Source organism: Bos taurus, chromosome 13 (assembly GCF_002263795.3).
Source record: "Bos taurus isolate L1 Dominette 01449 registration number 42190680 breed Hereford chromosome 13, ARS-UCD2.0, whole genome shotgun sequence".
Lineage (NCBI taxonomy): Eukaryota > Metazoa > Chordata > Mammalia > Artiodactyla > Bovidae > Bos > Bos taurus.
In genome coordinates this window covers 59,941,108-60,085,286 of record NC_037340.1, presented here as the reverse complement: position 1 = coordinate 60,085,286, position 144,179 = coordinate 59,941,108, and the positions used below count along the sequence as shown (strand labels likewise).

Sequence of the window (144,179 nt, the reverse complement as noted above, 5' to 3'; positions counted from 1 at the left end):
TAAAGACAGAGTTTGTATTTCTGTTTATTGTTCTTGTCTCGGGGAGATATTTTTAACAAGATAAGCGGAGTAGAAATGCCTTTATTTAGTTCAGCATCTTAAAGTACCATTTCATTAGAGTTTTGAATATTAAAACACCATTATACTGTGCGTCAGCAATGTGGGTTTCATGAATCTTGCTAGACAACCTGTATTATAGCCCAGATGGCTTAATGTTCTGCTTTTACAAATGCATTTGATACAGTTAATGAAATAGCAAATTATATATTAAGGAAAGCACAGATAAGTCTTTGCTGGCTGGGCAGAGGGCAGAGAGAGGGGCAGTCTCAGGAAGCCTTGGCAAAAGCCCAGAGGTGGAAAAGAGGGGTTGAGGGGTAAGGCCAGTCTATGCCTGCTGTGGCACCGACCTTGGAGGTTTCTGTTTAGACATCCCCTCAAAGGGAACTTCTCCCCACCCATCATTTTTACCTCCTACCTGTGCTCTATTTTCCTCACCTGACTGCCTGGCAATGGGTTAAATATTGACTTCTTCATCTTTACTGTCTATCTGCCCCCACTGGAATGTAAGTGCCATGATGGCAGATGTTTGCACTTCTGTATGCCCAGTGCCTAGAACAGGGCCTGATGTACTAGTAGATGCTCAATAAAGAGCTGTTGAATGCACGAATGAATGAGTGGCTGAATGAGTTCCAGGTTTTTATCAGAAGCTCACAGCTTGGAGGACACACATAGAGGCCGAGGGGCAATGAGAGAGTCTGGTGGTCCAGGCAGTGGGTCCTGAGCTGTTTGCTGTAGTGGTCACTGCTCTTGGGAAACACAGCTGCTTCCTCTCTAGTAACTGCCTCCTTAGAAGCCAGGGGACTATGAGAAAGAACACAAAGTCCCTTTATTCAGGGGAATGGATTCCATCTCGAGGCAAATTGTTACCTCTGAGGCCACCAGCTGCCCAGCCAGCCCATCACCATGGCCTCCCTCTCAAGGATGTGGGAACAGGCTGGGCCAGAGCTGAAATTGCCCTGGAAACTAGTTTCCTCTTTAATTAACAGGGAGAGAGACCAAGCCTGCTAATGGAGTGGGATATGTGGTGGGGTAAGGGCAGGTTCATAAAGTCCCCGAAGGAGCAAGGTCTGTTTATTTTCTCCAAAATGTTCCCCTTTACCCAGAATAGGGTGGGGCCCAGCGGGCCGCAGGCAGGGAAAAAGCTTTAACCTCCAGCCTGCGCAGCTCAGCACGTCACAATTTGACTTGCATTTTTTTTCTTTTTAATAATTGCAAACTTAATGAAAAAATAACCTAACCCCAAACACAGCAGGAACTCATGGCAGTTGGCGGGAGCCCCTGGCAGCTATGAGGACAAGACGCAAAAGGTCCAGAGTAGCTGCTGGAAGATAAGGGATGCCCTTCATCTGGAGCCTCTTTCCCTCTCCATCACCAGCCTTGGCTCCCTATTGCCTGTTTATCATACCCAAATGTCTCAGCCTATCCTTAGAGCAGACTTTCTTCAGGCCCCTCCAGGGAGGACACAGGCCCAGAGGGGAAAGTTGTCAGGTGTGTGCATGTGAGAGCTACGCAGATAGTGAGGTTGGTTGGCATGACTTCTCAGAGAGAGCGGGAGGGAAGTGAAAATACATCCTATTAAAATCTGCACTCTGGCTGGGTATGCCCAGCATACCAGGCAGCTAGTCCTGGGAAACAGGCTCTGTGGTATCCTTTTTTTACATCTCAGGACATGAGCCCAGGCCTGTCTGGTTTTTAACTCACAAGTTAAGTGCTCTGAAGGGAGCTGGGGGTAGAAATCAAACAGCAGCAGCAGCTTCCATGGATTGTGGACTTACTCTGTGTTGGACACTGTGCTGAGTTTTCACTGTCACTATCTTTTTTAATCTTTACAGAAATCTTACATGGTAGGTGGTGTTATTGGCCCATTGTACAAATGTGGCACAGAGAGTTGGTCCAGAGTTCTGCAATCAGGAAATGGCCTAAGCTTTTATCATCCCTCGCGAACGTATGCTCTACAGTGAGTGGGGCTGGAAGTGAGTTTTGCGATCTCCCAAGAGCAGATAGCTTATCGGTTTTATTCATTTTGTGTTCCCAGGGTCTAGAACACAGTTTAGCATGTAGTAAATGTCTAATAAATATTTGTGGAGCGAACAAATGAATGAAGGTGTATGGACCTGGAAGTAACTTCCAAAAGAACCATCCCAGTTCTCCCTTCCCCAGCCAGATGACCTCAACTTACCTTGAAGCAGACAGGTATAAAGGGGCTCAAGAAGCCAAGCTGAGAGGTAGAACTTGATTTGAAAGAGAGCAGGGAGCTACAGTAGATTTTTGAGAAAAGAATTTCCAAGTTATGGGAGTTGGGGTGGGGGAAACTGTCTTTCTGTGTCCCATGGATTTCAGGAAATTAGTCAAGGTCAATGAATCTTTGGCCAGAAGGCAGGTTATCTCCAGGGCTATGTGTGTATTGAGGGCAGAAGAGGACATTTCTCAGAGTTTGCAAGTCCCAAGCTTGTCATGCGCTTTGGGTTGGTGGCTGAGAGTACCAGGGTCAAGCCAACCATCCAGGTCTTCAGCTTGCCCTGGTAAATCCCTCGATCCCTGGGGCAGGGACACCAAAACATATGTCCAGAGCCAGCCTCCAGAATCAGTGTATCATTGAATTTTTGAACAATGGATTTTTTGAATTTCAAACTTGGAGCCTTGGAGACCCAGGAACACCCATCTCAGATTCTGAGGCCGTAGAAACTGTTGAGTCTAGAATAATCATAGGAGCAAAACTGAGTTCTTACCATGCTCTAGGCACTGTTTACAACTATTAACTCATTTAGTCCTCATAACCCCTCCATGATCATAGCTACTGTACTCCTTACTTTACGAATGTGGAAACTGAAACACCAGAAGGTCATGAATTTTGCCCAAGGTCACTCAGTTAGTAGGGGTGGGGCTGGCGGTGGATGATCCAAGGCCATCAGGCTGTAGAGCCCACTGCACTTAAAATCATTGAGACGCAGAATCATAGAAAGCTACATGGGCAGACTTATACAGCCACTGAATCTTAAAACTGTAGCATTGGAGAATCTACCATCGTTGACTTGTCAAATTCTGGGGTCAGAAAATTCAGGCATTTTATAACCCTGGAATTCTAGGCTCTTGGGGGCTTTGAATCAGAGAGGTTTGGATTCTTGTGTATCAGACCAACAGAGAGGACCCTGGGTTGCAGACCCTCTTCCATGGCAGACAGGGATACTGAGGTCCACAGAGGGAAATGGAGGTATCCAAGAGAGGCAGAGTCTGGTGGACCGAGTGTTGGTGTTTAGAGAGAGAAATCTGAGTGAACAAAGCAGGGCCCAGGGCGGGCAGCGATCTGTTTGTGATTAGCTGTGGGTTTCAGTGCTGCCGAGGAATGTGCCCACGGTACCACTTACCCTGCAGGTTGCTGCCCACTTTCTTCCCCATCAGATGTTTCCCTGGGAGCCTGCCTTCGCCAGGCTTGATATCCTGTTTACACTGCTGACAAATTGAATTTTCAGAAGTTGGCCTCCTAGAAGTCAACTTAATATGTTAGAAGTTTTCGTTGCCTGCATTCTGTTTCTTGGTGGGTTGCTTGCTCTCCAGAAGCCCAGAGGGAACCCATAGAGATATTGAACACTCAAATATCACCAAAGCAGGATAAAGGAGGGGCGGGATCCATGGACAGACCCCAGGGGCAGCAATAGAGACGGAGTGTCCCCAGACAGGGAATGATAGGCTTTCCCAGGTTCCATGCTGCTCAGGCCATCTCTGGGAACACAGCTGGAGGCCCTTGATCTTTCAGTACCGTCAGCCAAATGGGACTTGTCCAGTGGAGGGATGGGGAGAGGTGAGTGGAAAGCTCTAAGAGATCTTTAGCCTGAAGCAGATGGAGTGAGTGCTTTGCTCAGTCCTGTCCAACTCTTTGTGACCCTGTGGACTGTAGCCCACCAGGTTCCTCATTCCATGGGATTCTCCAGGCAAGAATACTGGAGTGGACTGTCATTTCCTTCTCCAGGGGATCTTCCCAACTCAAGGACTGAACCACATCTCCTGTGTCTCCTGAATTGCAGGCAGATTCTTCATAGCTGAGCCATTTGGGATGCCCACAGTAGATGAGAGGAAGCTTGAATTCTATAGCTTAGCTTCCCAGGTGCTGCCCCCTTGAAGGCAGAGAGAATTCTTGGGAGTAGACCCAACACCAAGGGTAGAAACCATCTGGAAAATTTGGTTCTATCAAAAGCATCGGTTCTCAAAGTATAGTCTGGACTCTCTGGAGTCCTCAGACCATTCCAGGGGGTCTATAAGGTCAAAATTATTTTTGCCACACTGAGACATCATTTATCCTTATCACTGTTCGTGGAATTCTTCAAAGTTGATGTGGCATGTAATAGCACCATCACTTAAAAAACAAACAAAAAAGATTAACGTGAAAATTCATGGGAAAAAAATACCTGTTTTCAATAAAGATCAATATTATTGACTTTCCTTTAGATTCAGGCTCCAATATGAATTTTTCAAATTATTGCATTAAAATATTTATCATGATTACTGAGATTTTTAGCATCCCTTAAATCTTATACTCATTTAACTACCCCTTGTCCTGGCTCTAGATATAATCCACATGAATAGACGCTGTTTTGGGGTCCTCAGTTTTTAAAGGTATAAAGGCATCTCAAGACCAAAAATGTCTAAGAATCACTGATCAAAGGGACCACGTTCCTTCAGCTCAAGCTATCCAACAATGAAAGGGATTATGTTCCAAGGTAATGAGTTCCCATCGCAAGGTATTTGCAAACACAGTGATTAAAGCATCAGGGGTGGGGAAAGCAGACCGTGTCCAGGATCTCTTGCCTAGATGCCTAGAGCACCTGCCTAGAGCATTTGGCCTCCAGCTTCTCCATGGCTCCTGGTAGCCAAAGGATCTTCTCATTTTCCCACAAAGGAAACTCCTCCCAGCGGTTTCCTTTCACACTCTAAGCAAAAACCAAAGTCTTCAATATGGCTGACGAGGTGCCCTGGCCCCACCTCCCTCTCCTAGCCCCTAACTGGCCCCACTATCACCACGCTGTCTTCTTTTCGGATCCAGACATGTCAAACCCACCTCAGGGCTTCGCACCTAATGTTCCCCATGCCTGAACACCCTTCTCTTCTCTCTTCCACGTGGCTGCTCCTTCATCTTCTTCAACTTGATGGCCACTTCCTCCAGGGAACCTTCCCTGACTACCCCTGAGAAAACAGGATTTCTCTAACATCTCTCTGTCATCTCTCATCCCCTTGTTTCCTTCACAGATGTCACCACCATCTACTTTACCTTTATTTGTTGGCATGTATTGTTCTCATCTGTTCTCCCCATGAGACCATCAGTGCCTCCAGTCCAGGAAGCCCGTCCTGATGGTGGATCCCAGTACCTGACCTAGCACCTGGCATGGGGCTTGAGAAATACTTGTTCAGCAAATAAGTTCATTATGAATGAACAAATGAGCAAGTTGAGTAAGTGGTGAAACCAGTTGCCCACCGATGCCCTCACATTCACCCAAGGCACCCAGGCCTGAAGCCCAGTTCAACACAGATTGCTGGAAACATCAGTAACCAATGCTGGATGGTGTCTGTTAAAGTATTAAGTGTTACATGTTTGCCTCTCAGCATTAACCAAGTGGGAGGAAAGAGAGATCAGCCTGCCTGGAAAAATCAGCTATGGCTTGGATGAGCTGGGGCTTGAATACAAACCTCTAGGCCTTTGCTACAGCTTCCCTGGTGGCTCAGTCGGTAAAGCATCTGCCTATAATGCCCCAGGTTCGATCCCTGGAGTTGGGAAGATCCCTTGGAGAAGGAAATGACAATCCACTCTGGTATTCTTGCCTGGGTAAATCCTGAGGACAGAGGAGCCTGGAGGGGTACAGTCCATGGGGGTGCAAAGAGTCCGTCATGACTGAGCGACTAACACTTACTTCCAGAACATCTGTGCTATGGGGCAGGAGCTGTGTCTGTTTATTCACTACTCTGCACCAAGCACCTATCCCATGGTAGGTGCTCAGCAAATGGTGTAGGGTGAATAAAAATAATACATGTATAATATGGGCCAGGCACTATATAGGTATTATCTTATTTAATCTCAAAGATCAGTGAAATAGGGATGTTATCATCTTTATTTGATAAATAAAGAAACTGAGGCAGAGCAAAGTTAAAGACTAATTTACCCAAGATCACACCACTAATAAAGGTTGGAGCCAGAGACCATGGGTTCTAATCCAGTCCAGTCTGCCTTCGTCTTAGCCATTACCCCAGCCTCCACTTGCTTGCTATGTGATCCCATTACTTACCCTCCCTGAGCCTCAGTTTCTTTATCTTTTAGTGTAATACCCATGTCACAAGGTGACCGTGAAAGTTCAATTCCTACAGAGCTCTTAGAGCCCGGCCTGGCACACAGTAAATCTCAGTTCCAATGAGCCATTCTCATTGGATATTCTATCGGCTCTTATGGAACAAAAGGGCATAGAATGAAACTCCCCAAATGGACAAATCTTCTGTGATTTCTGGAAAGTCTTGGGAAACTTGTCAGTTATGGAAGTTGCAGAGAAGAAAGCCCTAGAGGGGAATGTGAAAATGGTGACCTCGCCCAGGCAGGCTGATTTGTAAACTACTTTAGGAGGGATTGCATAAGACATAGCACTGATGCTCCCTGTTTCCCAGGCACTGTGCTAAGAGCTCCAGAGTGTCCCTTGTTGATTCTCCCCCTCCAGTCCTATTATGCAGTTGGCACCACTGAGGCCTGAAGAAGTGAAAGGACTTTCCCCAAATCCCACAGAGGGTCAGAAGCAGAATTGGGACTCAAACTCAAGGGAGGGCCCCAAAGCCCACACCCCCAACCACTGTGATCAGTCACCAAGGAACAAGGTGGGCCATGAAGACAAGGCAGAAGGTTAGAACATTCTAGAGACCCAGAACTGGACCATCAGGCTTTGCCCTGGCCAGGGCCCCACCCTCCTCTTCTGGCCTTCCTTTCCATCTCCCACCCTCCCAGGTTCCTGCCTAGGAACCCCTGCCACAGCTACGCTTTCCACTGGTTCCCAAGGTAAGTATCAGTGTCCAAGAGTTTATTCATGAGAGCTCTCAGGATACTTACTACCTTGAGACAGCAAGGAAGACAGGACTGGGGTGACAGAAAAGCTGATGCATGGTGGAGGTGATAAAAATCTCAGCTGATCCCACAAGGAGCTCTGGCGCTGAGATGACCCTTCAGAGTTGCCCCCAGCTAAGGGCAGAATCGAATATTTGTATTACACATTGCCAGGGGCTGCCCCCAGGAAAGCATGGACAAGGTAGTTCCCAGCTTCGAGTCATCAGCAGCTGATTCCCATCAGCCAGAAAGGGTGGCCGAAGGGATCCAGGCGGAGGCCCCAGGATCCACTCCACCTGCCCATTGTTATCTATGGTATGCTATGCTAAGTCACTTCAGTCATGTCTGACTCTGTGTGACCCCGTAGATGGCAGCCCACCAGGCTTCCCCGTCCCTGGGATTCTCCAGGCAAGAACACTGGAGTGGGTTGCCATTTCCTTCTCCAATGCATGAAAGTGAAAAGTGAAAGTGAAGTCGCTCAGTCGTGTCCGACCCTCAGCGACTCCATGGACTGCAGCCTTCCAGGATCCTCTGTCCATGGGGTTTTCCAAGCAAGAGTACTGGAGTGGGTTGCCATTGCCTTCTCCGATTGTTATCTAAGAATGAGCTAAATACCGGAGATCCCACTGACCATGCACGCTCTACCTCTCAAAAAGCCTCCCTGCGTATGTTCTGTGGAGTCCCTCACTTCATCCTTGAAGGGGGACGCTATTATCCCCACTTTACAGGTGTGGAAACTGAGGCTCAGTGAGATGAAGATCTCTCCTGGAATTACGTGATTGGAGAATGCTGTAACTGGGATTCAAAAACAAGCTGTGAGACCTTAGGATCCTGCTTTTGTACCTTGTAAGAACATTTCCCAGGAACTTATAGTCCAAACATCTGATGTCTTGTAATAAATGTTGGGAGGAAATGCAACCTCAGGGTGGGGGATGGGGCCATCCCACCCAGAAAGCCTGAGAAGAGAGGCAAGGTCAGCCAGGTGGAGAAGCTCCAGCCACAAGGCCCTACATGACACAGACTCTGCCCCTCGGGAATATTTGATGAGTGAATGAATGCATGAATGGTCAGATGGGTGAATGGATTGCTGCTGATAGAGTGCAGACTAGAAGACCAGACAGGAGGCAGGGAGTCCCATGAGGTGTCTAGAGCAGCTGTCCAGGTGAGAGGGAGTGGCACCTAACCCTGCAGGGAACGTGGGGATGGGGCAGTAAGAGAGACAGGAGGTAGACTGTACAGGATTCTCTAGAGCCTCTCTCTGCATGGTTGCTCAAATCCTACCCATGTTCCCGTCTCCATGCCCTATGCTGTGCCAGGTCCCTTCCCTTTCCGTGCTGTGTTGCCCATTTCCCAGCTGCCTCCTGCTCTGCTTCCTCTGGGAAGACTCCCCAACACTGCAGCTCTCCCTCACTCGCCCTGCAGGACACCTGCCTTTCCCCTCACAGTTTAACCTTCCGTTTGGAGAGATCTGTGTTCAGGTCCCAGCTCTGCGTCACTTGAAGGCCAGACCAGTGGGGAACTCTGAACAGTGGAGTGGGATGAGGAGTGCGGAGACACTTGTCCAGCACGGTGGGATCTCCCTGCTCCCGTATTGCCTGCTCGTTAGCTCTCTAGAGGCAACATCTGAAGATAGGTATCAGAGTCTGGATCATTGAAAATAGGAACATCATTGAGGATGGACCCTAAATTCTCATGGAGAAGAAAGCACAACTCTTTGCAGAGGGGCTTGCAAAAGCCCATGATTAGAAGGTACCAACCTGCCAATGGGAGAAGGCAATGGCACCCCACTCCAGTACTCTTGCCTGGAAAATCCCATGGATGGAGGACCCTGGTAGGCTGCAGTCCATGGAGTAGCTGAGGGTCGGACACGAATGAGTGACTTCACTTTCACTTTTCACTTTCATGCATTGGAGAAGGAAATGGCAATCTACTCCAGTGTTCTTGCTTGGAGAATCCCAGGGACAGGGGATCCTGGTGGGCTGCCATCTATGGGGTCACACAGAGTCGGACACAACTGAAGTGACTTAGCAGCAGCAGCAGCAACCTGCCAACGAAGGAGACGTAAGAGATGTGGATTTGCTCCCTGGGTCGGGAAGACCCCCTGGAGGAGGAAATGGCACCCCATTCCAGTATTCTTGCCTGGGAAATCCCATGGACAGAGGAGGCTGGCAGGCTACAATCCATAGCGTCCATAGGCAAAGAGTTGGACACGACTAAAGTGACATAGCACATCAGAACAAAAACTCTCTGAAATAAATGAGTTTGGACTCCATCAGAGCCCCTAGTACAGGGAACCAGGCCTGATTTTGTGCACCACAAAATCAAGTGAGGCCTGAGGAATAAAAGGCATGCAGCCCGTGTGAGGGCCGCACCACCCTCACGTCTATGTCTGTATCAGTTGACTCCTTTGTTTGCTGGCAAACTGGATCACACAAAAAGGGGATCGACTGAACTGGAAAGCCCAGGCTGGAGCTCCAGGTAGGCAGGATGTAAGGACTCCAATGATGTCATTAAGGTGAATTTCCATTGTTTTTTGCTCAGCATTCTCTAGTGTTGGCTTCATGCTCAGGTCACTGCAGAGGCATAATGGCATTAGGAGTGCCTGCTTGGACTATTTTGGTCACAGACCCTGAACCAATTGCTGTGGCCAAGGCCTGGGAGATGCCCCCCATTACACTGACCAAAGAGCAGGAAGGGGTTCTCAAACAGAAATGAGAAGAAAGGGGAATGGACTCTACGGAGGTAAGTAACCAACGTTTTCCATAAGGACCTGCTATACACTAGGTGGGCTTCCCAGGTGGCGCTAGTGGTAAAGAACCCGCCTGCCAATGCAGGTGACCTAAGAGAAATCCCTGGGAAGATCCCCTGGAGGAGGGCATGGCAACCTGCTCCAGTATTCTTGCCTGGAGAATCCCATGGACAGAGGAGCTTGGCAGGCGATAGTCCATCGGGTCTCAAAGAGTCAGACACAACTGAATCGACTTAGCACACAGCTACCTAAGTAATAAGAAGCTACTATGTGCTTGCTATTTATAGTTGAGGAAACAGCCTGAAAGAGATAAAGTCACACTTACAGTTCCGAAGGGTCAAAGGCAGGCTTCTATCTGGCACCAGAACCTGAACTCTTGAGCATTCCAGCATCTTGTTTCCAGGCAACATCTGCTAGAACTCAGGCTTGATGCAGGTGGTTAGAAGGAGGGGAACACTCCCAGGAGGTCTTCCAGGACCCCCTCTCAGACAGTCTGACATCCGGCAGCAGTGGCTTTAATTAAACCACACAGAGCAAACCCATCTGGGACTATCTGAGGGGACAGAAGAGCTGGAATGTGGTAGCCAGGGCTTGTGTGCGTGAGCTCAGACCAGCCAGGCCTGAAGGAAGAAAAGGCTCCATCCACCCTCACAGGACTCTGTGGGGTTATTCTGAATATTTATTGAGCATTTTTTTCTCATGGCTAGAAAAATTCTAGGTCCTTTGTGTGTCTTAACTTCTTTAATCTTTTCAGCAACTCTGTGAAGTTGGTGCTCTTACCAATTTCCATTGTTGAATTATGGAAACTGAGGCACCCTGCGGTCTCAGCTCAGAGAAGGTGCTCAGAAAGTGTGTTTATCATTATATCAGAGGATCTTTAAACTTGGATTCTCTGGGTTTCTCCAGGACTCAGTTTCCCCATCTGCAGCTCCTACCATCTCTCAAAGAGTCTGTTTCTACCACATCATGGGACCAGCATGTCCTATTTCCTTTCTCTCCTGCCCTTTCTCCACTCAAAGGCCAGAGTTTGGACAAGGATCATTCTGTACTTAGACTTGTGGGGTGTGTTCTCAAAAATAAAGATCATGACTGACATGAAATTGTCTAAGGTCACTAAAGTCAATAAAAGCAGAGCTCAGATTCAATCCTAAGTCTGATAGCCAGCAAAGTATTACTTTTACTATGTACTTTTCATCATATGACATAAAGGCTGGAGGGAATAGAATGAATAATTTACTATCATTGTTTTAGTCAAAGGCACAAAATTAGTGCCAGATAGATCTTGGATCACCCTGCATTGGAAGAACAGATAGATGGGTCTGTGTGTAAATGGATGAAGGGATGTACTTAGAGGAGAGTGAATTGGATGGGGAGGAGGTGAGTGGGTAGGTGAAAGGATGGATGGATAAGGTGAAGCTTGCACGGATGCTGGATTACTGACTAGATGGAAGAGTAACTTGGTAGATGGTTAGGGGGAAGGATGGACATGAGATTAGGTGGGCAGACACTTGAATACTTGGATGAATAGATGGATGAGTAAATAGGAGGACAGAGGGAAGGACAAGTAGGTAGCTAGATGGGAGGACAAATAGAATAATGCTGACAGAAACATAGGCGAGTGTCTCTGGCCTCCTGGCTACCTCCTCCTGGCTGCCTTTTCCAGTGGAAAACTGAAAATCACGGGCCCTGGAAAGATATTTCCCTGTGTGGTCTGTTAATAGAGGCCCAGAAAGGCCAGCTGAGGCTGAAAGGCCACCCCCCACCAAGACCCTGTCATTAACCACTCTCCCCTACCCCGCCCTTGGGTGAAAGTATGAGCTGGTGGCCACTGAGGGTCTGGGCCCACCCAGGCCCCTCATTAAGTCTTATTAAACCCACAGAGGGGAGGATGAAGGGGAGGACGCTTTTCTCCCAAAGGTCAGCTGCTGGAAAAAGAAGGTACAGATGTACTCTGGGGGTGGTCGTCTAGTCTCAAGCCCTGAGGAATGTGAAAGTTTGCCTGACCCAACCCGCTCCACCCCCAACTTGCAGGCTGGGAAACCAAGGCCCATCCAGGAGAGATGAAAGGCCCACACAGAAGTCAGCACAGTGTCACACTTAAACCCTGGCCTCCTGACTTATAGACAGCATGCTAGCCTTTCCCTGAAATCTGCAGCCTTAACATCCACATTGGAGAAGGAAAGGAATTAACATGATTGGGGGCCCCTACATATGCTGTTGGCCCCCAGGGGCTCAAGTACTCTCTGTCCTTGAAGCTACTGCTTTCCTCTGTGTCTCTGCTGGTAAAATGGGGATTATTTGCCCTTTCATTGATTCAATAACTATGTATTAAACGCCTAGTACAGGCCAAGCACTGATCGAGGTGCTAGGAATATGGCATTAACTAGTGAAACAAGGTTTCCACTCTCACAGAGCTTACCTTTTAGAAAGGGATAGAGACAATAAACTAGCAGGTAAATAAAATGTACTATGAAGAAAATCAAATAGGGATATGAGATGTATGGTAATGTACGGATACTCTTTTGGTGGGATGATTAGGGTGGGAGTGCCTCTCTAAGAAGGTGACCATGACTAAGGTATCAACTGTCCATCGAATCTATGCTCCCCTTTGCAGTTATATGGAGCTGGAGCTGACAAGCGGCTCCCTGGGCAGGGTCAATGTTTCCCAGCCCTCTTTGGGCATCCAGCTGTGGCCATGTGACCAGCTCTTGCCAATGGGATGAGAACAGAATTGATGAGTGCCACTTCTAAACCTAGGCTTTCAGAAGTGGGTGTGCTTGCTTCATACTTCTTCCTTTTCCACTGGTGGAGTGCAAGTGACAGCAAGACCCCAGGATGGAAGAGCCTGAACTCCTGTATCACCATGTGGAAAAGAGCCACCTGCTGCACTGGTGCAACCATTACATGAGTGAGAGACACACTTTTGCTGTGTTTGAGCCATTGCACCTTCTGGGGACTTTTTGTTTCAGCCCTTTAGCTGAGCTGAGGCATACCATGATGTTCAAACTGAGACCTGTAGGCATGTGATGAGCTGGATTATGGCATCACAGGCAGAGGAAATGGACTGAGCTTGGCATATCAGAGGAATAGAATGGACACCAGTGTGATCAGAATGAATGGCACAAGACCTGAAACATACAGGCAGGGCCTCAGTCAGGAGTGCTGACTTTAGGGGAGGCCACTGTGGGTTGAACCAGACATGGAACAATGAATTAGTTCCAAACTGGGAAAGGAGTGTGTCAAGGCTGTATATTGTCACCCTGCTTATTTAACTTATATGCAGAGTACATTATATGAAATGCCAGGCTGGATGAAGCACAAGTGGGTAATAAGATTGCCTCAAGAAATATCACTAACCTCAGATATGCAGATGACACTACCCTTATGACAGAAAGCGAAGAAAAACTAAGGAACCTCTTGATGAAAGTAAAAGAGGAGAGTGAAAAAGTTGACTTGAAACTCACCATTCAAAAAACTAAGATCATGGCATCCGGTCCCACCATTTCATGGTAAATAGATGGGGAAAAAATGGAAACAATGACTTTATTTTCTTGGGCTCCAAAATCACTGCAAATGGTGACTGCAGCTATGAAATTAAAAGATGCTTGCTCCTTGCAAGAAAAGCTATGGCCAACCTAGACAACATATTAAAAGACAGAGTCATTACTTTGCCAACAAAGGTCCATCTAGTCAAAGCTATGGTTTTTCCAGTAGTCATGTATGGATGTGAGAGTAGGACTATAAAGAAAGCTGAGCACCGAAGAATTGATGCTTTTGAACTGTGGTGTTGGAGAAGACTCTTGAGAGTCCCTTGGACTGCAAGGAGATCCAACCAGTCCATCCTAAAGGAAATCAGTCCTGAATATTCACTGGAAGGATTGATGCTGAACTGAAACTCCAATACTTTGGCCACCTGATGGGCAGAACTGACTCATTTGAAAAGACCCTGATGCTGGAAAAGACTGAAGGCAGGAGGAGAAGGGAACAACAGAGGATGAGATGGCTGGATGGCATCACCGACTCGATGGACATGAGTTTGGGTGAACTCCGGGAGTTGGTGATGGACAGGGAGGCCTGGCGTGCTGCAGTCCATGGGGTCACAAAGAGTTGGACACAACTGAGCAACTGAACTGAACTGAACTGTCTGTGGGTTGGGCCACAAGCAGGGGAAAAATACAAAAAAACTGGTTCACATTTTGGAAAGGTCCCTCCGGCCGCTGGGCAGAGATGAGCTGGAGGAGGCAGGACTGGATGTGGGACCAGGAGGGGCTGGTGGATTCATCCTGGCAGAAGGTGATGGTGGTCTGAATGAGGCTGAGGGGTAAGAGAGAGGGGAGTAAAGTGAATAGATTCAGGGTATATTTTGGAGGGCTTACTGATGGATTGGTTGTGGAGGGTGGGAGAAACGAAATAATCCAAACAAAATCTAACTCAAGAGCCAATACATATAGTAATAGATCTATTGGAGAAGGCAATGGCACCCCACTCCAGTACTCTTGCCTGGAAAAATCCCATGGATGAAGGAGCCTCGTAGGCTGCAGTCCATGGGGTCGCTGAGGGTCGGACACGACTGAGCGACTTCACTTTCACTTTTCACTTTCATGCATTGGAGAAGGAACTGGCAACCCACTCCAGTGTTCTTGCCTGGGGAATCCCAGGGACGGGGGAGCCTGGTGGACTGCCATCTATGGGGTCACACAGAGTCGGACACGACTGAAGTGACTCAGCAGCAATAGATCTATAGGGCTTCCCTGGTGGCTCAGATGGTTAAGAGTCTGCCTGCAATGTGGGAGGCCGGGGTAGATCCCTGGGTTGGGAAGATCCCCTGAAGAAGAGAAAGGCAATCCTCTCCACTATTCTTGCTTGGTGAATTCCATGGATAGAGGAGCCTGGCAGACTACAGTCCAAGGGTTCACAAAGTGTCAGACAGGACTTAATGACTAATACTTTCACATTCATTAGACTTTTGGAGTATCTTTCCAGCTCACAACTGCCTCCCTGGAGAACCTCCCACCCATGGGTACTCTGATTAGCTCATAACCCATCCCCTCCCCTGTTGCTGAATGGACCAGCAGTGGGCTGCAGATTAGGGCTCAGTGGATCAGGTCATCCTGTCCATCAGAAGTGAGGCTGAAGTGGGAATCAAACCAGGTTCAGGGCTTTCTCCTTGACAGAGACCCCAGGGAGATGGTCCTAGAAGTGGAGGAAGAATAAGCCTTCCCAGGGCTAGGAGAGGAACTTGTAACTGCAAATGGAATCAACCCCTCTCAACCACAGCTGGAATCACCACTTGCCAAGTGAGGAGAGGTTCACTTGGCCTGGCAGTAGTAGATTGCAGAGCCCTAACCTGGCAGGGCAGGAGAGGGTCTCCCAGGACAGAAGACAGGTGAGGCAGGCCAGATCCTGTGCCCCAGACTGGGAGTCATGACCACTGGGATCTGTCCACATATTTCTTCCCCAGCTGTCAAGTGGCTGAGTGGAGTAGATTATGCTTTCCAAAAAGGCACAATATTTCCATTCCCAAATGCTCTTCAAGAACCTCGGCACTCTCTTTCAACAGGAGAGTCGATTTCACCTCCCCTGGAACCCGGGCAGAACTTGGGACTGACATTAAATACAGTGTAGCAGAGGTGACGCTGTCAAACTTCCAAGGATGAGACAGGAAAGATGATAGAGCTTCACCCTGGCTCGGTCTTGGGACACACCTTCGGAATCCAGTCTTCCACACTGTGAGGAAGCCCAGGTCCCAAGAAGTCAGATATAGATGATCAGGCTGACAGCCCAGCCCAGGTTAAGTGTGAAGGTCCTGGAGTCTAACTGGGTTCAAATCCATGACCCTTCATGAGTTCTTTCACCTCATTTCTTTATCTGTAAAGTGAAGATGACAGTAATAATACCTCTGTCCTGTTTTGTCAGGATCACATAAGTTAATCCATTTAAGCCCTTAGAACAGTACCAGGTAAGGTGAGCTAGTTATGAAGTGATAACAACAACTGCAGAGTCCTCGACCAATGAACGGGCTTGGCACACAGTAGGTACTCAGTAAATGGTAGGAAATGTTCTTCGCTTTCTCTCACTCTGTGTCATGTATCACCACTCAGCATGGTACTTATCTGTTTAAGGGGTTGTTGTCATGTCCTCCACCAGAATATGAGCACCATGAGGGCAGAGATTCTCTTTCATTCCCTGCTTTACCCCCAGAGCCCAGAACAGTGCCCAGTACATGGTAGGCACTCAATAAATATTTGTTAAATGAATACCTTTCTATTCTAGTTTTTAGTTCCATGCTTGGCACACAACAAGTGCTCAATACATGTTGATCGTCCTCACCTCTATCAGCTTCTCCATCCTTCCAACCCCGTTTCCACTTGCTCCAGGAAGCCCTCCTGGGCCCCAGGGTACCCACTGATTGCCTTGGGTCCTAGCCACCCCAGGCCAAGTTCTCCACTGACCACCTGAGCCCGGTTATCAGGTGTCACACTTCCTGTTGAGCAGACACTCACCTCGTTCCCTGAGCCTCCTGCCCAGCATGTGTGCCATGCTAGGTCTTAGAGGGGGCCGTTGAGCAGAACCAGCTCAGAGAGGAACTCCTGGTTCCCTGTCCACCCCTAACCCCACCCCAGACACACTCCTGTCCCTGGACAGACCACAGAGATTTTCCACATTGCTGAGGAATGGTCAGATGCCACCAGACCCTCCCCTCTACCACCCCTCCTGGCTGCAGGAACTGCAGCCCCACTGGGGCCAGAGCCATCCCCCATGCGTGACTCCAACATCTGTAATACTTTCCTTTCTCCTCATAGACCTCCTCCTTCAAATTCCTCCCGCTTCATTATTAGTATATATAAAAAATTTAAAAATTAAACTGTCTTAATCATTTTCCATATTAGCTGACAGCCGGCTCCCATATGCCTGGGAGTGAGACCATTCCTCCTGTGCTCCCCTCCGCTTTTCCAAAATAGCTAACACCAAACAAAACCCAGTTTTCAAAAACCCTCAGTCTTGGATCCTCCATAGCCCTGTTTCCTGGGGGTCCTGTCTGGCTGACGTGGCCTGAGTCAGAAGTAAGGGATGGAGGTTCTCTTACATCCCCAGTGAGAACAGACCTCAGGATTGGGCCAATCATGGTTCAAATCCCATCATCAACACTCCCATTTTTCCTTTGTCTGTTTTGTCTAGCTCAGGCCCAGAAAAGGAAAAAACATGAATTCTAGAGCAGACAGGTCTGAATTCAAACTCCAGCCCTGTTGTTTATACCAGCTGTGCACCCTTGGGCCAGTCACTTAGCCTCTTTGAGCCTCAGTTTCCTCAACTGTAAAATGGCAGAAAAAATAGCACCAACTTCTTGGTGTTGTGATGAGGAGTCAAGAACACCATGCATGCATGCCAGGCACTGAGCCAGGCCCCTATCAGCATCCCCTCATTTCATCTGCACCACAACTCACTTTACAGAGAACAGAGGGCCTGAGAGATTGGGAATCTCCTCTGAAAACAAGCCGCATGGAGGTGGAGGAGCTGGATTCTAACCTGGGTAGGTTTCCTGACCCCAGCCCCTGCACCTTCAGGATCCATCCTGGTGCTGGCCTTCTAGAAGTACTCCATAAGTGCTGGTCTCCCTCCTACCCAGCTTCACCTTGGTCTTTCCTTCTCTCTTGGCCTTGAACCTGGGAACCAGGAATTGGCAGCCCTACTAAGTCTTCCCCCACTACTCCACCTCTTCATTGCTAGGCTGTGGTCATCAGGAGGGTAGGTAGGGGCCCATGGCCCATGCATGGCTGACTCAGGCCATCCCGGCTCTACTCTGGCTGCTCATCAGAATCACCTGGGCCCCATCTCTGGGCTTGAAGAAGTAGAGGTCCTGAATGGAACCTGAACTGAATGTGAAGTCCCAAGCCAGAAAGAGATACATTATTTTTCCAGACCTAAAACTTGAAGACTGTTTTGGTTTTTGCTTAATTGATTTTTTTTTGCAAACTAATTTTTTTCTTTACAAAAATTAGGTTACTTCATTGTAAAACCCCCCAATATAGCTCCTAGAATATAAATATCCCAAATAGAGTTTGGCTAAAATAGCTACCTGTTCTTAAAATATTTATATTGATATTAATATGTCATAAAGACTTCTAATACTTCCTCTACACTTTTGATACAAACCCCAGTGGTTTTAGCTCTCTATAGTAAATATTATTTGTGAGCCAGGCACTTTGCATATATAATAATTTCTCATCCTTTTTATAGCCCTTGGGGGGAGGTATCATTTATCTCCATTTTAAAGATGAGGAAATTGAAGCATAAAGTACTTAAAGGTCTGTAAGATCCGTGAGCTGGATTTGAACCCAGGTTCCAGCTGCAGAGTCATATTTGTGCTAATGTGGCCTCCACATGATTCTCCAGGAAGCCCCTGGCCCCACCAGAAAATAACACCTTCCCACAGCCCTGACCCATAGTCTGTGAACTTCTCTCCTTGGACCAGACTGGCCTTTGCCCTGAGAGGCAGCATCAAGTCTAGGTGCCTGGGTTCAAATCCCAGCTCATTCACTCACTAACCATGGCAGCTGGGATAAGTCCTTCACCTCCTCAGCTTCTGTTTCCTCCTATGTTCAGTAGAAATACTACCCTCCCCCCCACCTTTTAGGGTTATTGATGGAGTGAAGCAATCATGTACCTAAAGTGCTATCCCAGAGTGGCTATAATTCTTATTTTACTTCTAAGTCCCTAAGTGGGGTATGTAATATAGGTTCTGATTACTCACTGATGGTGAAAGGAAGACTTAGAATAACAAAATCAAGGGACTAGAAATATTACAAAATTCTGGCAATAGATCCCTCTGGGAGTGAGATTATGGGTGATTTTGTTGTTATCTTGGTGATTTCCCCCCCAAACTCTCAGCTTGAAGAATATGATACTGTGTTTCCCTAATTCTATGACATTATAAGCTATAAGGTGCATTGTCAACAGCATTTTTTCAGAGGAAAAATGAAAATCCTACTATATGGAATTGTAAGACATCTCCCAATTTTAGAAAAGTTAAAGTCTATGGGGGAAAGTACCTTTGAATCAAGGAAATATGTTTGTAATCAGGTAATCAAGGTGGTGGTCTACAGGAGAGGATAAAATTTATTTTTGATTTTGCATTTTTATTGTTGAAGTATAGTTGATTTACAATATTGTGTTAGTTTCAGGTGTGCAGCAAAGTGATTCAGTTAAATATATACAATATATATTTAAATACATATATACACATACATTGGAGAAGGCGATGGCACCCCACTCCAGTACTCTTGCCTGGAAAATCCCATGGACGGAGGGGCCCGGTAGGCTGCAGTCCATGGGGTTGCTCAGAGTTGGACAGGACTGAGCGACTTCACTTTCACTTTTCACCTTTACGCATTGGAGAAGGAAATGGCAACCCACTCCAGTATTCTTGCCTGGAGAATCCCAGGGACGGGGGAGCCCAGTGGGCTGCCGTCTATGGGGTTGCAAAGAGTTGGACACGACTGAAGCGACTTGGCAGCAGCAGCAGCAGCATACACATACATATACATTTAAATATATATATATTTAACTGAATATATATTCTTTTTCAGATTTTTTCCATTATAGGTTATTACAAGATAATGAATATATTTCCCTGGCTATACAGTAAATCCTTTCTGTTTATCTATTTTTCTGTTAATCCCATACTCCAAATTTATCTTTGGTAGCCATAAGTTTGTTTTCTATGGCTATGAGCCTGTTTCTGTTTTGGAAATAGGTTCATTTGTATTAGATAAAATTTATTTGTGAAAGAAGAGGATACAATGAAAGTTTCATTGCATGCTAGAACCCTGGAATGTCAGTTTAGCCCTGCCACACACACCTGAATGGCCTAGGGCACTTGAAGGTGAATATGGTGCCCAGGGCGGCCCTGGTCCTAATAACCCAGCATCTCTGGGCTGGGACCTGGGGTCTGTGTTTTAAGTTGATAGGGCGGATGCTGAGAACTGTGTTAGAAACAAGCCTTCTCCTCACTTTGTCTCTGTCTTACAGATGAGAAGTCTCAGGACCCTGCTGCTTGAGTGGTATAAGCAGCAATCTCCTCCTTTAGCCCCAGGGTCTTTCTTACCTTCTCCTCCTCTTTGCTCTCTCTGCCTAGAGCTGTTTTTTCCCTCTCTCCCTAATGGAGTGTCCCCTGTTCTCCATTAAGGAGACTCTGGGTATTTTTGTCTCTTTGAGTGCTGCATTCTATTGCCAGCAAATAACTTCAAATAGAAAAAATGTGCCCAGAATTAAACTGGAAAACAGAAAATAAATAGGAAGTGAGGTGGGTTGAGTATTAGCCTGTTTTCTCAGAGAAGAGGAAGTGGCGATCCCAGCATCCACTGTCAGGGAGGGTGCCGAGGTGGAAGAAGGATGGTCACAGGACTGGGGCGTGAAAGGACTGGGTGCTGTGGAGACTGGATGGCAATGCACATGATGCACTTTGCACAGAACATCTCTGCTCATGACGTCTGAAGTTACTAGGCAGACTTGATGCTGTGGATTTTGCGATGATCATGTGGACAGAGTGTCAAGAGACCCAAAGTCCTCCAATGATACTTCCCAGTCCAGAGCTGTTTGAAAACACACCATCCGGTGTCACTTGTCAGTAGGTGCAACTTCAACAGCATCTTTCTATGGCCTTCCCTACTCTGACCCAGCTGTTCACAGCTGAGAGTCACCTTTCAAAAGCTTAACTCAGATCATATGATTCTCCAACTCCAAAACTTTCCAAAGCTCCCCACTGTCTACAAAACATAGTTCAAACCTGCAGCCTTGGAGCCCCCCAGCATAGAGGGCAGAGAGAGTTTTAAAGCTCATTTTCCTCTCCCTTCCTCCCACCCTCTGGTCTCTAGCCACACAGAGCTGCTCCTGGGTCCCCCCCAGAAAAGACCTTCTCTTCCTTTCCACTCAACTGGAAGTCAGGCTCTGAGAGTTAAGTTAATCATATGCCTTCACTCCAGTCACACTTTGTTACTGGTCAGAGTGAGAACTTCCCTTGTTTTATTATTTGCCCCTTTCATGCCCGAGTCCTATTAACCACTCTTCTTCTACCTCGGCACCCTCTCTAATGTGTCTGGTGTATGTCTTTAAATATGTGTGTGCCCTTGGAGAATATACAGTGTTGTTTTCTATGTGCATGTTTTTAATTTACATAAATGCTATTAATATCATTTCTTACCTTTTCCCCTCAACACTGTTTAAAGATCTAGGCTCTGTGTGTATGAGCAACCATCATTTCTAACTCCTGCATGGTCTATCATGGTGGGCATCCTCCATGCCTTACCTGCCGATTCCCTGATGTTGGAGGCCTAGGTTACCCCTAACTCCCCACAAGAAACCTCTGGACCACTTGTCATGCAAGAGGACTTAACAGCTTCTGATTATTGCATAAGCCCTTCATTGTCTAATAATAAGTGGCAGGTACCTAATTTAAAGTAAAGCTGATTTAAACAAAGGACGGAGTGTAGATTTAAATGTTCATTACCAGCTGCTTCTAATTAAATGCTACTTTTCATCTTAGAACTTCCACACCCCCACCCTCCCACCTCTAGCGACTCCAAGGGAAGGAGGGCTGCTGCAAAGTGGCAGCAGGTAACTGCCAGGACCGCAGCCCGTGCCCTCCTCCTTGTTGGTGGGGCCTGGTTTTGTCCTGTCTTCAATTCCCTCCCCAGATGCACATGTTTCAGAGGAGGTGGACTTCAGGTTCAGGAGGTGAATCTTTCTCTAAGGCAGTGTTTCTCAATTATTTTTTCCCATTATTATCCGCCTACACAGACTTCTTAGACATTCTTTCTCCTAATTGTGCCCCCATGAAATTTTATTACCACAGATGATATATTTGTTTATATAGTATTGCCCTTTGGAGAACCACAAACCATTGTAATAACTAAGATTTTTTTCATCACCCTCCCCTGAACAAATTTTCACCTCAGAGGAGATATTGCTTCAATTGCATGCGTGCAAACATGCTCAGTTGCTAAGTCGTGTCTGACTCTTTGTGACCCTGTAGACTGTAGCCCTGCAGGCTCCTTTATCTGTGGGATTTCCCAGGCAAGAATACTGGAGTAGGTTGCCATTTCCTTCTTCAGGGATCTTCCTGACCCAGGGTTGAACCCACGTCTCCTGCATTGGCAGATGGGTTCTTTACCACTGAGCCACCAGGGAAGACATTTGTCCCTATTGAGACTGCATCAACAGAGGCAATTGCCCTGGCCTGTGATTGATTAGAACATGGGCTGGTGAGGCCAGTGTAGACAGTAAATGTGAAAACCTCAAAAGGAGGAACAGTTTCTTTCCAACCTTTGGTCTTTATCATGGCTGAATGTGATGCCTGGATCTGCAGCAACCATCTTGTGACTGTAAGGACAAGACTGATGTGCTTCTGGTAGACAGAAATAGGAGACAGAACCTAGGAAATTAATCATATTGTTCAGCTAAAGCAACCATTCCTGAAGGTGCCCTGACCATAAAATCCCCATTATATGAAATAATACATTTTCTCTTTTTAAGCCCATTCAGCTGTTTTATTGTTATCTGTAATTACAGTTGAAGGCATCCTAACAGATTTTCTTCTCTTTCCTAAACACTCTAGCAAATGTCTTAAGCAGAGGTTCACTGGCATTGGTTGGTCTGGTTAGGCCAAGAGCCCACACTCAAACCAGTGACGTGCCCACCTACCCTTGTGTCTTAGGGGTACAAAGGAGTCAAATCCCCCAAGGACTGAGAGTGGGGACTACTCCTCAGGGAGGACCAGGAAGGTTTTTCCCAGAGGGACTGTGAATGCCGGGAAGGCAGACATGACAGCTGGGTTCCACACTCACACTGTTCCTTCTGCGTGAAGCATCTTGCCATCCTCTCCTGCTCCCACCCCCACCCCTCACTGCCCTACACGCTCATCCTAGTGCAACCCACAGCTTCCTTCACTGGAAGCTCTCCCCAGAGCCCATTTGAAGTTATTCCTTCTCCTTTGTTGGTGCCTCATGGGGCATGCATGGTCTACCCATGGTCCTGAGTGGCCAGTCTTCATGGCACATAACCACCTACCCACTCATCATTAATCAGCAACTTCTGTGGCCACCCCCTGACCTTGGGGTACCAAGAAAGAAGGAGACATGTTCCCCATCCTTGAGGATGTCACAGTCCAGAGAGAAGAGCAAGACTCGTAGGTGATCGTTCAATACACAACTTTTAGAGCCTTCTCCAAGCCAGTTCCCAGGGTACAGAGGTGAGTAAAATATTCCTTATCCTCAGAGAAAGAGGGAACTCTCCAGCTGGTGGGACAAACAGACTCAGAATAAATTAGTAAAATGTTTAATGGGATGACAGAAGCTACTTCCCATCACTCTGACTAGGAAGAACAATGAGATTCCCTAGACTGCCCTGACTTAGATGTCAGACAAGTTGGCACCATTTCCAGGGGTTGGTGCAGTGGGTGTCTTTGTGCCCTGACCAAGGTTACCCTTCGTCTTACTCCTAGATTGGCCAGCTCATGCTTGTGTAAACAGACATGGATCTGATGGGAAGGAGAGGTGGAGAAAGCAACACCTGACCTCCAGGAATCAGAACTAGTGCTGCGTGGGCAGAGGTAGTCTATGCAGGCAGAGGCTAAGATTTTGGAGTAGAAGGTGATTTTTTTTTAAGAGTCATCATCTATGGAAGGAAAGAGGAGGAAGCAGGGCAGAGCAGCAGGTCCAGCAGAGCCTTCAGCAACCTGGTGAGGAAATTGGGAGCAAGAACGGCCCTTCAAACTGCCTCAAAGAGGTCCAGGTGTCTGGACCTTTACCCCTGTCCCGCTTATTCACCAGATGCAAGCTGCCCCAGCAAGGCTTGACTTCTGTCCAAGAAGCCACCCTGATGGGGTTGACACCAAGGCACTCTGCCTTCTTTAGGCCTTCTAGGATTAGCCTCAGTGACCACTCTTAAGAGGGGGAGGTCAGAATAGCCAAAACTAAGGTCTAGAGAGTAGGAACCCTTGAAAAAAGTTGTTTTGCATGGTTAGCTCTTTGAAATGTGAAGCTAAGTCTTTGAGACTGCCTGAGAGACCTTTGATAGAAAACTCCATAGACAAGGAAAGCGCATAATAATTGCTGATGCCCCAGTGCAGTCAAAAAGAATGAGGAGCCACTGTGTGTGCTCATGTGACATTTTTTGGTCATGTGGCAAAGGGATGGGTACTGGAAAAGGTGAGAAATTAGGAATAATAATATAATCTACCATGACATATTTCTGGTGAATGACAACCCCTCCAACTTCATCCCATGACCCTTCCTCACTTGCCCACCATGCTCAAGGTCAACTGCTCTAACCTTCAGCCCTTCGCAGCCTTTCAGCCTTTTCAACACACTGTACCTTTTACCTGAAATACTCTTTCTTCCCCTGCCCCACTCAGATCTCAACTGAGAAGTTGCTTCCTTAAAGAGTTATTGGATCTGTGCCAAGAGATTTGCATGGACACCAGCCTTGACTCTGGGAACAGGCATGGTTAGGTGAGGCCAGGTATCTACATGTAGCCTGAGCTCTCCTTTTCATTCCTGGGAAACCCTGTCTCCTTTTCATTCCTCCATTTTCCCTTCTGCTGGAAACAGATAAAAATACTTTATTGTATCAGGTAAGAATTCTCTCAGCTGCAAACATCAAAAACCCCAAGTAATAGTTGCTTAAACAATACCTGACAAAAAGCCCAGAAGCAGGAAGTTCCAGGGTCAGTTACCCCACACAGTAATGTGATTAAGGACCCAAGTGCTCATTCACACTTGTTCCACTCTTCTCTCCCCTTCTCACTCTTTCCATTCCAGTTCCACTCCATCATCTACCAACCATTTGCCTTTTGTCCACAAGCTGTTGCCTCGTGGTGGCAAGATGACTGTCATGGCTCCAAAGATTTAGAAGGAAGCTTTGAAAGGAGGGCTGGCATCTATGAATTCTGTTCACATGTTTGTCTATTTTATCAGGAAGCAAAATAGCCTTCCCAGAACCCACTCAGCAGCTTACCCTTACAACCCACTGGGCAGACACGGACCACATGGCCATCCTAGTAGGTGAGGGAAGCAGGTATGCCAGTATTAGACTTTTATCTTCAGCCTCCTTGGCGGGAGGCAGCAAAGGAAAAGGAGGTAAGAACTGGTTCCTGTAATCAATCCACAATGCATATCTTTCTACCTCAGAGTTTTCGTGAAAACTTAGGTTTGCTGGTAGCACTCTGAAGGGCACAGCCTACTTTAAAAATAAATACTTTTTGGCCATACCACATAGTACATGGAATCTTAGGTCCCTGACCAGGGATTGAACTTGCACCTCTTACATTGGAAGCTTGGAATCTTAGCCACTAGACTGCCAGAGAAGTCCCGAGGATACAATCTACTTTTGTTGCTATTCATGACCTATTAAGAGAAATCAGTAATGGAAGAGAACAATAATACTTTCCATTTGTTTGACAATAGACTTTTCAAAGGTGGAGAGAAAAGCTAATACTAAGCACAGCCCTTCCCAAGTGGCATTAGTGATAAAGACTCTGCCTGCCAATGCAGGAGACTCAAGAGACACAGGTTTGATCCCTGGGTAGGGAAGATCTCCTGGAGGAGGAAAATGACAACCCACTCCAGCATTCTTGCCTGAAAAATTCCATAGACAAGCATGGCAGGCTACAGTCCAGGGCGTTATAAGGAATTGGACATGAGTGAGCGACCGAGCATACACACAGGCACAGCCCAGGTCCCCAAGACCATGCCGAGTGCCTGACCTGAAAGCCTATCTCCTCCTCTGGTGACCTCTTCAATTAGGTCAAAACAGCCTCTGCTAAACCACCCAGGGTCGCCATGCTGCCAAATTCCATGCTCATTTTGCTGCTGTTCATTATTTGAATTATTTGCTATTCATTATTTGAATATGCCTCTGCATTCATGTTATTTTATTGGCCAGTTGATTGCTCTCTCCTTGATATATGATCCCACCCAGGCTTCTGTAGTCTGGCAGGCCTGGCCGCTTCTCCTCCACCTGGCTTCTAAACGCAGACTGACTCAGGACTCATACGGGAGCTCTTCTCCTTTTACCCCCACCTCCACCTAATCTTCACCCCATCTGTCCCAGGGTTTCTCAAATCCTAGCTTGGATCAACCTCACCTGGTGGGCTTGTTAACACAGGTCACTGGGTCTCTCCCCTCACAGATTCTACAGGTCTGGGGTGAAACCTGAGTGTATTTCTAACTGAGTTCCAGGTGATGGTGATGATGCTGATCCTGGGACCCCACCTGGAGAACCACTTGGTCTCAGCCAGTGTTCAGAGCCTTGGTTCTCAGCCTTGGCTGCATATTGGAATCACCTGGGGAGCCTGAAAATACTGATGCCAGGGTCCCAACCCCATAGAGATTCTGATTTTAGTGGACTGTATTGTATCTTGGGCATCTGGAGTGTGTAAACCTCCTTGGGTGCACCCAAAGTTGAGAACTGTTGATCTGAATACTACCTAAATGTGGATGACCCCCAGATTCATTTCCCTTTCCCAGACTTGTCCTTGAGTTTCAGCCCAACCAACATTCATGCAAAATCTCCACTTGGTTGAGTCACAGATGTCTCAGCATAATACATCCAAAGTGGATGTCTGAATCTTTACCTCCAAATATGCTACTTTTCTGTCTTCCCGTCTCGGCAGATGGCAATTGTATCTCTCTAATTGCTCAGGCTAAAAATCTTGAAGTTATCCTTAACACCTCTTTCCCCTTCAGGTCCCTAATTGCAATCTTTCAGCATACCCTGCTGATTTTACCTTTCATCTTCAATTCTCCGCCTGACTGCTAACACCTCGGTCAGGATGCTATCAACTCTTCCCTGAGTGGTCTTTGCAGCATCCTACTTCTCTTTACTCCCTCACCAATGCACTCTCCCCATAGCAATCAGAATAATCTCTGAAAATCATAGACCAGACCACGACACAGTCCCTGTTTATAGTGCTACAAAACTTCCCTTTCCTTTGACATAAAATATCAGCTCCTGTACCCTTCTCAGCCATTCTTTCCCTGGCTTAGGGGCTGCAACTATACTGGCCTTCCTTCTGTTCCTTAAACACATGCAGTCATTTCTTGCATTTGTGGTTCCATTCACCTGGACTTGGATTTCCCTGGGTCTCTGTTTAGCCAGCTTCTTCTCATTATTCAGGTCTAGGCATCACATCTCCAGAAAGAATAGCCCTGACCTGTCAGTTATTCTTTTCCTTTTTGAAGTCTTTTTTGGCTTTATTGAGGTATAACTGACAAAAAACTGTGTATATTTAAGGTACGCAATGTGAGGATTTCATATAAATATATATTGTGACATGATCACCACAGTCAAGTTAATTGTCATTCATTACCACACATAATTGCCTTTTCCCCTCTCTTAATCCTCCCTCCATACTCCCCCCGACAATCCCATTTGTCCTGTGTATCTGTGGGTCGATTTCTGTTTTGTTGTGTTTGTCCATTTGTTTTGCTTTTTAGATTTCACCTATATGTGAAATCAAACAGTATTTGTCTTTCTCTGTCTTATTTGTTAGCATAATACCTCAGGGTCCATCTATTTTGTCACAAATAGCAAGATGTCATAATTTTTATGGCTGATAATATTACCTTGTGTATATATACTACATCTGTATCCATTCATCTGTTGATGGACACTTACATTGTTTCCATATCTTGGCCATTGTAAATAGTGCTACAATGAACATAGGGGTACATGTATCTTTTGGAATTAATGTTTTGGTTTTCTTTGGGAAAATATCCAAAAGTGGAATTACTAGATCATATGGTAGTTCTCTTTTTAATTTTTTAAATTAAATACCACAGTGTTTTCCAGAGTGGCTGTACCCATTTACATTCCCACCAACAACGCACAAGGGTTCCCTTTTTCCCACATGCTCTCAACGTATATTTGTTTTCCTTTTGGTAACAGCCACTCTGACAGGTGTGAGATGATATCTCACTGTGGTTTTGACTTGCATTTCCTTGATGATTAGTGATGGTGAGCATCTTTTCATGTGCTGTTGGTTACCTGTATGTCTTCTTTGAGTAAATGTCCTCTGCCCGTTTTTTACATTTAATTTTAATTTTATATTATAGTTGATTTACAATGTTGTATTAGTTTCCAGTGTATAGCAAAGGGATTCAGTTGTACATATATCCCTGGTGGCTCAGATGGTAAAGAGTCTGCCTGCAATGTGGGAGACCTGGGTCTGATCCCTGGGTTAGGAAGATCCTCTCGAGTAGGAAATGGCAACCCACTCCAGTATTCTTGCCCGGGAAATCCCATGGATGAAGGAGCCTGCCAGGCTACAGTCCATAGGGTCGCAAAGAGTTGGACACAACTGAGCGACTTCACTTTCATTTTTTTTTATACATATATCCATTCTTTTTCAGATTCTTTTCCCATATAGGAATTAAAAAATATTTAGTAGAGTTTCTTGTGCTATACAGTAGGTCTTTAATAAGCTCTCTGCCTCTTTCTCTTTTCCTTCTAAGGTCCCTATAATGCAAATATTGTCCTAGAGCTCTCTTAAACTAATCTCATTTTTCTCTTTTTAATTTTTTCTGTTCAGCTTGGTTGTTTTCCACTACTTTGTCTTCAAGGTTGCTGATCTGTTCCTCTGTATTATCTAATCTACTCTTGATCTAGTGTATTTTAAAATTTCAATTATTGTATTCTCCAGCTCTGTTTGATTCTTATATTTTCTAGCTCTCTGTTAAACTTCTCATGGTGTTCATTCATTCTTCTCCTGAGTTCATTAAGAAGCTTTATGATAATTAGCTTGAAATGTTAGTCACTCAGTCATGCCAGACTCTTTGTGACCTCATGGACTGCAGCCCACCAGGCTCCTCTGTCCACGGGATTTTCCAAGTAAGAATATTGGAGTGGGTTGCCATTTCCTTCTCCAGGGGTTCTTCCCGACCCAGGGATCAAACGTGGGTCTCCTGCACTACAGGCAGATTCTTTACCAACTGAGCTATAAGGGAAGCCCTAATTAGCTTGAACTCTTTATCAAATAGACTGCTTAGGCACACTTTGCGTTGCTCATCTTCTGGGATTTTATCCTGTTCCTTCATTTGAAACATATTCTTCTGTTACCTCATCGTTCCTTTTTCTCTAGTTTTATTTTGGTGACTTAGGTAGGTTACATTTCCCGGTTGTGCAGGAGTGGCCTTGTTTGGACACCTCTTATGCAGCCCAGCAGCATTCTCTGCCTAGTCACTAGAGCTGTATGCTGTAGAGGTGCCCCCGCTTGGGCTGCATGGGCCCTTCTGTTGTGGCAGGGCTGAATACTGTGGTCATAGAGTAGGTAGGGCTATCCGCTGGCCTGGTTGGCTGCCAGGCCCTGCCTCGTGTGAAGGCTACTGGCCTACCAGTGGGAAGGGCCAAGTCCCTGGGTGGTTGGCTTGGTTACCCGTGGGGTCTCTGCAGCTGTTGTCAGGTAGTTATGAACAGGGCAATGTCCCTTCATGGCTGGCTGGTCAGAGTGGTGAGCAGGTAAGCTGCTGGCACTAATAGGCTAGAGAGAGGACTCCAAAATGGTGCTTCCAAGCACCCGTGTCCTCATGGTAGAACGAGCTCCCCAAAATGGCTGCCACCAGTGTCTATGTCCCAGGGGGGAGTCTCAGATGCTTCCTGCCTCTCCAGGTGAGTCTCTAAGATCAGCCAGTGAGTCTGGTCTAGGCTCCTTTTAAATTACTACCTCTGTACAGGGTCTCAGAGCAGGTGAGGTTTTGCATGCACCCTCTAAGAATGGAGTCTCTGCTTCCTAAAGCCCTGTGACTTCCCTATACACAGTCTTTGCATGCGTGCATATCAAGTCACTTCAGTCGTGTCCAACTCTGTGTGACCCTATGGATTATAGCCCACCAGGCTCCTCTGTCCATGGGGACTCTCCAGGCAAGAATACTGGAGTGGGTTGCCATGCCCTCCTCCAGGGGATCAAACCGGCATCTCTTAGGTCTCCTGCTTTGGTGTGCAGCTTCTCTACCACTAGTGCAACCTGGGAAGCCCCACACAAGCCCTGCTGCTGCTGCTGCTGCTGCTAAGTCGCTTCAGTCGTGTCTGACTCTCTGCGACCCCATAGACGGCCTCCTACCAGGCTCCTCTGTCCCTGGGATTCCTACTGGCCTTCAAATCAAGACATTATGGGAAAACTAATACAATTATGTAAAGTTTAAAAAAAAAAAAAAAAGACATTATGGGGGGTCATCTTCCTAGTGCATGGCCTAGGTTGGGAGCTCCTTAAGGGGCTTGGACCCCTTGCTCCTTTGGGAAAACACTGCAGCTGTGATTATCCTCCCAGTTTTGAGTTGCCTACCAAGAATTGTGGGTCTTAACTATAAGCAACAGTTAGAATTGGACATGGAACAACAGACTGGTTCCAAACAGGAAAAGGAGTACATCAAAGCTGTATATTGTCACCCTGCTTATTTAACTTATATGCAGAGTACATCGTGAGAAACGCTGGGCTGGAAGAAGCACAAGCTGGAATCAAGAAAACGAAGAACTAAAGAGCCTCTTGATGAAAGTGAAAGAGGAGAGTGAAAAATTTGGCTTAAAGCTCAACATTCAGAAAACTAAGATCATGGCATCTGGTCCCATCACTTCATGGGAAATAGATGGGGAAACAGTGGAAACAGTGGCTGACTTTATTTTTCTGGGCTCCAAAATCACTGCAGATGGTGATTGCAGCCATGAAATTAAAAGACGCTTACTCCTTGGAAGGGAAGTTATGACCAGCCTAGATAGCATATTCAAAAGCAGAGACACTACTTTGTCAACAAAAGTCCATCTAGTCAAGGCTGTGGTTTTTCCAGTGGTCATGTATGGATGTGAGAGTTGGACTATAAAGAAAGCTGAGCGCAGAAGAATTGATGCTTTTGAACTGTGGTGTTGGAAAAGACTCTTGAGAGTCCCTTGGACTGCAAGGAGATCAACCAGTCCATTCTGAAGGAGATCAGCCCTGAGTGTTCATTGGAAGGACTGATGCTGAAGCTGAAACTCCAATACTTTGGCCACCCGATGCGAAGGGCTGACTTATTTGAAAAGACCCTGATGCTGGGAAAGATTGAAGGCAGGAGGAGAAGGGGACGACAGAGGATGAGATGGTTGGATGGCATCATCGACTCAGTGGATATGGGTTTGGGTGGATTCTGGGAGTTGGTGATGGACAGGGAGGCCTGGCGTGCTGCGGTTCATGGGGTCTCAAAGAGTCGGACATGACTGAGTGACTGAACTGAACTGAACTATACCACATCTCTGCTTCTCCCACCTGTCTTGTTGTGGTTCCTTTTTCATGTCTTTAGCTGTGGGAAATCTTCTCTGCAGGCTTCCAGGTCATTGATAGTTGCTCTGTAAATAGTTGTAATATTGGTGCAATTGTTGGAGGAGGTAAGCTCAGGGTCTTCTTACTCCACCATCTTGGCAATACCTTCCCCATCATACTTCGTATCTTTCTTAGACCCTGTAAGTCTGCACTTGTTTGATTTGTAAATTTACTGGTTCATAGTTTTTCCACCTAGTCTATGAGCTCCATGAGGGCAGGAACCATGTCTGTGTTGTTCAAGACTAGAGCCTCAGTGTCCAGAAGAGCGAATGATACTTAGTGGCTGCTCTAAAAACATTTGAGAAAGGAATACTGAAGGGGAAGATGGGAGGGCAGAGAGAGAGAAATGAGGGGAAGGAGAAAGGAAGGTCTGGCAATTCTTAGAGCCCATGAACTACCCAGGACCATTTCCCATGCTTCCACCCAAGAAACCATCTGAATCAGAGATTAGATCTCAAGTCAGTATCTTGGTAGCTCAGGATTACTTTTACTAGAGAAACAGAATATACAAGCAAAATGTATAAATGCCTGTAATTTCCTTGAGAGCAGTGTCCATAGATTACATACCCTTTCTACTAGTGTTCTGGTGTGTGCACAGACACCGACTCTGCCTGGGAATTCAATACATGTTCCAAGAACGATTTGAAGGCTTCTCTGGTAGCCCAGACAAGAATCTGCCTACCATGCAGGAGACCCAGGTTCAATCCCTGGGTTGGGAAGATAACCCTGGAGAAGGGAATGACAACCCACTCCAGTATTCTTGCCTGGAGAATTCCATGGACAGAGGAGCCTGGTGGGCTACGGCCCATGGGGTCACAAAGAGTCAGACATGACTGAGCGACTAAGCACAGCACACCAGACTCCTCTGTCCATGAGAGACTAACACTTACCTAAAGGTACTCTAAGATTATCTCGTCTTGGTCTCCCCATTGACTGAGCTAAGCAGTTCTGATATCCCCTTCCATAGGACTGCTGCCAAACTTAGAACTTCATCCTGGAAGAAAGAACTGGCAGTCTCTTCCAGTTGATGAGGATCCTCATATGCCCTGGCTACATCTGCAGCCCTGCCCTTCCTAGGTGACTCCAGTTGCACCAGCCTGTCCCAGCAGCTTGAGTGTATCCTTAGTTATAAGCACTCTGCAGGAAGATGTCTAACTGCCTTTGCTAGCACATAGTTAATCCCCCAGGGGGCTTCCTCTAATTAAAAACAAAACCGCAACTGTAGCTGTGCTAAAGCATATCCACATGGTGCTGCTTAAAAGGGACAGATTTACAAGGTGTCAACAACTCCCGAGGGCAGCCCTGCCCCAGCACCAGGTGCTGCAAATCATCAAAATTGGAACCAAATGAGTTGCTGGGGCTCAAGAGACAATACCCAGTAGGTCTGCTGGGTGGTTCTGAGAAACTTCTGGGAAATATTTGAAACACACTAAATATGCTTCTGCCACAGGGCCTTTGCACTTATGTTGTGGATTTAAGTATTTGTTGTTGCTGTTGTTGTTCAGTTGTTCAGTCATATCCAACTCTTTGTGACCCCATGGATTGCAGCACACCAGTCTTCCCTGTCCTACACCATCTCTCAGAAATTGCTCAAACTCATGTCCATTGAGTCGATGATGCCATCCAACCATCTCATCGTCTGTCCTCCCTTTCTCATCGTGCCTTCAATCTTTTCCAACATCAGGGTCTTTTCCAATGAGTCGGCTCTTTGCATCAGCTGGCCAAAGGATCGGAGCTTCATCTTCAGCATCAGCCCTTCCAGTAAATATTCCAGGTTAATTTCCTTTAGGATTGACTGGTTTGATCTCTTTGCTGTCCAAGGGACTCTCAAGAGTCTTCTCCAGCACCACAGTTCGAAAGCATCTATTTCTTCGGCACTCACCCTTCTTTATGGTTCAACTTTCATATCCGTACATGACTACTGGAAAAACCATAGCTTTGACTATATGGACCTTTGTTGGCAAAGTAATGTATCTGCTTTTTAAAGCACTGTCTAGGTTTGTCATAGCTTTTCTTCCAAGGAGAGACAGTCTTTTAATTTCAAGGCTGCAGTCACCGTATGGTTATGATTTTCCATCCATTGTATTTTTATCCTAATTGACCCTTAGATTGTCTCATTTTTGGTCAGTAGGAACCTCTTTAAGTTGGCTCTTGGGTCATTTTGACATATCTCCATTAGTTTTATATGTAGTAAAATGTCTATGTGTATGACAAAATATTCCAGGCTTTTCTTGTCCTCATTTCTAACCTCACACCCAGAACAGCCATCTTGCCAAGGAGTCCTGGTTCCTTTTCATGGAAAATGGTAGTTTAAAATCTCCATCAGAATGCTAGGAATGCTCAGTGCTACTGGGCTGGTCGCTATTTCTAGACCTTGTCAGTGGTCAGAGCTATAATATATGTATTAATATGTATAGTAGCTCACGAGTTAATACTGGAACTTTCAATTCTAACTTAAAACTCAGATTGTTTATTCAACTTCTTTATAATATGTTTGTATCTTTTTTCTTATGCACTGAGAATGCTAGCTCTCAGTGTCAGAGAGGATGATAGCAAGAGTCCATAATTGGTCATTTTCTTGATCCCATGCTGTACACACAGCAATCTTAGATTAACAATACTAACACTATTACCATCAATTATAATTACTGAGAAGAGATTTAAAATTTTTGCATAGATGATCTCATTCCCTTTCTCATTTTTAAGTTTACATTATTATACATTAAATCTTTTAATAATGTATTCTCCCCTTTTTAACCATCACCTAATCTTGGTTCTGCAAAAAGGTATATATTAATGCTCACCACCAGTCTTTATTTTGACATCTCTTTACCATAATCATTTTTATTTCCATATCAAAGTTTCTTATATTTAAAGAAAAGAAAACTAGGATTGCAAAGACAAGGCCTTAAAGAAATTGGCTACCAATAAAATTTGAAAAGAAAACTTAATCATTTCAGAAATGGTTAACCAGCTAAGTCTGGCAATGGTATGGGGAAATGGGCAGTCTCATAACTTGTTAATAAGAATGAACATTGTTATAGCATCTCTGAAGAAAAATGTAGCAGTACATTATCAGTGTTTGCACTTGCATACCCTTTGACTCAGCAATTCTCCTCCAGGAATCAAAGGGAAAAGAAGACTTTAGGCATACAAAGATAGCATGTTCATTTTTGCTGTCTGAAGCTCATTGTCTAATAGATTCTTCAGGAAAGACTCATGGAAACAATAGCCCCCAAGTTCCTGTGTGTTGATAACAGTTTGTGTCCTTTGTATTTGGAAATCAGTTTTGATGGATATAAAAACCTTATTTATCATTTTCTTTCCTTTGGTATCTTAAATATGTTGCTCTATTTCATTTGACCATAAAGTGGTGTTTAAAAAAAGTATGATGACAAGCCTACGTTATTTCTTTATGTAATGACTATTTTTTTTTTTTTTTGCATAGGTGTCCAAGTTTTCTTTATTTTTCTTTAAAGTCTAGGAATTTTCCTGGAACATGTCTTGGTCAGTTGAGGTCAATATTGTCAAGTATTTATGTTTTCTTTCGATATATAATTTCAAAAAACATTTTTTTACTTCAAGAAAGTTTCTTTGAATTTCATGACTGTTTTGAGAGCCCCTTGTCAGCCTGTTTCAAAACCAGATGGGGGGAAATTTCCAGATGAAACTGGTAAGAGAGGGAGAGCAGGTTGACATGAGTAACTTTTTTTCCCAGTGAAGTTTGAGCCCACGCTGCAAATTAATCTCATTTCTTAGATACAGGTAATCGCCCATTGAATCAAACCCAGAAAGGGCAAGGGATCCAGCCAAGGTCACACTGAGAGTTGAGAAGAGCTGCCCTCCCCTCCCCTCCACTGCATCCAAGTCACGGATCAGAGTCATCACATAAAATGAATCAGCGTCAAAATATGAATTCTAGAAGAGAGCTTTGGCAGGGCCATCCTAGACAGACCCATGATCTTATGATGTTTGTTTCAAACAGTTCCTACTTCGCCAAGTTCATCATCCCACTGAACTGCCCAGATGTGCCTTCTGCCACAGAGGGACACAGTTCTGAGGTTTTCTATCACCATGGTATGCTTTGGGCCAGATCTGCAACATCTACACTTTCATTGACTCCATATTTTTCTTCATATTCCACTTTTCTTTGTGTAAATAAATATCTTAAAATGCACATAAGAAGATATACTTTAAAAATTTTTAATCACATCACAACTATAAATAGAAAAGCAAGCATCTATCCCTTGTTACGTTTCCCTGGTGGCTCAGATGGTAAAGAATCCATCTGCAATGCAGGAGGCCCAGGTTTGATCCCTGGGTTGGGAAGATAACCCTGGAGAAGGAAATGGCAACCCATGCCACTATTCTTGCCTGGAGAATTCCATGGACAGAGGAACCTGGTAGGCTACAGTCCATGGGGTCGCAAAGAGTCAGACATGACTGAGTGACGAACACTTTCAATTTCATCCCTTGTTATGACTAGAAAGTATCTATAAAAGTAAACACTCTAACAACTGAATAATGTATTAAATTCTTGCTAGATAGTCTTGCCTACATGAAAAATGTGAACCCGAGGCATGTTCTCTGTTTAAAAAATGATTAGCAAGTGTCAGAAAAGTGCTGGAGACATACTGCCTCCTGAGACTTTCTTTTTTAAAGATATTGGAAGGACTAATGAAGACTTAGAAATGGAATAACACTCCCTCTGTGTGATTCAATGCTTCAGAGTTCTGCCTGAATCCTGCCCAGATCCCCTTGGGTACACCCAAGGGTACATCCACACTTGAATGGGAACTGACACAGTGGGGAAAGAACTGGAGAAGGAATTCACTGGTGCCATTAACTCCTTTCCCTGTTTCAGTCAGCAGTTGGTAATATAACAACCACCCCAAACCTCAGTGGCTCGAATGACTGATTACTGTAGCTCATGCATTTGTTACATAGCTTAGTGTAGCTAACCTCCTCTTTTGTAGGAGGAAAGGCAAATGGCATAAATAGAGGGAGAGGGTAGGGACTGGGACCAATAATGCCACCTTCCACAGTAATGAAATTGCTTGCGTTATTTTTGTCACTTTCGCCGCTTGTAAGATAATGATGTTGTCGGACTATAGTTATCAACTCTTTAGCCTTTTCACCCTGAGGGACTCTTTTTAGTTTTTTCTCTACAGGTCCAAATCCTGAAAGATTTTTATGTCTTAATTAAACTGAATTTAATAAGGTGAAATATCTTTTCAGCTTTTTGAAATAGCACTATCTTCTGGGACCTCAATTTTGAAATCACTAGATTAGATTCCCTTTACATATCTAACATTCCAGTTTTTCCAAGATTCTACAAATTTATTAAGCAATTATTCTATGATAGTATGCTTTTAAAGTTGTCAAGAATCTAGTATTTTTTTTGTTACATACTTCTAGGGTTCAAAAGCTAGTCAAAGAAACTTTATTTTCAAAGAGTCTGTGTTTGTATTTCTAAGATTTAAAGGCTTTATGTGCCAGCACATCTTAAAACAATAACTGAAGGGTTTCCCATGCGTTTTGTATTCTTTGTCCTATTTCCTTATGCAGGATAAAGTCTGTTTTAGGGAAAGTTCCATATGCACTTGAAAAGAATATGCATTTTTTACTGCTATTGGGTAAAGTAGTCTATAAAAGCCAGTTAATTATAGTTGTTTAATGGTGTTCATTCTATACCCTTGTTGATTTTATGTTTACAAATTCTATAGATTACTGAGGGAGCTGTATTGAAGCCTTCAACAATAATTATGGATTTGTCTATTTCATCTTTCAGTTCTGTGTGTATGCTTTCTATATTTTAAAGCTCTTTTTCTGGATGCATACATGCACACTTTAAAATTGTTTGTCCTCTTAGTGAATATATCTATTTATCATTATTTAATGTTTCTTTTTACCCCTAGTGATTTTCTTGGCTCAGAAATTCACTTTGATATTAATGTAGTCACTCTGTAACTAGTGCTAGTATGGTATATAATTTTCATCCTTTCAATTTTAATCTGCCTATGTAATCATATTTAAAGTAAATTTCTTTTAGACAACATATAGTTAGTTGGGTCATTTTTTAAAATCTATTTTGACCATTTTTCACTTTTGATTATTAATAGTAAATTTAGACCATTTATATTTAATGTACTTGTTATTGATTGGGTTTAAGTTTTATGTTTTATTGTTTATTGTTTTATATGTTTTATTGTTTTCTGGTTGTTCCCTCTATTTTTCATTTCACTGTTCTTCCTTTCCTATTTTTGAGGGGTTATTTGAACATGTTTTAGTATTCCACTTTAATTTACCTATGGTGTGTGTGTTTACTATCTCTCATTGTATAATTAAGTTTAGAGGCTGCTCCACTGATTGCAGCTGACGTTGATACTTGTCACAATCATTTGGAGTTAATATTTTATGACTTCAAGGGAATTGTAGACACTTCACCTTCAGATACGTCTGTTCACTCTCCTCTCTTTATGTTATAATTATCTAATGTATTACATCTACATATATTGAAATTTCCATCAGATAGTGTTCAGGCAAATTTTCACTTATAGCTTTCAAACATATTTTAAAGAATGCAAGAGGAAAAGAATAGTCCCTTATTTTTTACTCACATGTTTGCCATTCTATGACCCATTATCACCAGCTGTGTTGCTCCTTCTTCATTTCTGATCTTCCAAGTTCCCTTCTGTATCTTCTATCAGGAGAATGTCCTTTAGCAATTCTCTTAGAGTAGGTGGCTTGCTGGCTATGGGTTCTCTTAGTTTTCTTTCACCTGAGACTGACTTTTTAATTTCACCTTCATTCCTGAAGGGCATTTTTGCTATATACGGAATTCTGAGTTGACAGTTCTTTTCTTTCAGCATTTTAAATATGTTACCCACTTCCTTCTTATTCTCTTGGCTTGTACTGTAAAAATCTTCTCCAAAAATGAAGGGGAAAAGTATTATAGGGGATATCAGACAGTTAATAAAGATGAGTGAGTGAGTGAAAGGCGCTCAGTTGTGTCCGACTTTTTGTGACCCCATGGACTATACAGTCCATGGAATTCTCCAGGCCAGAATACTAGAGTGGGTAGCCGTTCCCTTCTCCAGGGGCATCTTCCCAACCCAGGGATTGAACTCAGATCTTCTGCATTGCAAGTAGATTCTTTACCATCTAAGCTACCAGGGAAGCCCATTGTGTGTTATTTTTCTTGATCTTGTATTGCTTGGGGTATTTGTCAGCTTTTCAAATTTTGTGGTTTATTTTCATTTTCTTCTCTCATTCTAAATAAACATTCACATTTATACCTAAATATATATTCACAATTTTCTTTTCTTTTTCTTAAAGAGGGTCATCCAAAATGGCATAAACTTTAGACTTCACAAAAACTAGATCCTGTCCTGCGTCCATCCTCTACATTTGCCTTCGATCCCTTCAAGGAGATGTCAAGATGAGAAAAAAAAACAGACAGACACTGGCTGAGTCCCCAGCTAGATTCCTCCTTCTTGGCCCAGTTCAGGAGCTGAAAAATTCTGCATGAAGTGCCTAGGTAGACACCTCTGAGTAACCTCCTGCAGATTTCTGCAGGTCAGAGAATCCAGGTGAGCCTGACACCTGACAGTGGCAGCTGTGAGGCAACAAAAGCCAATAGGCTCAGCTAAAAATCAAAATGAGGAAGGCATAGCAGGAGCAGGCAGCTAGTCCTGATTGCAGGACTAGATATACAAGATGCTCCCTCCATCCAGGGATTGTGTGATGCCCTGTAGACCTGGACATAACCCAGCAGGGAAGAAGACTATTAAATGGAGATTTCAACCTCTGTCTCTGCTCCTCCTCCTTTCTCCTACCTCTGCCCAGACATCCCATTTGCCCCACTGTTTCTCCCAGGACAGGTCAAGCACACTCCAGTCCAGTCTCAGGGCCTTTGCACTCTCCATTCCCTCACCCAGACGGACCCTTCTTCTCTGAGTCTTCATAGACCTCACTCCCTCACATCTTCCAGGTCTCTGAATGAAGGTCACCTCATCAGGACACTTTATCTGACCACCCTCAATAAAATAACACTCATTCTCCATCACTACTTTTGCCTTCCCTCTGCTGAATTTTTCATTAGAGCACTTAACACTTATGACATTATATCATATATTTGTTTTTTTTGTTTCGTTTTTCATCTCTCTCTCCCACTGGGATGCAGATGAAACTTCATGGTATAAGAAGTTTTTATCTGATGTCATGGCTATATTCTCACCCTGTTTAAAAAAAAAGAAAATACCTAGTATACAGAGGCCCTTGATAAACATTTGTTGAATAAATAATAATTAATTCTCTCCCATATGTATGAATGGAAACTATTAATAATAAATTAAGTTTGTGCAAGGAAAAATAAAGTTATAGTTCCTGGAATTTGTACCTGACTTTTCTATCCTTGGTGTTAAGATAGACTTTTTAGAGTCTTGTTGGGTATAAGATTCTATAATCTGCCCTGCATTTGTTTCTAAGTCTCTATTATAGAGACTGTGATTCTCTGTGTCTGTATCAAGAATTTTGGAAATCCTGGCCTTGGTGGCTCTGGACAGCTCACCCTGAAATATAAAGCTGGATCTTAATGACTCCAAGATGTACAGGATAAACCAAGGGCACCCAGCTTGATTTCACATAGCGGTTCCAGCTTGGAGGGATAATTGGAAAGATTATCACCAGGAAATTGTTTACAGGACAGGCGAACTCCAGACACAGCCATCACCACCCCCAGCCCCAGGCTGGTTTTCATTTCACATAAATGGTTTTCTGAGCAGACAAAAGGGCAGAACCCTGCCTGGTTTGGTGGATTTATGAGACAAAAAGGGAATGCCCACAGAGGTCAGGGATGTCCCAGCCATCAGGGAAAGGTAAAGGTCCTAAGATAATGGCAGTGCTCCCCCTCCCCCAACCAAGGTGATAGGATAGTTCAGTCCCAGGGCCAGCACACCCACAGGCTTGCTGGGGCCAGGCAAGGGACCTAAACAAGCAAATACAGCCAGGCAGAGGCCAAGGTAGACAGGATACCTATACCCCTTCTCAAGAAGGCAACTCTGACCAATTTTTTTTCCCATCAGGCATGGCAATGTGGCCAGATTTTCTGAGTTCCCTTTAAAAGCCAAATCCCAAGTTTGTACGTGAAATCTTCCCATTTTAAATGTTGGTAATGGAATAAAAAATTTTTTTAAAGCACCATTTTCTAGTTAATATTTCCACGTAACAAGTAATTCCAAATTTAGTGACGTAAAGCCACCATCTTATTACTTTCATGGATTCTTTGTGTCAAAAGTCTAGACAGGGCACTGCGGGGACAGCTTGACTCTGCTCCACGGTGTCTGGGGCTTCAGCTGGGAAGATTCAAACGGCCAGGGCTACAGTCATCTGGAGGCTTCTCTGCTGCTGCCCAGGCACGGGTGACTCAAAGGCTGGGACTGTCCACTGGAGCAAGTGCCTACACGTGGCTTCTCCATGTGGCCCAGGCTTCTCACAGCATGTGCTCGGGTTCCCAGACAGAGTATCCTGAGAGTGAGCACTGTGTGAGAGCCAGGTGGAAGCTGCCTGACATGGTATGCTTTAGCCTCACAAAGTTCTCTCTCCTATAAGAGGATTATACTTTCTGTGCCACTGACATCAGGACTGGCCACATGACTTACTTTGGCCAAAGATCTGTGAGCTTGGGTGATGTCATCGCACTTCCAAGCAGGTGCTTTAAGAACCACCATATGTTTCCACCATAGGTTTCCCCCCCTTCCACCCAGTAGGGTCACTGGGTCCCAAAAAGGACCCAACTGGGTCCTAGAAGGAAGATGATGTGGAGAGAGCTGCAGCCAATCCTGGGTGTAAGATGCACAAGAAATAAACATTGGTTGTTGTAAACCAGAAAGATGTGACATTTGTTACCGCAGCATAAGTTAGAGAAGCTGACTGATACAGAAATATAACCAATGAATTGATAAAAATTTTTCATTATTTGTTAGAATATAAATTTTATAAGTAGTATACTTACCTTTTATAAGTAGTACATTGATGCTTTACATTAGTTTCTCATTGTTCTAATAAACAGAAGCACTCCCACCCCCCAAATATTTATAAGGATTTATATTTTTAAACAAGTCTGGTAAATATTTCTTGCATCTTCTCCATTCTTTTTCTGAAATCCTGGATCATCTTTGTGTGTGCTTGTGTGCTAAGTCGCTTCAGTCGTGTCTGACTGTTTGTGACCCTACAGACCATAGCCCAGCTGGCTCCCCTGTCCGCGGGATTCTCCAGGCAAGAATACTGGGGTGGGTTGCTAGTTCCTCCTCCAGGGGATCTTCCCAACTCAGGGATTGAACCTGCACCCCTTATATCTCCTGCATTGGCAGGCAGGTTCTTTACCACTAGTACGATCTTCACCATCATTATTTTGAATTCTTTTTCTGGAAGGTTGCCTATCTCCACTTCCTTTAGTTGTTTTTCTGGAGTTTTATCTTTTTCCTTCACCTGGCAGATAACCCTCTCTGCCTGTTCATTTTGATTAAGTTTTGGTAATTGTGGTTTTCTTTCTGGAGGCTGTGGGATTGTAGTTCTTCTTGCTTCTTCAGTCTGCCCTCTGGTGGATGAGGCTAACAGGCTAGTATAAGCTTCCTGATGGGAGAGATTGGCTGTGGGAAAAACTGGGTCTTGCTCTGGAGAGCAGGGGAGTGCTCAGTAAAACTTTAATCCAATTGTCTGCTAATGGGTGGGGCTGCACTCCCTCCCTATTAATTGTTTGGCCTGAGGCAACCCATCCCTGGAGTCTAAGGCTCTTGTTGTTCAGACTCTTTGTGACCCCATGGGCTGCAGCAATCCAGGCTTCCCTGTACTTCACCATCTCCCAGAGCTTGCTCAAACCTATGTCCACTGAGTCGGTGATGCCATCCAACCATCTTATCTTCTGTAGTTCCCTTCTCCTCCTACCTTCAATCTTTCCCAGTATCAGGGCCTTTTCTAATGAGTCTGTGTAGGGCCACCCTAGACAGATGGGTCATGGTGGAGAGTTTTAACAAAACGTGGTCCACTGGAGAAGGGAATGACAAACCGCTTCAGTATTCGTGCCTTGATAACAGTAAAAAAGGGCAAAAAATAGGAAACAGAAAGATAATTCCCCAGGTTGGTAGGTGCCCAATATGCTACTGAAGAAAGTGGAGAAATAACTCCAGATAGAATGAAGAGATGGAGCCAAAGCAAAAACAACACCCAGTTGTGGATGTAACTGGTGATGGAAGTAAAGTCCGATGCTGTAAAGAACATTGCGTAGGAACCTGGAGTGTTAGGTTCATGAATCAAGGTAAATTGGAAGTGGTCAAACAGGAGATGGCAAGAATGAACTTGACATTTTAGGAATCAGTGAACTAAAATGGACTGGAATGGGTGAATTTAACTCAGATGACCATTATATCTACTACTGTGGGCAGGAATCCCTTAGAAGAAATGGAGTAGCCTTCATAGTCAACAAGAGAGTCCGAAATATGATACTTGGGTGCAATCTCAAAAATGACAGAATGATCTCTGTTTGTTTCCAAGGCAAACCATTGAATATCAGTTAATCCAACTCTATGCCCCAACCAGTAATGCTTAAAAAGCTGAAGTTGAATGGTTCTATGAAAACCTACAAGACCTTCTGGAACTAACACCCAAAAAAGATGTCCTTTTCATTATAGGGGACTAGAATGAAAAAGTAGGAAGTCAAGAGATACCTGGAGTAACAGGCAAATTGGACCTGGGAGTACAGAATGAAGCAGGGCAAAGGTTAATAGTTTTGTCAAGAGAATGCACTGGTCATAGCAAACACCCTCTTCCAACAACACAAGAGACAATTCTACACATGGATATCACCAGATTATCAATACCAAAATCAGATTGATTATATTCTTTGCAGCCAAAGATGGAGAAGCTCTATACAGTCAGCAAAAACAAGACCAAGAGCTGACTATTGCTCAGATCATGAACTCCTTATTGCCAAATTCAGACTTAAATTGAAGAAAGTAGGGAAAACCACTAGACCATTCAGGTATGACCTAAATCAAATCCCTATAATTATACAGTGGAAGTGACAAAGAGATTCAAGGGATTAAATCTGATAGAGTGCATGAAGAACTATGGACAGAGGTTTGTGACATTGTACAGGAGGCAAGGGTCAAGACCATCCCCAGAGAAAAGAAATGCAGAAAGGCAAAATGGTTGTCTGAGGAGGACTTACAAATAGTTGAGAAAAGAAGAGAAGCTAAACACAAAGGAGAAAAGGAAAGATATACCCTTCTGAATGCAGAGTTCCAAAGAATAGCAAGGAGAAAGCCTTCCTCAGTGATCAGTGCAAAGAAAAAGAGGAAAACAATAGAATGGGAAAGACTAGAGATCTCTTCAAGAAAATTAGAGATACCAAGGGAACATTTCATGCAAAGATGGACACACTAAAGGACAGAAATGGTATGGACTTAACAGAAGCAGAAGATATTAACAAGAGGTGGCAAGAATACACAGAAGAACTATACAAAAAAGATTTTCATGACCCAGATAACTACAATGGTGTGATCACTCACCTAGAGCCAAACATCCTGGAATGTGAAGTCAAGTGGGCCTTAGGAAGCATCCTAAGAACAAAGCTAGTGGAGGTGATGGAATTCCAGTTGAGCTATTCCAAATCCTAAAAGATGATGCTGTGAAAATGCTCCACTCAATATGCCAGCAAATTTGGAAAACTCAGCAGTGGCCACAGGACTGGAAAAGGTCAGTTTTCATTCTGATCCCAAAGAAAGGCAATGCCAAAGAATGTTCAACCTACTACACAATTGCACTTATCTCATGCTGGCAAAGTAATGCTCAAAATTCTCCAAGTCAGGCTTCAACAGTACATGAAACCTGAACTTCCAGACATTCAAGCTGGATTTAGAAAAGGCAGAGGAACCAGAGGTCAAATTGCCGACATCCACTGGATCATCAAAAAACCAAGATAATTCCAGAAAAACATCTACTTCTTATTTATTGACTATGCCAAAGCCTTTGACTGTGTGGATCACAACAAACTGTGGAAAATTCTTAAAGAGATGGGAATATCAGACTACCTGACCTGCCTCCTGAGAAATCTGTATGCAGGCCAAGAAGCAACAGTTAAAACTGGACATGGAACAACAGACTGGTTCCAAATAGGAAAAGGAGTACATCAAGACTGTATACTGTCACCCTGCTAATTTAACTTATATGCAGAGTACATTATGTAAAATGCCAGGCTGGATGAAGCACAAGCTGGAATCAAGATTGCCAGGAGAAATATCAATAACCTCAGATATGCAAATGACACCACCCTTATGGCAGAAAGTGAAGAAGAACTAAAGAGCCTCTTGATGAAAGTGAAAGAGGAAAGTGAAAAAGTTGAATTAAAACTCAACATTCAGAAAACTAAGATCATGACATCTGGTCCAATCACTTCATGGCAAATAAATGGGGAAACAGTGGAAACAGTGAGAGACTTTATTTTGGGGGGCTCCAAAATCACTACAGATGGTGACTGCAGCCATGAAATTAAAAGATGCTTGCTCCTTGGAAGAAACGCTATGACCAACCTAGACAGCATATTAAGAAGCAGAGACATTATTTTGCCAACAAAGGTCCGTCTAGTCAAGGCTGTGGTTTTTCCAGTAGTCACGTATGGATGTGAGAGTTGGACCACAGAGAAGGCTGAGCATTGAAGAATTGACGCTTTTGAACTGTGGTGCTGGAGAAGACTCTTGAGAGTCCCTTGGACTGCAAGGAGATCTAACCAGTCCATCCTAAAGGAAATGAGTCCTGAATGTTCATTGGAAGGACTGATGCTGAAGCTGAAACTCCAATACTTTGGTCACCTGATGCGAAGAACTGACTCATTAGAAAAGCCCCTGATGCTGGGAAAGATTGAAGGCGGGAGGAGAAGGGGACAACTTTGGATGAGATGGTTGGATTGCATCACCGACTCAATGGACACGAGTTTTAGCAAGCTCTGGGAGTTGGTGATGGACAGGGAGACCTGGCATGCTGCAGTCCATAGGGTCGCAAAGAGTCGGACACGACTGAGTGACTGAACTGACTGACTGATGGTAGGGCTAATGATGACATCCAAAAGGGCTCTCACCGAGGGCAGGACTGCTGCTGCCATTGCCCTTGTCTCTGTAGTTAGCCACTGTGGCTCCAGACCTCCGCAGGCATCCCTCTCACACATGCATGTAGGTCTGGTTCAGTCTCCTGAGGGGCCGCTGCTCCTTTCCCCTGGGTCCTAGTGCACAAAATATTTTGTCTGTGCCCTCCAAGAGTGGGGTCTCTATATCTCCCAGTCCTGTGGAAGTCCTGCAGTCAAATCTCACTGGCCTTCAAGGTCAGATTCCCTGGGGATTTCTGTCACTTTGCCAGATCCCCAGGCTGGAAAGCCTGACGTGGGGCTCAGAACTTTCACGGCAGTGGGAGAACTTCTTTGGTATTATTTTTGTCCAGTTTGTAGATCACCCACCTGGCGGGTTTGGGATTTGCTTTTATCGTGATTGCTCCCCTTCTACCGTCTTACTGTGGCTTCTCCTTTGTCTTTAGGCATGGGCGATCTTTTTCGGTGGGTTCCAGCATCCTCCTGCTGTTGATGGCTGTTCACTAGTTGCGATTTCAGTGCTCTCACAGGAGATGAGCGCACATCTTCTGCTCCACCATCTTGAACCAATCTTTTATTTTTAAACAAGTTTGAAGAAATGTCATTGTTTTCCACAATGGCCCGTCCCTCGTTTTAGGATACTAAAGACTGTAAAGTCCCGCAATAAGGAAAACTTCATTAACTCAGTGTTTCCCAAAATCACTTCATGGTAGAACCTGCCATTTAATGTATCATGAGAGTCTGGGACACAGGTTATTCAGGTTATTCTCAAATTGGTTTTTTTCTGTTTGCTATTAGGTAGTAAGCACAAGGTGCTTTACATGTATGATATCATTTAAATGCTATAACAGCCTCTTTGAGAGAGACAACATTATTCCCATTTTCCAGCTGAGAAAGCAAAGGCTTAGAGAGACAAATTGACTTGCTCGGAGAAACCACAGTAAAAAAAAAAAAAAAATGATGGAAGCAGGGCTTGTATCTAGGTCTGGAAACAAAGACTGAGCTCTTAACCCACCTAACTTCTTCCTGGCTCCAAACTCAGCTCCCAGCTCTGGAGCTATTTGTTGATGCTTCAGTATCCACTGAATCCTGTCCTCTCCACTTTACTCCTAACTATACCCCTTCATGCTCCTCATAGCCTTCCATCTCCTCTCCATCTTTAAGCCTTCTTTGAGGCTTAGTTCATGATCCATCCTCCAGAAAGCCTTCCTTGACTACTTTTCTTCATAGTGAACTCTCTCTTTATAGTGGAGTAGAACATTTCCCTAAGATGTAAAGTCTCACACGCCCTTAGACATACTGAATCAAAAACTCCAGGGACAGGGTCCACCTGTCTGGTTTTCAGCAAGTCTTCCTAGTAAGATACAGGTGTATTTTCAAGTGTAAGAACCACTAATCTAAGTTCACAACTTTGGTTCCTTTCTCCTGACCAGCATGTAGTGTAGGAGGAGACACTGGACGAAATTCTGGAGATGTGAGATGAATCTGTTAGGGAGGGGGCTTCTGGGAAATTTCATCATCCTTAATAGGATGAAAGACTCTACTCATTAAGATGTTTTTGGTTTTAAGCTACAGAAAATCCAGCTAATAGGAGCTTAAGTAAACAGAAGTTTTATTATTCTCACTTTTAAAAAGTCTAGAGCTAAGCAGCAGCTAGCCTTGGCTTGATGGCTTAGCAATGTCTGTGATTCTCTCGGCCTTTGCCTCTGAACACAGAATGGCTGCCACAGATTAGGAGTCACATCATACTCCAGGCAGGAGGAAGAAGTGAGGAAGGCTGCTGCAAACCATGTCTGTCCCTCCTCTAGGGGAAAGTAGAGATTTCCCAGAAGCCCCCAGGAGGTTTCCACAAATGTCTCACTGGCCAGAATAGGTCATAGGGGCACCTCTGGCAGCAAGGGAGATTGGCTATTTGGGTATTTGGGTATTTGGGTTTTCCAACTAAAGAGCCTCTTGATGAAAGTGAAAGAGGAGAGTGAAAAAGTTGGCTTAAAACTCAACATTCAGAAAACTAAGATCATGGCATCCGGTCCCATCACTTCATGGCAAATAGATGGGGAAACAATGGCTGACTTTATTTTTCTGGGTTCCAAAATCACTGCAGATGGTGATTGCAGCCATGAAATTAAAAGATGCTTACTCCTTGGAAGGAAAGTTATGACCAACCTAGACAGCATATTAAAAAGCAGAGACATTACTTTGTCAACAAAGGTCCGTCTAGTCAAGGCTATGGTTTATCCAGTGGTCATGTATGGATGTGAGAGTTGGACTATAAAGAAAGCTGAGCGCAGAAGAATTGATGCTTTTGAACTGTGGTGTTGGAGAAGACTCTTGAGAGTCCCTTGGACTGCAAGGAGATCCAACCAGTCCATCCTAAAGGAGATCAGTCCTGGGTGTTCATTGGAAGGACTGATGTTGAAGCTGAAACTCCAGTACTCTGGCCACCTCATGAGAAGAGTTGACTTATTGGAAAAGACCCTGATGCTGGGAAAAATTGAGGGCAGGAGGAGAAGGGGATGACAGAGGATGAGATGGTTGGATGGCATCATGGACTCAGTGGACATGGGTTTGGGTGGACTCTGGAAGTTGGTGATGGACAGGGAGGCCTGGCGTGCTGCAGTTCATGGGGTCGCAAAGAGTCAGACACAACTGAGCCACTGAACTGAATTGAACCTCTATAGTGAAGGCAGGAAAAGAAGGGTTGGGGATGATGTGGGGTGAGCAAACCCACAGTGTCTTCCTCACTGACATGAGATCTAGCTACTCCCAGCTGAAAAACTTTCTGACAGAAAGTAGTACCAGTTAAGACAAGGGATCAGACAAAAATCTGATGTGAGATGACTCTATTAGGGAGGAGGCTTCTGGGGAATTTCATCAACCTTAATAAAATGGTCATCCTATTAAAATGGTGCGGAAGTCAGGCCCAGGGTCAGTGCACAAACTAATGAGGCTCCACCACAGATTTCTCCAATATTTTTCCTGTCTTACTACGTTTGTTTTCCATAGAATCATTCCTCCTAGAATATCAGAGGAATGCACCCTCAGAATTTACCAAAAGATGCAGACAGGGTAGAGGAATTTGGGTACCGAGGTGGGAAAGTGAAAGTGAAGGTCACTCAGTCATGTTTAACTCTTTGCAACCCCATGGACTGGACTGGGTAGCTTTTCCCTTCTCCAGGGGATCTTCCCAACCCAGGGATCTAACCCAGGTCTCCCACATTGCGGAAGATTCTTTACCAGCTGAGCCACAAGGTGGGAAAGACTTGGGCTAATTTCTGGCCTGTCATTTCTATGCTGTGTGACCTTAGGCAGGTGGCTCCACCTCTCTGAGCGTCAGTTTTTTCATCTGTAAAATGGACCTAATGAGAGCCCCTGCTCCCCTCAGTGAGGTATGAGGATTAAATGAGATCAACAGCATATTAATAAAACAACATGCTCCATTCCTAGTACTAAGGTAGGTGCTCAGTGAACTGGTTTCTATTGTCGCTATTATCAATCATTTTAGCACAATCTTGCTGTTGTGGAGTTGAAGACGTTGCTTTTTAAACATCAGGCCACAGAAAATCAGTGGACAGGATTCTTATTGCACCTCCTTTGAGGTGCTTTAATGAAATGCAGAGCGAAATTCTTATTAGCATATCGGTCCTTTCCGTGTAAAGGACCGTCATCCTAAGCATGACAGTGGTACCCTTGAGTGTAGGGGGAAGAAGGTGCCTACCTCCTCAGCCCCTTTATCAGCAGCTCAAGTCCAGTCGGGGGAGGGGAGGTCAGTGACTATCCCCCTCCCAGGATGGAGGTGGCCAGCATCCTGAGCTGCCCTCCACACTTCCTGACATTTGTGGTTTAATCAAGCCCCATTAATCCCTCCAAGTATCAAAGCCCAGCACAGGAACCACAAACTCCCACAGCCTCTGACGGGAATTGTGTGGCTAAAGCCAAGGGGAACTCTTTGAAAGGTAATTAGTGTCCTTTGAATTCAGGGCCCTTTGATTTTGCTTCCTGGCTTTAAATGGTCACAGGAGATTTTGCAGCAAGGAGGAAAACAAAAAAGCAGCAGCCAAAGCTCCTTGCACTGGGCCTTCTGCCTCCTCTCGGGTTGTGATATGGCTTGGGAGAGGGTATTTGTGAATATGGTCAGAGGTGGATGAGTTGTCGAAGGGTTGTTTACTCATTCATTCATTCAGGCTCATGCTCTGCTCCAGGCACCATTGGTAAGCATGGGATGTGCAAATTTCATTGGTCATTCGTTCATTTTTAACATCTCCATGTCAGACACCAAGCTGGACCCCATGGTCCTAAGCTTGTTATTCACTGGAGGAGGCACACCATAAACAGATAAATAAATAAAAATAATGGCTTTGAGAATAGAGTGTGTGCGAGCTCAGTCGCTCAGCCATATCTGACTCTTTTACGACCCCATGGTCTGTAGCCCGCCAGGCTCCTCTGTCCACGGGATTTCTCAGGCAAGATTACTGGAGTGGGTTGCCATTCCCTTCTCCAGGGGATCTTCCCGACCCAGGGATCAAACCTGGGTCTCCAGCGTTGGCAGGCAGATTCTTTACCACTGAGCTACCTGGGAAGCCTGAGAAATGAGTACCAAGAACTAAATACTGTTCATTCAATGAAAAATGGAAGAAGTGTCTTCGCTGTGGGGTCAGTCCCTCTAATTCTTAAACTGGGACACCTTCTTAATACATCTTTTCCTTTGCCATCTTTTAATACCCATAAGGTTGAAGAGAAGTCTTTATTTCCAGTAAGGAAACAGTCAAAGGGCAATCATTAATTAGAATTTCATTTCCGGGTCAAGGATTAATAAAGAATAGAGGGGAATGTGACAAACTCAAAAGAATCATATTTTATGCAAAGAAGGCAGTTGTTGGTCACTGCTCTCCTATTGTTTCATGTGGAAATGTGGGATACTTTAGGTATTTTGTGAAATCCTCAAATTTAAAAATATCGATGTAAAGTGTAGTACAAGACTAAGAAACTAATCTGTAGATCAAAATACTCATGGGAGCATGAGTTTGCATCCTCCATACAATAGCCAACCTTTAAGATGACCCCAGTGGTCCCACCTGCTGGTGTTTATTCTCTGTGTCATCTTTCCTGCATTGAATCAGGGCTGGCCTCTGCAATCAGTAGGAAACGGTAGACCTGGTAGTGTGTGGTTTCTGAAGCTAGCTCACAAAAGCACTGAGATTCCATCTTGTTCACCTGAATCACTCACTCTGGGGGCAGCAGCCAAGCCATGAGGACACTCAAGCCATCCTCCTTTGAGACCCATGGAAAGAGGTGTCAGGGCTCTCAGCCTTCAGCCAGCACCAGCTGGACAGCCACAGAAGTAAAACTACTTGGAAGAGTCCTTCGGCCCTAGTCAAGCTTCAGGTGAGTGAAGCTCCTGCCAATACCTAACTGGACCCTCATGAAAGACCGTTAGACAGAGCTGGCTGGACTGCTCCCAAATTCCTGACCCATAGAAACCATGAGAGATCACAGATGATTATTGTTGTGACTGTTGTTGTGTAACCCAAGGGTTGACAGACTTTATCTATAAAGGGCCAGGTAATGCTTCCAGTGTGGCTCAGCTGGTAAAGAATCCACCTGCAATGCGGGAGCTGGGTTGGGAAGATCCCCGGGAGAAGGGAATGGCCACCCACTCCAGTGTTCTGGCCTGGAGAATTCCATGGACAGAGGAGAAACTGGCAGGCTGCAGTCCATGGGGTCGAAAAGAGTTGGACACGACTGAGCGACTAACACTTTCACTTTCACAGCAAATATTTCAATCTGTACATACCATATAATCTCTGTTAAAACTATTCAAGTCTGAAAAAAGTAGCCCTGGGTCATACATAAATGAATGAGTGTGGCTGTGTTCCAATAAACCTTGATTTACCAAAACAAGCAGTGGGCCAGATTTGACCTGAGGACCATAGTTAGTAAATCTTTACGTTAAGCCTTTTTGTTTTGCAATTGGTTATGTGGCAGTATAAAACTAATCCGTGACTTCAATTTGTGAAGTGACCTGAACACCTCTCATTTCATGCAAAGCACACTGTTGGTGCTTTGGAGGCCAGTTAGAAGCTGTGGGCAGCACAAGCATCAAGGGACAATGGTCCCAGGAAGAGACAATGAGCCCAGGCTTGGACGAGGAGATGACACAGATGGCCTTTGTTCTCCCTGCCAGCCAACATCACAAGAATGATATTACAACCATAATGGAGACCATGCCCTTTCATTCTCCCTGCACTGGTACTGACCTTGAACTGTCTCAAGAATAAACAAAGGGGACAGATAGAGAGGAAGCCTACTCCCTCCGCAAGTGCTGTCAAGAGTGTGCAGAGCTGGCATGGGGCAAGCTCTTCAGCTGCTAATAAGGCTGAACCTTGAACCCAGGACAAAGAAACTCTCGTGGAGGGTTCTAGGAACACTGCCTCTTGCCCAGTCTCTCTGCACCTTCCATGTGCCCTCTGCAGCCTGTTCCTCACAGCCCCTCTGAGCACCCAGTTCCCTGCTGGAGTCAAAGCTGCAGCTGGGCACAGCCTGGGACCGACCTGAGCCTGAAACGTGTGGTATGTGGGGCAGTAGCTAGTGCAAGGTGCTCAGGAGCTGGGGAGGTGGGAGAAGAGAGGCAGAGGGCAGGAAAATAAAGAAGGGGAGGAGAAAATGGAGAAGAGGACAGGGGAGAGAGAATCGAATCATCCAGAAGAGTTGGATACAGGGCTCACACAGTGTCACCAGAATCTTGCCTCTCTCTTGATCCGTCTGTGTGAATTCCATTCTCTAGCAACCCAGGCAGCTCCAACTCGTGGATTCTACAGCCACACAAAGCAGTGACAGTAGCAATCCCAGCAGCAGTTTGGGATCCACTCTAATTGGCTCTCAGGTCACATGCCCGCATACTGTAACCAATCACTGTGTCCAGGAAATGTCCAAGTCAGATTGGCCTGGGTCCAGTGCTCCACCCCAGCCCTCCTGGACTGGAAGAGGAAACCAGCCAGAAGAAAGGGAAAGTTTTAGGCTCAGGGCAGGATAGAGTCCCAAATTGTGTCTCCTTTAGAGTTTGCTGATTGAAAATTTCCTTTCCATTCTCTTCCTTGTGTAAAAGGGGCGATTGTACTGTAAGAGAAGGATGTGCCTGTGGTCACACAACTTATCAGTGGTGCTGTGCACTGAATGTTTGCATATGCCTTTGAAATTCATATGTTGACGCCCTAATCCCGAGTGTGACAGTATTTGAAGGTGGTGCCTTTGGGAGGAGGTAGGTTTAGGTGAGGTCATGATGCGAGAGACTGCAGGAAGGGAACAGTGCTCTTGTAAGAAGAGAAAGAGACCAGAGACACCTCACTGCCCCACCATGTGAGAATACGGTAAGAAGGCAGCCGTCTGCAAGCCTAGAACAGGGCCCTCACCACACACCGAATCTGTTAGTACCTTTATCTTGAACTTTCCAGCCTCCAGAACTGTGAGAGATACAGTAGCCACCCAGTCCTTGGGGTTTTGTTACTGGAGTCCAAGTGGATTTAGACAGTGACAAAAGCCAGGCATGATTCAGGGCCTTGCTCTCTGGCAACTGTCTCCTCAGGGGCAAGGCCAAATGAGCCAGGTACTGAGGGAGCCAATGGGGCTCTGAGGCTACCTGGGAAGATTTATGGCAGGGCTAGGGGGTGGGGTGTGTTGTTGAGGTCTTTCAGCAAGGGCTTGTAGAGTGGTCAGGGTTTCTGTGCACTGACAGCAGAGAAGAGGACCAGGCTTCTCCCAAAAGGGGTTCTCCCTTTCTCATCCTCTGGGGACCTAACCATCTGGTGGGGAAATGCTGTAGCTAGGGGGACCAGCTGTAGCTACAGAGTGTTACCAGGACATTACAGGAGAAAGCATTACAGTGTGGGAGTCCCAGCACTGGCATTTGTCCAGAAGGAGGAGGTCAAGAAGGCTTCCTGATAGCAGGGACGTTTGAGCTGAATTTTGACAGAAGAGCATGTTAGCTAGAAAGGCTTTTCCAGTGATGGGATGTCATGTGCAAAGCATAGAAGTGCAATAGTTCATAATGTGACTTTTTGTGGTGGTTTAGTTGCTAAATCATGTCTGACCCTTGTGACCCTTGGACTGTAGCCTGCCAGGCTCCTCTGAGGCTTCCCAGGCAAGAAGGCTGGAGTGGGTTGCCATTCTCTTCTCCGAGGGATCCTCCCAACCCAGGGATCAAACCTGCATCTCCTGCTTTGCAGGTGGATTCTTTACTGCTGAGCCACCAGGGAAGCCCCTCACAATGTGGTTGCAGAATAGTAAACAGCTCTGCATGCTGATGTGCCAGAGAAAGGTAAGTGGTGGGGTTGGGGGGGAGGTACCCGCAGGCCCTGATGGCCCAGCCCCATGTCTGAAACTGACCAGAGCCCTCCCTTTATTCCTCTAGCTCTGGGGAGCTGAGGGAGAACTCGGGAGGATATAATATGGGCAGTGGCAACTTGTAAAGAAGCAAGTGACTTTGATCTCAAGAGGGATGGAGGTGGCACAGGTTGTAGGGGCAGAAGGTGGCTAACTCAAACCACCTTGACCCAAAGAGCAGTTCAGGAAGATCTTGGGGTGACTCATTCTATCAAGTTTTGTGAAACATCTGTGGGGAGGTAACTGTAAAACTTGTTGTTTTCTTTCTTGAAGACAGCTGGGTAATATGAGCAAAAGCCTAAAACATGCATATTCTTTAACCTGGAAGTTCTACTTCTAGGGATTTATCCTAAGAAAATCAGTAAAGGTGAGGGCAAAGATTGAGCTTCAAGGATGTTTATTGGAACACTCTTTAGATAGGAAATAACTGGAAATGAACTGAATATCCAAAAATAGGAGGGTGGTACACCTAATGACTGGAAGTCTGATGATGGATACTTCTTTAGTCATTCGACTTGCTGCTGTGGTAAAGATCAACAATTGCCAGACATCTGTCCATGGGCCAAGGCTGCTCTGTGAAAAAGTAGTTACTAGTCTATGGCAAAATCAGAAAAACAGAGACAACAACAAGATGTTCATTAAACATCATTTTTTTTGTGTGTGTAACATTATCTCCATTCTACTTCTTTGGCTTAATGATGAGAAGGGATATTAACTTTTTTCTTTCTAGGCTGCACATAACAAAAAAATCCAATTAACGGAGACATAAACATGTAGAGGCGTTTTTTTTTCAATGTGAGAAAGAAATATAAAAGTAGCAACCACTGGGGAAGTGCTTACCAACGCTGGGCAAGTAGGGATCTCTGTGATTCTCTTACCCTTTCCCTCATGATTCCAAGAAGGCTGCCACTACTCTTGGCAAGGTATTCATGTTCAAAGGTAGAAAGAGTTGGGTATGAGATGGTGTCGTGACATTTTCCCTTCTACACGAAAGCAAAAATTTTCCTAGAAGTCTCCAGCATTCGTGTGTGTTCTAAGTTGCTTTAGTCATGTCCAGTTCTTTGAGACCCTATGGACTATAGCCCGCAAGGCTCCTCTGTCCATGGGATTCTCCAGGCAAGAATACTGGAGTGGGCTGCCATGCCCTCCTCCAAGGGAATCTTCCCAACTCAGGGTTTGAACACATATCTCCTACCTCTCCTGCCTGCAAGGCTCCTCTGTCCATGGGATTCTCCAGGCAAGAATACTGGAGTGGGCTGCCATGCCCTCCTCCAAGGGAATCTTCCCAACTCAGGGTTTGAACACATATCTCCTACCTCTCCTGCCTGCAAGGCTCCTCTGTCCATGGGATTCTCCAGGCAAGAATACTGGAGTGGGCTGCCATGCCCTCCTCCAAGGGAATCTTCCCAACCCAGGGAATGAACACATATCTCCCACATCTCCTGCACTGGCAGGTGGGTTCTTCACCACTAGCATCACCTGGGAAGCCCCAGCAGACTTCCTCTTATGTTTCATTGGCTAAATTAGGTCCCAGGGTCACCCTGAGTTGCAAAAGGGTCTAGGAAATCAAGAATCTGGCAAAAGGAAATGGAATTCCATGTTGGATTTACTAATGATGATTAACTGCCAGGACAGGGTACACAGCTCCCTTAAAGAAAACCAAGAAACAAGGGGGGTTGGGTGGTAGGAAATGACTGCTGAGAGCAGCCACGCCTGCTGCATTTGATGGAAAGAGTGTTGGCAACCTGAGATCAGGCTTCCCTAATTTTTCAAAGGTGAGATTTACTAGTTCACTAAATACTGAAGACTAGGAACCACAGGAATAGTTTTCAAATCAGATTCCTGTGTTGCCCGGAATTATTTAGGGGCTTCCGTTAGGGTGAGAAGGTGGGGAGAAGGGTGGAATTACTAGTCCGCAATCATTCTTCAGCCCAATCATTTCCACTTTTGTCTGAATATTACCGTGAGTATCCACATGAAATTCTACTAGATGTATGTGGAGGTATGTGTGTTTCTTGTGCATAGGTGTGTATGTGTATATATTGTATATCTTCATAATCTACATATTTATTCATAAGAGGAAGTGAGCCCCACATCCTACAACTCTGACACTTTGACCCTTCCCTCCTATCTATATATATATATTTGAGAGAGAGGAAGATCTAGAAAGATACACAGCAGGAGTTTTAAACTGGTGACTCCCAAAGCCTCAGTCAGTATTTAAAAATCTTTGACTTTTGAATGTCCTCAGACGGGCCACATACTCTCAATTACTCCATAGATTCAAACATTGCTGATATTCTTAACATCACAATTCACATATTTATGTGAATTTTCTGTTCTGTTTTTAGGCCACCAGTGCAGTATGTGGGATCTTAGTTCCCTGATCAAGGACTGAATGCATGTGCACTGCCTTGGGAGCATAGAATCTTAACCACTGGACCGCCAGGGAAATTCTTATATTAATTCCCATATAAATTGATTTCACCCTCATATCTTTATACTGATTTTAATACCACTTGATTCAAACACCTCTATTCATTTTAATACCACATGATTCACATTTACATTAACTGCCTGGCCCCCTGTGCATTTATTTTGTGACCCCTGAATACACCAGGGCATGAACAATGACTCTCTCTAGGTCATAGGTTGTTTTTCTTTTTTTCTCTTTTCCTGGTCTGGCCTGTCTAATTTTGCTAAAATAAACAAACACGGCTTTTGTAATAAGGGGAAAAGACGCCATTTTAATTAAAAAGTAATAACAATGTGGCCTGTGATCCTGTGGGCTGTTGGGCCATGCTCCATCAGCCCCTGCAGAGCCTGGCTCCTCTCTGCTGCCCCTGCCTCCCGGCCGGCTTCAAATGTGCTGCCAAGTGAGTGACTAGGGTCCCAGCCTTGCCCTCTGAGTGAGGCTCTCCCTAGAGGTGTGATGGGAGATGGGGGCTGGACAGCCTCTGAAGAACAGGCTCTTCCTGGAACAGTTCAGACAACCCATTTGGGGTCTGAGGTTCTTCCAAACACGGAACTCAAGTGTGGGGGACATGGTCCTTGCAAATGCCAACTGCTTTGCTCTGACTGGGGCTGTTGATAGATATATAGCTTCAAGCTAATGTGGTATTATCACAGCACAGCTCCATTCTCGGCTACTGCGAGTCACCAGGACAACATCTGGTTTGAATCTTTGCTCGTTATGACCTAAAAAAATAAAAGCTGAAATCTAAGCCACCCCTTTAACACTCTGTATCTCGTCTTCCTTCAGTCCTCTCTTGTTCGCCCCCATCCCTTCTCTTTTTTCTTGCACTCCAGAAACTTCAAGCCAGGTGTCAGAATTTTGAAATTATCCAATCTGAGTGCCTTTCTCTCCTTTCTTTAGAGACGGAGACATTGAGGCCCAGGAAGGAGCAGTGACAACATCGCAAACATTTTCACTGACCTGCTAAGTAGCCTGTGACAAACTGTTTGAGTCCCTCAGTTTCCTTTTCTTCAAGGCAGGACAGTACTGACACCTTCCAACCCATCCTTTCCAAAGAACCCCTGCAAGGAGCAGACAGGAGAGCGGGCAGGAAGCGCTGGGCTATCAGCAATACAGTGGTCCCTTCACTCAAGTGCTTATAGTTAGCTAGTGGTTGAATTACGCTTTTCTAGATTTCAAGTCTCCTGATTTCTAATTGCAGCAACCTCTGTAATTTATTTGGGAAGAAGGACTGGGAAGATAGTAACAATAATACCTTTTAACATATTAGTTATTGCCTTCAGTGCCGTAGGAATAGTGCAGCATCACAGCAAAGAACAACATTCTGCAGTCAGGTTATGGCCTTGAGCAAGCACATCACTCTTTCTATCTCAGTTTCCACATGTGATCAATGGGGTGATAATAGTGCCTACCTAATCAGTTTGACTGGAGAAGGCAATGGCACCCCACTCCAGTACTCTTGCCTGGAAAATCCCATGGGTGGAGGAGCCTGGTAGGCTGCAGTCCATGGGGTCGCGAAGAGTTGGACACAACTGAGCGACTTCACTTTCACTTTTCACTTGCATGCATTGGAGAAGGAAATGGCAACGCGCTCCAGTGTTCTTGCCTGGAGAATCTCAGGGACGGCGGAGCCTGGTGGGCTGCCATCTATGGGGTTGCACAGATTCGGACATGACTGAAGTGACTTAGTGGCAGCAGCAGCAGCAGCAATCAGTTTGATATGAGGATAAAACAAGAGCATGTGTGCAGGTTGTGAGACTACCACAGGGAGCATATACACACAAATGATGGAGTCTTTGCTTTCTCTAACTGATCTCTTTGCTGCTCTGGACATTTGACAGCAGCCCACCTTGCAGTGCATCGTGTGTGTGTGTGTGTGTGTGTGTGCGTGTGTGTGTATGCGCACGCGCGTGTGTGGTGTGAATAAAAGAAGCTCCCAGAAATCTTGCTACCTCTCTCTACTTCTTGCTCCCTGACTTCTCTCTCTTCCCTGATCTTCCTTCCTAGGCAGTAGGGTCATCCCTAAACAACTTATCTAAGATGGTCAAGATCCATCTTCCTACCCATCAGGTCAAGGTTAGGCTTTTCACATATTGATGAAACCTAGGAATTGAGAACAACTTGTTTCTCTCTAAATAACTCGGGCTTTCAAGACTCTCCTTTCTTAAGAGGGAATCTATTCCTGTTTAGAGGGAGAGAATTCCTATTTTGAGAGTCCAAGGCTCAACATCAACATTTCCCCTTGAGCTTCTGCCATTACAGTTCTGACCCCTGAAGGCAAATGAATGCCTCTGGCTGCCTGTGGGGAAGTTTTGGTATAACAAAAGGGAAAGGGGAAAAGTACTTGGAAATGTTTCAACATTTTAATCCTTAAGACACTTTGGCCAGGCATTTCCTCAGTGCCTGGCTGAAATAGAGTTCAATAGTCTTGGCCAATTTATTGTTATTGTTATAATTCATTCCCCATAATATCAAGTACTATCATTTACCCACTTTTGAAAATAAGCCCTTTTATTCAAGTATAACTTACATACAGTATGACATATACAAAGTGAACGTACCATGTAACGAACTGTCATCCCCATGTTCCCTCCCAGTCATTCTCCCTTCCCTGATCCAAACAGTATCCTTCATCATAACTTCAAACAACATGGATTTGCTTTGCCTGGTTTATATTTATACACAGAATCATGCAGTACGTATCTATTGTGTCTGTCTTCTTTCACTAAAAATTATGTTGTGAGACTCATCCATCTTGTCACATAAAGTAAAAACTATTCATTTTTATAGCCCTTTAGCTTTCTAGTTACAAACATACCACAATTTATATATTCATTCCACTGGCCACGGACGTTGAATCATTCCCAGTTTGGGGCTATTACAGATAATTATACAAACCCTTTTTGTATACTTTCTGGTGCTCATTTGGACTAATTTCTATAGGGTATAAACCTGAGAGTGAAATTGCTGGCCATAAGGTGTGCATATATCTGGCTTACTAGGAGGGATTGGGGGCAGGAGGAGAAGGGGACGACAGAGGATGAGATGGCTGGATGGCATCACTAACTTGATGGACGTGAGTTTGAGTGAACTCCGGGAGTTGGTGATGGACAGGGAGGCCTGGCGTGCTGCGATTCATGGGGTCACAAAGAGTCAGACACGACTGAGGGACTGAACTGAACTGAACTGAGACACTGTCAGTTTTCAAAAGTGGCTGTACTGATTTTAAACCAATATGTGAAAGTTTCAGTCGTTCCACACCCTTGTCTGTACTTGGCAGTGTCAGATCTTTCCTTTTTAACCATCTTGGTGAGTGTGTAGAGGTATCTCATTGAGGCTGAAAATTTTGCTTCCCTGATAATCAGTGAGCTTGAGCATCTTTTCATTTGCCTTATTTACCACTTGAATGTTCTCTTGTGAAATGTTTGTTTGTGCGTGTTGTCCCTTTTAAAGCTGATTTTTTTTTCCTGTGCATTTGCACAGCTCTGGGCGTACACACAGTCCTCACGTTCACATGACCGTCCAGATTCCCGGGAATATATCAGAGCTTTTCATAGCCCCTGTGGACATTTCATTCTCCAGCTTTTCCTTTAAGGGCTTTTGGTTAGCTGATTGTTTTCCCCAAATGCTATCCATAACCTCAGGCAGCCCCAGAGTTAAACAATTGCCTCTAAATATTTTTGAAAAATGCCTCCAAGGAAAAGACTTTTTGTGTTGGGTGAGCTCCTAGTCAATTCAAATAAAAACAGTCTTGCAAGTGGGGTCTTCCAGGGAAACACCAGACAGGCCAACTAAAGACAATAGCCTGGAATGAGGCTTTGAAAAGAAATTCCGTCTACTCTATTCCCTCTGGGGGCTGCTGCTATTGCTGCTGCTAAGTGGCTTCAGTCGTGTCCAACTCTGTGCGACCCCAGAGTCGGCAGCCCACCAGGCTCCGCCATCCCTGGGATTCTCCAGGCAAGAACACTGGAGTGGGTTGCCATTTCCCTCTGGTGGCTGCTAGGCTGCTGGATTTCAAGTCAACCACAGAGTTGGGGGTGGAAAAATGGGAATAGGGCAGGTTAAAATGCCACAAATATCAGTGTTTTTGATAAGATTTTGCCCTATTTTGAATAAATGATTTATTGATTGTAGCAGGTATTTAGTTTCAAGCATTCTGGAGAACATTGATTTTGACAATTTTTTGGCTTCCTTTTATAGAAGAATTTTTGGAAGCCTTACTCCCTCATTCTCACTTTTCAAACCTTTGGCAGATACCGCCTTATCTTTTGCCCCAATCCTAAGAGACAGGTATTGTTATCATTACCTCCATTTTACAAATGAGAAATCTGAGGCACAGAGAGGTAAAGCCACTGGCCCCAGGCCACACAGACAACTGGCGGAGCCAGGAGTCGAATGCAGAGGTTGACTCTAGGGCTGACAAGCTCACAAGGCTATTTCGTACCCCCCAGGATTGAGACGATAGGAGTTAGGATTGAGACATGGAGTCAGGAAGGCTGATTTCAAGTCCCAGTTTTGCTTCTGTTCCATTGTGTGACCTTGGGTGCACCAGTTGCTCTCTGTGTGTCTCGGTTTCCCTGTATACAAAATGACGTGGTTGGCTGATTGTCTTCTATTCTCTCTCAAGATTTGGGGTTTTCCCCAAGTCTGGGGTGCCCACTAGACACTCAGATGAAGTTATGAGCCCTCGATGGGAGGCAAGCCTGGATGCTCCTGCTATAGAGAATGTGCGCAGCTGTTACAAGACTTCTCTGGCCCAGCCTAGTTGCCAAGGGGCTTTAGGTGACTGCATAAAAAGCTTTCTCTGCCAGAGAAGACTCTTCTGTTAGGCCATGGAATAAAGAACTCTCTTTTTATTTAGTTTAAAAAATTTCGAAGTCTCTTCCTAATATTTGGCTTTAGGTGATGCCTCTGACCTTACCTCCCATCTCTCCCTCCCTTCCTGGGCTCTGAACACACATGTTAGGCACATTACCTCAGGGCCTTTGCACTTGCTGTTGCATCTGTCTGAGCTACTGGCCTACTCTCTCACCTTCTTCAGGTCTGTGCTCAAATATCCCTTGTCAGTGAGACCTTTCCCTGTCCTCTGTAGTTAAAATATGCCAGCCTCACTCTTATCCGACTTTCCCCCTCCCCATTTCATTTTTTCCCCTCTTGGGACAGATGATTTTGTTACATAAGCCAATAAATTGTTTTGTTTGGGGTTTTTTTGTCTCAACTAATTTGAGTTTTCCTTCCTTTGCAAATTAAGCATTCCTAAGCATTACAGCCTTTGATGAAGACTTGACAGCTGAACTCTTCAAAGGTAAGGGCCCCTCCCTAGCCCCACCGAAGCACTTGGTATGGAGTCCAATGAACTGGAGCCATGACCCAAAGCAGGACAACCTGCCTTGTGGCTGCAGTTGACACAAAGATGCTCTAAGATCTTTGCACACACAAAGATGCTGTGTCCAGCATGGCTGCGGGGCCATGGATAAGGCCAAGGGAACACCCTCATTCAGAAGAAAATGGCCTATGCCCCATCTTTCCCATCCTTGCCATCCTGGGGTTTAACCCAGCCATTGGGAAATATTTTTTCTTTTTCCTTGTTAAGCTGGGCCAGCCCTTTCCACCAGGCCTTGTGAGCAAGGTGGAAACTACGGTGCTTCCAGACAGGCTGAGGTTTGTGGCTGGAGGCTGGACCTCATCCCTGCCATGTCCCTGATAGCCAGTGTCTCTGACCTGCCACACCCACGTCACCTGCCCACCAGGCCATTCCCAGACTTGCTCTGGCCTGGCCAGCTCAGCAGCTGTGGAGTGCTCCAGACAGTGGAGGGAATGTGAGATGTCATTCAGAGGTCAGCTGATGCAACTGTCCTGGAAAGATGGGCGGAGTGAGGCCAGCAAGGGGAGGAGACCCACCCAGGGTCACATAGACATTCAACAAAACCCCAGGGCTTGCAAGACCAGAGTAACTGGGTTTTAACCCAGGCTTCGCTTAATTTCAGGGTGATTTGGGGCAAGTACCAACACCTTTGTGGTTCCTTAATCAAAGGTTAGAATGGTTTCTCTTGTATCGGGTTGTGAGTAGGATGAAATGAGGAGCATAACAAATAGCAGGGGTTTGACCCAAACAGTCCCTCGGCAGGTGGTAACTCCCCCAAAGAACAGCTCTGGAGCCCCTGCTGTTCAGTCGCTAAGTCGTGTCTGACTCTTTGCAACCCCATGAACTGCAGCACGCCAGGCTTCCCTGTCCTTTACTATCTCCCAGAGTTTGCTTAAACTCATGCCCATTGAGTCAGTGATGCCATCCTACCATCTCATCCTCTGTTGCCCCATTCTCCTGCCTTCAATCTTTCCCAGCATCAGTCTTTTCCAGTGAGTTGGTTCTTCACACCAGGTGGACAAAGTATTGGAGCTTCAGCTTCAGCACCAGTCCTTCCAATGAATATTCAGGGTTGATTTCTGTTACAATTGACTGGTTTGATCTCCTTGCTGTCCAAGGGACTCTCCAGAATCTTCTCCAGCACCACAGTTCAAAAGCATCAATTCTTTAGCACTCAGGCTTTTTTATAGTCCAACTCTCACATCCATACATGACTACTAGTAAAACCATAGCTTGGACTATATGGACCTTTGTTGCAAAGTGATGTCTCTGCTTTTTAATATGCTCTCTAGGTTTGTCATAGCTATTCTCCCCAAGGAGCTGGAGCCCTAATAAGAGGTGAAGGCTTGCTGTACGTGAGGCTCCACTCTAAGTGCTCTACTCCACCAGCTCATTTCAACTTCACAATAACCCTGGGATGTAATACAATTAGTAACCCATTTTACAGATGAGGTAACTGAAACCCCAAAAAGCTGAGATGTGATGCACTTTCCAGGATGAGAAGCCTGGACTGTTCCTGCCAAGATGGGTTATAGAGGAAACCACAGCATACCGTTGCTGTCTGATTCTGTCATTGAGTCATTTGCACCTTTGCAAAGTGTAGGTAACTAACAAATAGGCAAACTCTGCCTTGTCTGGTAGAACTGACTTACCTCCCCTTTGTGGAAAAACTAACTTTGCCTCCATTTATAATTCAATTCCTTTGCGTCATATAAATGTGTGCTTTTTGACTTATCCTTTGTGCCAGTTATAACATCCATCTAGTTCTCTTATCGTTTAACAAGTAAAATAAAACTTTTAACATGTCATTTTTAGATTTGTATGAGAGTCATGATTGTACCTTTTTCTGAAGGTTAGCTTTTAACAAGGCCTAAGAAGTCAATGCCTGATCCTTATGGAATAGTCCTGGAAATCAACTCTCCTGTTCTCCCTTGCTCATCTCCAGTGCTCTAGACTCAGCCCTTTCAAGTGTATTTTCTAGATAATCATCATACAGGATGCTACTTGTCACTTTGCAGTTTATGAATGAGGAAATTACTGCTCAGACAGGCAAAGCAAGTTAGCCAAGGTTACACAGCCAAGGGCTTCCCTGGTGGCTGAGACGGTAGAGGATTTACCTGTAACTCAGGAGACCCAGGTTTGATCCCTGGGTCGGAAAGATCCCCTGGAGAAGGGAATGGCAACCCACTCCAGTATTCTTGCCTGGAGAATCCTATGGACAGAGGAGCCTGGCAGGCTACAGTCCATGGGGTCACAAAGAGTTGGACATGACTGAGCGACTAACACTTTCGCTTTTCACTTCACATGGCTAAGGCCAACAATTTCTCCTTCTAGAGCTGTTTGTGTGTCCTGCCTCCTTGACTAGACTGTGAATCCAGCTCCAGGTAGAGTCTAAAAGATATATTTGGAAATGTTCTGGTGCACGTGACGGGCCAGGCAGTGCTGTGGAAACAGGGCAGCTCCCAGAGCCTGCGGCAGGTCACTCAGTCTCAAGGGAACAAGGCTGCAGCACTATAGCTGGCTGTGCCTTTGGCCCCTCCAGACCCTGAAGAACAGTCCAGGCCTATGTGGTGGCCCACTCTGTCCCTTCCTACATCTCCCCACTGAGAAGACCACCCATGGTCAAAAGTTTGCAAGTGCTTGAGCCTGGACTGGAACCCAGGAAGTCCAACTTTGCATGCTGCAGGCTTCATGCTAGGTCTCCAAGACCGAGACTCAAGCCCAAGTTTTCCTTCTCAACCAGTGTGTGACCCTGGGCAAGTTATTTAACCTCTCTCTGAGCTAGTTAACCTCTCATGAAGTAGTTAAGATAATTAGATAATGTAAGCCAAGTGCCAGACACATGGTAAATCCTTAATAAACAATGCTATTTCCCAAGGCCTCATTATCTCAAATAATGAGCCATCACTTAGGAGCCCCTGCCACATGCCAGGCACTGTGGAAGGCGCTTTGGTGACATCATCTCCAGGAATCCTCCTAGCAATCCTTGGGGAGAGACCACTGTAGCCACTATCTGACAATTTGAGAAGTCATTTGCCCAAAATTGCACAGAGTGAGCAGTGAGGTTGAGATATAAACCAAGTTGCCTGACTCCAAGACCTGGACACTTTTCCCTACTCTATGTATTCATTAATTCATTCAATTTAACAAGTAGGGCATCTACTATGTACGCAAGGTACCGTTCTAGGAGGTAGAGATACAGCAGCGAATCAAACAGACACAAATCCCTGTGCTCCAAAAGCTGATGTTCTAGCTACAGAAATATCAAGAAAAGCTTTGGCCTTTCAGGGTGAGGCTGGTCACCCATCTCCACCTGCCTGACCAAGGTGGGGCAAGTACCTGATGGGACTTTGGGGATGGAGCTGGACATGGTTGGGTAGTGGGTAGGGGGAAGGATCAGGACCAAATCTATGAAAAAATGAATGCGAAGATGTCTGCTAAGAGAAGTGGGGAATGGCTTCAGAAACAGCAGAGCAGACTCTGTGCCCCCGGGACTTGGATCCCTGAGAACTATGTCTCCCTGAGGTCAGCAATGCCTACAGCTAAAAGCAGGTATTTCCATGCAAGAAAACTCTGACTACACTGTAGACAAAGCCTGCTTTGGTGTCTCGGATCTAGGGCTCCTCTGAACCTAAAAGTAGAAAAAATCAGGATGAAGATGTATACCTTACTCTGCATGGCTGTCTCCGGTGGACATTTGGGTAGGCCCAGGCGCCCCCTTGTGGCTTCCCTTGTCTGTGCATGGACCCTCCATGTGTTCCTTGGTTGGAGGGCCTAGGCCATTTCTCTGATCCCAGTTTGAACCCCTTTCCCCTATTCTCAGCCTTTCCTGCCTCCAGCTGAGGCCTGAAAAACTTAGTCACAGTTTTCTCACACTTTACTGTGTAGACCTTGGAACACAAACTTGCTTGCAAGCCCTTGTGATGCTATCCGCAGGCACAGACATGTGCTGGCTTAGCAGGCAGACATAACTTTTGGTGCAAATCCTGACTGTGTCCACACTTAGAAGCAACTGTACAGACTTGCTGTGCCTTGTACGTGTGTATTCAATTGCTTCAGTTGTGTCTGTTTGCGACTCTATGGACTATAGCCCGCCCGGCTCCTCTGTCCATGGGATTCTCCAGGCAAGAATACTGGAGTGGGTTGCCATGCCCTCCTCCAGGGGATCTTACTAAACTGGGGATTGAATGTGTGCTCCTCCTGCATCTACTGCATTGCAGGTAGATTCTTTACCCACTGAACCACCAGGGAAGCCCTGCTTAGCCTTACTTTTCTTTTCAAAAATGAAGATCATAATAGTGTCTGCCTTAAAGAGCTATGAGAATGAAATAATACTCATTGGCCAATTTATCTGTTAAACCTCAGTACCATTCCTGTTCTACACACACTCACACACACACACATGCATACACAAAAATTCTGTGCTGTCTTGCCATCAGAGTTCCAGGTTAGCTTCAGACAATGAGAGGCAGCAAAGGCACATTACTGCTTCTCCAACAGCAGCAGCAAAATCAGGAGTTTTAGGACTCAATTTTGCAGATATATCTGCAGGCTTTTCTCTGAACACAGCCTCAGGACAGGAGGCAGCTGCGATCACTGCTAGTGGTTTCCTGCGTTTTCTGCCATGTACAGACTCTTTGAAAGCTACCTCCAGCCTGATCTTTACATTTCAATGCATCCAACGGCTTTGTAAGCCCCCAATTTTTCATATCAAATCCATTCCAGCTGGATGTGGAGTAACTAGGGCTCTCATTCATGGTCCTTGGAGTCAGATATAGCACAGCTACCTTGGAAATCCATTTGGCAGTTTCCATATGACCCAGCAATCCCACTCTAGCAATGCACCCAAGACTAATGAAAACATATGTCCACACCAAGACCTGTGTTGTTGTTGCTGTTCAGTCACTAAGTTGTGTCTGACTCTTTCTGACCCCATGGACTGCAGGGCACCAGGCCTCCCTGTCCCTTACTATCTCCTGGAGTTTCCCCAAGTACATGAACATTAATAGCAGCATTATTCACAATTACCCTGAACCCAAATGTCCATCAGTAAGATAAACTGTGGTACAGCCATAGAGCAGAATATTATTCAGAAATAAAAAGGAAGGAACTGACATACACAGCAACACAGATGAACCTCAGACGGTACGATGACAGATAAAAACCAGGCAAAAAAGAGTGTATGTTTTATGTGTCAGCCATGGAAAGGTGCCAGTCTCTCTTCAAGAAAGAAACTGCCAATCACCTGTGAAGAGTGAAGCTCTCCAACAGCCCATAGCTGTAGCACCTTTGGGATAATGCTGAGGCCACACTCTTCATGGCAGTTCTCTCGGTGACAGGTCACTGAGGGAGTGCAAAGAGGTGCTTGACTGTTTCTGCCCGATGTGGGACTCTACGGGAATCTTTGTTCTGAGCCAGCTGAGATTTACTCAGAACTGCACCAAAACCTGAGGCTTCTCCTGCACAATTTTCATTTCTTCCCCCTCTTCTTTCACAGGTGTCAGACCTGCATCATGGAATGAAAATCCTTCTCAGCTACTCCTGCTTTTTCTCCCCTTTCTCTTTCATAAGCCTTCTCTGCAATAAATCTCTAGCACTGCTAACTCCATCCTGAGATCTGCTTCCCAGGACCCCTAACTGACATTCTTTTTGATGAAATTTTAAGAGGGGCCAAATTAATCTGTAGAGATAGAAAACAGATCAGTAGTCAAATGAGCAAGAGGTTGGAGAGATCAATTGCAGAGGGGCATGAGCAAACTTTTAAGTAACATGAATGCACTATATCTTGACTATCATGGTGGTTATACTGGTTTATACATTTTTCAAAACCTATTGAAGTGTACAATTGAATTGGTAATTTTATTGTATGCAAATTATACTTCCATAAAGATGTTTTTTTAAAAAAATCTCTGCTTTCTAGAAATATCTAGACCATGTGGTGGTTACAGGATTGTATACTTTGTCAAAACATAGAACTATACACTAAAAAGAAGGATTTGTACTATGGTAAGTTTTGTTGTTATTGTTGCTTAGTTGCTAAGTGTGTCCCACTCTTTTGCAACCCCATTGACTGTAGCCACCAGGTTCTTCTGTCCATGGCATTTTCCAGGCAAAAATACTGGAGTGGGGGGCCATTTCCTTCTCCAGGGGATCTTCCCAACCCAAGGATCAAACCCACATCTCTTGCATTGCAGGTAGATTCTTTACCACTGAGCTACCAGAGAAGACCTGTTAGATACAAGTTATACTTTCATTGAAAATAGAATGAATCATGAAAGTAATTTTAACTGGTTATCTCAAGTGATTATTACTTTAATGCGTCACTGCAGAACTCACACTTCTGATTTCAAAAATTACTACAGTAATCAAAAGAGTGTAGTACTGGTATAAAGGACAGACACATAGACCAATGGAACAGAAATAAGAGCCCAGAAATTAACCCTTGCATATATAGTTAAATGATTTTTGACAAGGGTGCCAAGACCATTCACAGGGAAAGGATACTCTTTACAAAAAATGATGCTGCTAGGAAAACTGGACATCCATATGCAGAATGAAGATGAATCCCTATCTCACACCAAACACCAAACTTAACTCAAAATGGACCAAATCCCTAAATGTGATATCTAAAACTATAAAACTCTTAGAATAAAACAGGGTAAAAGCTACATGATATTAAATTTGGCAGTGATTTCCTGGATCTGATACCAAAAGCACTGCTAAGTCGCTTCAGTCATGTCCGACTCTGTGCGGCCCCATAGACGGCAGCCCACCAGGCTCCCCTGTCCCTGGGATTCTCCAGGCAAGAACACTGGAGTGGGTTGCCATTTCCTCCTCCAATGCATGAAAGTGAAAAGTGAAAGGGAAGTCGCTCAGTCATGTCCGACTCTTCGCAACCCCATGGACTGCAGCCTACCAGGCTCCCCCATCCATGGGATTTTCCAGGCAAGAATACTGGAGTGGGGTGCCATTGCCTTCTCTGACCAAAAGCACAGGCAAGGACAAAAAATAAATAAACAAATTGGGGTTCATGAAAATTTAAAACTTTTGTACACCCTAAAACTCGATCAACAGAGTAAAAAGCAACCCACAGGATGAGAGAAAAATATTTGCAAATTATATATCTGATAAGGGATTAATACCCAGAATACATAAAGAACTTTTAAAACTCTACCAGACACACACAAACACACACACACATACCACAGACACAAAATCTCAATTCAAGATCTATGTGAGGGAAACTACAAACAACTCTGATGAAAGAAATCAAAGAACTAAATAGCAAGATATTCCATACTCACAGATTAGGAAGACTCAATAGTATTAAGATGTCAGGTCTTTCAAACTTGATCTATGGATTCAATGCAGTCCCCATCAAAACCACAAGTTATTTTGTGGATATCAACTTATTCCAAAGTTTATGTAGAGAGGCAAAAAACCCAGAATAGTGAACACTATATTGAAGGAGATCAGTTTGACTTCAAGACTTACCATAAAGCTACGGTAATCAGGACAATGTGGTACTGGTGAAAGAACTGACAAAGAGATCAATGGAACATAGCAGAGAGCCTAGAAATGAACCCAAATAGATACGGTCAACTGCTCTTTCACAAAGGAGTAAAGGTGATATAATGGAAGAATGATAGTCTTTTTAACAAACAGTGCTGGAACAGATAGACACACATATGCAAACCAACAAAATTATCTGGACACAGGCCTTACATCCTTCACAAAAATTAACTCAAAAGGAATCACAGACCTAAACATAAAATGCAAAACTATAAAACTTCTAGAAGACAATGTAGGAGACGTTATATAGATAATCTAGGGTCTGGTGATGACTTTTTAGATACAACACCAAAGGCATTTTCATGAAAGAAAGAACCAATAAGCTGAACTTCATTAAAATTTTAGAAGTCTGCTCTGCTAAACACACAGTCAAGAGAATAAAATGACAAGCCACAAACTGGGAAAAAGTTTGCAAAAGTCATATCTGATAAAGAACTTTAATCCAAAATAAACAGAATTCTTAACAACAATGAGTTATTCAACAATAAGAAAACAACCAATGTAATTAAAAATTGGGCCAAAGACCTGAACAGACACCTCATCATAGAAGATATACAAATGGCAAGTAGGCATATGGAAAGATACTACACATCATACGTGATCTGGGAAATGCAAATGAAAACAATGAGCTATCACCACACACCTATTAGAATGGCCAAAATTCCAAACACTGACAAAGTAAATGCTGGTGAGATGAAGCAACACGAACTCATTGCTGGTGGGGATGCAAAATGGTACAGCTATTTTGGAAGACAGTTTGGCAGCTTCTTACAAAACTGAACACACTCTTATCATGCAATCCAGGAATTATGGTCCATGGTATTTACCCAAAGAAGCTGAAGACTTACAGTCACACAAATGCCTGCACATGTATGTTGATAGCAGCTTTACTTACATTTGCTTAAAGTCGGAAACAACCAAGATGTCCTTCAGTAAGTAAATGGGTAAACATCCGGGTAGTGAAATGTTATATATGTGTGCTCAGTTGCTCAGTCACGTCTGACTCTTTGCAACCCTACAGACTTTGCCCACCAGGCTCCTCTGTCCATAGGATTTTCCCAGCAATAATACTGGAGTGGGTTGCCATTTACCCCTCTAGGAGTGGGATGTAATGCAATGCTGAGAACAAAAACAGACAAACAAAAAAACAAACCAAAAAAAAAAAAAATACCAAGCTATCAAGCCATGAAAATACATGGAAGAACTGTAAATGTGTACTACTAAGTGAAAGAAACCAGTCTGAAAAGACTACATGCTGTATGTGTAATATTTTGGAAAAGGCAAACTATGAAGAAGTAAAAATAATGGTGGTTACCAAGGATTAAGAGGGAGGAAGGGATAAATAGGTGGAGGGAAAAGGATTTTTAAGGCAGTGAAATTACTCTGTACGAATCCATGATGGCAGAAATATGTCATTATACATTTGTTCAAACCTACAGAATGTACAACACCAAGAATGAACCCTGATGTAAACTAAGAACTGTGGTGATAATGATGTGTCAATGTAAGTTCACCAACTGTAAAAAATGTACCATTCTTTGGGGGATATTGATAAAGGGAAGGGCTGTGCATGTGTTGAGGGAGAGAGTATATAGGAAATTTCTATAACTTCCTTTCAATTTCTGATGTGAATCTGAAACTGCTCTAAACAATAAAATCTATCCCAAAACAACCTAATTCAAAAATGGGCAAAAGACTTGCACAGACAGTTCTTCAAAGCAGATATACAAATGGCCTATAAGCACATGAATTGATGCTCAACATCGCTAATCATTAGGGAAATGCAAATCAAAACCATAAAGAGATATCAGTTCATACCCATTAGCATGGCCACTATCAAAAACAAAACAGAAAATAACAAATGTTGGTGAAAATGTGGAGAAATGTGAACCGTTGTGTACTGTTGGTGGAAATGTAAAATGTTACAACCCCAGTGGAAAACAGTATGGTGATTCCTCATAAAATTAGAAATAAAATTGCCGTTGATTCAAGAATTCTACTTGTGGGTATATATTCAAAACAACTGAAATCAAGGTCTTGAAGAAATATTTGTACACACATGTTCATAGAAGCATGGTTCATAATAGCCAAAAGGTGGAAGCAACCCCAGTGTCCACCAACAGAGGAGTGGATAAGCACAATGTAATAGATATAGACATTCCATTGTATAGATAGATAGATATGTGAACAGATATATAGATATATATCTGTCATTTGTTGTTGTTTAGTTGCTAAGTTGTATCCGACTCTTTGCAACCCCACAGACTGTAGGCTGCCAGGCTCCTCTGTCCATGGGATTTTCCAGGCAGGAATACTAGAGCAGGTTGCCATTTATTTCTCCAGGGGATTTTCCCAACCCAGGGATTGAATTCGCATCTCCTACTTGGCAGGCAGATTCTTTACCACTAAGTAACCTGGGAATCCATATATGTGACATATTAATAGATATATACATATATATATGGAATTTTATTCAGCCTTTAAAAGGAAGGACATTCTGACACATGCTACAATACGGATCAATCTTGAAGACATTTAGCTGTGAAATAAACCAGTTATAAAAAGACAATACTATATGATTCCACTTAAATGAGGTATCTAGAGTAGTCAAATCCCTAGAGACAGAAAGTAGAATGGTGATTGCCAGGGACTGGGAAGAGGGGAAGATGGGGAGTTCATGTTTAATGGGTACAAAGTTTTAAGTTGTGCAAAATGAAATGAGTTCTGAAGATGAATGTTGGTGATTGCACAACCGTATGTATGTATTTAATACCCCTGAACCATATACTTCTAAATCATTAAGATAACTAAATTTTGTTATATATATTTTACCACAATAAAAAACTTTCAAAAAACTAACAGTTATATTAAAATTATATAATATATATATATATATATATATTCTTAAAAAATTATCCCATCTAGGTGTCAAATATGCTGGGCACCCCATTGACAAGGCAAATGGGAAGTTCAGATACTACTGAATAGTATCAATCATGGAGGGCTTCCTGGAGGAGGTGTAGTGGTTGACCTGATGTTAGGCTAAAGGGGCAGGATTCCAGTGGTGAATGATTCCACCTAACTGTTCATCTGGATCCTGCTTCTCAGCTCACTTTTTCACAGTTTCCAGGGAGATCGTTTCCAAGGAACTTGGAATATGCATATTGCTGTCACTTGGCAACCAAGAACTGGTGGGTGCAACAACTTGCCATGTTCTTCCACCACCCTGGGCCCTGATCTCTGGCATGGACTCTGAACAGCCCAGGCCGCTGGGCCCCAGCCAGGGAGGCACCTTCTACCAGCCTCACAGAGACAACTGAGACTCTTGTTGATGGCGGTAAGTCCACAGAATGCTAGATGGACTGAGGGCATGGCACAGACAACCTTCAGCCCCAGAGGATTCCCCCATTTGCTCCCATTCATGGAGGACCCTGGAGGACCCCAGGATCCAGTGTGAATGGAAGACAATCCTGGTCTCAAGGGATTCCCAGCCTAGTGCAAGAGATAGAACTCACTTCATTCTTTCAATACCCAGATGCTAGTGCCTACTCCATGCTGGCTGCTGGCCCACAGACCTTGAACTGTGGCAGATCGGAGTGAGTGAACAAAACACCCCGGTTGCCTCGCCTTCAACTGAAACAACTCTGAGACATGTCCTACACTGCTTCCCAGAGTTGCCTGGCAGGACTGAGCTTCAGGTGCCCACAGGTAGCATCCTGGCATGAGCACATAACATACATTGGCTCCCTTCCATTCCCTGTCTCACTTCTCTACTCCCTTACTGCTATTTCCTGGAATCACCCCCCAGTAAACCACTCAAATCCTCATCTCAGGCTGGCTTCTGTGGGAACCCAAGCTAACAGGGATGATGTATCACAAGGAAACAAAGTTCTGTGAGCTGTAACCAATTGTATGCAAAGCAACGGCCAAACCAAGGGGAGCCATCTACCCAGGTTCAGGCAATGGTGGAGGTGGTGGGGACTTTGCCTTTAAAACACTTACAAGCAGTAATATAATGGACCAACAACCAGTCTACTTTTCTTATCACCATGAACCAGTCATTCTAACCAACTTCAGTGACAAAATTCTCTTCCCCACTGAACATGATAGATCTCACTGTCCATGCCCACCCTTTGGCACCCCACTGAGGCTACCTGCACTAACAGAGAGTAATTGACTGTGAGCAGAGGAGATGGGGGAAGGTCTTACTCATGCAACAGTGACCCGCCAATCACACAGTACCAGCTGCCTGGTACAGTCCTCCAGGTGCCCCTCTGCCATGGCAGTTTTCACACTGGGTTATCTCTGTCATTTTTTTAACCACTAGACAGTGAGCTCCATAAAGGCAGGAACTAAGGCTTGGTTATCTGGGCCTGACTCATAGTAGACACTTAGGAACGGGGCTGCTACTTTTGTGCAGTGCACAGCTTGCATCACTATTCGTGGTGATCCAGCCTACTGAGGTTTTGTAAATGAGTGAATGAATGAATAGGTGAGAATTTTCAATAATGGGGAAGGACACTGCAGAAGGGATACAGTAAGCAAAAGTAGGAAGCTTGCAAGTGCAACATTTCTCAGTGCAAAGGGCAAGTAGCTTTATGTCACTGGCAGCACTGCCAATACACGTCAGGAGTTCCATGGTCATCAGCTTTAGCACCACCCAACCTGCCTCTTGAGAAATTTGTACGCAGGTCAGGAAGCAACAGTGAGAACTGGACATGGAACAACAGACTGGTTCCAAATAGGAAAAGGAGTACATCAAGGCTGTATATTGTCACCCTGCTTATTTAACTTCTATGCAGAGTACATCATGAGAAACGCTGGACTGGAAGAAATACAAGCTGGAATCAAGATTGCCAGGAGAAATATCAATAACCTCAGATATGCAGATGACACCACCCTTATGGCAGAAAGTGAAGAGGAACTCAAAAGCCTCTTGATGAAAGTGAAAGTGGAGAGTGAAAAAGTTGGCTTAAAGCTCAACATTCAGAAAACGAAGATTATGGCATCTGGTCCCATCACTTCATGGGAAATAGATGGGGAAACAGTGGAAACAGTGTCAGACTTTATTTTTGGGGCTCCAAAATCACTGCAGGTGGTGATTGCAGCCATGAAATTAAAAGACGCTTACTCCTTGGAAGGAAAGTTATGACCAACATAGATAGCATATTGAAAAGCAGAGACATTACTTTGCCAACAAAGGTCCGTCTAGTCAAGGCTATGGTTTTTCCTGTGGTCATGTATGGATATGAGAGTTGGACTGTGAAGAAGGCTGAGAGGCGAAGAATTGATGCTTTTGAACTGCAGTGTTGGAGAAGACTCTTGAGAGTCCCTTGGACTGCAAGGAGATCCAACCAGTCCATTCTAAAGGAGATCAGCCCTGGGATTTCTTTGGAAGGAATGGTGCTAAAGCTGAAACTCCAGTACTTTGGCCACCTCATGTGAAGAGTTGACTCATTGGAAAAGACTCTGATGCTGGGAGGGATTGGGGGCAAGAGGAGAAGGGGACGACAGAGGATGAGATGGCTGGATGGCATCACTGACTCGATGGACGTGAGTCTCAGTGGACTCCGGGAGTTGGTGATGGACAGGTAGGCCTGGCGTGCTGCGATTCATGGGGTTGCAAAGAGTCGGACACGACTGAGCAACTGATCTGATCTGAACATGTGTTTGACCTACCTGCACTCTGCCTCAGACATGCTCAACCAGAATCTCTGCAAATGGGATTCAAGAACCTGGGCATCCCAGGGGAACCCCAAGAACACAAAATTTGGAGAAGTACTGGGCCAGCTAACAAAATGGGTAGTGGATTTCAAAAGGGTGAAATTGGCCCCACTGGGCTAAGCCCAGGCCAATATTTCATTCATTCACCATTCATTCATTCATTACAATAAGTATATATTGAACCAGGGAAGCATTAAATTACACCTGTGCACTAGACAGACATGGTCCCTTCTCCCTTGTCACAGTTTAGTGGTAAGCCAGTCATCAAATTATTAAGCAAATAAATATTTAGCATAGTGTCAGGTTATGATTAAAGCTTTGCAGGAAAGACAGCAAGGTAAGGGATTAAATAAAGCTATGACAAAGCTAGACATATTGAAAAGCATATTAAAAAGCAGAGACATTACTTTACGGACAAAGGTCTGTATAGTCAAAGCTATGGTTTTTCCAGTAGTCATGAATGGATGTGAGAGTTGGACCATAAAGATGGCTGAGTGCCGAACAATCGATGCTTTCCAACTGTGGTATTGAAGAAGACTTAAGTGTCCCTTGGACTGCAAGGAGATCAAACTAGTCAATTCTAAAGGAAATCAACCCTGAATATTCATTGGAAGAACTGATGCTGAAGCTCTAGTATTTTGGCCACCTGATGCGAAGAGCTGACTCACTGGAAAAGACTTTGATGCTGGAAAAGATAGAAGGCAGGAGCAGAAGGGGACAACAGAGGACGAGATGGTTTGATGGCATCACCAACTTAATGGACATGAGTTTCAGCAAGCTCCAAGAGATGGTGATGGACAGGGAAGCCTGGGGTGCTGCAGTCCATAGGGTCGCAAAGAGTCAGATATGACTGAATGACTGAACAATAAAGGGGTTAAGATAGGATATTATTTAGCTGGGATGTCAGGGAAGCCCTCTGCTGAGGCTGAGAGGAGGTGAGGGAAGGAGTCACCTAAAATGAAGGCATAAACCATGCAGGTCTTTGTGGAAAGAGCGGTCCAGGGGAAGGCAGTGGGGGTGAGAGGAAGGGATTAGATACAGAACACATTCTGAGGGTAAAGTTGGATCAGATGTGGGTGTGAAAGGCGAGGGAAGTCAAGGTTACTACAGTCAGGAGTGCAGAGGATGAGAGGGGAGTTGAAGGAGTTAATGTCTAAGAGAGAGGTGAGGGTGGGGAAAGCATATCAGATGATGGTTCCTGCAGACCCAGGGGAAGGACTTACTTTTCTTTTGAGTGATGGGAATCCCGGGAGGTTTCAAGCAGAGGGATGTGATCTGGTGTGTATTCTAACAGGATCTCTAGTGGCAGAGTGTAGAACAGACTTTTAGGAGTCAGAGATGGAGTAAGGCAATTTAGTGGTTGGTGCAGACATTCAAGTGGGGGATGATGGTGGCTTGCAGGAGGGTGCTGACTGGGACCAGAAAACTAAATTTATTTGAGTAAAAACAGTAAGTGGTACAAATCAGGAAGAAGACAGTCAAATAAATGACTGACATTTGGAAGTAGATCAGCTCTGCATTCAGCAGTTGTGTCTTCTTGGGAGAAGCAGCTTCCATTTTCCAAGTGAAAAATGAAAGTGTTAGTCTCTCAGTTGTGTTCAACTCTTTGAGACCCCCCTGGACTATAGCTTGACAGACTCCTCTGTCCATGGGATTCTTCAGGCAGGAACACTGGAGTGGGTTGCCATTCCCTTCTCCAGGGGACCTTCCCAACCCAGGGATGGAACCCAGGCCTCCCGCATTGCAGGCAGATTCTTTTCCATCTGAGCTAAATTTGCAAAATGGGAATGATAATGGAACATACTTCATAAAACATTTGATAGAATGATACGAAGTTTTTCACCCAGGATCCAGCACACAATAAACATTTAATAAATGTTATCCAATGAGCCAGACTGCTAGATTGCAGTACCATCTCTATTGTTCACTCATCTTGGTCAAATACACTCGTCTGTGTGTGTTTGTTGCGTTGTGCAGTCACTAAATCGTTGTGTAGAACACTAAAAGTGTTCTACTCTTTTGCGATCCCATGGACTGTAGCCTACCAGACACCTGTGTCCATGGGATTTCCCAGGCAAGAATACTGGAGTGGGTTACCATTTCCTTCTCCAGGGAATATTCCGGACCGAGGGATAGAACCCGCCTCTCCTGCTTGATAGGCAGATTCTTTACCACTGAGCCACCTGGGAAGCCCCGTGTGTCTGTTTACCCATCTGCAAAATAGAGCTATCAAATACCAACTTTATAGGGTTCAGTCTTGAGGGTTAAATAAATTAATACAAGTAAAACATTTACAATAACGTTCCATGGAGCAAGCACTGCATTGCTGCTGCTGCTGCTGCTGCTAAGTCACTTCAGTCGTGTTCGACTCTGTGTGACCCCATAGACGGCAGCCCACCAGGCTCCCCCGTCCCTGGGATTCTCCAGGCAAGAACACTGGAGTGGGTTACCATTGCCTTCTCCAATGCATGAAAGTGAAAAGTGAAAGTGAAATCGTTCAGTCGTATCCGACTCGTAGCGACCCCATGGACTGCAGCCTACCCGGCTCCTCCGTCCACGGGATTTTCCAGGCAGGAATACTGGAGTGGGGTGCCATTGCCTTCTCCGAAGTACTGCATTAAGTGCCGGCTATTACTACGAAAATGTTTTAATCTTATTTCGTAATCTCTTCTCTTACAAGCATACGCCCACCCTATTTTGCAGAAGTCTGTGACTCAAAACAAAGGTAGCCTCTCTTCAACGATGCCACAACCTACGTGTAGCACATCTACCACCTACAGAGAAGATGAAGATCCCAACTTTGAAGGACCTCGCTCCCAGGGGTCCTGCCCTGCCCATGCTCTGCCTGACGGAACCTTTAAGAGTCTTCCTTCTGTTTCCAGCCGGGCGCTCTCGCGCGGTAGCGCGGGAGTTGGAAGTTACTTCCGGTGGCCACACCCCCGCCTCTGGGCGTCTCCATTTTGGTCGCGCAGGTTGACATTAGACCACTACCTGCGGAGTAGCGGAGAGGAGTCAGCAGTGTTGTGAGGGCCCTGTCGGCTCACCGCACTTTCTTCCTCCCTTCCTCCGCCCGCAGAAGCCAGGGTCGCCCATGGCTGGCTTGGAGGTACTGTTCGCGTCGGCGGCGCCGGCCATCACCTGCGCGCAGGACGCGCTTGTCTGCTTCCTGCACTGGGAGGTGGTCACGCACGGCTACTACGGCTTGGGTGCCGGCGACCAGGTACGCCACGGAGCCAGGGTGGCGTGGGACCATTGTGGAGGCGGGAGGCGTCTTCTGCCCGAATCCAGATCCCAGAGGCCTGGTCCAGAGTGCCCGACCTTCCCCCTTCCCAGGTCCGGGCCCTGAGGCTCATGACAGTTTTGGTACCTGTACTCTGCGGCTCAGGGAGGTGCTCTACTGTTGCATTCTAGCTGGCACAACGTGATTTGAAAACCCATGGTCAGAAACTCGCTCCAGCACCGGCTGGCGTTCTCCCAGGCTGGGATTTTGCCCTCTGGCACCGAGACGGGGGTTATAAGCTCCCTTGAGCACTCCTCACCTACCCGGGGTGAGGGCTGTATTCAGTACCACCCTCCTACTGTACTGGAGCGTTCACCTGGATCCAAGCACCGTATAGAGGGACACCAGTATAGGGGAGCGCTTGGACTCAGCTCCAGTCAAGAGCAGAGGGCTCGACACCCTTCACTCTACACTGCAGGGCCCCGTGCTGCCCACTCACCGTTGTCATCTTGACCTCAGGCTCCGGGCCAACAACCACCTCCCCAACATGTACACACATGCATCCTGGGTGTGAAGGCCAATTAAACTGTCCTTCACCATAGCTGTCCCTACAGAAGCAGCCCCTCCTGCTCTCCCATTCTCAGACTCTGCCTCTTACAGCTGGGGGCCTTGTTGCCAGTCCCCACAGAGCCCCAGGACTGCTGGTGCCAGCCTGCCTCACTTGATTCTTTGCTGTAGCATTCTCCCATCTTCCCTGCCCCTTCCCTGTGGCTCTCCCCCGCAGGGTCATTGTACACATCAGCTTCCTGTGAGCACTGACCTCGACCTCTTCCTGCGCAAATCCTGCCAGCAACTCTGTTGGAGACTCTTTGACAGCTTAGAGACCTCAGTCTGTGTGGATCATTGCCTGCTCCTAACCGCCAGCTTTCCCCTGTCTGTACTCCAGGCTTCCAAGTTTTAAGAAAGAACATGATTTGGTTTAAAAAAAAGATCCCTGACTGAATCTCAGAGGTGCAGTCTGTTTACCATGCCACATGTTGAGTTCATGCAAAACAGAAAAAGTTGCTGGCTCCAGACCTCTTGGGGGAGGCCCCAGGAGAGTGCATATGGGGAATTGGAAAGCATTACCCACTGTCTGTCTGTCCACTCCAGTGCTAGGTCAAGCATGTGCCCCTGGGGGATGAGTGTTTGTGTTGCGCACTAAAGCGTGGTGTATTTTTGCTTCTCTCTGCCCTTAAATGCTTCTGGGGCTCAGGTTGTGCTTGTCGTCCTCTCACTTCTGCGTTTACTTTCATTCAGAGTAGAAGCCTTTTGGAGGAGTATCTTTCCTATTAGTTTATTCAAGAGAGGTTTTAGTTTTCCAGCGTGGGGCCCACAGACTCAGCTGAGACCAGCGGTGTTTGCAAAGTTCAGAGAATGTTTGTCTGAAGCAGCCGCCTCCTGCTTCCCACCCTTCTAGGGGTGATAAGAGAGAGAGGAAGGTCCTGAAATTCTGTACTTGATCATTTACTATGTTGACAGTTAAATAGAAAGCTAAATTGTCTCCTTTTCTCTTTGGTTCTATATTCTCTGGTTCAGGAAAACTGTGTACATAAAACTTGATTAGAAGAACAATGCATTTTCAATCAAAAATTCAGTATTGAGTTTGGATTTCTTTCTTGAAGTCAGCACCACACCTCGTAAGAACTTTATAGCTCTGTCAGGTCGTTTAGGTGGCCAGGGAATAGAGATGGCCACAGGCTTGAATTCGAGGATTTTGTGTTCTGTTGTAGGAATCTAAGGATTATGACAAAAGAGAAAAATGCCTGAAATGATCTTTTTGAGACACATTTTAGCCCAGGGATACTGGGATGCACTCACGGCCATTAAAGAATACTTCCAGCCCCAGGATTTTGCCTAAGGGGACAGCTATCTTTACTTTGTGGGGTGGGCATCTTTAGCCATAACACAGGCAACCAGGAGCTCTGAATGCCAAACCCAGCTCTGCACCTGACTTACCATGACCTTGGGCAATTCTCAGCTCCCTCTTGTTGTTTAGTTGTAAAGTCATGTCTGACTCTGCTACCCCGTGGACTGTAGCCTGCTGGACCCCTCTGTCCATGGGATACCCCAGGCAAGAATACTGGAGTGGGTTGCCACAGTCCCCTCTTAGCTCTTAGATTTTTTTCATCCAAGCCAGTTAAACTACACAACCATGTACTTTGGCTACTTTCCAGTTGTAGCTCTTTGGGAGGTCTGATATTGATGTCCTAGTCCAAAAGGCAGTTGAATGCCATGTTTGACTTGATATCACCAAGGCCAGTCTCTTTCAGTCCCACCTGTTTTCCCTTATCAGGGCAGGCGCTGAGCTGGGGAGCACTGGTTCTGCTGCAGTGAGAGGTATCAGCCCCGCCAGACCCCAGTAGTGTCTCTTGCTCTGGAAGCCAGATGTTATGGGGCAGTGAGCAGGCCCAGTTACATATATTCCAGGAAGAAATTCTGGTAGGTTGAATGCTGTACATGGAGAGTAGAAATATAAATTCAGAGGCCCTTGATACAACAAAGACAAGTCATATTATCAAATTCTTGGCTTCCAAAGTAAACCATAAATCCAGGACACTACACGTGTTACAGGAAATTTACCCAGCTAGGGGTGAGGGGATAATTTCTTAAGCAGAGTTGGCTGATAAGTTTCACTTTTGTTTTCTGTCACTTTCATTTCCCTGCTTCAGGCCTGTGAGTTTCCTTGTCATTTAGCCAGGTTTGAAACCAGGTCAGTTGCAACATCTTGAATTTTATTTGGCACCACTTTGCTCGTTTGATTTACAAGGCCTAGAGGTGACCAAAGAGGAGAGGCCCACAGTCTCTATTCTTGGCTTCCCGTTGTCCTTGGTATCTGTGAGGTTTGTGTGCTTAGACCTTTGTGTGTTGTTGTTGTTCTTCATCTTTGGTCCCACTCCTTCCCACTATAGTCTCGTGAATACAGATCTTCCCAGTCCACTTGCTCTGTGTTTAGCTATAGACATATGCATCCATGAAAATAATATAGATGGTTTTTTTCATGTGTTTTAATTATTCTTTTTACATAAATGGTACCCAACTGTAAATCTCATTTTTTAAAAAAGTTTGTCATGTTGTTTATTTTTACCTATAATACTGCAATTAGATCTAGTTGTCTCTTCTCACTGCTGTACTATGGGCATATTGTGCAATTTGCCTCCCCTTTGGTGCCCTCAACAAGCCCTTGTCATATTCCCTGTGCCTCTGTGTACAGAATTTCTTTTAGGAGTGGAGGTTTAAGGTCTTGGGGTATTGGCTTATCTGATGGCACTAAATATTACCAAATTGCTCTCCAAAGGGGGTTGTATGAATATGAACAGCCTCCAGCAGTACTTAGAGGTTGCCATTCTCCTTACACCCACACAAACACCTGGCAAAAAATAGAAAAACGGATAATAGCAGTCGGATGGATGGATCCTGGTATCTCTGAATGCTAGTAAAGTTGAACAACCCTTTATACAGAGTTAGTTGCTCTTACCTTTTGCCAGTTTTTCAAGTGGATTACCAATTTTTATAGTTCATTTTTCAGGCATTCCCTTTTTGTACTAGGTATTGATTCTTTTTCATTTGCAGCCATGGCACATAGCTCATCCTAGCCTGTGGCTGCCTGTTCACTTTGTTAGTAGTAGCGGTTATTGATCGGAAGCTTTAAAATATGAGCAGTGTCGAAGATAGCATTTTTTTCTTTTGTGGACCTTGTTTAAGAAATCTTTTCCCATCTGGAAATCAGGTTTTGGGTTTTTCTATAGAAATAGTTTGAGAACTATGTCACAAACATTAGTGTATAAAAGGAAAGTCCTTGGGTTTGTTTTTCTTTTAAGAAAGGAGAACATCACAACTCCCAGTGATGCATTTTTACATCCATTTGGTTGGCAAAAATATTTTAAGTTGGACAATAGCATGTTGCTGACCACTTGAAACAAGAACTTGGATACATTGCTCATGAGAGTGTAAATCCGTACTTTGGCAAACAATTGACTTTATCTTATAAATTAAAAGTTCTTCCCCTACATATATTTTATAGAAGTTCATTTCTATGTTACTAGGAGATGTGTGAGCTAACCTGTGTACAAGAGCGTTCATAGCAGCGTTATTTATAATAGCATAACAGATAAGTTGGAAACACCCCACATATCCATCAAGGGAGTGTAACTTGCAGCATATTCATACAACGGTGCATTATGTGGCTGTGAACTATGTAGCAATGGAATGCACTGTGCATCAACTATAGTTACGGATAACTCTCAAAACAATATTGAATGAAAATGACAAAAGTGATGCCATTTATATAAAATTCAAAAACATTTGAAACAACTTATTTTTAGGATTTGTGTATAGTAACATAACTATAAGGAAAAGTAAGGAAATTTTTAAAAATACAGACTAGTGACTACCCACAAGGGAAGAGGAGGGAGATTCATTAGGGGTACACTACTCAAGCCATGTTCTTTGTCTTAAGCTGGTTGTAGACACCTAGTTGTCCATTTTATAATTCTTTTTTTTAAAATCTTGTACATATGCTATATTTTGTGTTTGTATGAAAGTTATTCATAACTTTTGTTAAACCACTACAGTAGTCTGGAGAGGTGTCATTACAGTCTATTTTTAGTCACTACTTTCATGATGCCTTTGCAGTTGGCTGAAATTCCAAACTTTGAGAAACACTGTCCTTAGAATTTCACAGTATTCCTTGAGATGACTGGCCTTATTCTTGGCAGGGAGATGGAGAGATTATTCAACCAAGACTGTAGCTTCTAAACAAGTTCCAGTGCTGTGTCACAAAGGCAGTCAGGAGTGAGGGGGAAACGCTGGAGCTGGAGTCCAGAGACCACAGATCCCTCACTTGCTGTTGGACCTTGGACGTTTTACTTCTCCCGACCTCCATGTCCTCATCTGTAAAGTGAGGGAACAGGATTCGATTATCTGTAATTTCCTTTTTTCAGATCTGAAATCATGATCTTTCTCCTCTCTGGTGTCTTCTCAGCCGGGTCCCAATGATAAGAAATCAGAACTGCTGCCAGTGGAATGGAACAGTAATAAAGACCTGTATGTCCTCCGGTATGAGTCCAAGGATGGGTCCAGAAAGCTCCTCGTGAAGGCTGTCACCGTGGAGAACAGCATGATCATCAATGTGCTGGTGAGTGTAGTCACAAAGAATCTGATGTTGGGAATGGACCTTGGGATCGCCTTTTTGAAACCCATTTAAGAGCCCTCAGTGTACGTGAAGCCTTTAGCTAGTGATCCTACTTCTGGAACTTTATTCTGAGGCCAGGACCCTAAATGTAGAAATGCTTTGTGTTCAAAGATGTCTACTCCTTATTATTGTAAAAGGAAGTGCTTGCCATCACAAAGGAATAGTGAAGTAAATTAAGATAGATTCATTCAGGGACAACTTGGGAGAAAACCAAAAAAGCTTACTGTAGCCCTAGGGGACGGCTTTTAGTTCCTTAGACTTGCTTGGCTCACAGCTTTTTGCTGCCTTGAAGCCTTTATCCTTCTCGTTTTCCCTCCTGGAAAGCTCTTCCTCTCTCCACCTTTGCTGCCTCACACAGGTACAGTCCTTTAGCCTGACTGACTCCCTCTTGTTTTCTTTTCACTTACTCAGAAAGTTCAGTCAGTCCTGACTGCTTCCTCTAGTCTGTCAGAAAGATCTAAATTATGCCTCTGCTTCATCATTTTATTTTCCTGCCTGGTACTTGACACGGTTTGCAGTTAGTTCATTACATTTATGCTTTGGTGTAATATTTTGTATTCTGCCACTATAGCAGAATGTTCTGTAGTCTATATAACATGCCCTCTAAGCACCCTGAGGGCAATGACTCTCTAGGTTTGGCCTGGTTGTCTGGATTCATATAAAGATATCATGCAGTCTGTAGTGTTCTGCACTTTGCATTTTTACCTTGATATGTTTTGGAGGTCTTTACATGGCAATGCAAATGACTATGCCTGATTCATTTTAACCACTATGTAGTATTCCATAGTACAATAATTTATTTACCCCTCTTCCTTTTGATGATCACTTATATCGTATATCACTCAAGATTCTTAGTTTGAAACAACGAAATCCCTTTAGGTTCATTTGAATAGTTGGGTTTATTAAAAGAACTGGGATAACCATGTTGTCAGAAGGGCTGGAGAAGCACTTTGAAGGCTGAGCTTCCAGGGCATTGCTCCAAACCATGCTGTGGAAACCAGTGCTGCTGCCGTCAGCCCAGGGCATTAGGTACTGGCTGGCTGCCAACCCAGGGGCCCCCTTCTCATGAGCCACTGATGTTGTAGCCCCTGTGCTTCTGCTGCGGCCCATAATGGCAAGATGTCTGCTTCTTACCCAGCCTGTTTGTCCATGTTGCTCACCGCCAAGTTGAAGTTGTGCATCTTTTTGGCACCCCATTCACATGTTTGATTTTAAGCTGCAAAAGAGCTTGGGAAGTAGGTTTTTCTGGGCTCTGCCTCAGAAAGGCATTATTCCTAAATCAAGAGTTGGCCCCAAATGCTCAATGTGTATTTCATCTGTTACAAATAGTCCTTGTATATGTCTCTTGGTGCCCATGTGTATTTCTTTAGGTTGGATATAAAATTGTTCTTCTCCCCTCTAGTTGCCCACTTACTCACTCATTAGACCAGAAATACCCCAGTCTCTCATTTTTTGTTTTCATTTTTCTAGGAACATGGCTCACAGCAAGTGTCAGATTTGACCCTGAACTTGAATGATTATATCGATTCAGAACATCTGGTTGACTTCCACAGGTATTTCTAAGTGATGGCTTTTGCCTGGGAAAAAAGAAGAGAGAATCAATGGCCAGACATAAGGAATGGACTTGAGGTGTTAGAGAATGGAGGAAGGTTAACAGAAGGATCCTTCTCCTGGGCACTCTGTTCTTTCTGTTTTTAATTTATTTTAAGAGAAGATTCATGTGGGAAATGCCCCGTGAAATAAAATGATGCAACTTAGAGACCACAAGTCTGCAGGGTAGAGATGGGGCCAGGCCAGTGACCTCTTAGGATAAGGTGTACCTACTCTGGTACACTCCATTCCCCAGTTTTTTGTTTTAATGGACTTTATTTTTTACAGCAGTTTTAGGGTCACAGCAAAATTGAGCAGTAAGTGTAGCAAATTCCCTGGGACCTCCCTCTTGCCCCGCACTCTCACCATCCTGCAGCAGAGTGGTGCGTTTGTTGATGAACCTGTGCTGACCCATTATCACCCAGATTCCATTCTTGGTGGTGTTGGGGTATGTTTACTTTCGTAAGAAACTGCTGCACTGTCTTCCTCAGTAGCTGTACTATTCTGCTTTCCCACCAGCAGTAAACGAGAGTTCCTGTTGGTCTGCATCCTTGTCAGTGTTTGAGATTTTGGCTGTTCTAACAGCTGTGTAGTGGTATCTCATTTTTGTTTTCATTTGCAGTTCCCTGATGACATATGATGTTGAATATCTTTTCATACGCTTTTCTGTTGTCTTTGCATTTTCTTTGGTGAGGTATCTGTTCGGGTCTTTGATCCATTTTTTAATCAAGTTGCTTTCTTAAGGTTGAGTTTTAGGAGTTCTTTGTATATTTTGGATAACAGTCATTAATCATATATGTGTTTTGCAAATATTTTCTTGGAGTCTAACTTGTCTTCTCATTATCTTGACTTTTTATTTTGAAATCTGCAACCCCTCAGAAAAGAGGGTTTGCAGAACTAATACAGTGAACACCCATATACCCACCACCTAGGTTCACCAGTTTTTAACGTTTTGCTGCATTTACTTACTTTTTCTGTATGCTTTTTTGTTCTTGAGCCATCTGAGAATTATTTCCAGACTTTATGAACCTTAAGCCCTAAATATTTCAGCATGTATCTCCTTCTTCTTATGTAGATGTCCTCCTGTATAACCTTAAGGCAGTTATCACACTCAGGAAATTTAGTTTTAATACATTAATGTCATTTAGTACACAGTCAGTGTTCAGGTTTCTGCAGTCATCCAAGTGGTGTCCTTTCTGGGTAGTCTTTTAGTTTTCAATTTGAGGTTTTTGTTTTTTTAACCCAGCCAAGTATCACAAATTGCGTTTATTTTCATGTCTTTTCAATTACCTTTAATCTAGAAGTTTCCTAGACTTTTATTTTTCTTAGCATTGCTATTTTTGAAGACTTGAGGTCAGTTGTTGTATAGAACATTCAGATTGTTAACTTATCATTTGATTCAGGTTGGACATTTTCAACAAGAACTCTATGTAAGTGAGGCTATGTTCTTCTAAGTGCTTCATGTCAGGCTCATGACGTCTGTCTTGTAGATTTGGTTCAGTTTGGTCGCTTGATTATGACAGTATTTGCCACCTTTCTCTCCAGTAAAGACATCTGTTTTCCTTCAGGTTTTGATTTACATTTATGAGGTTTGCTTTTTTTTTTTAATTTATTTTTTATTGAAGTATAGTTGATTTACAGTATTGTGTTGATTACTGCTGTATAGCAGAGTGACTCAGTTATACAATGTAGACATATATATCATATTCTTTTCCTTTGTGGTTTATCACGAGGTAGTGAACTGTAGGTCCCTGTGCTACACAGTAGGACCTTGTTTATTCATTCTGTATATACCAGTTTGCATCTGCTAATCCCAAACTCCCAGTTCAGTCCTCTTCCACTTCCTCCCACTGGCAACCACCAGTCTATTTTCTGTGTCCCTGGTTCATAAGATTTGTTATTTGACTCAGGATATGACTCATTTTAAAATGACAGATTTTTAGGAATTCCGTAGAGTCCTGCTCACTCCCTGCTACCTCAGTCTGCCTTAACACTTCAGCGATAGCTCACATTGCTTTTCTCTCACAGACAGAGAAAAAGAGGCCTAGAGCAGCCTTCCAAGGCCCCTGAGTTAGTGACAGAATTGGACATTAAGCCCCGGAGCCCTGCCTACTTGGACCAGGAACCTGGTTATCCTTCCCATGGGGCCTTTGCCTTCCATGACTCTTCCCATGACATGTGATGAACACACAATGAGGCTGAGGGCAGGGTGGGGTGGGGTGGGCCCAGAGGAGTCAAGGCCCTGTGCCCCTACACCTCACCTCTTTCTAATGGGGTGGTAAACGAGAAGGGGCAACTCAGATGCCGAAGAAGCTTAGGCCCAAATCGCGGAGACAACGCCGGGCTATTGCCCCCCTTACCCAGGTCCGCCGGGCGGCCTGTTCCCACCCTTGCGAACAGTCCAAACGCTATCAGGGCCGTCGCCGCTATTGTCGCCACCGCCGCCACCAGCACCACCACCAGAATACTGTGCGCAGGGTTACCAACCAGCTGAAAGCAGCTGACGCCTCGTCTCCTTTCTTCAGGGTCTACAAGAACAGCGAGGAACTTCGGTCCCGTATTGTGTCTGGGATTATTACACCTATTCATGAGCAGTGGGAAAAAGCCAATCTAAGTCCCCACCGGGAGTTTCCCCCTGCCACTGCCAGAGAGGTGGACCCACTCCGGATTCACCCACAACACCCACATACCAGCCGACAGCCTACCTGGTGAGTACACAGCCCATAGAGGGCAGCCCCAGCTTCTCTAGAAGGATTCTATCCATGACCATCCCTGCTGCTTGACCCCTCTCTGGACCCCCCACATCTCTTCAACAGAATTGTCAAGAGTCTTGGTATTTGGAGATAGGAAGTGGAGATCTGAGTGAAGCAGTGAGTTCTTGTACTGCTGCTAGTCACCCCAGCATCTTAAGGCTGCATGCATCTTTTTTAGAGGCTACACAGAGCCTCTGACTCGCCCAAGGGTCAGTGCCTCTGAGGTGTATGTGTAGTACTCCAGAGTTGCTGCCCAGCTGGTTCAGTTATTCATTCCAGAGCTGTTTGTACAGGACTCTGAATCAGGCTTTGAGGGAAAACGCAAAGATGCAGAAATACTGGAGGTTCCTGGAGGGGATGTCGTCTCAGTGTTCCCTTTCTTTGCATTTCACTTCATTGTAGCCCCGGATCTCTTTGACAACATGAAAACTTTTCCAAAACAGCATAAGGTCTGAGCAAGTCACGTCTAAGATCTTTGCAGATTGGGATGGCAGTATGTAGGACTGGAGACTTTTGCTCTGAGAGAAGACAAGGAGCAGGGACGCCGTAGTCTTTAGCTGAGATGGCACTTCCCAGTTTGGAGTCCACCGTGCGGTAGTAATGGTGGGCTTGGCAGGGTTGAGAGGGAGGGCTCACTGTGCAGCCATAATAAGCACTCAATAAGTGTTAACTGCCATTGTAAATACTCTGTGTTGCAGTTATATACCTTTGATTAATTAAATGGGAAATTTATTACTATAATAAGTAGTAATTGGCAAGTCTCTTTGACAATTTTTGGAAATACTGGTTTCTGTGGGCAAAGTGGAAATTGATAAAAAGTCTTGAAAGGTTGGGAACAGCTTGTTTGATTATTTAAGATGACTTGCCTAAGGTCACCAGCCAGTAATTAAAGAGACAGAGCCGGAGCTGGGGGTTCAGGTGTCCTCACTCTAGCCCAGTGTTCTGCTGTGATGTAACCAGAATATGTTGACAAGGTTTAAGGATAAGCCCTAGACAGCAGTCAAATTGGGGAAGACTTTTAGATCTTACTAAGTGGATAGTAATTCTCAGGTCTCTCAGATTTACTTCCCGTATCAAAACATATTTTCTGAAATCTCCTTTACTCTCTTAAAATGGAGTTCATAGATAATCTAACTTACCAAATGCAAAATTTCAAAAGGGGTCATATAAAGTATAATATAAATGAGAAATAAATAGTAAATAATGATAAGATAATGTTTGTTTCATTGTGTAGATGCCTGAGCATAACTACACCAGAAAAGATATGCACTTGTATGTGGGGTTATCTTGAATTTGACATCATTTACAAATCATATATCTGACAAGAGACTCGTATCTAGAGATACATAGATACGTAGAGAACTTTACATTTCAGTAATAAAAAGACAACCCGATTTCAAAAATGTTAAAGGATTTGAATAGACATTTCCCCAAGAAAGGTGTACAGGTGGCCCATAAACGTGAAAAAAGCAGAAATCAAAACTACAGTGATAAACTACTGGTTTGTGCACATCTTCATGTACAACTTTTGTATAAGAATGTTCATAGCAGCATTACTCATAATAGCCTAAAAGTGGAAACAACCTAAATGTCCATCGGCTGATGAATGGATAAATGTGATATATGCATACAGGGAAATATTTGAGCAATAAAAAATGAAGTACTGATACTGATACACATCACAACATGTATGAACCTTGAAAACATTGTGCTAAGTGCAAAAAGCCATTTATGTGAAATGTCAAGAATAGGCAGATCCACAGAAACAGAAAGTAGATTATTTGGTTGCCAGGAGGTGAGATGGAAGGATTAAAGAGCATGAATGGGGAATGACTGCTGATGAGTACAGGGTGTTTTTTTAGGGTGCAGAAAATATTCAAAAATTAGAATAGTTGCACTTTCTATAAACATCTAAAAACCACCATGTTAACTGGCTTAATTTTGTGGTACATGAAATATCTCAGTAAAGCTGCAAAAAAATTTTAAAAGGTCCTAGTTTTGTCTTACTTGGAAGCATGAATATATAACAATTGAAATAAGGGTCCTAGGATCAGACTATAAGAGCACTGATAGTAATAGCCCATGACTGAGATTTTGTATTTTCCCTTCAACTGGAGAGTGGTTTGATAATAACCTAAACAATATTTTTTGAGACCAACATTATACTAGCAAAAGGAATTTATTTAAAATTAGTTACTGAAGTCTTTCCCCCTAAGAAACAAGGCAAGGATATCCACTCTCACAAGTCTTACTCAGCATAGTACTGAAAGTTTTGTCACCACATTAAGACAAGAAAAAGAAAAGGCATACAGATAAGAAAGGAAGAAATAAAAGTTTACATTCATAGTTGACATAATGGTCTACATGGAAAATCTCAAGGAATCTACCAGAAAAAGAATATTATGAGCCTAGTAAGGTTGTAGGATACCAGCTGAACATCCAAAAGTCAACTGTGTTTCACTGTATTAGCAATAAACACATGGAAATAGATGTTTAAGATACAGTATAATAGCTTTTAGCTCAGCTGGTAAAGAATCCGCCTACAGTGTGGGAGACCTGGGTTTGATCCCTGGGTTTAGAAGATTCGCTGGAGGAGGGCATGGCAACCCACTCCAGTACTCTTGCCTGGAGAATCTCCGTGTACAGAGGAGCCTGGCGGGCTGCAGTCCATGGGGTCGCAGAGTCGGACACAACTGAACACCTAAGCACAGCACAGGCCACCATTTAGAATTACTGAAAAAATTACACTGAAAAAATTAATTACACTTAGGTGTAAGTCTGATGAAACATTTCAGACTTTTATGCTGAAAACTATAATCAAAGAAGACCTAAATGAGAAACATCACATGTTCATGAGTGGAAGACTCAACATAGTAAAAATGTCAAATACTCCACAAACTGATACACTCTGTGTGTTAGTGGCTCAGTCGTGTCCAACTCTTTGCCACCCCATGGATTGTAGCCTTCCCAGCTCTTCCATCTGTGGAATTTTCCGGACAAGAATACTGTAGTGGGTTGCCATTTCCTACTCCAGAGGATCTTCTCGACCCAGGAATTGAACCCATATCTCTTGTGTCTCCTGCATTGGCAGGCGGATTCTTTTCCCTCTGCATCAAAGATGTCACATACTCCATAAATTGATACAGTAGTTTAATGCAATTCCTATCATAATCCCAACAAAAACTTCTGAAGATAGAGCAAGATTATTCCATAATTTATATGGAAAGGCAAAGGAGTTTGGAGTAGCTAAAAATAATTTTGAAATTAAATAAAGATGGAGAAATCATTATACCCAGTATTCAGGCTTATTATATAGCTACATTAGGTGGACAGACTCATAGGTCAATAGAACAATGTCATTGTTGTTCAGTCACTGAGTTGTGTGTAACTCTGCGACCCCATGGACTGCACCATGCCAGGCTTCTCTGTTCTCCACTATCTCCTGGGGTTTGCTCAAATTCATGTCCATTGAGTCGGTGATGCTATCTAACCATCGCATCCTCTGCCATCACCTTCTCCTTTTTTTGCTTTCAGTCTTTCCCAGTATCAAGGTCTTCTCTAGTGAGTTGACTCTTCATATCAGGTGGTCAAAGTATTGGAGCTTCAGCAACAGTCATAATCAGGGTTGATTTCCTTTAAGATTGACTGTTTTGATGTCCTTGCAATCAAGGGACCCTCAAGAGTCTTCTCCGGCACTACAATTTGAAAATATCAGTTCTTTGGTACTCAGCTTTCTTTATGGTCCAGCTCTCAGGTCCATACATGACTACTGGAAAAACCATAGCTTTGACTGTAAAGACCTCCGTCAGCAGTGATATCTCTGCGTTTTAAGTCTTTGGGCTGCGAAAGGCATTTTGAAATATGTAGGCCTTGTTCTGTGCCTAGAAGATGGGGATAGAGGCTAGGAATAGTGCCAGCCGAGTACAGGCCTGCTGCAGACAGAGCCAGCCCTGTCCTATCCTGCCCTTCATGTTTTTTTTGGTTGGCTAAAACTCCTGGCCCACTAGCACAGGCATTCACCCCATCCTTGAGAATACTACCATGCAGTTCAGTTCAGTTCAGTCGCTCAGTCATATCTGACTCTTTGCGACCCCATGGACTACAGCACACCAGGCCTCCCTGTCCATCACCAACTCCCAGAGTTTACCCAAACTCATCTCCACTGAGTTGGTGATATCCTCCAACCATCTCATGCTGTGTCGTCCTCTTCTCCCGCCTTCAATCTTTCCCAGCATCAGGGTCTTTTCCAATGGGTCAGCTTTTCGCATCAGGTGGCCCAAGTATTGGAATTTCAGCTTCAGCATCAGTCCTTCCAATGAACATTCAGGACTGATTTCCTTTAGGATGGACTGGTTGGATCTACTTGCAGTCCAAGGGACTCTCAAGAGTCTTCTCCAACACCACAGTTCAAAAGCATCAATTCTTTGGTGCTCAGCTTTCTTTATAGTCCAACTCTCACATCCATCCATGACTACTGGAAAAATCATAGCTTTGACTAGATGGACCTTTGTTGACAAAGTAATGTCTCTGCTTTTTAATAAACAGTCTAGGTTGGTCATAACTTTTCTTCCAAGGAGCAAGCGTCTTTTAATTTCATGGCTGAGATCACCATCTGCAGTGATCTTGGAGCCCAAAAAACTAAACTCTGTCCCTGTTTTCACTGTTTCCCCATCTGTTTGCCACAAAGTGATAGGACCAGATGCCATGATCTTCGTTTTCTGAATGTTGAGTTTTAAGCCAACTTTTTCACTCTCCTCTTTCACTTTCATCAGGAGGCTCTTTAGTTCTTCGCTTTCTGCCGTAAGGGTGGTGTCATCTGCATATCTGAGGTTATTGATGTTTCTCCCAGCCATCTTGATACCAGCTTGTGCTTCATCCAGCCCAGCATTTCTCATGATGTACTCTGCATATAAGTTAAATAAGTAGGGTGACAATATACAGCCTTGACGTACTCCTTTCCCAATTTGAAATCAGTCTGTTTTTCCATGTCCAGTTCTAACCGTTGCTTCTTGACCTGCATACAGATTTCTCAAGAGGCAGATCAGGTGGTCTCGTATTCCCATCTCTTGAAGAATTTTTCAGTTTGTTGTGATCCACATAGTCAAAGGCTTTCGCATAGTCAATAAAGCATAAGTAGATGTTTTTCTGGAATTCTCTTGCTTTTTTGATGATCCAGTGGATATTGGCAATTTGATCTCTGGTTCCTCTGCCTTTTCCAAAACCAGCTTGAACACGTGGAAGTTCTTGGTTCATGTACTGTTGAAGCCTGGCTTGGAGAATTTTGAGCATTACTTTGCTAGCGTGTGAGATGAGTGCAACTGTGCAGAAGTTTGAGCATTCTTTAGCATTGCCTTTCTTTGGGAATGGAATGAAAACTGACCTTTTCCAGCCTTGTGGCCACTGCTGAGTTTTCCAACTTTGCTGGCATATTGAGTGCAGCACTTTCACAGCATCATCTTTTAGGATTTGAAGTAGGTCCACTGGAATTCCATCACCTCCACTAGCTTTGTTCGTAGTGATGCTTCCTAAGGCCCACTTGACTTCACATTCCAGGATGTCTGGCTCTAGGTGAGTGATCATACCCTCGTGATTATTTGGGTCATGAAGATCTCTTTTGTATAGTTCTTCTGTGTATTCTTGCTACCTCTTCTTAATATCTTCTGCTTCTGTTAGGTCCATACCATGTGGTTATTTTTCTCTAATTCCAAGATTATTGGTGTTTTTCAAGTGCATATCCCCTTTACCCTCCTTTTTTCAGCCCTTTGTATCTCTATCACCTGGACCTATATCTTTGCACATTTTTAATGAGTTCTCTATCCAGCAAATGCTTCCCTCTGGGTTCAGAGATCCCTGGGCCTGGGCCCATACTTTTGAGGCATGTGCTGTCCCTCTGGTATGGGAGACAGGTGAGTAAATAAGAGTTTATATAACTGCCAGGTTATCAGGGATTAGCACAGAGATCCCCCATCGGTGGCCTAGGAAAGACTTCTTGGGGGTTGCTGCCTGAGCTGTGTGTTCATGGGGAAGAGGAAAAGTGTTCCTCAGGCTCATTTTCTTTTTTCCTTTTCATGTGTTTGGATTATTTCCTCAGATTCCTTTCTAGGGAGGTTGTTCCAGGCTGTGAGACCAGCAGTCCAGTGGCATCAAAATCTGAAAGCATGGGGTTGTCTCTAAATTTTGGTTTGAGAAAGAGTTCATGTCAGAATCCTGGGATATAACAGCTCTGAAGGATAAGACTAGATTTTGCAAGGACCCTGATGCCAGGCGTACCTGATGTACCTGAATCTCCCCAATGGACAGTTGGAAATCACTGAAGAATACTGATAGAGGGCGGTGCTGTCCTTGCTAAGGATTGGAAGGGATGAGGCAAAGGGCCAAGGCTTATCACTCCTGTGTACCACTTCTAGCAGGTGGGACTTCTTTTCCTTCTTTCTGCTGCCTCACCCACCTCTCATGTCAAGGAGAGAGTATCATATGGCAGTTAGGAGTACAGGCTTTGCAGGTTGATCAACTGGCTTCAAACCCTGGCCTTGTAGCTTTGCCTGTCTCAGTGAGAACAGTTAGCCTTGGTTTTCTCATGGGCAACTTGGGAATTATTGTACCTGTCTCAGGAATATGATGATAGATGTCATATTGAGCTCATTGCTCAGAATATAGTGAGTGAGTGAGTGAAGTCACTCAGTCATGTCCGACTCTTTGTGATCCCATGGACTGTAGCCTACCAGGCTCCTCTGTCCATGGGATTTTCCAGGCAATAGTGCTGGAGTGGCTTGCCATTTCCTTCTCCAGGGGATCTTCCCGACCCAGGGATCGAACCCAGGTCTCCCGCATTGTAGACAGTTGCTTTACTGTCTGAGCCACCAGAATATAGTAGATGTTCAAGAAATACTCCATGGATCTTATTCAGGTCAAGCAGAGATGAGAACAATACTGAAGGTGTAATGACTAGATGGTCCCCTAGAAGAGAGAACCTTTTATTTTTTTAAAACAACATAGCCTATTCCTCTGAGAAAAGGATTTGATGCTGTGGAGCCACTTAGGTGTGAGAGTATTGACCCAGAGGGTGTGCTGGGAAACTGCAGTTAAGCCCAGGACCTCTATGGTCATTGTTTCCATCGTGAGGACATGTTCCTCACGGTGGCCACTGCTTAATCTAGGGTAGGAAAAACTGCTATTTCTTGGCTGTCCACCATGTGTTGACTGCCATCCCCAGTGTTTTTGTTTATGGCTGCTCACCTTCCAGACAGTCCTACGTAGAGATCACTGGCATCCCTGCTTTTCCAGAGAGGGAGACAATGGATAAGGGGAGGCAGCTTAACTTGGCAGAATTTTCTAACCAAGGTGGTGAGGTCTGGGCTTTGCCCCTATGTGGGACTCAGAAGCTTATGCTTTCCCCATTGCATGCTTCAATTTTAGTTCACATAATCGGTTTGTGTACAAGTTCAGTGTAGTGAGTGCCCACTGATTATGGAGGAAAATGTATCCCCTACCTCTCTGGCCAGTGAGATCTTTCTCAAGTAAGCTAATCTTCCAGGACTAGGACACTGAACTGGAAGAGGAGGCAAATGTTTAGGAGGCTTTTTGTCAGCCACTAGCGAATTGACAGGTCTTGCCTCTGTAGCCCCTTCTCCCTCCACGCCCCATTGCAAGCCACCTTCCCCCGCAGCACAGATGCTACAAAGACGACGTCTCTGTGAGAGCCCTACCAACTGCCGTGTTGTTGGGCAGCCAGGCACTCACACTGTCACCTTTTTGTTTTTTCCACCAATGCCAGATTTCAGGGTAGGGCCTGAGGGCAGGAAGAAGGGAAAGAATGGGTCAGCAGAGGGCCCATTGGACTGAACAGCCTTGGGTTATGTTCTGAGCAGGAAGCAGCAGCCTCGGCCCCTTGGTATAGCATACAGGTCTGTGTCTCACCCCGAACGTCCATACCGTGTTGCCTGTCCCACACCTGGAAACCTCCAAATGCAAACTGAAGTTGAGAGGTCTTGCTTCAGTAAGTGTGTGGTGACACGTGTGTCCAGAGCTTGTCAGAGGATACTGGTTTGCTGGTGTGATGCTGGCATAGAGGGAGAGGACATTCCATTACAGTGGAGAATTGAGGATGCAAAGTAGGTCTGTTCTGCTGAGATCTCTCGGGAAGAATTACTGAAAACAGCCCATCTGTGAGGGAAATTTTTTTTAATCTAAGCCTAACTTTTTTGTTGTCATTATGATTCTAACCCATTTCCCTTTGCTCCATCTGTCCTCAGTCAGGAAACTGTATGCCCCAAATCTTGTTCTCTGTTTTGAAAAATCAATTTTTCCTGTGTTTAACCAGCTTTGCTAAAACTAAACCCTTGCATATAAAGCTCTTATGTCATTCAAAATTCATTTTTTAATCCCAGTCAATCTGTATCTTTACATATTTTTAAAATATTCTCAATATTTGTGTTCCACATTTTTTTTTAATTTTATGTTTTATTTACATTCTTTTTTAGTATCTGATATTTTATTCTGCTGATACATGCTATAATTTGCCTAGTCTCCATTGGGTATTTCAAGAATGTCCAATTTTTCATTTTAAAGAGTATACTATGAACATCTATATAATAAAATTTTATTTCCTGTAGTTACATTTCCTATGCTTGCAGATCTCAAATTTTTTTGTCTCAGGAACTCCCTTGCATGCCCCCAAGTTACTTAGGAACCCAAAAGATCTGTTTGTTTGAGTTATATCTGTCAGTATTTACTATATTATCAATTACAGCCAAACTATCTTAATTATAAATTAAAATTTAAATATGCATTTATTCATTAAAAATAATAAACCTCTTGTGTGTTAAATAACAAATTTTATGAAAATACTTTCCAAATCAAAAACTTAGTGAGAAGAGTGACATTGTTTTCATTGTTGCAGATCTTCTTAATATCTGGCATAGAAGTCAGCTAGATTCTCATTTCTGCTTCTGCATTTAGTCTGTAGCTGATAATGTTTATGTTTAAGCCTTAACATAGTTAAGTTGTTGGAAAAGAGAGGATTAGTTTAGTAATTTTGAAATAATTGTGCATTTTCTACTTTGTATTACACCAAAACTTGATAAGTGATAGTTTCTTTAAGGTATTAACCTAAAACAATAAATAAAAGTGTTAATTACTCAGTTGTGTCTGACTTTTTGTGACCCCATGAACCGTAGCCTGCCAGGCTTTGCTGTCCTTAGAATTCTCCAGGCAAGAATACTGGAGTGGGTAGCCATTCCCTTCTTCAGGGGATCTTCCTGACCCAGGGATCGAACCCAGGTCTCCTGCTTTGAAGGCTAATTCTTTACCGCTGAGCCACCTGGCAGACCCATTTATAGAGAATAAGGGGAATCTGGTAGTTCAGTTCAGTTCAGTCACTCAGTTGTGTCTGACTCTTTGAGATCCCATGGACTGCAGCACACCAGGCCTCCCTGTCCATCACCAACTCCTGGAGTTTACCCAAACTCATGTCCATTGAGTCGGTGATGTCATCCAACTATCTCATTCTCTGTCCTCCCCTTCTCCTCCCACCTTCAATCTTCCCCAGCATCAGGGTCTTTTCCAGTGAGTCAGCTCTTCCCATCAGGTGGCCAAAGTATTGGAGTTTCAGCTTCAACATCAGTTCTTCCAATGAACACTCATGACTGATTTCTTTTAGGATGAACTGGTTAGATCTCTTTGCAGTCCAAGGGACTCTCAAGAGTCTTTTCCAACACCACAGTTCAAAAACATCAATTCTTCGGTGCTCAGCTTTCTTTATAGTCCAACTCTCACATCCATACATGACCACTGGAAAAACCATAGCCTTGACTAGACGGACCTTTGTTGGCAAGGTAATGTCTCTGCTTTTTAATATGCTGTCTAGGTTGGTTATAGCTTTTCTTCCAAGGAGAAATGACCTTTTAATTTCATGGCTGCAGTCACCATCTACAGTGATTTTGGAGCCCAAAAAACTAAAGTCTGCCACTGTTGACACTGTTTCCCCATCTACTTGCCATGAAGTGATGGGACAAGATGCCATGATCTTAGTTTTCCGAATGTTGAGTTTTAAGCCAACTTTTTCACTCTCCTCTTTCACTTTCATTAAGAGGCTCTTTAGTTCTTCTTTGCTTTCTGCCATAAGGGTGGTGTCATCTGCATATCTGAGGTTATTGATATTTCTCCTGGCAATCTTGATTCTAGCTTGTGCTTCATCCAGCCCAGCATTTCTCATGATGTACTCTTCATATAAGTTAAATAGGCAGAGTGACAATATACAGCCTTGATGTACTCCTTTTCCAATTTGGAACCAGTCTGTTCCATATCCAGTTCTAACTGTTGATTCTTAACTTGCATACAGATTTCTCAAGAGGCAGGTCAGGTGGTCTGGTATTCCCATCTCTTTAAGAAATTTTCCACAGATTGTTGTGATCTGCACAGTCAAAGGCTTTGGCATAATCAATAAAGCAGAAGTAGATGTTTTTCTGGAATTCTCTTGCTTTTTCGATGATCCAACGGATGTTGGCAGTTTTATCTCTGGTTCCTCTGCCTTTTCTAAAACCAGCTTGAACATCTGGAAGTTCAGGGTTCACACAGTGTTGAAGCCTGACTTGGAAAAAATTTTGAGCATTACTTTACTAGCGTGTGCGATGAGTGCAATTGTGTGGTAGTTTAAGCATTCTTTGGTATTGCCTTTCTTTGGGATTGGAATGAAAATTGACCTTTTCCAGTCCTGTGGCCACTGCTGAGTTTTCCAACTTTGCTGGCATATTGAGTGCAGCACTTTCATAGCATCATCTTTTAGGATTTGAAGTAGGTCCACTGGAATTCCATCACCTCCACTAGCTTTGTTCTTAGTGATGCTTCCTAAGGCCCTCTTGACTTCACATCCAGGATGTCTGGCTCTAGGTGAGTGATCACAGCATTGTGATTATCTGGGTCATGAAGATCTTTTTTGTACAGTTCTTCTATGTATTTTTGCCACCTCTTCTTAATATCTTCTGCTTCTGTTAGGTCCATACCATTTCTGTCCATAATCGAGCCCATCTTTGCATGAAATGTTCCCTTGGTATCTCTGATTTTCTTGAAGAGGTCTCTAGTCTTTCCCATTCTTTTCTTTTCCTCCATTTCTTTGCATTGATCGCTGAGGAAGACTTTCTTATCTCTCCTTGCAATTTTTTGGAACTCTGCACTCACATGGGTATATCTTTCTTTTTCTCCTTTGCTTTTGGCTTGTCTTCTTTTCACAGCTATTTGTAAGGCGGCCTCAGCAGCCATTTTGCTTTTTTGCATTTCTTTTTCTGAGGGATGGTCTTGATCCCTGTCTCCTGTACAATGTCACGAACCTCCATCCATAGTTCATCAGGCACTCTCTATCAGATCTAGTCCCTTAAATCTATTTGTCACTTCTACCAAGCTGTTATAATCAGAAGTCTGTTGGAAGAAACTGGAAGTTTACAGTATAATGGCTTTTCATTGGCTGAGTTGTGCCACTCTCTCATTAGCTGAGCTATTACCAGCACAGAGGAACTCTTTCTTCTTCCACTGAAAGTAGTAAGATAGTGTTACTTGCTGCAGGAAATGGAAGATACTCTCTTCTTGCTGGAGTCTGTGTTGATGTCCAGTGATACCTACTTGAAAGCTCTCCCTTCTGGCCTGCTCATTCTATTTTAGTTAGGTTTCTCTTCATTAATTTTCACAAAGGGTTAGTTCCAGTGTAAAATTTGAATTCATATCAGTGAACTTTTTGTATGTTATTGCATTAAAATCCACTGGTCTATCATGCCCTTTTAATGGATCTTTTACCAGTGCATGCTGTTGGAAGATCGTGGATTGGTTGTTTGGAAAATGCTGGTTCACTGGTATGTGCTAATCCACTAAACATTGACACATTTTATTACACAATATCTAAAAAATCATATTCATGAATATTAATCTCATCAGCATCTGTATGGGGAACCCATCAAGTTAGTGATGAATGGTGGTGGTGGTTTAGTCGCTAAGTCGTGTCCAACTCTTGCGACCCCACGGACTGTAGCCTGCCAGACTCCTCTGTCCATGGGATTCTCCAGGCAAGAACACTGGAGTGGGTTGCCATTTCCTTCTCCTAGTGGTAAATACAAATTTACAAATGGCAGATTTTCTTGAAAGCTTGAATTTTATCATTGGCAACATATACTGTCAGTTATTTTCCTTGAAGTAACAGGTTCCATGGTTTTCAGAAAAGTGTCTACTGTGTAGCTCAATCTGAATAACCTTGGTTTGTCATTTTATGGAAAAATAGTTTTCCATGAAAAAATGGCTACTTTAGCTAGCAGCTTAGCTGCACAAGTTTCTCTTTGAGACAGCCATTGTATTTCTACATGCAACAGAAGTGCTTAATGAATATTTCCTGTTTCATCACACAGAATATTAAAAGAAGTGTACTCAAAGATTGAGACTTTAGATAACACTTGGTAATTTTTACCACTTCTTTAAGGACATTTTGATGGGAAAATGGATGGGGGATGATAGTTGGAGTGGCTGGTGAGTCAGATTGCCATGACTGCTAGTTACTCACTGATGCTTTTGTTTTTGTGTTTTTTGTTTATTTTTGGCTGCACTGGGTTTTAGTTGCTGCAAGTGGGCTTTCTCTAGTTGTGGCGAGCTCTGCTCTTCCTTGCTATGCACAGGCTTCTGATTGCAGTGGCGTCTCTTGTTGCAGAGTACGGGCTCTAGAGTGTGCAGGCTTCAGTGGTTGTGGCATACCGCTCAGGAGTTGCATCATACGGGTTTAGTTGCCCTGAGGCATGTGGAATCTTCCTAGATCAGGGATCAAACCCCTGTCCCCTGCACAGGCGTGTGGATTCTCAACCACTGGACCACCAGGGAAGTCCTCATCATTGCTTTTGTACCATTAGTAAAAATATCAACACAGTGAAGAAAGCAGATAGTTTTTAAGATGAAATAGTTTTAATATCTTTTTTTTTAATGTTTACAAGCCCATTTGAATGTACTCTTTTGTGAAGAGTCTATTCAAATCTTTTGCTTGTTTTCCTGTTGGATTGTCTTGTCTTACGATTTGTAGACATTGCTTATATAGTCTGGATTTAGTCTTTTGTCAGACATATGTACAACAAGTGTCTTCCCTCTGTAGCTTGCCTTTTCACTCTGTTAAGGGTGTTTTGTTTTAATTAAAACATTCTTAATATTTTATGTAATTCGATTTATCAATACCTTCCTTTTATATGTGGTGCTTTTTTGACCTGTTTGAGAAAATTTTGCCCTGTCTATGGTCATGTAGAATTTCTCATATACTCTAGAAGCTTTGTTATTTTACCTTTTATATTAAGATAATCCATTTGAAATTAATTTTATGTGATTGTGAGATACATGTTTTACCATAGTGATATCCAGTTGATCTAGCACCATATTTGGAAAAGAATTATCCCCTACCTGTGCCACCTTAATAATTTTCATTTTTCATTACTTGTGATACAATAATAGTTGCCCTCATTCTTTTCATTGTAATGGAAGTAATCTTGATCCTTTTGATTTTTTCCCCCATGGATGGCAAAGCTGGTTCAGTAATATTTATATGACTGCTAGGTAGAATGCCAACTATTGCAGAAATTGCTAGGCATTTCATCCATATTCTCTTATTTAATTCTCTCAACCCCATGAGATTGGTAAGGGCTACCCTCCTTTTACAGTTTACATGAAACTGATGTTCATGTATAAGTAATTTGACCATGGTCATTCATGAACAGAAGTTGTGTTATAATAATAGAATATTGGATAGGGACTCAACCTTCAGGGAGTTCACAGTTGGTTAGGACTGATTACCCTTTTTATTCCAGACCATAAGTGTTTCTAAAACAATTAAAGAAGTATGTCTCAGGTCTGTTGAAGCTCACAGAGGGTGATTATTCTGAAGGGTTGAGTTAGGACAGGATATAGAAGGAAGGGCTTCACTGAGATAATGCATGATGAACTAAATTTTAAGGGACTAATAAAAGTTCTGTGGTATTGGGAGTAGTTGGTATTTGTGGCCACGAGAAAAATGGATACAAATGGGGCTGTGAAGTCATCTTATCATCTCGTGTGTGTGTGTGTGTGTGTGTGTGTGTGTGTCTATAGGCAGGGGAGGGACCAAGGGGTTATATATTACTTGTGCTGGCGTGTGAAGGTGAATGTGAGAACCACATCACAAGGGATCTTATGTGCTAAGAAGCTTTGATCGTGGGGTAATAGGAGCCATCAAAATGGTTTGGATAGAAAGTGATTCATTTGGGACCTTTTTAACCATTCCCGCCCTCCAGGGAATCCCACTTAGAATGTCAGCTTACATAGTTAATATCTATTGAGCCTTTACTGTGTGCCAAGCTATTATTACACTAAGTATAGAATATAGTCTCTCTTAATCTTCATTAGCAAGAGAATGAGAGGTACCTGCTCTTGTTATTCCACTTTTTGGAAAAGAAAACTGAGACACAGGTTAATCAACTTGCCCAAAGAAACAGCTCATAAATGTTGATGTGTGATTCAGCCCTTAGTATTTTCTCCTTTTGACACTTATATCAGCCATTGCTTCAGAAGAAACTATCTTGGCTTGAATTATTCCAAGAACAAAGAGAAAGCTGGTATGGTGGGAACGTGGTGAGATACGGTGATAGGAGATGACTCTGCAGGGGTGAGCACAGGACAGTGTGTGTAGAGCCTTGGCGTCAAAGTCAGGAGCAGTGGGAAGCCACTAGGTGTGTGTAGCAAGAGAGAGACTTGATAGCCTTTCTTTTTTTTTTTTAATTCCTCTGGCTCCTTTGTAGAGAATGGATTAGAGAGGGACAAGAGTAGAAACAATAAGATCAGGTAAGGAGCTGACACAGGCACTCTGGCAAGAAATAATGGTGGTAGATGGTGGCAGATATAAGGATAATCTGGGATATATTTGGAAGTACACTTTACAGGACTTGCTTATGGGTTGGCTTAATGACGGGAAGAAAAAACCACGATGATGCAAGGAGGTTTTTTTTAGCCTAAGTCATTTCTAATTTCAGGCTACCATAGCTTCAGGGAATATGCTTTTCATGCAACTTAGAGCATAGCTCTGAATTTTCTTAGCATGCATTCCCAACAGTAGAATTAACTACATTAGGGACTAACCTGTAAAGAGCAATATTGCATAGGAACCTGGAATGTTAGGTCCATTAATCCAGGCAAATTGGAAGTGGTCAAACAGGAGATGGCAAGAATGAACATTGACATTTTAGGAATCAGTGAATTAAAATGGACTGGAATGGGAGAACTTAATTCAGATGATGGTTATATCTACCACTGTGGTCAAGAATCCCTTAGAAGAAATGGAGTAGCCCTCATTATCAACAGAAGAGTCCAAAATGCAGTACTTGAGTGCAATCTCAGAAATGACAGAATTATCTCTTGTTCATTTCCAAGGCAAACCATTCAATATCATAGTAATCCAAGTCTATGCCCCAACCAGTAATGCTGAAGAAGCTGAAGTTGAATGGTTCTATGAAGACCTACAAGACCTTCTGGAACTAATATCAAAAAAAATGTCCTTTTCATCATAGGGGACTGGAATGCAAAAGTAGGAAGTCAAGAGATGCCTGGAATAACAGGCAAATTTGGCCTTGGAGTACAGAATGAAGCAGGGCAAAGGCTAATAGAGTTTTGCCAAGAGAACTCACTGGTCATAGCAAGCACCCTCTTTCAATAACACAAGAGACGACTCTACACATGGACATCACCAGATGGTCAATACCGAAATCAGATTGATTATATTATTTGCAGCCAAAGATGGAGAAGCTCTATACAGTCAACAAAAATAAGACCAAGAGCTGACTATTGCTCAGATCATGAACTCCTTATTGCCAAATTCAGACTGAAATTGAAGAAAGTAGGGAAGACCACTATACCATTCAGGCATGACCTAAATCACATCCCTTAAGATTATACAGTGGAAGTGACAAATAGATTCAAGGGATTAGATCTGATAGACAGAGTGCCTGAAGAACTATGGACGGAGATTCATGACATTGTACAGGAGACAGGGATCAATACCATCCCCAAGAAAAAGAAATGCAGAAAGGCAAAATGGTTATTTGAGGAGGCCTTGCAAATAGCTGAGAAAAGAAGAGAAGCTAAAGACAAAGGAGAAAAATATACCCATCTGAATGCACAGTTCCAAAGAATAGCAAGGAGAGATAAGAAGGCCTTCCTCAGTGATCAATGCAAAGAAATAGAGGAAAACAATAGAATGGGAAAGACTAGAGATCTCTTCAAGAAAATTAGAGATACCAAGGGAACATTTCATGCAAAGATGGGCGCAATAAAGGATAGAAATGGTATGGATCTAACAGAAGCAGAAGATATTAAGAAGAGGTGGCAAGAATACACAGAAAGTGATAGTGAAGTCACTCATTCATTTCCAACTCTTTGCAACCCCATGGACTGTAGCCTCCCAGCTCCTCCGTCCATGGGATTTTCCAGGCAAGAATACTGGAGTGGGCTGCTATTCCCTTCTCCAAGGGATCTTCCCAACCCAGGGGTCGAACCCGGGTCTCCTGCATTGTAGGCAGACGCTTTACCATCTGAGCCACCAGGGAAGTCTCAGAATACACAGAAGAACTATACAAAAAAGATCTTCATGACCAAGATAACCACAATGGTGTGATCATTCACCTAGAGCCAGACATCCTGGAATGTGAAGTTAAGTGGGCCTTAGGAAACATCACTATGAACAAAGCTAGTGGAGGTGATGGAATTCCAGTCGAGCTATTTCAAATCCTGAAAGATGATGCTGTGAAAGTGCTGCACTCAATATGCCAGCAAATTTGGAAAACTCAGCAGTGGCCACAGGACTGGAAAAGTCAGTTTTCATCCCAAAGGCAATGTCAAAGAATGTTCAACCTACCACACAATTGCACTCATCTCACATGCTAGCCAAGTAATGCTCAAAATTCTCCAAGCTAGGCTTCAACAGTGCATGAACCTTAAACTTCCAGAGGTTCAAGATGGATTTAGAAAAACCAGAGGAACTGGAGATCAAATTGCCAACATCCGTTGGATCATCAAAAAAGCAACAGAATTCCAGAAAAACAGCTATTTCTGCTTTATTGACTATGCCAAAGCCTTTGATTGTGTGGATCACAACAAACTGTGGAAAATTCTTAGAGATGGGAATACCGGACCACCTGACCTGCCTCCTGAGAAGTCTGTATGCAGGTCAAGAAGCAACAGTTAAAACTGGACATGGACCAGCAGACTGGTTCCAAATAGGAAAAGGAGTACATCAAGGCTGTATATTGTCACCCTGCTTATTTAACTTATATGCAGAGTACATCATGCAAAATGCTGGGCTGGATGAAGCACAGGCTGGAATCAAGATTGCTGGGAGAAATACCAATAACCTCAGATATGCAGATGACACCACCCTTATGGCAGAAAGTGAAGAAGAACTAAAGAGCCTCTTGATGAAAGTGAAAGAGGAGAGTGAAAAAGTTGGCTTAAAACTCAACATTCAAAAAACGAAGATCATGGCATGCAGTCCCATCACTTCATGGCAAATAGATGGGGAAACAATGGAAACAGTGAGAGACTTTATTTTTTGGAGCTCCAAAAATCACTGCTGATGGTGACTACAGCTATGAAATTAAAAGACACTTGCTCCTTGGAAGAAAAACTGTGACCAACCTAGACAGCATATTAAAAAGCAGAGACATTACTTTGCCAGCAAATGTCTGTCTAGTCAAGGCTATGGTTTTTCCAGTAGTCATGGATGGATGTGAGAGTTGGACTATAAAGAAAGCTGAGCACTGAAGAATTGATGCTTTTGAACTGTGGTGTTGGAGAAGACTCTTGAGAGTCCCTTGGACTGTAAGGAGATCCAACCAGTCCATCTTAAAGGAGATCAGTCCTGAGTGTTCTTTGGAAGGACTGATGTTGAAGCTGAAACTCCAATACTTTGGCCACCTGATGGAAAGAGCTGACTCATTTGAAGAGACCCTGATGCTGGGAAAGATTGAAGGCAGGCATATAGAAGAAGAAGATATAACAATTATAAATATATATCCACCCAACATGGGAGCACCGCAGTATGTAAGACAAATCCTAACAAGTATGAAAGGAGAAATTAACAATAACACAATAATAGTGGGAGACTTTAATACCCCACTCACACTTATGGATAGATCAACTAAACAGAAAATTAACAAGGGAAAAAAAAAAAAAAAACATGTATCTATAAAGTTCACTAAAGCAAAGCACAGTAAAATGAGGTATGGCAATAAAAGGCGTTAAATTTATCAAATAAAAAAAAAATAAAGTGCTGAAAAAAAAAAAGATTAAATAAAATGTGAAGAAGGGAAATAATGTGCAAAACAATGATGCAGGAAAGGTCTTGATACAGAACCTGGGCGTGTTTAGGGATGGTGAGCAAGCAGGACAGTAGCAATAGAGACACTGGGGAGTTTGGTGACAGTGATCGGGGCACTATAGCAGGTAAAGAAATGCAGTCAAGAAAAATCTGTTTGTAATGGTTCAAGTCTCATGACTCCTAGTCAATGTTCTTTACTTTAGAGCCTAGAAACAAAAAGATGTGGAGAAAAAAAAAAAATATATATATATATGTATCTTTCCAGTAAAATTCAGTGTTTATCATATCATCTGCATTGGGGAAAAAGTCTTGCTTCTAGCATGTTGTGTTAACATTTTTGGTCCTTTTTTCCTTAAGAGATATACAATCATATGGCCAATTGTATCATGAACAGAGTCTACTCTGGCTGGCCATCTAATTTCCCAGGCTATTCTAGTAAGAATTTAAATAAACAACATTGAAGACTATGATCTCAATATCAGAAGCTCACAAGGATGATGAACAAGAAAAAAAAAAACAGAATGAGTGACTAATAAGTCATTCATGAACTCAAACTATCTAGAATAATTAAAATGTCCACGTTCAGCAGATAAGCCATTGAAAGCAAATTTTGCTATTTTTTAATGATCTGACTCACACTGTTGCAGGAAGTTTCACTTAATATACTTACATGATTATGTAGATCAATGTTTACATTTTTACATTCTTATAGACATGTTGTGAAAATAAAGTGCATAAATAACTTAAAAAAATAAAAAAAAGATTGAAGGCAGGAAGAGAAGGGGATGACAGAGGATGAGATGGTTGGATGGCATCACCAATTAGATGGACATGAGTTTGAGCAAACTCCAGGAGATGGTGACGGCCAGGGAAGCCTGGTATGCTGCAGTCCATGGAGTTGTAAAGGGTCAGACACAACTGAGTCAACTCAACTGAGCTGAAGGACTAAGCCTCTTTTTAAAGATTTTGATACACATTGCCCAGTTGCCTTCCTAAACACTGGTATTAATTAGCATTCTCCCTCTATTTTGATGTCCTTTGCCTGTCCTTTTCATTGCTGGAGTTAGTCTCCTTTTTCTTTTAAATTATTTAGAAAGGCATCATCGTTAAAACATTTGTAAGCTTAACTGAACCCAAATTCAGTTTTTGTTATTACCCCATTCTTTGCTGGCTGTTGACTGGAGACCTCTCTCTCATCTCCTTAAACCTCTTGCATTTCTCCTCACATGGCTGCCTCCATATTTAAAGCCAACAGCAGTGTGTCAGGTTCTTCTCATGCTTCAAGGCTTTCCTTCCACCTTTTCTTCTGCCACCAGCCAGAGAAAGTTCTCTGCTTTTAAAGGTCCATATGATTAGATTAGCCCACCCAGATAATCCCCCATTTCTGAGGTCCTCTGTGCCATAAAACATAAATGTAGGAGTGATTTCTTATCACACGCACAGATTCTGGGGATTAAGAAGTTATGGAAGATAGAGAAGGGGCCATTTTTACCAAATGCAAAATACATTTCCCCTTCCCTAGAGTTCTGAGGACTCTTGTGCCATTACTGTGTCAGCTCAGCCTGAAAATATTGTCTAAATCTCTTCTACTTAAAGGACCCAGATCTCACCTTCTAAATCATCTAAATTAGGTATAGTGGAAGCTCCTGAGTACAACTGCTTTCTGTCTCTTGTCCAGAGATATGGATTGTCTGTTCCTATCATACAGTGGTTGGATGGGCGAAGGATAACAGTTAACTTTTTTCTAACATGGGAGAAAAACATGAACATGAAAGTTACTAATTACAGCATTATTTATAATTACACACACCAGAAGCAATACCAATACCTACATTAGAAGAATTTTAAAGATTTTCTTCACTTCAGTGAATATTATTTGGTCATTAAAAATTTTAGTAGCAAGGACAAATAGCATGAGAAATATAGGACACAAATGGAGGAAATTAGTACAGATCTAATTGTACTTATAATTTTCACATAAGCATATAAAAATATGCTCATAAAAAGACTAGAAAGGGCAAAAATAATCATTGTGTTAGAGTCGGATGATGGGTAACATTTTCCTTACAATTTTTTAGTATGAAATATGCATATTTTTCTTTTAAAAATCTTTGTTCACATAGCCTAAATGCAGTATTTTCCAATCATTCTCAATCTCCCATTCACCTTTGAACTCATAGGATATCCTTGGAATTAGGAAAGGGAAAAGTGTTGTGCTCTGCTTGCTCAGAACACATAGCTGGTGCTCTACTTGTACACACATTCTTGTCTACAGTTATCAGCATCTCCCAGTCCTGAGTTTCCACATTTGGCAGGACAAAGTACTTAAACCTAGATCACCATGATTCCCCAGCTGAACTTGTATCCTCACTGGGAAGCAGCCTAGCCATTTGAGGTCCCCAGACCAGCAATGTCAGATCACATGGGAGCTTTTACAAAATGAAGCATCTCAGATCCCATTCCTGATCTTCTGAATTAAAACCTACATTTTAGCAAGATTCACCCCCCGATTCATGTGCACATAACAACTTGAACAGAACTGGCCTAGGTGGTTCAAACAATGCCATGAAAACTGAATCAGGGGTCAGGGTCAAGAAATCTTCAGGTAACTACTGCCGGAAGTACTGTGAAAACACAGCCGGCACTCCCAAAGAAGTGTGATGTGCAGATGGAGAGCTTTGTGTTCACGCTTGGTGGTCACCAATGAGTGCAGACCAGCAGCTATGTTTAAAGCAGACATATTGGTATTGTGTACCAGTTGAAAGCCTGGGTTTGGAAACCTTTGATTCTGGAGTAAGCACACTCCATCCTGACTTTCCCATTGATTGCAGCTATACAGAATGCATGGAGCAGTTAATTGAGGATGCTGAAAAATAGCAGGTACATTGGGAGAGAAGACCAAAGGCTGAAATATCAATAAACTGGCCTCTGGTATGAACTCAAGGAAGCCCAAAACGAAGAATTGGATCTTGGTATGGAAAGAGAGCACTCCAGGAGAGTCCTCCATTCTGGCTAAAGTACTGAGAATGGGGTCTAGTGCTTAGAGAGGGTGGGAAGAAAATCTCCTATGTATTTTCTTCCTTTTCTCCGAAAATTCCCAACATGTGACAGTCCCAAAACACTTAAAACTGAGGGAAAAGACTCTTCCTTTCCAAGAAGACTTGTTTCAAGAGTATGAAGTGAACCACTGCTGCTTTTATTGTTCTCCCTCCACCTGATACAGCGTGTGGACGTAGGCACTGTCAGGGGAGGTACGTGGCAGAGCAAGGTAAGCAGTGCCCCAGCTTTCTGGCCAGAGGACCAAAAGGAAAAGCCCCAGGACCCAGAAGGTACCAAGGAGATACGTTAGTTGCTCATTCGTGTCCGACTCTTTGTGACCCCATGGACTCTTCTGTCCATGGAATTCTCCAAGCAAGAATATTGGAGTGGGTTGCCATTTCCTTCTCCACCAAGGTGATAGATCATAGAAAGGAGTGCAGAAAGCAACTCTGTAAAGTTTGTGGACTCCAGGCCTTATCTGCACAATGTACATAAGTGGATGTGATTCTAAATAGCACACCAAAAACTTTGGGAACAGAACTGTAGTATCGCCCACTGCCAGGTCTCAGACTGACCACTGGATAGCACATATGTGGTACAGAACTAGATAGCGCTACAAAGGCTTTGCAAACAGAACTGACATTGAAACCTGAGCTTGAATCCCAAACCCAGCTGGGTTGGTTGTCTGCTAAGACAACAATATCAGGATTCTCCTGAAACCTCATAACAAAATATTAAAAATTTTTGGGACTGCAAAGAATCAAGTATTCCAAGATGACACAAATGTTGGAATAATTAGCTGACAGATAAAGCAGCTGTTAGAAAAATGCTCAGAGAAGTAAGGGCAAATAGTCTTGAAACAAATGGAATGATAAAAGATCTCAGCTCGGAAACAAGATACAAAGAATAACCAAATGGGAATTTTAGAAATGAAAAATACAATAATCAAAATAACTTCACTGGATGAATCCATAGCAGAATAGAGAAAACAGAGGAAATATTAAGTACTTGAAATAGATCAATAGAAATTATCCTATCTGAACAACAGAGAGAAAAAATATTTTTGTCCCAGGAACCTGGGACAATTATAAAAGATCTAACACTGGGACCATGAGAGTCTTAGAAGAGAAAGAGTGTAGGACAGAAAAATTATTTGAAGAAAATAATGGCTAAAAACTTTCCAGATTTGGCAAAAGACAGAAACTTACAGATTTTAAAAGCTCAGCAAATCTTAAACAGGATAAACCCAAAGAAGTCCATGCTCATACATAATCACATTGCTAAAAATGAAAAAAAGTCATGAAAGCAACTAGAGAGAAACATGTGTTGCTTATAGTGGAATAAGAATTTGAATGATTGTGGATTTCTCATCAGAAAACCAGAAGTAAGTTGATCATTATTCTTAAAATATGAAGAAAAAAAGAATTGTCAGAACCAGAATTCTATATCCAACAAATACATCATCTTCTGAAGGATTTTAAGATATTCTTAGTATAAAGAATACTAAGAGAATTCATAGTCAACAGATTTTCTCAGAAGAAATTGCTAATGAAAGTTCTTCAGACAGAAGGGAAGAGAAATCAAATAGAAACTTGGAACATCAAGAATAAAGGAAGAGCAATAAAAATGGTAAATATTTAGATAACTATAATAGGCTGTTCTCTAGTTCAAGAGAATTAGAATATGTTTAATTTGTTGTTGTTCAGTCACTAAGTTGTGTCCAACTCTTTGCAACCCCGTGGACTGTACCACACCAGGCTCCTGTGTCCTCGACTATTTCTTGGGGTTTGCTCAAACTCTTGTGCATTTGAGTCAGTGATGCCATCCAACCATTTCATCCTCTGTCATCCCCGTCTTCAATCTTTGCCAGCATCAGAGTTTCTTCCAAAGAGTCGGCTCTTCCCATCAGATAGCCAAAGTATTGGAGCTTCAACTTGAGTATCCGTCTTTCCAGTGAATATTCAGGGTTGATTTCCTTTAGGATTGACTGTTTTGATCTCCTTGCAGTCCAAGGGATTCTTAAGAGTCTTCTCCGACACCACAATTCACAAGCATAAATTCTTTGGTGCTTAGCCTTTATGGTCCAACTCTCACATCTGTTCATGACTAATGGAAAAACCATAATTTTAACTCTATGGATCTTTGTAAGTAAGGTATTGTCTCTGCTTTTTAATACACTGTCTAAAAATACACTTTCCTTCCCAGGAGCAAGTGTCTTTTAATTTCATGACTGCAGTCACCATCCACAGTGATTTTGGAGCCCAAGAAAATAAAATCTGTCACTGTTTCCACTCTTTACCCCTTCTGTTGAATTATGAAGAGAGAAAACAGAAGAAAAAAAGAGAACAATTGGAAAAGCAATAGTAAAATGGCAGACCTAAATCTAAACATATCACATTAAATGTAAATGGTCTCAACATACCAATTAAAGGAACATGGCTTTTGAAGTTGGGCAAACCTGGTGTAAATTCATTCTTGGCTGCTTATACCTATGTGGCTTGTGTAAGAACACTTGCTTCTTTGAGCCTCAGTTTCCTTATTTGTAAAATAAGTATATGGCCTCAGAGGGCTGTTACAAAGATGAAATAACGTAATGTATATAAAGAACTCTGCACATCCATCTGTTTAAAAAGTAGAGGAGATGCATATTTGCTCATATATGCAAAGTATCTTTGGAAGGACATACAAGAAGCTGATGTTAGTAGTTGTCTATGGGAAGACCTGGTAGGCTACAGGACAGGGCTAAGAGGGAGATTTTTGGTTTTTTTTACTTGTACAGGTCCAGAGTCTTTTATCTACAGCTCTGAAATCAAAAGAGCACTGAAAAAAAGTGTGTTTTGTTTTTTCATAAGATTGACACCAAACCTTTTTTGGTAGCAAAACGTGACCTGAAGTGGCATGAAGTTCCTTACATATTCATTTTATGTGAATTCTCATTCATTTTGCAGAAATTTTAGGGTTTTGTTTACAGGGTGCTACATAGTAATATGTTTGGTATACTCCTATTTCTAAAATATGAAAAATTCTGAATTCTAAAACACATTCAGCACAAGATTATGGATCTATGTAGCCTTTGAATTTTGAATTCAATCTGTGTATTGTCTTGAATTTTGAAACTGGTGAAGGCATTACCTATTCACAAAATTAAATCTTAAAAACTAAATTTAGCATGGTGCCTGACACAAAGCAAGCTGTCAGTAAATATCAGCAGCTGCTGTTATTCCATTCTTCCAGGCTTTTCCTGTCAACAAATCTGTTCATGTCCAATACGACGTTTCACCGTCACAGCAGACCCTGTGACTGTTACTGTTTAGATTTTACATTTTTAAAGACTGAGGTTCAAAGATTTTGTGACAGATGCCTGCCAACCAGCCAGGCAGCCCCCGACCTAGGATCCCGAGGTTTTTTCTGTTCACCAGACCACCTCAGCCAGAAGAATGGCATCAGCAGGATTTGTGTGCCGAAGAGAGCCAAGTTGTTTTTATCTAAGAGCAAAGGAGAGAATGAGGAAATTATGTGTGGTCAGGATCACCCCCAAATCCCATTAGACAGTCCAGTGGGCCCAGCCAGACAGATGTGCCTATAGCATTTAATGTACCAGCATTCTCCTTCAGGGGCTTCCCAGGTGGCTCAGCTTTAAGAATCTGCCTGCCAGTGCAAAAGACGTAAGAGATGTGGGTTTAGACCTGAGTCAGGAAGATCCTGTAGAAGAGGGCATGCAGCCCACTCCAGTATTCCTGCCTGGAGAATCCCATGGACAGAGGAGCCTGGCAGGCTATAGCCCATAGGTTGCAAAGAGTCGAATGTGACTGAGGTGACTTAGCATGCTCACACTCTCCTTCAGTTGATTACCTGATGAAGTTTTAGGGACTTGATTCTAGACACTGTACAAAAATTACCTTTAAAAAAAAAAAATCCTGAGACCCTCATTCAGCACATTAAGGACTGAACCTATTTTATAATAGGTTCTGGGTGTGTATATGAGGAGCTCACAGAAGGGTGCGTGTGTTGCAGTTAGACTATGTTGAGTATGAACCTAAGGGATATGCCATGACCATTTGAAGTACCCAAATTGTTGGGGTGGGCCTGGCAACTGCCTTTCTTTCCTCTATTGTTCTTTATTTCTTCTCTCCTCACATTCTGTGATCTCGGAGAGATAAATAGAGATGGCTCCATGTTTCAGGAGGCATCAAGGCTCATTTCTCCAAGTCATTGTTATAGTTGGTTCTGTTTGCTGCTCTGTAAGGGGGCAGTTTGTGGAGATAGATAAAATGCTTCCTGCCCTCTGCACCACCTGGTCTGTCCAGTGAGGCAGGTTATTGGGAGGCCACCAGAAAGTTTGACTGCCAGCTCCATGAACCATGGCTTGGAAACAATAACCTCGATCAGGAAAAATTGCTTCCCTTGGAAACCATGTCCACCTAATCACAATGTCTTTTCCAGCTCATTGGTAGAACTGACTGGAGAAGCACCTACTTTTGGATTTTTTCCCAGCTCTTTAATTAATGGCTTCTTACTAGAAGCTTCGATTAACTGCTATTTACAAAGCTTTTCTGAGGTCTGCCATGCCCCAGAACTGTCAGGTTTGTATTGCTTGCCAGGGCTCCAGGTAGATTCCAAAGCACACTTTTTCAAATACCAGATCTTTTTTGTTTCATTATATCCATAGCCAGATCCTTTATAGAAAAAGTAGGGAAGTATAAAGAGGAAATGTCACCCAGGTATAACTGTCACTGTTTTTATTTTCAGTTATACTTCTTTCTAGTTTTATTTATACACACACACATTTTTCCTAGGCTATTGATAATCCCCTTTTCTCTTCTGTTAACACTAGAACATAAACATTTTTCCACATCATTTTTAAACATTCTCAGAACATTTGTTTCCATGGCTGCATGATCTACCTAACTGGTCCCCATTTGTGACCAATCCACTTCCCTTGGTTAAAGTCTTTATGATGATATTTGAATTTCTGTAAGAGGATTTGTTGTTGTTTAGTCACTAAGTCATGTGTGACTCTTTCATGACTCCATGGCCTGTAGACCACCAGGCTCCTCTGTCCTTGGATTTCCCAGACAAGAATACTGGAGTGGGTTGCCATTTCCTTCTCCAGGGGATCTTCCCCATCCTTGTACATTGGCAGCAGATTCTTGACCATTGAGCCACATGGAAGCCCTTATGATGGATACCTAGGCATAAAATTATCAGACTATGAAATGTAAAGATTGTGTGTGTGTGTGTATGTATGAGTATAAACTTAGTTTCCACAAAGCATGCACTGATTTATGCTTCTGGCTCCTGCAGTCTCAGTGTGGGCAAAAATTGGTTCTTCCTGGGGGGTGGAAAAAAACCTTAGAAATTTGTGGCTATCCAGTGGTTTCCAGTGCATAAACTGATATACAGTATCTGCTTTTATCATTTCATGCAGAGGCCATAATGAGAAAAAGGTTGAGAAACAGAGTTCTAGCTATATATGAGCACCCATCTCACTCCACCCTTGGAAGCTTTTAAATTTGAGCTTTTGGTTTGGGATTTTAGAATAGTATTTTTCTGGTCTAAATGTTCTTAATTCTTTGTACAGACTTTAGGAACCTGAGAAAGGTTTGAATACAATAAAATGTATGTGTTCCCACTGTTTATATTTTTATCTTTCTACATTATTAGGAATCCTCCATGTTTCTAGCCTTGTGTCCAGCTCTTTTCATGTTACTGTGCTGTGTAGTGTTTTCAGTGTTAGTCTGTGCCAAGGACCATGTTGAAGTACCCCTTGTGTTCTGGTCTTAGGCAGGGACTCCCCCACCTCCATGCCTGGGAGTACATATGTGTCTCCACAGGCGTCAGCTTTGGACCTCTGGGAGCCCAGGCGCCAAGCTGCTCTGGGACTTTGAGTAATTGTCTCTTGTTTGTTTCAGGTGTGATCCCCTGGGCCCGTTTGCTGTCGGGGGAGAGGACCTAGACCCCTTTGGGTGAGTACTGCTGGGGAGCTGGCAGCAACATGACTTGGTCTCGTGGCCTTTCAGCCCCAGCTCATCTTCTAATTTTAGAACTTTTCGTCAGTCTTCCTTTGGGGTGAAGGAGGCATTTGTTGCCGAGTGGCTGAGGAAGCACTGCTACTGTTCTGCTCTGCCATGCCTGGAGCAGTGCAAGAGGGCTCTGAATGTTGGGGAACAACTGAGCAAGCCCAGAGGGCAGTTCCACTGTTGTTTTCTGGCCCCACTTGCCCTGGTGGAACGATACCCCCAGGGGGGTCTATCAGGTGAAGACTGAAAACACACAAGTGGGTTACAGACCTGAGGTCAGTTGAGGGCTCTTCAGAGGTCATGACCTTACTTGATAAGGGAGGGTCACTCATCCCTTTTAGACTCTAGGGTAGTTCTTGTGAAGTCCCCAACAGAGTTAGAGCCTCAGCTATGCAAAGGCTCAGTGCTTCTAGATTTTAAGCTCTGCTGCAAAGCATGTCCCCAACTTGAGTGTTTCATTTTTAGACAGTGGGGAAAGTAAGTCTGAAGTTAAGCTTGAACAATTAAGCTTAAGTTTTTAACTTAATACTTTTGCTTGAGCTGAAGTTAAGCTTGAACAAACTTTGACCTCAAAGTTTGGGGTAACATCACCTTCTTATTCATCCTCATTTGAGCCATTAGGTCAGATCCTTAGAACTCCATGAGGAATGGGTACTATCAAGAGTCAGACTTGGACAATCAAGTCATAGAATGCCCAGAGACCCTTCAAGGAAACCACAAAAAAAAAACAAATAAAAGCTAGTATTATAAATTGTCTCAATTCATTAGCCCTTAGACCTAAAGCTGTGCCTGGAAGAGCCTTGTTTTGGTTCTGCATTCACCTTGACAAGTTCTGGCACATGTTCTTGATCAAATCGTGCCCCCCTCCTTGGCTGCAGGACATGGCAGGGATCTCAGTGTTGTGGGGTCCTGGAGCTTGTAGAGCTGAAAGTGCAGGCCATGATGGCCAGAAAAGGTGTGCTTTTTTATGTTCTTGCTCTTGCCCACTTCCTGCTGGCACTCAGGCAACCATCCACGCATGTCTGCTTGAGCCATCCAGAGTTGGTGGCCAATTCACTTTTACCTACATTCTCATCACCTTCTTCTCCAACATCTGCTTGCCACACCTGCTTACCCATTATTCCTTCTTGTCTCAGGTGTCGGAGAGGTGGCATGATTGTGGATCCCCTGAGATCCGGCTTCCCAAGAGCACTTATTGACCCGTCATCAGGACTCCCAAACCGGCTTCCTCCAGGCGCTGTGCCCCCAGGAGCACGCTTTGACCCCTTTGGACCCATTGGGACCAGCCCATCTGGGTAGGTATTCACTCGGGGATGCTGAGAGGGAGGACCCGATAGCGGCTCAGCTCAGCATTGCAGGGATAAAGGCATCTGACACCAAGTGCAGAATTGCCAGTAGTCCCGGGCCTTGCTGCCAAGAGAGTGGAGCCTCCTCCAGGCCCCTGCCTGGTGCTCCCTGAAGCCTTCCATGAGCTTCCCATTCCTCAGTGGCTCCCTTCCCCAGCTTCCCTCCAGGAGGACTCAGAGGAGGGGTTGCTACTCACATTTACTGGACTTCTTGTATGTGCCAGGAACTCAGTGGATTCTTAGGTCAGCACTTGTGGATAGATATTTCACAGAGACAGAAATCAAGGCCCTGAGTGATGAAGGAACTTGTCCAACGTGGGAAAATCAGAATTCAGACCAACTCTAGAGCACATGGTCTTTAACTCCACAAACCACCACATCATTCTGGAGGCAGGCTCCCTCCATTCAGGACCCTGTCTACCTGTGTGCCCCTGACTCTTCATCACCCCAACTCACCAGCCCCTCTTTCCATTCCAGACCTAACCCAGACCATCTGCCCCCGCCGGGCTACGATGACATGTACCTGTGAAGGCCTCAAGAATGTAACATCCCAGCCTTCCCTCCACTGTCCTGGAGCTGCCACCGCGGGCCCCTTCAGCACCCGTTTTCTTGCGGGCTGGGGGCAAAGGACTCTGTCCATGTGTTTGCAGGCCGGCTGGGATTGCCTCCCCACCCCCTACCAGAGCCAGGGCACCTGCTGCAGTTCTCCACCTGGCTGCATATAGGTCCCAAAGAGAAATCAGTGTGTGTCTCACCACCAGCTCCTCTCCACTTCGCAGGGGAGACTCCGGCAACATATGCCCTTGACCCGATGCAGTTCCAGCTGCATCGCTATAAGAACAGAACCCATTTTGGATGTTATTATTAAGAACCAAATGTCAATACAAAAATCATGTTGCCGGTCTCCCACTCTTCTTTACTGCACAGCTCCTTCCATGTATGAGACTTGAGAGTTTGGATCTTTGAGGGGCTAAAGGACTGTCTTAGGCATCTTCCTTTCATGAATTGCTCTCACTCCTGATACCACTAAGATGGTCTGGCTGCATGGATGAAAATGAGTGACTGGAACCCCCATAGGCCACAGGGATGACTTCCACAAGGCCAGGCGCATTGCAGAACGACTGCATCTCTCTGCAAAGGGCAAGACGTTCCAGTTCTGCTTGTCTGAGCCTGTCCTCTGGGTCTGTCTGTGCCTGGGCAATGGCCGCCTTCAAACAGAGGAATAAACAGAGCAGACCTGAAGGCTAATCTCTTTTTTGCCACTAACTTAACTGAGTGACCCTATGCAAATCCCTTCCCCTTCCAGGGCCACTGTGCCCACCTGCGAAATCCGAGGTGCCTTTCTTGCTCTAAAACATCCTGGTGTCGGCTTCTATGCGTGATGATCCCTAGTAACTGGGGCAAAAGGTAAAGAATGAAGGTACAAGGCTTTGTGTGGCGATTACCTACAGAGTCTGCAACTCTGTGCCTCTACCCACCGTGAGGCCCCGACATGAGCATAGCAGCACAGTGCTGGACATAGGGACAAGCAGGGAGCCTGGCCTCTAGAAGCCAGTGTGTGACAAGGGTGAATGGAGGAGTTGGTGATACAGGAAACAACCCAGGAAGGCATTCCACCCCCAGGGAGCCCCAGCCTCTGGAAGTCTGTGCCCTGTATCCAGGCCCACCTGACCTTTGGTGTTCTCCAGATCCTTTGCAGCCCTAGGCCTGACAGACGTGTTCAGTGATGAACCCCTGTGCTGGAATAGAGAAAACACCCTAGAGCACCAGACTCCGAGGCAAGAGATGAAGGCACTAGTCACTTTCACTCCACCGTTAGCATTTCAGCCATGGGTGGTGCCTTTTTCAGCTCCTTGGACTCCTTTCTCTAAATTAGGAGATAGTATTTGTCTGTGGGCAGAGGGCTACCAGAGCCTTCCTAAGGCATCTGCTAATGTGCTATATAGCCTGGAAGTGCCTGTCTGCTGTGCCCAAGAGTGGGTTACAAGTAAACTAGACAAGGCATATATGCCCAGGGTCAATCCAAGATGCCACCTGGGTATAGGTGGGGAGGCTAGGGCTTCCTGGGCGTTTCTGGCAGGCCGCATTTCAAGCACTGATTTAGTGAAGGACCAGTGTAAAGCTTTTAGAACAGCTCTGCTCTGGAAAAAGACCCAGAGGTCAGGCAGAACTGCAAATGCAGTCATCAATGGCCATCTTCCCCAAGAGCCAGCAAATGGGTGAGATGTTTTGTTTGGAAGCTAGATCATACCTTCTACAAAGAACTTGAGGCAATTTGCTCATAAAAGCATCCTTTATTATAAAAAGAAGCATTTAAAGGAACATCAGACAAGCAGGGGAAGTAAATAACTTTTAGGACCCTGATTCAGGGGAAGGACAAGATTGAAACAATAAATTCACCACTTAGATTTTCTAATAGTGAAAGTGGAAAGGATAGTCATAAGCATAATACTGTTTTCTGAAAACAGAAACTTCAGTGATTCATCTGCAGAATCAGTCATTTTTTGAGTGGGTCTCCTTGCATTAAGGACTGAGGAATGCAGACTGTGCCTTAAGTTATGTGTGGGGAGGTGAATGGGACCTTCAGGAACTTCCAAGTCAGCCTGTCAGTACACGTTGTGTATCTCAGCCACTTCCTCCTTCCAGCCATGAGTAATCACCGAGCAGCCAGAGGGAGTGATTCAGGTACGTTTTGTGGAACCTAGAAGTGTTAGAGCCTTAACAGTAAATACCAGCACTTAATAGCCTGTTCTTCCTTTTTAAAAATAACAGCTTTATTGAGATACAGTTCACATACGCATAAAGTTCATGTTTTTTAAAGTGTACAATTCAGTGTTTTTAGTACATTCACAGTGTTGTGCACCCATCACCATATCTGAGTTCTGCACATTTCATCATCCAAAAAAGAAACCTCATACCCATTAACAGTCACTCTCCATTCCCTTCTCCCAGCCCCAAGTGACCACTCGTCTGTTTTCTGTCTCTAAAGATATGCCTATTCTGGACAGTTCTTACACGTGGAATAACACAATATGCGGTCTTTCATGTTTGGTTCCTTTCAGTTAACGTTTGCAGGGTCCATCCATGCTGTAGCGTGTATCAGTAATTCATTTCTTTTAATGGCTGAATAATATTCCACATTTTCTCTATCCATTTATCAGTTGATGGACAGGTTGTTCCAACTAAAATAAGGCTGCTATGAACATTTATGTACAAGTTTTTGTTTGGTCATATGTTTTCCGTTCTCTTGGAGTGGAATTGTGGGATCATATGGTAACTCTGTGTTTAATTTTTGAGGAACTGCCAGACTGTTTCCCAAAGTGACCGTGCCATTGACATTCCCATTAGCAGAGTATGAGGGGCCTGGTTCCGCCCATCTCCTCACCTGTTAGTCTTGTGTATAGATATCCTAGTGGGTGTGAAGTGGTAGCTCCTTGTGGTTTTGTCCTCTATTTTAAAAAAACAAAAACGGAATTCTGACCGAGGTCAAACAAGACAGAGATCGCAGACTGTGGCTTTGGTAATAGCCACCTTGGGATTACTGACTGGTGAGACGCAAAGGAGTTAAAGTTTGAATTTTGGGGAAGTTTCAGGGCTGGATGTGATTTAGGAGAAAGGTCCTGTCTATAGGGAAGTTACCATGACCTTTCCAGGTCTGGTGAGATTCATGGTAACCACTTTTGCTTGTTTTGAAATATTTGTATTGACCCAGTGGCTTACAAGTAAAATAAACATCTAGTTCTGAATCTTTGTCTTTTGAAGTGACATAGACTACGTGTACCATCTCTGGCAGTCTCCTCATCCCCAACTCTTCTTCCTTGCCTTGTGTCCTTCCTGATTCTTAGAGCTGGCTGTGTTTTTCATTGCATTGCATTTATCTGCTCATCGTGAGCTGTCAGCCTCCATGGTGAAGTCACTGGTCTCAAGACCCTGACTCCAAGCAGGTATTATGTTCAAAACAGATTTTTTATTCCTGTGATGGATGGCTAGTACCTGTTGCCATGCAGTTAGAAATCGGGTAGCAAGCCCTGTAACAACCTCATTCTTTGAAATCCAAATTCCTTCATAGCTTCCTTTTCTGCTCATTAATGACATTCTATTACTGATCCTTGCCTCTTCATAGAAGAAAACTTAGAGTCTGTGGAGCAGTTCCTGTCTGTCACCTTGTGCTCTTGTCTGCTTTGGGCAGTTCCAATGAGACAGGTCCCACCACCAAGGAGATGAAAGATCCCTCACATAAATATCCTCAGCTTTGTCTGATATAAAACTTATATTCTTAAGGCCCATTGTTGACTTTTTGCACCAAAAGAGAGATTCAAAGGCAGGCATCCAAGCCCCCAGCCCCTGTTTGTCCTTGGGATACCCCAAGTCTCCAGCTGTGCCGAGCCCTGAGCCTCACCCAGAGGGTAGGTCACAAGTAGGAGTGGCAGGCAGTGAGGATGGTGGCTGTAGAGGAGTGGCAAGACCCAGGTGACCAAGGATACTAGGGTGCAGAGAGCAGTGACATGGGTTTGAACATGAGGTTTGCCCACTAGTGGCAGGGCTAGGTGGCAGGTACGAGGTGGAAGGCCCAGCCTCAGACGTTGGATGACCGTGGGAACGGCCAGGTTCCATACTAGCCACATAAGGTGAGTGTTGTGTGACACGGTTCTGAAAGAGGAGAGACAGGGTGGGCTGTAGGAAACAGAAACTACTTTAGCTTTTTGAAACAAGAAGATTTGGATGCAGGCAGCAGCAAGATCACATCATCATTGTCTGATCTGGGGATCAGGAAACTCCAGAGCCACACAGCAACTGCCTGGATCTGTGCCAGAAAGTAAATGCCCCTTGTGCTGCCACCTTGACCCCCTCCCCCACTTCCTCTCACCTCAGTTCCAAGTGCAAGGCTTGGTTGCATGCATCTGATAGTTGGAACCTACATCAACTCTTAAACCATAGCTGCAAAGGAGCCTGGGAAATGGTCTTTTTCCCTTTTCCTGCCTGTCCCAGGAAGGCACGTTTGGGACAGAGGTCTGACAAGCCAGTCTCCTGTGTATTAACATCCTTATAGAATGGGCCTTGATAGAGATGAGCACCACAGCCAGGCTTCTCCAGCTTGCCCAAGCCTCCCAGTCTCTCCTGAAATGCTTGCTTGAAGGACACAGTACATCTTGGGCCCCAACTCAGACCTGGATCCAGATCACTAGGGAAGGGCCCTTAAGTCCATTTTTTGTAAGTTCCTCAGGTGATTTATCTGACAGACCAGTTTGAGAATTCCTGAGAACGGAAGGGAAGGCTACACACATCCTTGCTACTCAAACTGGCAGATTCACCTAGAAACTTGTTAGAAATGTGGAGTCTCGGGCCCCACCCAGGCCTATTAAATGAGGATCTGCACTTTATCAAGTTGTCCAAGTGGTTTGTGTGCACTTTAAAGTCTGAAACTCTCTGGTGTATAAACCTTATATCTTCTCCCTTTACCTGGATAGCAGGTGAAAAGAATCATCAGTCTTGGTTGATGACATACTACGACTAATACAAGAACCTCCTCGTTTTAACTGCTTTCTGTGTTATCCCCTGTAACCTCTCCTTTCCTTTCTCCCCTATCACTCAAAATGTGTTTGTTTCATATGTTTTTAAATACGGGTGTACCCTTGTAAAATAGCATATGTCATATCTAATATAAGGAAATACTATCCCCATTTTTTCCAGGCCAGAAAAAGAGGGTTTGGAAAGTTTCAGTAATTTGCTCAAGAAGGCAAGCAGGGTTCTTAGAATTAAGCAGGAGTAGTTATGACTCCCAGCCCTCCCTTTGCTGGTGTGTGACTTTATCTGCAAAATGAGCATCATATCTACCTTCAGGATTGTTACAGGACCCAACCAAATAATGTGTCTTACAAACAGATAGCAGGAGCTCTGTGGGTACCAGCTATCATTACTGAAGCCATATGGGTAGATAAGACTGGGAGTTCGTGGACAAGAGGGGTTCCCTGGTGGCTCAGATGGTAAAGAATCTGCCTGCAATGCAAGTGACCTGGATTCGATTCCTGGGTTGGGAAGATCCCCTGGAGACGGGAGCGGCTACCCACTCCAGTATTCTGGCCTGGAAAATTCCAAGGACAGAGGAGCCTGGTGGGCTATACAGTCCATGGCGTTGCAAAGAGTCAGACATGACTGAATGACTTTCACTTCATGAACAAGAGGAAGGAAACCTTGGGCTGCTGTTCAATGACGAGAATAACTATCTGATGCCCTCAGTGTGCCAAACTCCTCCTAGTCTCATGTAGTACACCTAGCTATTCCCAAGGTAAACACTGGTAGCAGCTTAGTTGAAGTGGTGCTGGGTTTGTTCCTTCAGGGGTGGCAGAGCTGTGATGAGGACCCAAGACAGCCTGGTCCTAAAACTGGTGCACTTTTTAGTAAAACTGCTATACCTAGACCCCACATCTTGTCCAGAGGAGGAGCATGGGCAAAATCTATTCCTGAAGCCGGAAAACAAGTCAGGACTGAAACGAGAAAGGAACAATGCTGCATAATTCCCAAGATGGCCCAAGACTCCGAAGTCAGTCCTATTGCAAAGTGTATCTCATGTCTCTGAGCACTTCCACCTACAGCCACAGCACCCAAGCACCCAGGTTGGGAGCATCTGAAAGCACCCAGCCCAATCCCTATCCCACAGAGGAAGAACAGGCCCCAAAGCCTGTCAGGGTAACCTCTTGAGAGGCTTCATTGGCCTAGACATGGCCTTAGGCTCCATGCAGGGCTCTGTCATATGACCCCAAATGATGCTCACCCTGGCCTTCTGACCTTGGTAGTTTGGGAGCTATTTTCCCCATTGGACAGATGAAAAAGCATACCCAGAGCAGTTGAGTGACTCCCACTTTGCCACAAAGACTACAAATAAATCCTAGCCCCAAACTTGTGTATCAAACATTACCCCCAACAGTCATATTGGTCTCTTTGAGTGACAAAAATATGACCCCCCAAAATTGTCCCTCCCTCTTCCTTTTCTCCCCTCAGCCAGGCTGTAAGAGGAAGGGGCCATGCAGCTTCAGCACCCTGGTCAGCGCCCACCTAGGCACAGCTGCCAGACGAAGCCTTTGGGCGAGGGTAGGCCAATGTCGACTGCTCCCCAGTCCAGGATGGCCCTCCTCTGGGATAGACAGGCATCCCAGGAAGGATGAACCTAGGTATTCTGCCTACCAGATGGAGCCCTGCCCGCCCACCCTCCAGATTAGAACCACAGGAGCACAGCTTCATCCTCTAGGCTTCTTGATGTCTGATATAAATTCACATGAGAACCCTAAGAAGAGAGGGGGCCTGAGCCATGGGGCCCCTGGGTAAGTCCCACCTCTCCCCTTGGTTTTCCCCAGTAGTAAAATGGGGATAAAGGTGGACTTGATCCTCCAAGGATCCTCAAAGATCCCGCTGACCTATGAGATTCCATGACTTAAATAGGACATGGGCCTGTCCAAGTTTAGTGCTGCCCCAACTGTCCCCTCTTATCCCCCCAAGAGCTTCCCACTTGGCATCTAAACCACAAGCCTCAGTGGCAGCCTACAGCCCAGATGTGCAAACATGCCCTGACCGGCCTGCACACTTATTACAGTCGAGTCTGCTATTTACTGGTTGTGTGCCCTTGGGAAAGGGACTTTGCCTGCCTGTGCCTCAGCTTACTCATCTGTAAAAGGGAATTCATGATAGCACCCACTCTCCAAGATGGTTGTGAGGTTTAAATGAACTAGCAGATGCAAAGACTTAGAAGAGTGCCTGGCACAGAAGGAACACTGTATTTCATTTAAAATTTGATCATCTAATGTGTATAATACATAATGGGTTCACTGAAATGTAGAAACATGAAGTGTTTTGTTTTATCCAGCTAACCTCGGTCAGAGCCCCCTTTCTCATCTTAGCATCTAGGATCCAACCAAAAACTGAATGGTCATTTTGATTTTCAAACTCAGTCCAGTCCAGTTTAAACTTATATCCAGTTCCAAGAGGTCTCTCCTCTGACCTCTTTTGAACACTTGCTGCTCCTCTGTGGTAGGGTGGGAGGAGGGAGAAAAATGAAGAGTCTCTTCACTAGCCATGGTGATGGGGTGGGGGGTGGGGGGTACTCTTACTCTAATTCATACCGGGGTTTTGCTTTTTTATGCTGGAGTGTTTGGTAGACAACATGCAAAATTGGGGAGTGCTGTTGAGAACTATACCCAGGACTCTCAGTAGTGAGGGTCTCTCTCTCCATAAGAGGTTCTCAGCCCATCTGCTCCTTGAGGTAATATACTGGGCTGCATAGCCACCTGCACCATCCCACAGCTCCAGCCTCCCCTCACCTGCCTACATCAACTCTTGGAGCCCTGGAACACTAGGGTCCTCCACCTACCTTCAAGAGCCTCAGAACACTGGGAGGGATTGCAGGACTGCCCTTCTTCCTCCCTGAGTCCCACCACCCTTCAAGCCAGTGTGGGCTGTTCCCTTGGGCCTTCCACATCAGAAATTCTCCAGGTCAGAAGCAGACCTCATCTCCATGTTCACACTAATTCTGAGCCCCAGAATATACTTGTCAAGACCACTCAAGAATACTTTCCTTACTTCTTTCATCTGTTTGGTGCTGTACCTCAAAACCTAGCACAGAATGGTACGTAATTCCTTTGTGAAAGAACGAAGGATCTTAGATGAGAAACACTCAAGTGGTCTGCAGGCACTGTATTTCAGTGAGTCTCCAACTGAGAGACAGTCTAGACTGCTTCTTGAGGGTGCCCCCATCTCTCTCAGTGACTTGGTAAGCCCTGGGCCAGGGAGGGGGTGGATGACTGACCCTAGCAGGTGGCATCTCATTGGACACTCCTTTGTCCTCAGTTCTGGCCTGTCAGAATTCTCAAGCAGTGGGATAATCCTTTTTACCCATGCAAATGTCCAGATGTCCAGCTGCTCTTGAAAAATCAGGAGCTCTGACAACCCTGAGCCCATCCACCAGGGCAACAGCCAATCAGCTGAAACAGACACCCCTTTAATCCTGCCACTGCTGTAGATTGCCACCTGCTTCATTAGTGACTGTCACCTGCCAAACTCTATGGGCATTGGCATTTGGGCCCCTGCTTTCATCTTTGATAGAGGAGGGAAGACACTCTCAAGAGGAGAGTCAGATGGCTGGCAGGTGAGTCAGCAATAGTAGTAACACACCTGTGGGTGTAACCCCCAGGAGTGGCTTTAGTGAAAGGAGGTGTAAACACAGAAGAATTTAAAAAAAAAAAAAAGAGGAAGATAGGGAGAGATGGGATGAAATGAAGAACCAGGAAAGGGAGAGAGATGGCCTTTCCTGAGTACCCTTTACCCTAAGTCATTATTGGCTCAGATGTCTGCCACCCAGGAAGAGGTTGGCATGGCAGGCACCTTCTTCCCCTGTCCTCCCTGCTCCCCTGGGGCCAGCTTTCCTGCCAGAAGATCCTTCCACTCACTAACATTCCCCCAGACCCAGGTGATTAAGTTGGCTTGATCTCAACTTAATCAGATCCCTCTTCTGTGCCAACACTCTCCACCTTTGGCCATACATACACAGCTCCCTGTGCACTGTCCTGTTTCTCCAGACAATCTGTGACCAGCTCAAGGGCAGGGCCCACATGTCCCCATAGGACCTCCCCCAGGGAAGAATACAGATTAGGTGTGAATGAACAAGCAAATGAATAGTTAACATTATTGAGTGAATTACAAAGTGCCAGGCTCTACGCTCAGTGCTTTATGGGTATCTCATTTACTGCTCACTACGCCTTATGGGGAAGGTGCTTCCATTTAACAGATGAGGAAACTGTGGCTCAGGGGTACTAAGCATCGGCTCAGCATCCAGGCGGGCTTCCCCTGTGGCTCAGTGGTAAAAGAATCCACCTGCAATGCAGGAGACATGGTTCAAGCCCTGGGTCAGGAAGATCTCCTGGAGCAGGAAATGGAAACCCACTCCAGTATTCTTGCTTGGCTACAGATCATGGGGTCACCAAGAGTTGGACAAGGCTGAGCGACTGAGCACACATGCACACAAGCATCCAGGCACTCGGACTCCAGAGCCAGTGCCCTTATACTTTACATGATGGATGGTCCTCAGTGAACTCCCTCCATAAGGGCTTCTCCCCCCAATCTCTCTAAGACTGGAGTAGGGAGAAAGCTCAGAAGTGCTTGGTCCCCTGGGAGGAGGAAGGCAGTAATCCTGCTACCCTCTGTACCATACATATCTCTTGGGCCTGCCCATCTGCTCCAGGACGACCCAACCCAGGAAGAGGGTTGATCTAGGGGAGAGGGTGTTGGGACCAAAGAAAAGAGGATACAGCAAGACCAAACTTGCTACTGTCTTTAGCGAGGCTCTGGCCACTGGGGCACAGGTTCTCTTCCAAGGAGAGGGGGTTGGTTGGAAACCTCGAGACTAAATGCTACCCAAATTCCACTATGTTTCTCCCTGAAGACACGCAACACCTGACCAGTAAATGCTAACATACCTCCACTGACAAGGAGCTCCCTACCATTCCAACCCGGGCAAGATCTCAACAAGCTTCTCCTTCCCTTAGCTGAAACTCATCTCCTCAGGGATATCAGGAGGAGCCCAGTCTTTTGGAAGAAACCAACAGACCCAACCTGAGGGCATCTCCTTGACTCTGTCAGGGCCAGTGATGCTCCCCTTTCCTCCAAGACAGATCCTTTAGACAGAACCTGCCTCCTGTGGCTTCATAATGCCTCCTTTGCTTTCCCTCCTCTTGCCCCTCCAAAACTCTCTACACTCAGCACCACTGCTCAGCACCACTGTCTTAACTTTAGAAAGCCTTCTTCTGTGTTTCCTGATCCTCTCAGTCCCCACAGAAGGTGGAGATTGGTTGGGAATGTTTCCAGTCTCTCTCTGGAGCACCAGAGAGGTGGGAGGAAGGCCCACAGGGAAGGGTTGCCTTCCAGGCAGAAGGAGCAGCAAGTGCAAAGGCCCTGAGGTGGGCATGTGCCTGCAGGGAGTGAGCCTAGCTGCAATGGAGTGAGCAGAGGCTAGGATGGGACAGAAAGTCAGAGCAGCACAGGGGCCAGACTGTGTAGCATTTTCATAGGCCACCGTGAGGGATAGATCTGAAGCCTATGAAATTCAGGGAGTCATCCTTTTTGGAAAAATGAGAATTATAAATAAGTGTGATTTAGGGCCTTGGAAGGAGCTTGCACAAGTGAGAGGCCTTGTCAATGCACCCTTGACTGGCGAGAATGGTAGCTTCTGCCGAGAGTAAGAGGAGCCGTAGGACAGTTTGGAGCAGGAGCAACCTGACCTAACTAACCTTTGAATAGGACCCTCAGAGTAGATCAAACCAGTCATCCTAAAGGAAATCAACCCTGAATATTCACTGGAAGGACTGATGCTGAAGCTGAAGTTCCAATACTCTGGCCACCTGATGCAAAGAGCCAACTCAATGGAAAAGACCCTGATGCTAGGAAAGATTGAAGGCAGGAGGACACGGGATGACAGAGGATGAGATGGTTGGATGGCATCACCGACTCAACAGACATGAGTCTGAGCAAACTCCAGGAGATGGGGAAGGACAGGGAAGCCTGGAGTGCTGCAGTCCATGGGGTCGCAAAAAGTCAGACACAACTGAGAGATTGAACAACAAGGATCCTCCTGGCTGCAGAGTGGAACAAGAGCTGAGGTGGAGGGTGGGCAGGAGAGGAATTAGGACTCAAATGAGCAACCTGGACTGTGCAGTTGTGACTGAGGAGTCAGGTTCCACAGATGGAACCAATGAGATCTGCTGATCGGTAGGGTGGGAGGTGAGAGAAGAAAGTCAGAAGGGTTGACTCTGAAGTTTTAGGCCTAATCCAGTCATCTCCAACCAGGGTGAGGAAGGAGAGTGATCGTGGAGACAACCTCATACACTCAGGCCTGCAGCCTGATTTTTCCCAGCCTCCCTCTCTCTGAAAGGAGGCTGAGGATGAACTTTCATTCCTCCCACTTCACAAAGACAATACTCAGGATACTTAGAGAGAAACAATACCTTGCTCAAGGTCACACAGCCAGGAAATGGCAGACCCTGATGCCCAGGTTTTACTGACTCCAAAATCAGTATCTGTTCTCATATGCCAGGAAAAGCAAGGTTTGGGGACCCTAGTAGCTTCTCAAGTAGGAGATGCAGTTCCTACAGGTGGGCACCTTCCAGCCACCACAGGGTCCCCTGGGGCCACTTCACAGCTACACCCAAAAAAAACCTCCAAAGAGAGTTCTCAGCATCCTACGCCCTGCTCCCTCCTGACCCTGTTTCTGATCTACTGGCTGGGCCATCTCAGCTGCAACCTTGGGGAAATGTTTTTGGCATCACCTAAGTTTTCTTAACTCATCGACAAAGAAATGACTGCCTCCATCCATTTTACACATTTTCTCAAGAGTACATTAGGATGCACAGCAGGCCTCTCTGGTTTAGAGAAAACCTGAGGTTCCTGGAATTTAACCTTCTAACAGATTTACCCTCTAAACACAATTCACGGCATTTAAACTGATAGGAATTGATGGTCCTGGATGCATCCACTCAACAGGTTTAGTCTCCAAAAGAGTCCCCCACTGTCACAATAATCTATTTAGCTTGGATTGATATTTTTATTATTATCATTATAGATTTGAAAGGCCTGAGCCCATCATTTGGGATGTTCAGTTCTTCTACCTAGAGTGGGTCCTGTCACTTCGTGCATCCACTCCTCGCTTGGAGCTTTGACTTGTGAATCTTTCACTATCTCGAGGCTTTGTCCTTTTCAAACCACACCTCTTCAACAGCAGAAACAGAATCTGACAGGCCAAGATGCATAGCCTTTGTCCTCTCTAGCCCTCCCTCAGCCCCCTGCTCCTGGAAAATCCTGCCAGCAGAAGCAGATATTTGATCCATCATAGAAGCGATAATGTTACACCGTCCAGATGTTCAACTCACCGGACTAAGGGCTCAGGTTACAGATAGTCAGGGCTGCTCTAGCCTCATGCCCACCCCACTCTCCCACCCCCAAGAATCAGGATCAGTGGCCCACATTGCCAACTGAGGCGGAGTACACAGAACCTGCAGGGGTTTGGGGGCTCACTGAAATGACCCCATTAGAGTCTTCAAACCAGTGACCTAGAAGGCATATATTCTCAAAGCCCTCTAGAGCCTTTCAGAATGGATAATGCCCTCCCCCAGTCCTCAAACACCTTTATCTCCTTGCCCACTAGGACCCACTTCTTTCCTTGTCAGTAGTTTAAAGAGAGTCTGGATGGAGCCTAGAAAACACTTGACTAAGAGAAACAGAACAAACGGTGATCAATGTGGCCAGAATTTCCAGGCCACCAGAATGTGTGCCTGATTTCTTCCCCAAATAAATTGGGGCTGCACTTTGCTGCTTAGGGGGGTTGGGAAAGGAAGGTTACAAATTCAACATTAAAAAAAAAGTTTCTTTCCTGTTCCCAGAATAAGGTTATGCCTAAGAGACATACTATTGGGGAAGGGGTGGTCATGAAGGCCCACACTGTGTCCACAGAAATATAGCAAAGCCCTCACCCTTTCTTATTTGAAAGACCCCCTGCCCCTTGTCCAGGGAGTTAGTAAAAACTGCGCACATGACTGTAAAACTTGTGCTAGTCACTGCAGGTAATTCGATGCCATGACCGAAACCAGGCTGTCACAAACTGTATTTAGCCCAGCCTAACCTGAGGACTTAAGGGCTCCTTTAGCAGGACTGTGGGAGATGCTGGCTGTGTAAGTGGTGGCAACCCTGGTCAGAAAATGGCATGGAGAATGGTCAGCACCTGCTGACACTCTCCTCCCCTGAAGGAGTGGCCACATGCAGATACTCCTGTTCCATACGGGAATTCCTAGGGCATAACTGGAAGGGCCACCCCTCTCACATCACAGTCAGGGGGACTGAGGCCTGGAGAGGAGAGGTCATCCGAGGGATGACTTCTCCCCTCATCATGAAGCCACCTCCCACCTTCAGTGGTCAGGGCTGCAAGGGGTCCTTCCAAGGTCACCCAACACCCATAGGTGGCTGATGAGGACAGCAGAGGTCCCGGAATTCCCCAAGGCACGGGGAACAGGATGGGCAGCCTTTCAAACAGCTCTCAACCCACAGAAATGCCAAGAAACCTCATCCTCCAAGGGCAGCGGTTTCCAGACTTTTGTATTTTTAGCAGCAGAAGCCATCCTTCAAACAAAACCTTATGCAAAACCTCAAGCTACAAAACAGACGGAGGGGCCGCTCTCCTAAGCGAAGCCTGGACCAGGCCCCAAGCTCCCCTTCCTGCACCCACGACTCCTTCCACAGGGCCCTCGGTGGAGCTCAGTCCAAAACCCCAGCCTTGGGGGCCTGGTCACTCCGAAGCTGAAGCAGCCAGAAAGAGTGGGCTCTTACTTAAGACCCCTGGAGAGCATGGCTGGTCTCTGAGACCTGGACAACTTCGTTCTCCACCAGGGCCTGGCCCCCGTCCCCATGGAGCTGTCTCATGCGCAGGTTGATAGAGCCATAAGTCTTCCTGGAGCCCCTGCCCGGGACGAAGGTGGGCCTGCGGTACAGCTCGCCCTTGCACAGGGAGACCATCAGCAGCACGGACAAGAGCATGCCGCCCACCGTGAGCAGCCCCAAGCCTGCGATGATGCACTTGTCCAGGTGCGAGCCCAGGCGTGCATAGTACATCTCCAGCCGTTCCATCTCCCGCGCCGACACCGTGTCCGGGTTGACGCGAGCCTCACGGGGGATGGCGTACGCAGTCACCACAAGGAGGATCCCGCTCACCAGGAAAACCAGAGCAGAGACAAAGCCGTAATCCACAGGGCGGCTCACGGGCTCCAGGCCTGGCCCCTCTTCTGAATGCAGGGATGCATCGTCTCTCTGGGGTCGGGGCCGCGAGGGGCCAAGGCCCCCAGGAAGGCTGGGGGAACGGCCTAGTCTGGTATCCCCAGGGTCCTGGAAATGGGTCTCGTGCTCCTCTGAAGAGAAGCAGGCATTCTCCACACCCCCCCTGGGTGGGGCTGCTGGACCCAGAGATGCAGGTCTCCTTGGGGCCTGGGGACCATTGTTCAGTGTCTTCAGTTCCAGACCAGGGGGAGATGCCATTGGGAAGGCGGACCCCAGCTCATCCCTTGGCCCCTTGGTAGCTAGAAGAGAAAACAGAAAAGTGGAATTTAGCAAACCTCTACTACTGACAGCCTGCTGGCACCAGACATCACACAAGGCCTGCTACTAGGCATGTGGGTTTTGGGCAATGCCTGTATCCTCTCTGGGCCTCAGCTTCCCTATTTATTGAATGACAGCAATAGTACTACTTCCTACTTAAAAGGGCTGATGTGAGGATTGAGATAATCCACATAAAGTCCTCAGAATAGTAAATTCTCAGTAAGTACTGCCAATGAGCTATTATTATGATGGCGGGAATTTAAATAGGGTAGATATCAGGTTCTAATCCCAGCATCACCACCTGAGCTTGGGCAAGTGCGGTGATCTTTCCAGACTCAATTTTATGATCTGCTAAGTGGGAATAAGCATAATGCTTCCCTCATAGGGTTGATTTGAGGATTTTGTTTCATAAAATAAGGTATGTAAGGCCCACCAGTTCAATTAATGGACACTGTTGTGATGAAATGAGGATATCTGGGGGCAGGGGAAGGGGAGATGAAGGTGGTTGTAAGAACAAAGAGGAGAAAGTTAGGGTAGCTTCTAGGAGTTAGTAGCATTTGAGCCAAATCTCAGAGGATAAGTGGGAAATCCCCCAGCAGCAAGACGGAACAAGGGCATTTTGGAAAGGAAGAGGGGTTGCCTTGGAGGTCAGCTGGGACTAGCTTTCTAAATTCTCTGAAAACCAAGCCAAGGAGCCAGGGAGGCAAGGTGTTGGGGCTGGGAGGGTTAACATCCCCCTGGGTTTTGGAAAGCTCTCTCTGGCTGCTGCATGGAGGACAGTCAGGATGGGAGGGAGGACAGTGGAGGCCAGGGGTCCAGAGAGGAACCCAGTATAGTCAGGGGAAGCATAGAGGCTGAGAGGGCAAAGAGGAAGGAAGAGCATATTTGAGAGCCATGACTGAGGTCAAGGCCAAATGCCTTTATATAAATAGAAGATGGGAGGACCTGGATGAGGGTGACAGAAGGGCAGCTGGGAAAGGACAGGGAAGGGGGGCTCTCTGCTCAAAGAACAGACACCCCACCCAAGTACCTGAGCGCCTGCCCACACAGACAGACAGCACATGCACCAAAGGATACCAGCTTACAGCCCATGGGCCATATTTGGCTCATAGGAGTTTTGCTTTTTCATGTTTCTGGTCTGTTCTTTCTTTTTTTTTTTTTTGGTGAAGCAGTTGCCAATATATAAAAAGCAAAAGATTCTACACTTTAAACCTTAGATGCCTGGCTTCTCTTGCAAAATGGATGAACCTGATGCCCCTAGCCCCCTTTCCCTCACAGCCATACAGCAGGAGCTGATGATGAAGTCTCCCTCAAGCAGCTCTAGTGCGCCCCCAGCAGGCCCCCCAGGCATGTAGAACTCCTGACCACCATGTCCCCAGGCACACCCACACCTTGTGGGTACAGACATCCCAGACCCAAGTCCGCACACAGCACAGAGACCCCCAGATGCAGAGTGCCTTACATGCCCTAGGGTGTCTACACACACATACACAGGATTCTAGACCTTTCTCTGCTTTCCCATGCCTGGGTTTATTCTCCAAAGCTCCCTGCTTCAGTGTGTGTGTATGTGGGAAAGAGAGAGGATATGAGCAAATGAACGGAGTGAAAATGAATGAAATGAATGAATGAATGAAATTCAAAGAGCCTCTGCGGGAAGGCACGTTTTTCGATCTTTCTGATCTTCCATCCAACATGGACTTGCATCAGACACCTCCTCTTAGCACACACAGGGCCTTTCATCTGAGTACAAAGCCTGTTTCCACTTACAACCCATCTCGATCACCACGTCCCTTCTGCCTGAGTTCCAATTTTAAAAATGTTTACTGAGCACCTACACTCTCTAGTGGGCCCTGGTGTGGACATTTCCCTCGGGAGTATCTTAGGTAACCCTCACGAGCCCCATGAGCAGGTGTTACTATCTCCGTTTTACAATATGTAGCAAGATCCCATGGCATATATGTGGGGGTCAGGAGCTGAACACACGTTCCCCAAGAATTGTTATCACCTAAAAGCCTAAAAACCCACACACTCGCATGCCAGTGGCATCATCTGGCCGTCCTTCCCTGGTCTTCTAGGCCACACTTGTAGACTCTCTACTTTATGCCACTGTTGAACAGCAACCATGAGCAGCTTGAGGTCAGGGATACGTCTGGGTCCACAGCCCCCTGCACAAGGCTTGGAACACAGCCAGTCCTCAGGAATGGTTTCACAACCTGCTCAGGCAGACAATCCTTCCCACACAACAGGATGGGGAGTCCTATTCCCGGACAGGCTCTGGCCAAACTGCTCCCACTTTCCAGTAAACCAAGAGGAGAGGTGTGTTCATTGACTTTTCTTTTTTTTTTTTTTACTTTTGGCACCAAATGCATTTTCCTGAGTGCCCAGCCAGTAATAGGGACTGGCAGTGACCACTCCTGCCCAGTTGGTGTCCAGAAGTGGTCCCCCACCCAGGTCTTCAGCATCTTCTCTAGAACTCAGCCCCTGGAAGGGCCCAGGAACCCTCTTCCCAGACCAGCACATTGATGCCTCCATATCTCAGAAGAAACCCAGGATACTCAGATTCTTGGAGCAGGGCTCTTTCACCTGGCAGGAAGCCAAAAATTTTTCCTTAGGCTGCCAACAGAGTTAGGAAGAGGGTGGAGGAAAAGAAGATTCCTTCTTACACAGAGTTGCTATGTCTCTGACACACAGGTTCAGAGATACCTAGGAGTTACAAGGGCATGCCCAATTGCTCAAAACATAAGCAGAAACAGACAAGCTGACAATGATGCTGGTTGTCCACTGCTCACACCCCACAGCTGTACCAGTTACACTCCAATGTCATTTGCAGTCCAACAGGACCTTAAAGGTACACCTTGGTCCCACACTCAGACCCCCAGGGGCCTTTTCCATATGCAGCATCCACAGACACTGGAACCCACACAATACAACCAGAGATCCATACACCACATTGGTATCCATGCCCCAAGAAAGGACAGAGCTGGTCACACACACACATACGCCGCAAGAAATGATAGAGTTGGTCACACACACACACACACACACACACACACACACACACACACAGAGTTTACTACTCTCAGGACTGCTAAGATCCACCAAGATCCGCCCAAGTCCAGCACCTCGCGCAGTGGCGTGCACTAACACGCGGGGGAAACAGACGCACAGCGGGCGTGGGTAAGCTTCACAAAACCCAGTCGACAGACACACGCACGAGTTGTACACAAAGCCTCGGGCGCTCAGATACGTCCACGCTGTGATACCCAAAGTTCCGAGCAGAAAGCTCCAGCACCCCAGCTGCCCGCTGCACCCACGCGCCCGCCACCCCGCAGCTCACACCCCCCTGCTCCTGCCCTTGACCACAAACACTGTTGGGCCGGGCCAGGCCGGACCGGGCCGAGCGGCGCCGGGAGCCAGGCGGCCAGGCGGCCCAGGGAGGCCGGGATCTGCGAGGACCCGCGTGCGCCCAGGTTCCCTCGCCGCATGTCCTTCGGCCCGGCCGCGAGGTCAGGCTAGCTCTCCTCGGCCGCCCCTCTCCGCCTCGGGTCCTCGGCCTCCCGCTGCCCGCAGCAGTTCCCTCTTGGTGTGCCTACCTGTGCCGAGCCTTCGTCCTCACCTCCCCACCTCCCCACGCGGGAGGCGAGGGCGCCGAGCCGCCTCCGGGCAACGGGGAGGGCGCGTCCTCCCCGGGCGCCCGCCCGCCTTCTTCCAGCAGCCGGTGTTGGTGCTGCGGCGCAGCCCAGGGGGAGAGCGGGCCCGGCCGCCGCCTCCTCTTCTCCCCCTCGGCTCCCGCCCCCTTCCCAGCCGGGCCCGGCCCGGAGCCGCGGCCGAGGCGCACGTACCTGCTCGCGCCTCGCGGGGCCGTACGGCGGCGGCTGGGACCGCCAGGGAGGCTCCGGGGAGGGAGGCACGGGGAAGGGGCGGGAGCCGGGGATCGCAGAGCGCCGCGGCTCGAGCTCCGCCCGCGGCCGGCGAGGGCGCCGGGAGTCAGCTCCGGGAGGCACTGGGAGGCGGGTAACAGACTGGGGCGAGGCTGGGGGGACGCGTCTCCATCCTCCTCCGCTTTCCCTTGGGGCAGATCTGGTTCCCCAGCACCTGGGTCCCCAGAACCGAAGCCTCCAGCCGGCCCGGGCGCAGGGGCGGGGCGCGGGGTGGGTGCTGAAGAAGACCCCTCCCTCGGCCGCTGGCCTCGCCCCTCTCCTGGGGAGCCCCTACTGCACCGGGTCCCCACGCTTACTCCGCTTCTCAGCCCCTCCCACACACGCAACCCGCTGGAGGGACTCGGGGTCCTCTCCGAGGTCCTTAGGGCGGGATGCTCTTCTCCGGCGCGTGCGGCTCCGTGACTCGAGGGCGCCACCTGAAGGCGGAAAGGAAGCCTCTGATGAACCAACCTCTGTAGTGCCCCCTCCCCTGGGAAGCCCACTGGACAACCCCACAGGCTCCCTGGCCCCAGGGGCCCTTCCAGCTGTGTTCTCTTGGCCTGCATTATTGTCCTTATCTCTGGGAGCTGTGGTTTTCACTGAGTGTCAGCCTCCTTCCTCAGACTGGCAGGTCCTGGAGGCCAGGGCCGCAGACCGACGCTCCCAGAGCCCAGCGTGGCAGTGGGTGGACAGGTGGTAGTGGGACACATTTCACCGTTTCTTTCCTTCTGGGGCTCAGACTAAGGTGAATTAAATTTCACTTCACTTCAATTAAGTGAAATGCCTAGTGCACTAAAGTTAAGGAGACACTCGCTCTTTGGGAGCCCAGGCCAAGCCCAGAGAGGAGCTGGAGCTGAAGATCACCAGCTTACTGGAAGTCTCTGTGAACAGCTCACTCTGGTGGCCTCAGGTGGAATCCTCCCACCTCTCTGAGCCTCAGTGTTCGCCTCTGCCAATGGGATCATGAAAATGCAGACTCCAGGAGCTTTGGAGGGGTCAGCAGAGGCAAACCGTCCGGAAATAGAGGCACGGTCCTGAGTCCTCAGCCGCGTCATGGTAGAGCTGGACCTGTCCTGCTCCAAAGGCCTGTGCCATCCTTGACGAGTAGGACAGCAGAGGCAGCCCCAGAAGCCAGGTGCCCAGGCCTTTGAGGCTAGGGTGATGGAGACCTGGGCAGGACTTCCAGTGCTGGGACGAGTGGGAGGGTGTCAGGCTCTTCCTGCCTTCCAGAGGCCTGGCCTACTGTTGTTGTTGTTTAGTTGCTCAGTCAAATCCGACTCTTTGAGACCCCAAGGACAGTAGCTTTGGGATTTCCCAGGCAAGAATACCTGAGTGGTTGCTATTCCCTTCTCCAGGGGATCTTCCTGACCCAGGGATTGAACCTGGGTCTCCTGCATTGCAGGCAGATTCTTTACCATCTGAGCCACCAGAAAAGGCGGATTGTTGGGAGACTTCAGAAGAGAGCTGTCTGTGGCACCAGACTCCCAAGGGAATCCTAGCTCCACCACCTTTGTGTGAAGGGGCCCCTCTTGGAGCTATTTCCTCTTCTGTGTAATGGACTCAGTAAGGGTAATGGGATTAGATGAAATGTTCCCTATACAACATCCCACCATGTCCAACTCAATGGACATGAGTTTGAGCAAGCTCCGGAAGTTGGTGATGGACAGGGAAGCCTGGTGTGCTGCAGTCCATGGGGTCGCAAAGAATCAAGCATGACTCAGCGACTGAAGTAAACTGAACTGAAGGGTAATGGGACCAGAAGAAGTACTCCCTATGAAGTTCTCACAGTTCCCTTCCTCAGCCTTTGCCTTTGCTGTTCCTTCTGCCTGGGACACTCTTCTTCCTGAGACCCCCCAGAATGTGCCCTCATATCCTTCACATCTTTGCTCAAATGTCACCTTCTCAGAGACACCTTCCCATGGCATCTTTTTAAGACTAGCAGTACCCCAGCACCCTTTACTCCTTAATTCTGAATTTTTCTCCACAGCATTTATCAGCTTCTGACATTTGCTTATTTCTTTCTTTATTTTCATCACCACTAAAATATAAATGTTAGGAGGCAGAGACTTTGCCTTATTCCCTCTTGCTGTATCCTCAGGTGCTAGAAAAGGAGCCAACACAAAGGGGGCTTTTGATAAGTGTTTAATGAATAAAGAATGGAGAAAATGAGCATTTATTGAGCTCCTATTATGTACTGATTAATCAAGACGACTCCATCCCCATCCTACCTTCTAGAAGTTCGTATTCTAGTGGGAGGAAAGGATAAGCAAAGGTAATATTGCCACAAAGCAAAGGTACCCTGCAAGCTTTCAGCAAGGAGCTGACCTTGTTTGGGACTCAGGATGGCTCCAGGTTCTCCTGTAGAATTGAGGGCTGAGCTGAGACTGGAAGGATGAATAGGAGACAGCCAGGTAAAAGAGAGCAAGGAAGCGAGGCCCAGCAGAGGGACTGGCATGGGCAAAGGCTCTGGCGTAGAAGGGAGTGTGGTGAGTGTGAGGCTTTATGGAAGACAGGATGGTTGCCCTGCAGGGCTCAATAAGGAACATGGGACATGAGGCTAGACTATCAGTAAGCCAGGTCACTGCAAATACTTGTAAGCCAAGCAGTTGGTTCTTTGTCCCCAAAGCAGTGGGGAGTCACTGATCAATGTGAATAAAGGGTTAACAAAAACTTTTCCTCTTCTGTGTGAGAATTTGACCTTTGGTTAACTGTCTAGCTCTGTTTCCTTGGAAACAGATAAACATATGTCACTATGTTACCTGGCAACATTGCAATGATAAAATATGACCCGGAGGAGGAGCCTCCAATGATCCATGTGGTAATGGATTTGAGTTGGAGATATTAGTATAAATTCATGTTTAGCATAATATTGATACAGATGATTACATACTTATGATACATTTTATATACAACTGTAATTGTGTATACACACAAGTTAGTATACACTGTATTTCCTTTCTCTGTCAGCTAAGAGGACCTGGCTGCATGATACTGCATAGTAATAAGCACATCTACTGCCCAGATCTTGGTTTCTAATACCACTCTCCAATAAAAGGAACCAGGGAAAAATGGTTGATGCTAGGACTGGAGCTGAAAACATACAAGACAAGCCTGGAGCATCTAATAGTGCCATAAAATAAAGAAGGAACCAACAACACACACACACAAAATGATGGGAGTATGTCAAAAGACATAGGGGTTGACTGAAAGAGCTGATAGCCAAACTTGGAAAAATCTGATAAAAAATAAATAAATAAAGTAATATTGAACTATAACCTAAAATATGATAAATGCAAAAATGGGGGAAAAGATAAATCTCTGATGAAGAATTCCAAATACTCTATCCTCAAGGAAGAGAAATATAACTCCCAATTCTTTTTTTAAGAATTCTGTGTAGAGATTTTTTTAATAAAATTTGTAAACATTACTTTCCATTTATAGTTATTAAGAAATATTGACTAAATTCCCTCAGTTTGTGCAGTACATCCTTGTAGCCTATCTTACACACAAAAGTTTGTATCTCCCAGTCCCCTGCTCCTGTATTGCCCCTCCCCCTCCTGGTACCCACTAGTTTGTTCTCTATTATCTGTGCGTAACTCCCCAACCCTTAAACGTGGGCTGAGCAGAGTGACTTTCCGAGAGTGCAAAGTGGAAGTGGGGGTGGAGAATAACTTTGAAAAGGAGAAACTGACAACCCTGATTACCTTGGCCAAGAACAAGGTCAACCTCGGCAGTCAAATTATGTTGATCGTAGGTATCCTGGATATGATGTGATGACAGTGGCAATTTACTTCTGTGATCTCTCTCCCCAAACCCATAACCCCCGTCTAACCATGAGATAAACATCAGACAAATCCCAACTGAGGGACATTTTACAAAGTACCTGGCCTCAGAACTGTCAAGGTCATCAAAAACAAAGAGAGTCTTGAGAAACTGTCACAGCCTAGCGGAGCCTTAAAGAGGTATGATGACTATACATAATATGGTGTCCTGGATGAGATCCTGGAACAGAAAAAAAGAGCATTAGGCAAATACTAAGGAAATCCGAATAAAATATGGATTTTAGCTAATAATAATAGATCAATATCAGTTCATTAATTGTAACAAACTTATCATACTAATATACGATGTTAATCATAGAAATTGGCACAATGTCACTTCTGCTGCATTCTGTTGCTTTAGGGAAGCTCACAGGCCAGCCCAGAGACAAGGGTGGGGAGGTCTACATAAGTGTCTGAATACTGAGAGGCATGGATCACTGGTGCTATTATTTTCTCTATTTTAAGATGAGGAAGTGGAGGCAAGAATGATTAATAACTTGCCCAAGGTCACACAACCAGTTTACGATGTTTCTGGGGTTCAAATCCAGACCCGACTCAGTGCTGATAACCACAGTTCTGAGTTCTGTCATAATTTTCAAAGCATGTGCAAAATTCCTGAGCTGTCGTTATTCCCCCTGACCCCCCCATTTTTTTTTTTCCTGGTTGCACCTCATGGTTTTCAGGATCTTAGTTCCCTGTCCAGGGGTTGAACCCAGGACACCACGGTGAAAGCACCGAGTCCTAATCGCTAAAGAGCCAGGGGACTCCTAATCCCTTTTTTATGTAAAAATTGAGTGCCAAAGACAGAAGAGAGTGTTCTGTGGCCACCCTGAGGGATAGTATTAATAGAAGTACAACCAGAGCCAAGGGCTTCTGACTTCCAGATGGATTTGAGGACCTCGAAGTCCCGAGGCTGACGGAGTGCATGCCTATTCTCCCCATCACTTTCAGTTTTACCTCCTACTCATCCACTGGAGGAGGGAATTGGGGTTCAAATCAATTGGGCAGCTTGCCTCAGAGTCACACTCAAAGTGAGTTGGGGCCAAGAAATTACACTTTTCCCACCATTCCACTCTGCTTTCCCAGTCTCCACCACCTCGTCAGGATCAAATGCCTTGTTTCCCTGACATAAGTGGACGCAGAGCTGTGACCTGGGCACCTGGGCATGTGACAGGTGTATGTAGGATACATGTACACAGGGGGCCTGCGTACAGGGCAGGAGGGCTAGGATATTCATATATTCTACACAGGACGCTCATGCACAGAAGAGGTACCCAGGACTCGTGTACAGGGCACACGTGGATGGGACCTGTCGTAGGTTGCATTCCCCCAGAAGCAAACCCAAGACAAGAATTTTAGGGCAAGTGGTCTATCTGGGAGGTGGTCCAGGAAGCACAGTAGAGGAGTAGGCAAGTTAGACATGGAAGGGAAGGCTTCCAATGTACTGCCAGAACACTGATGAGCACATGGCTGCTGCTGACGCTGGGGACTCAGTCCTGCTGGACTGAGTCTTGTTCCATCCGGGAGCCAAGGGAGGCGAGATATTTATCTACAACAGCTATTTGCCGGCACTGTCCTCTGCCCAAGGCAAGCATGTTCCTTAAGCAGAGAGTCAGATGTGCTTTGCAGTCGGAAGCCCTGGGCACATATGGAGAAGAGGAATATCAGGGGGATATGGCGGGGCCCTGGCAGCGTTTGCTACAGGACTCAAGAGGTGCAGGGTGCATGTTCAGGACCCATGAGTACATAGATAAGGGCACAGGCATAAGACAAATGCTTGGATTACCAGCCTTGCTGTCTGGCTTGAAGGGAAGGCCTGCTGGAAGGTGATGAACAACACAGAAGAAGAGGTGGTGTCGGGACTCCCCAAGTCAACTGGTCCTCCATCCCTGTGCTCCTGCTGGCCGCTGTAATGGCATGTGCTTGCGTGGCAGGAAAGGTGGGTTTAAGGGCTCTCACAATGTGGAAGCTTCTCTCTGCTAAACTTCCACTTCATTTGTATTTCACAAAGTAGGGATGAGGGCTAAGGTGCCCAGGATAAATGAGGGACCACTTCAAGGGTTGATAGGGCCTTAGATTAGAAGTCAGACATAGAAGCAGAGCTCAGTGACATCACTGAGCCCACTGGCCCCTTCGAAGAGATGGACATAACTCTGCCCATGTGTCTCAGCTACTACTCTTGCATCTTGGATTCCCTGTCTTCCTAGCCAGCATCACAGAAATCCTCTCCCTGCTATGGACTTCACAGAGCTGTTGTGAGGAGCAGATCAGGTCATGAACAAGAAAACACTTGGAAGAGAATAAAATATACAGGAAGGACCTGAGTAGGGAAAATCAAGGAGCCTGCTTTCTCTCACTAGCTCTGCTGCTGTATTTTCAGGATATTGGTTTGACTCCTATAATCCGCCCATGGGATTCTCCAGGCAAGAGTACTGGAGTGGGGTGCCATTGCCTTCTCGGACTCCTATAATAAGGAGACCCAAAATGATAATGCCTGTAAAAAAACAGAGCTCATTTCTCTTTCATTTAAAAGTATTCACGGTGGTTAAGGCTGACACAGTGGCTTCACAGTCACTAGAGACTCTCTATCCTCCACCTGATGGTCCAAGATGGCTGCTCCACCTCCAGGCCTTGCGACTACATTCCAGTTAGCAGAAGGAGGAATGGGGGAGGGGCAGGAACCCTCCTCCCTCCTGTACAGGACACAGCCCAGAAATTGCACACATCATTTCCATCCATATCCCACTGACCAGGAGTTAATCATCTGACCACACTTCCCTGCAAGGGAGTCTAGGAATGGTCTTCTGCCATGTGAAAGGATACAGAGGAACAACTTGCAATTTTGCCCTAGCTGCTGACTTGCTTGGGCAGCTCACATCTCCATCTGAGCCGTGGTTTCTTCATCTGCACATTTTTATATTCTATTCATTCACATATCTATGCCAGGGCTTATGGTATGAGGTATGACTTTTGAACCACTTGATTACTAATGAACTCTCTTGCTAGCTGGATCATGAGCCCTGTGAGGTCAGATGTGAGGTCCTTCTTACTCACTGCTGGCATATAGGGCAGGGTCTGGCACATGGAAGCTATGTTACCAGCTGCCCATGGATGATGTGTGGATGGCCATTCTGGCTTTGATAACTGGTGAGGACATTTTTCCTCATTGAAGAGTTGAAGTTCTTTCCTTTCTAGGCCTCCTGCCTCCACATCCCTTTCTCCCCACGTGCCAAGCCTTTCCAAGCCTATGAAATAAGATGTCTTCTGAGCCAGGAATGTGAGAGGGGGATTAAAAATAAATGAAAGTACATCAAAACAAGTTAACCACAAGACATGGCTTCCCAGGGTAATTCGGTGATGGCACTAGAAGTCAAGGACTGAGCATTAGAGGCTCTAACTGCCAAGCACTCCTATCAACACCACTCCTGTGTTGGACAGAGAGCCCGCTGGGCTGCCCAGCACAGAAGCAGATGCCTAACCCGAGCCCCCATTGACTCTCCACCCCTGCAACACAACAGGCAAGACCCTCCCACGCAGATCAAGGAGAATAAGTGCTAATTCTAACCCTGTTGCCTACTTGCCAGAGTAACCCTAGGAAAATCTATGCCTCTTTGAGCTTTAGTTTCCTCACCTGTAAAACAGGGTTAATAATAGGTTCTTAATCAACTATAAAATGCAGATAACACACGACTGAGCGACTTTGCTTTCACTTTCACTTTCTAATCAACTATAAAATGCAGATAACAAGGGTACCTACCTCGTAGGCTGCTGCTGCTGCTGCTGCTGCTAAGTCGCTTCAGTCGTGTCCGACTCTGTGCGACCCCAGAGACGGAAGCCCACCAGGCTCCCCCGTCCCTGGGATTCTCCAGGCAAGAATACTGGAGTGGGTTGCCATTTCCTTCTCCAATGCATGAAAGTGAAAAGTGAAAGTGAAGTCGCTCAGTCGTGTGTGACTCTTAGCGACCCCATGGACTGCAGCCTACCAGGGTCCTCCATCCATGGGATTTTCCAGGCAAGAGTACTGGAGTGGGGTGCCATTGCCTTGAGGTTCCCAAATGTTCTCAGCTCACAGCATCATTCGCATCTCTGTAATTTCTGCACAGTGCCCCAGGCCCAAAGAAATGTCTAATGGTTGTTTGTTATATTAGGTTCACACAACTTAATAATAGTAGTTTGTCCAGTATCCAACAGATATTACTGTGCTTCCCTCAAATTTTAAAAATATTTTGCAGTGTCTCTGAGCTTTCTGCAGTGCCTCTGGGTGCCCTCGCACTCAGTTTGGAAATGGCAGTCATAAGGTTTTGAGGATGAAATGGGGTTGTGTTGTCAAGGGCTCACCACGATGTTTGGTCTGGAGTCAGAGATCAATAAACGTTGGTGGTCCTCAATTGCCCTTCAAGTCTCTTTAGTCCTCTCTGGTCTCCTGCTGCTGCCACCTTATTGGGCTCCTTGAGGCCTGTGGCCCCTCTTCTGAACTAACTTCCTTCTAGAAGAGAATCCCAGCCCCACTTCCTCATTCCTCCCTAACTCTACCACACGTGTGGCACGATCTCTTCATAGGTGGAATATACTCTTAATCTGGAGCTTTTGCTTACATAGCAAAAGTGACAGTATGATTTTCAGAGCCTAAGTCTTCAGAGGCCTCACACGATTCCACCTGCTCTCTTATCCTCTGCCATTGCCAAGAGAAGAACTTGCCCCAGTAGCCTGATGATTCCAGGAAGAGGACAAGGGACCCAGGGCACAGGCTCAGGTCTGCAGATCTGAATCCCAGTGTAGACCACCCCAGCCACACCACAAACTCAAGAGCAAAAATAAACAAAGTTTCAAGGTATGGAGTTTTGGAGAGTTTTGTTACATAAAATTCTTGTGAGACAACCCAACCCCTCTT

At 44.9% G+C, this 144,179-nt stretch overlaps 2 protein-coding genes and 1 non-coding gene across 5 annotated transcripts; 1 reads left to right on the top strand and 2 right to left on the bottom strand.

The window, feature by feature from the left end:
• Nucleotides 1–72,319: 72,319 nt before the first annotated feature.
• PSMF1 (proteasome inhibitor subunit 1) lies at nucleotides 72,320–117,669 on the top strand. 2 transcript variants are annotated; one of them, XM_025000828.2, is made up of 7 exons: nucleotides 72,320–72,487; nucleotides 83,118–83,270; nucleotides 84,798–84,880; nucleotides 87,443–87,625; nucleotides 114,974–115,027; nucleotides 116,218–116,376; nucleotides 116,905–117,669. In XM_025000828.2, the coding sequence occupies exons 1-7, from the start codon at nucleotides 72,482–72,484 to the stop codon at nucleotides 116,954–116,956; spliced, it is 690 nt and encodes a 229-aa protein (XP_024856596.1). In that variant the 5' UTR covers nucleotides 72,320–72,481; the 3' UTR covers nucleotides 116,957–117,669.
• Nucleotides 104,182–104,253, bottom strand: TRNAC-ACA (transfer RNA cysteine (anticodon ACA)). Its single transcript has one exon. It is a non-coding gene; the product is annotated as a tRNA-Cys (tRNA).
• Nucleotides 117,670–119,176: 1,507 nt separating the features above from the next.
• Nucleotides 119,177–135,514, bottom strand: TMEM74B (transmembrane protein 74B). Of its 2 annotated transcripts, none has more exons than XM_010811631.4 (2): nucleotides 135,390–135,514; nucleotides 119,177–131,528 (listed from the first exon to the last, which is right to left on the bottom strand). In XM_010811631.4, exon 2 carries the CDS (start codon nucleotides 131,485–131,487, stop codon nucleotides 130,786–130,788), a length of 702 nt encoding a protein of 233 aa, XP_010809933.1. In that variant the 5' UTR covers nucleotides 131,488–131,528; nucleotides 135,390–135,514; the 3' UTR covers nucleotides 119,177–130,785. The 2 variants fall into 2 exon arrangements, with proteins under 2 accessions (XP_010809933.1, XP_010809932.1); XM_010811630.4 differs by lacking the exon at nucleotides 135,390–135,514 and adding an exon at nucleotides 135,141–135,313.
• Between the last annotated feature and the right edge of the window lie 8,665 nt (nucleotides 135,515–144,179).

What these genes read in the sequence shown, in the direction of transcription:
- TMEM74B (XM_010811631.4), bottom strand. Translation starts at nt 131,487, where the DNA reads ATGGCATCTCCCCCTGGTCTGGAACTGAAGACACTGAACAATGGTCCC.
- PSMF1 (XM_025000828.2), top strand. An exon ending in GCATGATCATCAATGTGCTG is followed by an intron (nt 83,271 to 84,797) that starts GTGAGTGTAGTC and finishes TCATTTTTCTAG; the next exon opens with GAACATGGCTCACAGCAAGT. An exon ending in ATTGGGACCAGCCCATCTGG is followed by an intron (nt 116,377 to 116,904) that starts GTAGGTATTCAC and finishes TTTCCATTCCAG; the next exon opens with ACCTAACCCAGACCATCTGC.